A 116,971-nucleotide genomic window follows, 5' to 3' on the forward strand; every position below is an offset into this window, starting at 1 on the left:
ATCTTTCTGTTTTATTTTAGATATACTAATTAAAATCTTATTTTGTGTAGTACTTTGAAGTATAGATGGAGTATTGTTATTCAACCAGTCGTCTATGAATCACACATACAACTACTCCAGTTTTTCCTCTATTAAAAACCAGGCCTTGTATAATTCAAATCTCAGTGTCCTCCTTTATAAAATAGACAGTATTCACCTCATAAAAGACTGAAGATTAAAAGAGATCCTGGGGTAGGACTTGGCAATTTTTTTTTTTTTTTTGACTGCGTTGGGTCTTCATTGCTGCGCGCCAGTTTTTCTCTAGTTCCAGCGAGCGGGGGCTACTCTGTTGTGGTGCACAAGCTTCTCATGGCAGTGGCTTCTCTTGTTGCAGAGCACGGGCTCTAGGCACGTGGGCTTCAGTAGTTGTGGCATGCAGGCTCAGTAGTTCTGGCTCGCGGGCTCTAGAGCGCAGCCTCTGTAGTTGTGGCACATGAGCTTATTTGCTCCGCGGCAGGTGGGATCTTCCCGGACCAGGGCTCGAACCTGTGTCCCCCGCATTGGCAGGCGGATTCTTCACCACTGCACCACCAGGGAAGCACAGGACTTGGCAAATCTTTTATTGCATTTTTATGCTGTTATTATTACCTGTGCTACTGCAAGCCTCCTCATGACCATTTCTCCAGGACACTAATTGTTGGAGAGGCACGTTTTTAATCAGCAGTGCCTATGAACTTCCTCAAACAGAGCTGTCACCTTCCGAAAGTATGTCACTGTACACCCACTTGTGGACTCAGTAATTTTTGTCAATCTGATGAGTACGAAAAATAATACCTCTGTGTTGTTTTTTGTTTCCAAGATGTATCTGTTAGTTGGAATATTTTTTCCTTTTTTTTTTTTCTGCCAAGAGTATAATTTCATCTTTTATTCCAACTCAGTCCCTAAAGACTTTCCAGACAACCACAAATCACATTGATGGGATCTATCTTCTGGGTTGTCACAAGCTATGCCACTTCTGCAATGGCCTAACTATATGTAGATTTTGTTAGTGTCACCACCCAGAAGTGTGGAGTAGGAAAGCGGGGAAGGAGTCAGCCTCGATCAGCAAAGTCGCAGACTTAGAACATAAAGCTGAGCCCAGGAAATTCTGAGAGTGTGTATTTTATGCCAGACGCTGGTCTGTGGAGACTGTGGTGAGTAAGGCACAGTCTCCTGGATCTTACAGTCTAGTGGGACAGAGAAACGTAAAGGAAGTAGACAACTAAGTAAAGGCCCAGGATTTATAGATTGTAGTAAGTTCTAAGAAGGAAATAGGGCTTCCCTGGTGCCGATGCAGGGGACACGGGTTCGTACCCCGGTCTGGGAAGATCCCACGTGCCGCAGAGCGGCTGGGCCCGTGAGCCATGGCCGCTGAGCCTGCGCATCCGGAGCCTGTGCTCCACAATGGGAGAGGCCACAACAGTGAGAGGCCCGCGTACCGCAAAAAAAAAAAAAAAAAGAAGAAGAAGGAAATATACAGGATAATATGGTATGAAAGCCATGTGGGGGAAGCCACTTCGGGTGGGGTGGTCAGGGGAGATCTCTCTGAAAAGGTGATGTTTGGGTTGAGACTTGAAAATGATTCATGTTGGGAAAGAGCTGAGGAAATTAAAGATGCAGAGGCTTTCAGACAGCAGGGGGAAAGATGTGTTCAGGGAAACTGGAGGAGGGTTGGAGGACGGTGGGTGAGGGAGAGCAGAGCAAGGATAAGGAAGCCGGAAGCTGGAAACTGTGATTCCTTCTGAGCCATGTTAACGAGACTGGTTCTCTCATCTTTAGGGTGATAAAAAGTAGGATGTTTTAAGCAAGGAAATGGCATGCTCCAATGTGTGTTTGTCAAAATCACCATAGTTTCTTGTCTCATCTTCCTTTCTAGGAGTGCGCAGTGCCTTCTCTTCTTTCAGGGATTTCCAGTTCCTGTCATTTCCTCTAGCATCCTAAAATCTATTACTGATGACACACCACCTAGACTGTCATTCTCATGGTTTGGAGTGAGTTAGCATTACTCGGGGAGCTTGATAAAAATGGGCATTCTAGGCCCTTACCCCAGAGATCCTGACTTAGTAGGCTGGAGGTAGGAGCCAGAAATATCCATTTCATCAAACTCCCAGGTCAGTGGTTCTCAAATCAGTCTACATCAAAACTACCTGGAGGGCTTATGAAAACACAGATTACTGGGCCCCACTTCTAAAGTTTCTGATTCAGTAGACCTGGGGTGGAGCCCCAGAATCTTTGACTCTTCTTTGTTTAATTTTTTTTAATATAAATTTATTTATTTATTTTTGGCTGTGTGGGGTCTTCGTTTCTGTGCGAGGGCTTTCTCTAGTTGCGGCAAGCAGGGACCACTCTTCATCGCGGTGCACGGGCCTCTCCCATTGCGGAGCACAGGCTCCAGACACGCAGGCTCAGTAGTTGTGGCTCACGGGCCCAGTTGCTCCGCGGCATGTGGGATCTTCTCAGACCAGGGCTCAAACCCGTCTCCCCTGCACTGGCAGGCAGATTCTCAACGACTGCACCACCAGGGAAGCCCTGTTTGTTTAATTTTTATTTTTGTCTGCGTTGGTCTTCGGTGCTGCGTGTGGGCTTTCTCTAGATGTGGCGAGCGCGGGCTACTCTTCATTGCGGTGCACGGGCTTCTCATTGCGGTGGCTTCTCTTGTTGCAGAGCATGGGCTCTAGGCACGCAGGCTTCAGTAGTTGCAGCATGTGGGCTCAGTAGTTGCAGCATGTGGGCCCTAGAGCACAGGCTCAGTAGTTGTGGCACATGGGCTTCGTTGCACCGTGGCACGCGGGCTCTTCCTGGACCAGGGATCAAACCCATGTCCCCTGCATTGGCAGGTGAATTCTTAACCACTGCGCACCAAGGAAGGCCCCCCCCCCCCCAGAATCTTCATTTCTAACAAGTTCCCAAGTAATATTGATGCTACTGGTCCAGGGACCATGTTTTAAGAACCACGGTCCAGGGTGATTCTAATAAAGGTGATCCCTGGGACCACACTTTGAGAAACACAGGCCCAGGGACTAAAGCTAATCTTGCTAGTATTCCATAAGTGTTCTTCCTAATATCTCCCAGACTCATCTTGGCCCACCCACTCTCTGCACTAGGCCAACCCCTAGCATTCTTTGCTCTTGGCACAGAAAAGTTCTCATCATTGCTAGAACTCGTCATGACTGTGCACTTGCTGGCCTTTGCACATACTGTTCCTTCTCCTTGTAATGCCCTTCCCCCAAGCATTCCCTTTAGACCCTGCTCAAACGTTATCCCTTCTGTGTGGAGTGTTCCTCATCTCTCTGCTAGACATTTGTTGCTCCTTTCATTGGATTGCCTGACACTTTGCACATATCTCTAACATAAGAGCATGAAAACTTTTTTGACCAAAACCAGTAGAAAAAATTCATTTTATATTGCAACCCAATAAACATATACTGCTATATTACATAAAATTAACATACGATTTTATAAAATAATACTTACCTTAACATGCACGCTGCTATTCTACTTTTTTTTAAAGCTGGCTGTAACTTTTTAAATTGATTGTGGTATGAAACACACAGCTTTGGGGGCTTCCCTGGCTCAGTGGTTAAGAATCCGCCTGCCAATGCAGGGGACACGGGTTCGATCCTTGGTCCGGGAAGATCCCACATGCCACAGAGCAACTAAGCCCGTGTGCCACAACTACTGAAGCCCACGTGCCTAGAGCCCGTGCTCCGCAACAAGAGAAGCCACTGCAATGAGAAGCCCGCACACCGCAACAGAGAGTAGCCCCTGCTCAAGGCAACTGGAGAACGCACAGCAACAAAGACCCAACGCAGCCATACATAAATAAATAAATAAATAATAAAAACGTAAAATGGACAAAAGGTTTGAACAGACTTTTTACCAGTGAAAACATATGAATGTCAAATAAACACATGAAAGGATGCTAAACATCATTAGTCACTAGGAAAATGAAACTGAAAACCACAATGAGATACCACTTCATACTCACTAGACTGGTGAAAATTAAAAAGATTGTCCACATAATCTTGGCAAGCATGTGGAGAAACAGGAACGGCTAGTGAAAATGTAAGTGGTACAACTAACTTGGAAAACAGTTTAGCAGTTTCTTGAAAAGTTAAACATACATTTACCATAGAGCTCAGACATTTCAAGCCTATATTTTACCCAACAGAAATGGAAAAATATGTCGAAAGACATGTTCAAGAATGTCCATAACAGCTTTACTTGTAATAGCCAAAAACTGGAGACAAGCAAATCCATCAATAGGAAGATGAAATAAAAAGGAATGAACTATGGATACGTGCAATAATATGGATGAATCTCAATGATGTTGAGTGAAAAAAGCCAAGCAAAAAGAGTACATGATGTATGATTCCTTTTATGTAAAATCCTAGAACATGCAAACTCATGTATAGTAACAAGAATTAGATCAACAGTTAGCTGGGAACAGGGGTGGAGGAACGGATGGATTGAAAGGGGTATGGAAAGACTATTAGGGGTGATGGAACTATTTGTTATCTTGATTGTGAAGATGGTTTCAAGGGAGCATACATAAGTTACAATCAATCAAGTTGTACCTTTTAAATATAAGTAGTTTATTGCATTTCAATTATACCCTAACAAAGTTGTACAAAAATATTAATGACCAGCTAAACACAAGTCATAAATGCAAAAACAAAACAAAAATCCTAGTCTAAAATACGATGTATTTAAAATGCATAGCTTAAAAAGGAAAATAATGGATAATAGAATTCAAAGCATTTGGGGATCTAAGCTGGGGGAGAGGGAGGAGGACAAGGAAGAAGAAGAATTCTTATAATAAGTAAAATAAGATCATAAGTATTGAAATTCAGTTACTTTACTCATATAAAATAATTATCAGTTGCAGATGATGAAACACAGATTTCAGTACAGTGGGGCCCAAATCCAAGGAAAGGCTGGTAGAAGAGTGGGGAAGTGAGACAGAGAAGAGAAGGAAGCCAGTAAAGAATATATTATCAAGGAAGTTACTAGTGCAGGCAGTCTGAGCTTGCTCCCAGTGTAGAATTCTGGGATGGAACTCCAGAACAGACAGCTAAGAGTTGAGAGGCAAAGGAGCTGGGGTATTTATCCACCAATTCCCGCCAGTCAATGGTTGAGAGCTACTTCCAGATGTGTTAATTTCCCAACACTTCCAGCCTGCCCATAGGCAAGTAGAGCAGGCTGCAGTGGAAAAGGAGAGTCTTCAGGCAGAGAGTCACAGGGGCTGGAAATGAGATTCTAAGCTGGCATGCATGGAAATAATGCGTGTTAAGGAAATAAGGCAGGGCATGCTGTGCTGGTCAACCATTACACGCCACATACTGTGGTATTTAAATACACAGCAACCTTAAGAAGCTTACATTTCAACATGTAATACACCAACTATCTTCCTAATTAGTTCTTGACTTTATCTAAATTTCATCTCAACTGAACACAACCTCTTAATTTTATGTTGACTTTCTCCTAAATCACCATGCACATGCAAAGAACAGCAGAATATCAGGGGAACCATGATAAATAGCTATCAAGTTTTAAACTTGATTTTTAAAAATATTTATTTATGTATTTATTTTATTTATTTTGGCTGCACCGGGTCTTAGTTGCAGCACTCAAGATCTTCGTTGCAGCATGCGGGATCTTTTTAGATGTGGCATGCGGGTGACATGCAGACTTCTTAGCTGCAACATGCAAACTCTTAGTTGAAGCACGCATGCGGGATTTAGTTCCCCGACCAGGTGTATAACCTGGGGCTCTGCACTGGGACTGGAGTCGTACCCACTGGACCACCAGGAAAGTCCCCTTGATGTTTTGACCCAAGTTGACGATGCCATTTTTTGGCTGCACTCAGAGACAATGTATTTTTCCAAAGACGGAATGATTCTATTGAAATGACATGAAAATTTTATGGCTGGAATCCTAGAAAGATGTGTGGTTTTCAGTAAAATATTAATGAAAAAAAGCATTGTTAGAGTAACACATTTCCCTTGACATCAATTAAGCCTCTGAATCCAGAGCTATTTCTGAATTTTTCACTTACATGAGCCAATACATTCTCTCTCCCTCTATATCAATTTGAGTTGTATTTGCTGTCACTTGCAATTTAAAAAATTTTTAACTAGTACAGAAATTGGCACCAGGCGTGGGGTTGTTTCCAGGCAGCCAAAATCCCACAAATGTCCACAACAGAGACATAAAAGAGAGATTACGTGAACACAGAGCATTCAGGTAGAAAGGAACTTAAGCACCGTCTGACCCAACCAAGTCATTTTATGGGCAAGTAAATAAATCTCCAAGAAATTAAATAAATCAATATACTTTTAGTTAATGATACTTTAGAGAATGGGTTATCATAACCCAGCACCCTGAACATTTGTAGGAGAAATAGGTTTTGGAAACAACACGCAAAGTAAGTATAGCGTGTTACGAAGCTTCACTGACAGGAACTGGTCCCAGTTCATGGTGCAGCAGAATCACTTTACTTCTTTTCAGTAAATACTTCTGGAGCACCAGAAATGTATTAGCCATTGAGTTAGGTGATGCACATTGAGCAGGGGAAAAGAACAGCAAGGACTGTACCCTCAAAGAACTTTGTATCTAGTGGGAAAGGCAGTCAATTAACTCAGAGTTTCACGCAAATAAGTATTGTTGCTGTGATAATACATACCGCAAAGAAAAAGTCCAGGATTATATGAGGGAATATAAGAGGCAGAACTGCCTTTATGTAGGGGATCCAAGGAGCCTTCCACAAGGAAAGGATATTTAAATCGATACCTGAAGGATAGTAGAATTTGCCAGGTGAATTTCTAGGGTAACTGATTCCAAGCATGTGCAAAGCCCCTGATGGGAAAGAGCTCGGCTTCCTAAAGGAATAGAAAAACAAACTAGCATAAGTGAACATTAGCGGAGTGAGGAAGAAGAACTCAAATGAAGCCAGAGAGATGGGCAGGAGGTAGATACGCAGGGATTTCCTGAGAATTTTGGACGCTATTCTAGGAGCAAAGGGGAAACACTGAGGAGCTTTACACAGGGTGGGGATGGGTTAGGGTTTGCAGGGGACCAGACTGAATGCAGAGAAATAAGAAAGGCATTAGAACAACAATCCAGGTCAGAGAGGAGAGGAATCCAGGGAGTAACGGTTTGAGTGGAGACAACAGTGAAAATAGAGGAATTTCTGACTGACTCAGTGAATATTCTGGAGGTAGAAGCAATACACTTTTTTCTTTTTTTTTGGTACTAGTTTGAGTTGTTTGTGCTGTCACTTGCAATTTGAAGAGATGTACAGAAATCGGTATCAGGAGTGGGGTGCGTCAATGGGGATGTGATGATTTAGTGATGAGGGTGATGTGAAATGTGACAGAGGGCGAAACAAGTAATGAGCAGGTTTCTAGGATAAGGCAGGGGGTGGACTGGTGACACTGACTGACTTAGGGAACCACGAAGGAGGAGAAGAAGGAGGAACATTATGAGATCATGATCAAGGACAGGAGGGCTACTTATAAGCTATGAAGAGCTAAAGGGTGTGATAGGAACCAAACAGAAACAGGATAGCTTTGGGAATCGTAAAACTACTGAAGCCAGAGATTTTCAAACTTTTCCACCTATGTTCCTCTAAAAAGACAAGGAAGGCAGAACTTCAGCATGTGGACCCTCTGGTAAGTAAGCACCTGACCCCACGGCAGACTAATAAATAAAAATGCCAATTTTTCAATATGATACTCTTTAAGAAATCCATCAGCCATTTATTTACTGGAGGTAAGGGGGCCACAAACAAGGAATTTTTAGAATCTTGGAATTTCATGTTTTTGTGTTTATTCCTCACAACAATCTATGAGGAATCCTTGTCCTGTTCTAGTAAGTGGGAAGTCTGAAGCACAAAGATGGTCAAAACAGTTGCCTAGGTCACGTGTAGGCAGAAAATGGTGGAACTAGGATTTAAAGTTAATGTTGTCTAAATATAGTACCTGACTCATATCTCACAAAATAATTTGATGTGGGTTCCCAGTTATTCCAGAAAACCATATCCAAATACCTTAGCATTTTAAAAAGTTTTAAAATATGAGGAGGAAACTCAGTAGATGAACAGAATACCTTGTGCTGATTTTTAAGAGTCTAGGTATTGGGGGGAAAAAACCTTTATGTAGACTCAAAACCCTTGGTATGTTATTTTTGATTATGTTAGTAGCTAACAAGTCAGGTTCAATTTTGCTAAATAAAATATAAGAACGCAAGAACTAATTTCACATTTTCCAAATTTTCTTCACTGTATCTCAAACACCAGACACCTTTACAACCAAATAACATAATTTATAGTGTGGTATTTTATAAACAAAGAAGATTTTTAATGATTTTTTTAAAACAGGCTAAACTACTTGCTAAACCAAATATCTCTTTTAATAGCTGGAAGGCCTTAAATATTACTATTTCATATTATAAAATCTTAAACTTGAAATCTTCCAAAAGAAAAGTAACACACTTCCCAAATAACACCAAAAGACAAGACTTTTTTAAAAGCTTTTAATTAAAAAAAAGTAAAACAGGAGATGGCATTTATAAAGACAAGATAGTAATTAAATCATAATACTTATGTTCCTTTTAATTTGCTGTAATAATTCCTTTTCTTTGGAGTGTTCTTTCATACGCTCATTTCGTCCCAAAGAAAAATCACTAAAAAATAAGTTTTCCAACATAAAAAATGCATTCAGGTTCTCCTTGGGAGCTATAAACAATTGGTGCACTTTTCAGTGACAACACAAACATGTAAAACTGATGAAGCAGAAATTGCACCTGATTCTTATATGTTCACGCATATGGTGATACAAACAAAGTGCTTTATCTTGAAGACACAAGAGAATATTTCCAGTTCTGACCTGTGAAAATTTCTCTGTTTGCCAGAGAAATCTCATCAGCTTTTTAAATGCCAGCATGGCAATTGTGAAATGATATCACCTAAGGTGTCACCATCTATGATTCTTCAGTTCACAGAGCACAATAGATGCTGGGTCTTTCTTTAAAAAACATTTGAGGGTGTGTGTGTGTGTGTGTGTGTGTGTGTGTGTGTGTGTGTGTGTGTGTGTGTGTGTGTGTGTGTGTGTGTGTGTGTCTGTACGTATTGTGTAAATTTTTTTTTTTAATTTTTGGAAAATTCTCATCATAAAGATCTGATTTGAGGATTAGAAGTTAGTTCTGCCTGCACAGGGATCCCCAAGTGCTCTGGCTCTGCCACTAATGCCAAGCATCTTGGTACCACTGAGAAGCTAACATCAAAGACAGGAAGGGAAAGGAAAAAATGAAAAAGAGGAAGATGAAAAAGTAGGAGAGAAACAGAAAGACATAAAAAAGCTTGCTTACCATACTAATAAATGAGGATATAATGATTTGTACTCTCATGGCATTCAACATATTTCTGAATTCAGTCATGAAATCATATTCATTTTGGTTTATCCAATACATGCAATTTATCTTTTTTGTATAAGTATCAGGCAATATTTATACATAACCCTAAATCTGTATGTATGTTGCGGCATCTTCAGGGTGGGTTGGAGTGATTATTCCATTATTGGATCACTATTTTGTGACTGTGAGTAAGGTTTTGTACAGTTTGCTTGTTTTGTAAACACCATAACTGCAATGAAATAAATACTCACAAACTTCTATAAGTCTGTATAAATATCCATTTCAATAATAAATTCAGTAAAAGTCACAACAATTTGCAGTGGAAACACTGAATATGGAATAGACGTTTCAAATAAATAGTTAAGCTTGGAGCAATATATCCTAAATGCTAAATTGTCTTGGAAGTTGAAAGAAAACTTAGATTTTCTAGCCAGTTAATATTTCAAATACTGGAATTTCTGATGTAAGTCACAATTTCAGAGATTTATATTGGGAAAAGAAAAACTCAGCAAGAAAAACATGGTCAGCATTTCTAGTGACCCTGCTATTGAAAGTTCTAATATCCATGCACACAAAAATACTACACTTTGGGCTTCCCTGGTGGCGCAGTGGTTGGGAGTCCGCCTGCCGATACAGGGGACACGGGTTCGTGCCCCGGTCCGGGAAGATCCCACATGCCGCGGAGTGGCTGGGCCCGTGAGCCATGGCCGCTGAGCCTGCGCGTCCAGAGCCTGTGCTCCGCAGCGGGAGAGGCCACAACAGTGAGAGGCTCGCGTACCGTAAAAAAAAAACCAAAAAAAAAACCCCAAAAAACTACACTTTGCTATTAGAAAGTGTTCTTTCATTCTCCAGTGGAACTCTCTAGTCATGCCTTAAACAGAATTTTAAAGGAAACAAGGAGAGGACAGGAGAAGATAGGAGGACAGAAGAGACCCCGTCTCATGGTCATCCCACAGATTCGATGTGCCAAAGGGGGCAATGTAACCTTTGGCAAACTTCAGACCACAGACTGCATGTTTCAGGAGTCCACTGAATTCAAATTGTGGTTATCATATTTCAAAGGCGCTAATGTCGTAGCTTTCTGGAAATTATCACAGGCAGAGAAAATACTGCCTCATGGCAACGTCCTAACTATAAGAAATAATTAGCACTTTTTGGCATGGGGATTAGAAGATCAGAGTTTTTCTAAATTCTCCACCGAACTCACCTAACATTTCAGGATACAGCAAAGGAATTCCCAGGCAGAAAACCACACCAAATTCTAAGGCTTCACAGTCTCATAATGCATCATTCTAGAATGTTCTAGAGTTCTATCACTGACCTTTGCTGGAAATCCTATTGTGCATCTTCAGACTAGAACCCACAATTGAGAGTTGTGGGTAAACCTGACTCTCATAAAAGAAAAGGAATTGCTGTATGCCATGTCTTTATCTGCAGATTTTTTGTGGGACTTGCCAAAGGAGGAAAGGAACTTCTTTAGGTCTGTGAGCCGCCAGCAAATCTGAGTGACATCTGTGGGGTTTGCTGGCTGTGCTGAACAAGGAGAAAGAAAACTGGAATGGAAGTCAGGGAATCATCTCCACATCCTGGCTCTTTCACCAAAATCCTATTTGTGGGATACAGAATGCATTTTCCCCGTCCAAAACACAATCCCGAAATTCCCCCCACATGCTTTAGAAATCAAATAATGAATGATGTCACCTTCAGTGGTAAAATGAGGAAACATAAAATACAACAGCAAAGATAAGAGTTTCACATCATAATGGTAATTTCCCTTAACAAAAATAACAAACCACAGGTCACCCAACTTATCAAAAGGAAAGTATGGGTTATTACTCAACCATTTTAGATTTAAATTTGTTACTACCATAATGGTGCTGCATACTAATATTGACTGATACCTATATATTCTTCGGTAGTGCTGAGACTTGCATATATTTTTTTCAGGGTAAGACCTTTTCTGCTGTTATAGAACCTATGATATCCTACGGGATTCCAATCTATCGGATACCATATTTGCATTACCAAAACAAAAATTTTCATTTTATACTTTCAGATCATTGTCTATATATGATGAAAAATATTTAATATTTTTGTTTTCAAAAATTTCTCTGTGAAACGGGATGTATCCTATACACATCTGTGTGTCTTACAGAACAGTAATTATATGGAATATATTTGTTTCTTTGTATTACAATTTCCTTATTTGCCCAGTGGAGATGATACAGGCCCCTACTAAGTTCACTAAGTTGTTGCAAACATCAAGGAGATCATTTATGCACACGTTTTTTGAGATAAATAAAGCATTATGCAAAATGCCCTTATGCTAATAGCAGCTACAGGAGCAACTAGGGATTAACTTTGATTCCTTTGGGGAAAGAATACTGAACTTCCTCTACTGTAGCTAGGTGATAAGACACACCTTGGCTAACAGCTAGAATACCCTCGAGAAGAAAAAAAAAATTTGAGAGACCTTTCTAAGGCTGGTGGGAAGATGAATTTTCTGGCCAGTGGAATCCACTGAACTATTTATTTGTACACATTACATTCCAAGTCGGCCTTTAATTTCCACCTATTGCCCAAGAGTTTAAAGAGAGAAGGCCACACCTACCAAAGTAAGAGATAAAATGCTTTTGTCCCTGGGTCAGCACAAAATCACATCTCTGCTAAATAGACCGTTTAGGTTTAACACAATTACTGAATTTCCTTTCAGAAGCTGTGGCTGCATAGACATGTCTTACGATTTGGAAAAATCTGAACAATTTTTCTTAAAAAACAGCCCCAGATATGCTTCATCCTTTATCACTGCCCAATTAGCTAAAATCCGAATGCTTCTCCCCAATGTATTTTTTTGAAGTAGAAAAGGATAGCTTTATTGCTTTGCCAGGCAAAGGGGGGATACAGCAGACTCCTGCCTTGAAAACCTATGTGTCCCCACCCCAGAGGATTTGATGAGGGGTTTTATAACAATGGTGAGGTGGGAACTCTGACAAGATTAGGGTGTGAGCAGGGCTTGTGCTCCCTTAATCTCGTCTCAGGTGGTGGGTCTCCTAACCCTGATCTCTGTCCCAGACATGTTTTAAATAAAGGGTTGCAGGCATCATCCTTTTGTCTAAATTTTTAGTCTCCTACATAAAAATCTCAGCATAGGGTCCCACTTTCACTTAGACTACCTGTTTTAGATACATGTTTATACGATGGAAAAGACAACCGCAAGTAAATATAAAAGTAGGGAAAAAAAGGCTAGAAGGGACTACACTAAAATAAAAATCTTTTTCCCTGGTTAATAGGATTATGGCTAATCTCATCTTGATTTTGGTCCAATGACCTATATATTCTCTATAAGTTTTAAAAATTTGTTTTACAACAAGCATGTATCACTTTTATAACAAGGGGTGGGGGGAACCCATTGCATAGAGAGAGTCTCAAGAGAAGTGGATAAAATGTGCCACATCAGATGCCACTGACATTGCCTCAGACACTTGGGAATCAGAAGGCTCACAAGAGTTCCTTTTCACAGCTAGCTCGACCTACTTCAACAGTGTTAAGTGAGCAAAAATATCATTTTTTTAAAAAAACAGAGAGATAAATAGCACTTTAGAAAAAAATTAAAGCATATTTCCATTTAGGGGCAACTGATTTAGCAACATTTAACAAGTCTTTTTAAACTTAGTTGTCATAGAGCACCATGAAATATTCACATAAAAGAGATCCAGGCAGCTTGCAGATGAGTATTTCCTCGTTCATGAGATGCCTAATTGACTCGAGACAATGGGAAATACTCAGCGCCTCTGGTTCGGGCCAACATGGATGATGACATGTTTCTCATAAGCCCTTTTCATGGTTTTCTCAATTTGCTTCAGAAAAACTTGTGGGATTCGTCCACATAAAGTGTGCACAGTCTCCAAAAACTTCAGCTGAAGAGGGTAATACATGGATTGAAAGAGATTGTCTTGAAAGGGAAACTGAAAGATGAGTTAAAAATAAAAAAAAAGAAAAGTGTATTTTAGTTACTGAAATGCCATTTAACACGCAAATAACTTACTGAGAAATGACACAGGGAATTAATATAAACATGCAGGCACAGCTTGGTACGTTTTTAGATACAGAGGAAGGGACCTCCGAGGACGGAGGTTCAAATCCTGATTCAAGGTTCAAATCCTGATTCAGTCCTGTGCAACCCCAGGCAATCACTTACCCTTTTGGGGCCTGTTTCTTTACCTCTTAAAAAAAATAATAATAAAAAGATGATTTATTTGGGTTTTAAAAGCTCTTAAAATCTGAGTGAAGTATATTTCCCAGGACAGGATATTCTATAGCATGCTCTTGCTGAGTAGAAGCAAGACTCAAGTGTAAACAAAAAGGTCCTACTGTATAGCGCGGGAAACTATGTTCAATATCCTGTGACAAACCCCATAATGGAAAAGAATATGAGAAAGAATACATATATGTATAACTGAGTTACTTTGGTGTACAGAAGAAATTAACACAACATTATAAATCAACTATACTTCAATAAAATTTTTTAAAAAGACTCAAGTAGATACTTGAAATCTACTACAATAAAACACTGAATCGGGGCTTCCCTGGTGGCGCAGTGGTTGAGAGTCCACCTGCCGATGCAGGGGACACAGGTTCGTGCCCCGGTCCGGGAAGATCCCACATGCCGCGGAGCGGCTGGGACCGTGAGCCATGGCCGCTGAGCCTGCGCGTCCGGAGCCTGTGCTCCACAACGGGAGAGGCCACAGCGGTGAGAGGGCCGCATACCGCAAAAAAAAAAAAAAAACCAACACTGAATTGTTCATATATCTTGCCTTTGTAGCAATCTTAACGAAGGAACTATGGTAATCTCATGAAGTTCAGAGTTTAACAACTACTAGTGAAATGTATCATCAGTGAACTTTATTTTAGTAATTCAGGTACCAAATATTGGTTGTCGGTTTTTTCCCACTTAATATTGGACTTTAAAAAGAAATTATCTTGTTTTCCTATGGAATGTGTCTGTATTTCCCAAAATAAATCTTTCAGACCACCTAATTATGAAAAAGAGTCAAAGTTTTATTACAGTCTTGTCGAAAGGGAAAAGGCCTCTAGTAGGTCAAGTCAAAGATTCATTGTTGGCAAGGACATTCTAAACAAAAAGACTAGAGAAAAAAGCAAAAGGGAAATAAGAATGATGAAAAGTCAGATACTATTGCCTGACAGCAGAGTGGGTGGGTGTCTAGTTTCCTAGAACCAGTCTTAATCCCTTAAAGTTAATCAGAAATATTGCTTAAGCATGTTTATCAGAAATGTGAATTTCTTCCCAGAAGGAGATTACACATTATGTAATGCAAAAAAAGGGTTCTGTCCGAGACCATGCTTGGAACACTTTTTCTTTCACAGCACAATTTAGACCATTGGTAAACTCCTTTTCATCACTGTATCCCCAGTGACAGGAACAGAATAGGTCAAAACCGTGGAGCCCTGATTGATTCCTCTCTTTCCCCCACATCCTTCACCTGGTGCAACAGCAAGTACCGTAAACTCTACCTCTACAGCACACCCCGAGTCCGGCCTCTCATCTTCCCGACACCACCCAAGTGCACGCCAGCCCCATCTCTCACCTGGAAGGCTGCAGTAAGTCTCATAGATAGCCTTTTTGTTTTCACTCTTGCACCCCCTGCACCAAGTTACCACGGAGATATTTTTAAAGCATAAATCAGAGCACGGCGTTTTCCTGCAAGGGCTTCCCGCTGCAATTAGAGTAAGATTCCAACCCCTCTCCTGTCCCCAAAGGTTCAATGTGACCCGGAACTCTCCCTGCTCATCTCCTCCTCGCTTCCCTTCTCTGTTCATTCTGGTTACTGTGGCCTCTTCCCTGTCGGTGGGCACACAAACTTACTCCTGACTCAGGGACTTCTCCCAGGTTATTTCTTCTACTTGGCAGGATCTCTCCCCAGATTGTCCCAGGGATCAAGGCTCAGGCTGGCAGAAGCCTCCCTGAGGACCCGAGCTTGTGAACCTTCCTCTCCATCCTGGCTGCCCATCCTGGATGCCCAGCGCCCTGCTTTAACCTTCCACTATCTGGTAAGAGTTTTATTGATTTCTTCGTTTATGTGAGTACTGTCTGGCTTTCTCACCCAAAATATACGTTTCATGAGGAGCGGGCTTTGTCAGTCTTGTTGACTTCTGAGTTCCCAGAACCTAGAATTGTTCCTGCATAAAATAGGCTCTTCAGAGATGATTGTTGAAAGAATTACTGGCAGAATGTCTGCCTCGTATATAATTTTCCTTGGGTCATGATGGGGGGAGATCACACTTACCCTTCACACAAACATACACACAGAGTTAGGGTATATGAGTATGTGTGTTTGTGTGTGTGTGTGAGAGGGAGAGAGAGAGAAGGGGAGGGAAGAGAAGGAAGAGGGAGGGACAGGAGGAATATTTTCAGAGAGAGATGAAGGAAGAAAGAGACATACAGCGAAAGAGAGAGAGAGGAAAAGTATTTATAGAGGGGAAGGGAGAGAGCAAGTGAGAAAATGTGGACAAGATAAGAAAAGAGTGTGAACCTTCTAATTATTGAGAACAACTCTATGTCGGGTGCTGTACTAAAAGTGTAAAAACAATCATTTTGTTGAATTCTCACAACACGTTTTATGAGGTAGATAATATTATTATCCCCATTTCACAGATGAGGAAACTGAGGCTCAGTAAGTCAAGAGCACAGAGTTAATGACTAATCACCAGAAAGGGACAAAATTGGGACCTGAACCCAGGTCTGTCGATGCCTAAAGCCAAGCCCTGACTCCGCTGCACTGGGGTGCACAGTGGCAAGTGGAGAAATAGGTCTTTTATGATGAAGTCTGTCTATATTTACTTGAATTTCAGGATGGGGTTAGTGACTGTCCTGATTGAAATGCGTGAACGAAAATTGTCTTTTCAGTCCCAACTGAGGAAAATCAGTGAGTGTATTATGCAGAATCATTTATGAAACAGCTATTTGGCCCTCTTTCTGATCCACCCAGAAAACAAACAAGACCGATTGTAACTCTAGAACCATAGTTGCTCAATCCCAGGCCAGGGCTGACAGTACAGAACAACCTGGGGCATGGCTCTGATGGCCACGTCTGCTGCGTTCTTATTTGCCTTCCATTTGTACTCCTGAATGGATGTGCACCTGGAGTCAGTGTTTGAATATCTAAATGTGATATCACTAAGTACAGAACAAATTTTCTGTGTAATTAAATCACCTGGCTTTTGAGAAACAACGGCAGGAATCCCAGGAGAAAAAAGAGGTGTTAGTTTATTGGCACGTGAAATTCTTTCCCTCCACAGAAGACAATTCTGGGGACTCCAGAATTGGAATTCTCTGGGATTCTCCTTAGCAAAATGCATACTTTCATACGTGCAAAAATGCATTACTGTGTTGCAGGATTCACCCTCACCTCACTCCTGCCCAATCCTTTTCATGAATCATGAGGGTTCCCAGATCCCCAAGGAAAAAACCCTCTAATAAAATCTACATGCCTTCTGTCAGGGGTTGGCAAATTTTTTCGGTAAAGGGCTAGATAGTAAGTATTTCAGACTCTGTGGGCCGTACAGTCTGTCACAGCTACTCATCTTTGCCTTTGTAGCATATCGGTGGCCACAGACAATACGTAACATGAACAGTTGTTGCTGTGTCCCGATAAGACTATATGAACAGAGAAATTTGAATTTCATAAAACTTTCCTGTGTTATGAAATAGTCTTCTGTTCATTTTTTTCCCAACTATTTAAGAAACCATTCTTACCCCACATGTCTTACAAAAACGGGCCAGATTTGGCCCAATATTTGGCCCAAGTTGGCCGACCCCTACACTCTACGTTTTGGAATGAAAGTTTCAAAAGGGAAATCTCTGAAAGTAGCTGTTGCTGGTTCTGCCCCACCAACTTCAAGGTGAAAGGCAATGTGGAAAGCAGTGTTTCCCAAAGTGAGGGATGCAGGTACCAGCAGGCAGTACTTGACGTGATATTAGGTGGTGAACCACAAAGCAAGGTCCTTTCGACCTTCCCAGTTACTGCAAGAAGATAGTTCACATAGGTCTTTAACTGCTCCTGCTAAAATCAACCTCTTCAAGGGAGTAAGAGGGGGCCTCAGCTCCAGGCCAGGATAGTTGGTGTGATCTTCATACTCAGCCAGAGGCAATTACAAGGCTGTCTGGCATGTCTCGGGGGAAAGCTGCCCTCCCAGACTTGGCGCATGGCAGCGAGCTGCAGTTTTCTTTGTGTGTATGAGCCACCCTGGCTTATACGCACGTTTGCATCCCTGCCCCAAGCACCTCCATGTGGAGGCCTCCTTTGGGAGGTGTGTGGGGGGGTACCTTTCTCCTCCTCCCCTCTTCCTTCCCTCTCCTCTTCCCCAAGATTCATGGGTCCGTAAAGATGCAAAAGCCTTTCATTCAGGAGATATTCCTGCCTCCGTGCTGCAGCCACTTGACCCTCAGCCAGCATCCTTTGGTGGATAAAAATGGACCACCGAGAGCTGGTGCCTCTTCTTGCCTCTTGCTTGCACTGTGGCAGTCCATAAATAAAGACTTGATTGTCACTTTGGTTTGGCTCCTGGTCCTAACTCAGGAGTCCCCAACTCCTGGTCCTTGGACTGGTACCGGTCCGCGGCCTGTTAGGAGCCGGGCTGCACAGCAGGAGGCGAGCGGTGGGCAAGCAAGCGAAGCTTCGTGTGCCGCTCCCCGTCGCTGGCATTACCGCCTGAACCATCCCCCACGCCCTCCCACCCTCCCACCCAATCCGTGGAAAAATCGTCTTCCTTGTAATGCGTCCCTGGTGCCAAAAAGGTTGGGGACCGCTGTCCTAAATGACCCCCTCGACACCTGCTTGCTCAATAGGGTGGAGCTGGCAACCAGGCAACACACTTAGCTTGAGCTGAATAATATTTTATTTTTATTGTATTACCTATATCCTAACCTCTGACCCTTTATTATGGCAAATAGCACAGAGTTTCTCTTTCTTTTCTTTTCTTTTTTTTTTTTTTTTTGCTTACTGTCCTCTTCTTTTTGGGGGGGGGGATTTTTTTTTTAATTCAAACAGAAAGTCACAAAAATTATAATCATCCTCATCAGTTCACTCAGTCCCATGTCATTAATTTTTGTTTTCATCTTGATCTTTTGTTAGCACTTTTATGAATTCATGAGTTTTCCATTAGAGTTCTGAAAATGCTTATTCGTTCAGTTCAGCAGTATACTCAGTTACCAAGGGTTTCTCTGTCTGATAGGACACTTCCTCCTTCAGCGAATTTATTTCAGAGAAAAAGAAATGAGTGACTTTCTTGGAAATATTAAGTCAAGAGTGGACAAAGTATAGTACCAGGTGGCAAGTGGATGGAGTGACGTAGCGTGAGTGAGGTTGGGGAAAAGTGGTAGAACTCAATGCTTCTGGGAATTATTTGGCCTTCAAAGGGACGGGTGACCACAGCACCTGCACTGCTTCATGCTGATAAGTACATGTCTGCTGAATGGGGGGGTGAGAACACACTTACATCTCGGATTGCTTCATAGAGCGCTTTGAAAGTTGGCTGCTTCTCATCATGGTAGACGCCTCGGTTCCCATGCAGGACAGACACGCCTTCCCGCTCGGCCGCTCTGCAATTGCTTCCGTACATGCAGTGATCAGGACGGTAGTTCCACTGGCAGGGGAACACGTACAGACACTCTGGTGGTGACAAGAGAAAGATATGTGTGTACAATCAGTGTCAGCGACGAAACCAACGTTTCCATAAACTGCACACCACACGGGATTTCAAAGCGCGTGACTGTGATTGTGACTTGTAGCTCAGATTTGACCACGTTTGTCAATATTCTGAGATCAGGAACTGAAGGAGCACACATTAGTGATGCTGGAGGTTTCACCCCAAAGAGGAGGGCAATATAGCATCTTAGACAAGAAGGCAAATGAGGGCAGCAGACAGCCTGGATCAGAATCCCAACTCTGTCACTCAAAATCAGTGCAACCTGGGTCCAGTGACTTAACCGGCCTGTGTTTCAATTTCCTCATCCGCAAGATGGATGTAACAGGATTGCCCTGTTATTTTGATGATTCAATTTTTAAAAAGCTCATGTAAAATGCATAGCAGACTGACAAGCACACGGCGGTGGTCTATAGCATTAGCAGTTACAATCAACTCTTCGAAAAGGTTTTGTGAAATGGACCAACTTGAAAAATTAGAGTCAAGATTGAAGCAAAGGTTCTTCTTCAGATTAAAAAGCAACCAACCAGGGCTTCCCTGGTGGCGCAGTGGTTGGGAGTCTGCCTGCTGATGCAGGGGACACGGGTTCGTGCCCCGGTCCGGGAGGATCCCACATGCCGCGGAGCTGCTGGGCCCGTGAGCCGTGGCCGCTGGGCCTGTGTGTCCGGAGCCTGTGCTCCGCAACGGGAGAGGCCACAACAGTGAGAGGCCCGCGTACCTCAAAAAAAAAAAAGCAACCAACCAACAGAAACAAAGTGAAGGAAAAAAACAACAAACAAAATACTACAATAGGAAAACAACAACAAAAAGCAACACAAAAAGAAGTCCCCCTGTCAAGGTGACCATATACACTGTGGGTGAGCATGTGCACATGTGTCCTTGTGCGTGTTTGCATCTCTAAGCCTGTGATTCTTAGCCAGGGGTGATGCTACCCTGCAGTCTCCCGGGACCACCTGGCAGTGTTTGGAGGGCGACATTGTTCGTCATACATGACGAGGCTGCTACTGGCATCTAGTGGGTAGAGGCCAGGATGCTATAAATATCCTCTGTGAACAGCAAGCCCCACCACTGTAGTAGTGCCAAGGTCGAGAAACTCTGCTCTAATCCTGATGGACTCAGTACATTTCTTCTTGGTGACGAGGGATTATAAAATCAGCAATAAGCTCATAACCCCTGAGCTTCCTGGCTCCTCCTTCCTGGTGCCTTTAAGGGCCGGGGCTAGAGGAGGATGGATCAAAGTTCTCTGCAAACGTGTGCCACTGACCATAAGAAAGGCCCTGAGTGACAGCACAGAAGGCTTAGAGCAAATCAATTACCAGTGTCAGAAGAGCGTCATAAAGATGTGCTTGTTGGTTGGGTTGATGTCATTCCCTTCTCATGGAAAGGACCCCTGCTTAGAGGTTATTTACAGAAACCTTCGAGATGGAAAGCAAAGAATGAAGACGTCATCGCACATCCCCTCTGGCAGATGGTGTGTAATATTTCTACCATTCAGAAATCACATGCCACTGGGGAATTCCCCGGCAGTCCAGGGGTTAGGACTTGGAGCTTTCACTGCCGAGGGCGCAGGTTCAATCCCTGGTTGTGGAACTAAGATCCCGTAAGCCGCGTGGCGCGGCCACAAAACAAAACAAAACATAAAACTCACAGACTGCTGTGACATCCAAGCACCCTCTAATTCCTAACTGTTCACAACACACTATGAGATTTTCCTTTTCTTGGGAGAACTCCATTCCACCAGGATGTTTCCCTTACCTGCATTCACCTCCACGCTTGCGCATACATAATCCACAGCTGGGAGAGAGCGGTGCTCATCATGAAGTTATACTATCAAGGTCTGAATCCCAACTCCTCTATTAGTTGTGTGACTTTGCTGCACTTCCGTGAAGAGGGTGGATGTGAGGATAGTGGGAGTGAAAATATCTAAACATGCTTTTGTGCTTCTGAACTGTGACCTGACCCCAGCCCAATAGCTGCCTTTTTTTTAAACCCATGAGTCACCTCACTCCTTTCTGATACCTGCCCGGCCATTTGGATTTGCAGTCCCTGCTTAAGCACCTGCCAGTATTCTCTCCTGAATGAATTGCCCTAGACACTACCTCTGTTTTTGTAAACGCACGGATTGATGGAATGAACAAATATTTATCAAATGCCTGCTATGTGTATAGGTCCTGCCTTCATGGAGTTTAAGATTGGTGATGAAGGTTTTTTGCCTCTTCCTAAGTAGTTTAAGGACTCTACTACAAAAAGAAAACTTTTCCTCTCTTTGCAGCCTCCTTAGAGGACCGAGCCCAATGAGGGCATCACTCAACGGCAAAACACAAAGACATAGAGTCTAAACAATATGTTACTAAATAACTGATGGATCACTGAAGAAATCAAATAGGAAATCAAAAAATACCTAGAGACAAATAACAACGAAAATATGACAATCCAAAACCTATGGGATGCAGCAAAAGCAGTTCTAAGAGGGAAGTTTATAGCAATACAATTTTACCTCAAGAAACAAGAAAAATCTCAAATAAACGATCTAACCTTACACCTAAAGGAACTAGAGAAAGAAGAACAAACAAAACCCAAAGGTAGTAGAAGGAAAGAAGTCATAAAGATCAGAGCAGAAATAAATGAAATAGAGATGAAGAAAACAAGAGCAAAGATCACTGAAACTAAAAGCTGGTTCTTTGAGAAAATAAACAAAATCGATAAACCCTGAGCCAGACTCATCAAGAAAAAAAGGGAGAGGACTCAAATCAATCAAATTAGAAATGAAAAAGGAGAAGGTACAATGGACACCACAGAAATACAAAGGATCATAAGAGACTACTGCAAGCAACTACATGCCAATTAATGGATAACCTGGAAGAAATGGACAAATTCTTAGAAAGGACAAATTCTTCCAAGACCGAACCAGGAAGAAACAGAAACTATGAACAGACCAATCACAAGTACTGAAATTGAAACTGTGATTAAAAAATCTTCCAACAAACAGAAGTCCAGGACCAGATGGCTTCACAGGCGAATTCTGTCAAACGTTTAGTGACGAGTTAACACCTACTTTACTGAAATTCTTCCGAAAGGCTTTGTAGTAAGACAGGTAGGTTCAAAGTTGGCTTCTACTACCTCCTAGTTCTAAAAACTTGGGTGAGTTGCTGAAACCCTTGGCCTCAGTTTAGAAGCACTGAAGAGAAGTTAAATGATGCAGATTTGAACCCCAGCTCTACCATGTGTTAGCTGTGACCTAACAGCAGAGTGGCTAAGAAGCAAGCTTTAGAGTCAAGCTGTTGGGTTTCAGTGCAAAACTCTGCCGTTAGTTGCATGAACTCAAGCAAATGGCATGATTTTTCTGGGCCTCAGTTTCATTATCTGTAAAAGGGGAAGAATTATAAATATCACTTGTAGGATTTGGGTAAGTATTAAATGAGTTCATATATAGAAGTACTTGGAACAGCGCTCACTGCACACAGAAGGTACACCCCGTAAATGTAAGCTGTGATCATTACTATTATCATTGCTATTGCCATAACAAGAACTATTGCATTAGGCTACTAGAAGGATAAAACAAGGTAACTTAAATGGAATGAGCCTGGCATCCTTCTAGACACATAGCACATTGGTGGTAAATGTTTTACACCAATTGCCTCTAGACATGCAGGTGGCCACACTTTCTTAACCTTTTATGAGTCACAGATCTCTCTGAGAATCTAATGAAAGCTTTAGACTCTGTCTCTGGAAAAATATATGAAGAATATCTGCTTACAAATTTAGGGGTTTGTAGATTTCCCGAAGATCAGCTAGGAACCACAGCTACTGAATATCACATGTGAAATTCGGTCCCAGACAGAATTCCATTCACGTGTTTACCTTCCCTTCAGAATTTTCCAGAGGAAGAAACGTGAAATACCGTGAGAATAGAACTGAAACAAGTATTTGTTCACCACAATGCAAGGCATTGGTGTCACTGGGTGATAAGGCACTGCCCCTGCCCTTCGGGAATTTATACTCTTCTAAGGGAGATAGTACAGAAATGAACATTTTTTATAAAAGGAAGGCATTTTGGTAAAGCTTTACTTAAACTTAGACTTATATAGTAAGGATAGGATTCTGACAGTTAGAAATAGAAGCCTGGAAGAGCATTTGAGGAGGAGAAAACGGCCTGATCATGGCGAAGAGTTTGGAAATCAGAGTGTGTTTTAGAAAAGATAAAGCATTTAATTTTTTTGGGGGGGGCAAACTCGATTTCTTCAAAGAGGTAAGATAATGGTAGGAAAGTTGTTATATAAATAGACTGCTTTGCCCTAAAATATTCAAGATATATAGATCTTTATTAGGTTGCAAGTAATCAACTTTGATTCTAGCATGTGAGGCAAAAAATATTTTTTTTCCTTTGGAAAGAGAGGAGGTAGCTCAAAAAATCAGAGGGAAAGCTGAATTGGGGCAGGAAGTGGGGTGGCTCCTGGGATCTGGGTGTGGGGACTAATTAATGTCAGCTTCTCGGCATTGCTGCCAGGATGGACCAGCCTTGCCTACTTTCTGCTCTTGGATTCCCAGACTCAGGTTCTCAGGAGATGGTCTGACTAGTTAAGTGCGAGTCAGGGGCGGGCAGGGCTCTAAGACTGCATGCAATGGGGGAAGAGTAATTCCCCTGAGAGAACTGCGTGCTGTTACTAAAAGAAAGGGCAATCAAGAGTGCACAGGGGGACATTTAGATGAACCCATTTGCAGGGCAGGAATAGAGCCGCAGACGTAGACAATGGACGTGTAGACACAGAGGGGAAGGGTTAGGGTGGGATGAAGTGGGAGATAAAGTTTGACATAAATACACTACCATGTGTAAAACAGATAGCTAGTGGGAACCTGCTGTGTAGCACAGGGAGCTCAGCTCTGTAATGACCTAGATGGGTGGGATGGGCGGGGGAGGGAGGCCCAAGGCTGGGGGATGTCTGTATACATATAGCTGATTCACTTCACTGTACAGCAGAAACTAACACGACATTGTAAAGCAATTATACTCCAATTAAAAAAAAAAAAGAGTGCATAGGTAAAAATAACAGATGTGCCTTTTTATTCACAGATACATTTGGCGTGGGTTACACTGCGAAATCTCCTTCTCCATGGGGGCAAGGAGGAGGAGAGGGGCTACACCAGCACCCTGGGCTGGGCTGAAGATGGAAAACCTCTGTAGAGCAGCTGATGAACACGGAGCGTGGATTAATGATGGTTATTTGGCACACGATGAATAACTATACCGAAACGAATCGAGTTTAAGCAAGATTATCATGGCTGTCAAAATCTAATGTTTAAAAATGACAGCATGGTGAAATGTGCAGGTTATTTTTTTCTGCTGCTGAGGAAATAATACAGTGAACGGTTTTTAAATTCCAAAGCCTCAAAACACTGCAATTTATTAAAAACATTTCTTTCAAGCCAATCTCTCTTCAAACCCTGGGTCTTTGCTATTTTTCCTCTCCATTTTATGTAGATAAAGAAGCTCAGTAATTGATTATTTATGAGTCTGAAATCCCTTAGCGATCCTTTTCCGGAGTCTACGTTTATTTCCAGAGCCTCCTAACTACTTGCAAAGTACTGTGTGAATTGATTGCTCCTTACATTTCTGATCATTTCCTACTCTTGGGGTCTCTAAGATGATGGAATAGTTTATGTCTGATCATTTTAACTTCCTGGTGGAATAGGCTTGCTACTTACTTACTACACTGTATCAACAGAACGGAGGCTGTTTGCACGACTCAGAGCGTTTTGTTTGTTCTGCTTTGTGTTTCAATGTCTCATTCTGCAGCTGAGCTTTCCCAGCCTCCTCTTCTTCCTTCTTCCAGAATGTACCTTGTTCCAGAAAAGGGCAATTCATTCCTCCAAGAAGATGTCTCCGATCACACAATTTAAAGATGGAACCCTCTCTCCCCAGCCTTGACAGTGGCTCTCTCAACCTCTCGTTTGTTTCCTTCATAGCACTGATCACAATTTGTGATTTTGAATGACTCATTGTTACTCTTTGGAAGCTGACCTCTCCCAAAACAAGGTAGGTTTTGTAAAAGTAGAGACACTGTCTCCTCTGCATGCCGCCGCATCCCCTCTGCCTAGCCCTGTGGCTGGCACCTAGTAGGTAGGTGCTCAAAAGATACCCACTGAATGAATGGGAGAATCAAAGCGTATACGTTCCTCTACCCTCTGTATCTTTCCCCTTTCTCTGCTTTCTCCCTCTCCTTTCTCTCCCCAACATCCCTTCCTCTCCCTTTCCTGGCTGTGCTCTTTCTCTTCCATTTCCTTCCTTCTTCTATTCCAGTCTCTTAATCCCATTCCTCCAACCAGCCAACACCTCTGAAGATCAACTCCAGTTAAGGCACTAACCCTCCCACTGGAATCACTCAATGAAGACAAAGTAGACGTAACTCCTTCTCACAAGGACCCTACGATCTTCATTCTTGAGCTTCGTATCAGAGCTCATGAACTTCTCAGACTCCCAAAACAATGATCTGTTTCCGGTTTTCCAGGACAGTCCTAAAACCAAATAATTGGGCCTGTCCACCCCAAAACACATTCACAACTACTAGCTGCTGGAAGCTTTTGGTGAGGTGAGTATATAGTGTGGTTGCACACCCAGGCAGGATGAGAGCAAGGCCTGACAGGGCCGCTGAAGAGGCCTGTTCCATGTGACTGTGTGTCCTGCTCTCTGTGGCCCCAGCAAACCCTCCCGACTCCCTAGTATCACATTCAACTCATGGACAATCTATGTACCTTCCATGCGCGTTTCAGCTCTTCTCTCTCTTCGTGGACAGAGCCCTAGCGCTTCTCATCTGGCTGGATGCCCTGCCTTGTCATCTATACTTGGCTGGTTTCATTTCTTCCCCTGGCCACCCCCACTTTTCTAGAAATTGCTCTGAAAGAAGGGACAGACCTCGGTGTTCATGTTTGAGAGAGGAAAATGCCATGTGATCTTGCTCTCCTGGCCCCTGATGACCGGATCAAGGGTGGTCTCCCCATCGAAAGAGAACCAGTTCATAGCTGGGCTGGGAATCAGTTAATAGGCTGGGACAGGCCAACCCCCCATCCCCCTCTCTCTCTTACCTTCAAGAATCCGAATTAAGAAACCTAGACAACCCATCATCACTGGCATGGGCTTGTAAGGTTGTGCTGATTTGGGGTTGGGCCATGTACAAGCAGACATTATCACTGGACAGATGGAATGGAATCAGATGGGCATGAAGACAAGCAACACAACATACACCGTGAGGACTCTGAGGGATGAAGAAATGAGCTTTGATCCTGAGCAGCTGCCCAGAGATGGTTCTCATGAGGCCTGGCATGATCTGACCCATGTGTTCATGGGACTGGCACCTGGACCTTTACTTAGCTGGTCTGAGTTAAGTTGTATTCCCTGCAACCTAAGCGCATGAATCCAAGCATATCTTTCTACATAGGCTTCTCTTTTAGCCCTTGTCAAATCTACCCTTTCTACAGAAGTCTGCTCTTGACTCAAATTCACCTGTAAATATGTGAGTTCAGTCTTTCACCCCTTGAAGGAGCTGCCTTGGCTCACCTGCCAGGAAATGTCCCGTGGGATGAGCTACCTGCATGTCCCCCATGGGCTTCAGCTGTCTTCTTGTGAGTCAGTCTAGTACCCAGCACGGCAATTACACACCCACAGGCATTTACTATCTAATTATATAGCAAGAGTTTTAAAACATTTTTAAGCTAATGGCTTTTAAACACATTTTAAAAGCGATGGGATTGGCTACGAGAGGCTCTAATAGTAAAAACATTCTAGATACGGGCTCGGGTTTTGTGTGTATTGCTTCGCCAATGGCAACCCAAAGAATCATAACAATAAGCATGTTTATCTCCTGAGTCATGGCCAATTCTCTCTCTCTCTCTCCTTTCCAGGGATAAAAGTGACACACTTCTTTTTTTTTTTTTCAAATATAGTTAGTTCTGGTTTATAGAAAATGATCCCAATGAATATAAACAAAGAAAAACCTTTCAATGTGATGCATATCACTGGATTTCAGGTCAAAGAGCTCATGTTTGATAAAGTACCTGGATAAAGTATGCAAGATCAAAGGCAGACCATACAAAGAACAGTCCAGGAATTCCCTAATACTCACTGATCCAAAGTTAGGAAGCTCCGTTATTTACTTGCTACTGCTCAGACCCAAGATTCAGAACAACTTCCTAATTATTTTATAATATCCTTGTACTCAGTGGACCTGAGACGGGCAGTGTGACACCATTAAACTCAGCTGGTTTTCAGCCCTGATTAAAGACAAGGGGCTCGCATCTAATGGCAGAGCTGCTTGCGACCGTCTTTGAGTGTTATTTACTCACTGATCACGTCCTCAAATAATCTGCAACAGGCTAAGAGGATTTCTGCGGAGGCAACTATGCAAATGTTTTGAATTCCTCAGTTTGGGAATATGGACTGATAGGCTCATGGAAGAGAGTTTAAGCCACACAACACAGAGGAAAAAAATGCCATATTTAAAGGGCAGAAATAATGCGGGAGAGAGAGACGCATTTGGGGAAACCTGCCCAGCTCTCTAGAATCCACCCTCCTCTGGGACCTTCCCCTCACCCCCAAATACACGGGGCCAGAGTTGGAGTGGCCTGGGTTTGTGCCCCTGCTCTGGCACTCGTTAGCTATACCACAAATTATTTAACTCTCTTTCCCTTGGTACCTTTGTCTATAATACGGGGATTCTATTCTCAGGGTTGTTGTGAGGATTAAATAAGAAAATGCTCAGAAGAGCACCTGACACTCAGTAAATAATCAATGTCAGCCATGATTCCTTAGCTCCACGCTCCTGGCCTAGGGGACCCACACTGCCAACATGTGACTTCTCCCCCAGGAATTTGGAACTGGGGTGAAGTTAGTCTTTCCATATGGCTGGACGTGGAGCATGAAACCTTGGTACTTTGCTTTGAGCACAGAATGAGAACCTTCAAAGAGAGGAATACACAGTCTCACCAGGAGAAGGAAAGTCCAACCTGGGTTCCTCTTCCTTTTGCCTCTCCTGCTTTAGGTCCTGGGCCCAGCCTGCTGGCCTTTCTGCCCTAGGTTTCTACAGGACACCAGTTTGCTTATTAAAAAAAAAAGTATCCTTTGTGCTTAGACTAGCTCCAGGGACCTTTTATTTGTAGCCAAGAGTCCTACTCAGTATAACTACACCTAGAAAAAAAGATGAAATCCGCTTTAGAAGAAAAAGGAGGGGCAGACTTTCAAATCCCCGTTGATCCCTGTTGCTATCAAAGTGAAATGGATTAAAACATGCCACAAACGAACAGCCAACACATCCCCTTCATCAAATGAATTAGTATTGGGACCCTTTGCCAGAAATGCACCCCGTTCCATATCAATCTGCTCGCTTTCTTTTCCAGGATTTGCTACTTTTTGATCCAAGGGCATGTGAGATTAGGTTTCATTTCACAATTTTGTTAAAAAACAAAAAAAAGGTACATACACAGAAGTCTTTATAAACAGGAGTCTCTAGTTCAGGATTTTTAAAGACACAGGAGAGGCCTGAGGAGGTTGGGGTGAAGAGTGCTTTTTTTCCCTAGAGATCTTTCTCAAAGAGAAAACATGCTTTTGGTTTTAATACCATTAAATAAGGCTGTAGCAAAGATGAAAGAAAAGGAGGAAAATTTTTAGCTTTAGGTGTCAATACAAAAACACAGACCAGAAATTTACATCTCCTTTCCTTCCCCAACTACCCAAACACTGACTTAACAATATAAGACGAATTTCTTTAGCCCTAGGTGAAAAGAAAGAGGGATGTGGGAATCCAAGTCCTTCTTCTAGACCCTTTTAACCCTGAACAAGTCACTTTATTGTAAGGATCCCAAGAATCAATTCCCTTCAATCTAGCAATTGTTCAGGCTACGGCGGGCCTTGTGCCTAGATTATAATGTTTTCATTTAGTTCTGTGCCACCCACTGATTTTGCCTGTACTTCTTGGAAGAATGGCGTGGCAAAACCTAAAAGATATTCTTGAAGAACGGAGCCCAGTGTTGGGGGTTTCAACATTTGGCCTTTTGTGTCAGCAGCGCAAGGACCGCCCGCGTGAGACCCCGGGGAGGGGTTGGGGTGGGCGATGAAAAGGCACCCTTTGCAGGGGACACAGGCACAATTCAGGCTTCGCCAATACAGCCCGGGCTGGAATGTGCTCTGTGGGGCGAGGTGGGCGGAATCCTCCGAGAACTGCATTCTTGAAAGAGAACCTACCTGGGTTGAAATAAAAAATAATATTTAATAAGTCCTGGTCTCCCCACGTGATGGCATTCTTGTACTTCTGGTACAGAGGGTATAGCATGTCCTCCCAAGCCAAGCCTGTTGGAATCATGCTGTTCTGGAAAAGAGAAAACCATCAGAGTGGCTAAAGCACGGCAAATACATCTCACCCGCTGAGAATCAATGTACAGGGATGGGTTCTCCCCTTCACCGCCCCGCTCCCCAGAATGAAAATGAAATCAGCAGAGGAGGGGACCTGTTGGCCTCAAGGCATAGGACAAAGCAGAACTAGGGCTGACGATTACAGGTGTACACATGGATGGTAGATGGACCAGAAACGGGCAGTTGGGCCTATGGCTTCTGCTCAGAGAATCATGCCCCATGTGGCAGAGGCATAGATCAGGAGCTTGGGATGAACATACACACACTAGTGTATATAAGATAGATAACCAACAAAGACCTACTGCAGACCACAGGGAACTCTACTCAGTATTCTGTTAATGGCCTGTATGGGAAAAGAATCTGAAAAAGAGTGGATATACATATATGTACAACTGATTCACTTTGCTGTACATCTGAAACTAACACAACATAGTAAATCAGCTACACTCCAAAACATTTTTTTTTAAAAATTATTTACTTTTAAGACAAAAGCAACATATTCAGACTAAATATTCAACCAGCACACAAAGATGTAAAAAGTAAAAATATTTTTCCTCCTGCCTCCTGCAATTCCCATTCCCACTTTCCCTAGATGTATCCACAATTAATGAACAGTCTCTTAGATATTCTTCTGGAAGTTTCTAAGGCATAAAAGGGATCACCTCTATGGCATCATGCTCTGTTGCATTTTAATTTTTTCACTTAATATTTTTTACAGCTCTTATCTCACTTATAGATTTGATCTAATTCTTTTCAATAGGAGGATAATTTTTTTGACTTGTTCTCTACTGATGTTCACTTAGGTTCTTCCAGTTTTTTGCTAGGATAAAAGACAAGGCCATGAACAGCCTTGTATGTTTATCTCTGTACATTTACATAAATATATCCCTAGGGTAACTCCAAAAAGTTTTCCAGGGCTTTTGAAGCCTGGGATACACAGAGTGTTTAAACATGGAATTCAGAAATGCAACATAATATTCCCCAATAGTAACTCTGCTGAACAGTTTAAATTCCATAATCACCTGGAATTCTCCTAAGCCAACAAATATTCCATAACTCTCCAAATACTTTTCTCTTCCCTGGCTTCTTCCATTCTCACCTGCAAGCCAGCTACTTCCAAAATCAATACACTGACACTCCTGGAACGCCACCGTTGAGGAGACAAAATCCCGACATTTAAACAAGGAAATATAACATACTTCCTTACCTTGAACTGGGCACTTCTTATTCGAGTTAAGTTCATCAGCATGACTCCTGAGTTAACTCCCGCAGAGCCATAGAAAGGGTGCCGAGCAAAGCGGCTGTACCAGCCGATCTTGGGGATTTCATGCTCGGGGGCCATGGCCGCAAGCTGCGTGGAATTAAATTGCCTCAGAAGCTTCCAGATGTCATCAACAGGTCTCAGAAACAGAACATCGGTGTCCACGTAGAGAAGGGAGTCCACATCCTTTAAAATCACCTTTGTGTGTATTGGGTGAGGAGGGAGAAAACAAGAAACAGAGGAAGCGGCCTGATAAGTCAACACTGCCAATGATTTTGTTGATTAATGTTAATGCTAGAAAGGGTCCCACTCTTAGCTTCCATTCCTCCCTTCTCCTTGGACTTCAGGGATAAGGGTCAATCAAAGGGTAGAGACTCAAAGGAAGATCCATCTTGATCCAGATTGGTCCAATTCCAGGATCCTGGATTACATCTGGTAAGGGCTGAACGTCGCAAGGAATGAAAACATTAGCAAATGACTGTGGCTTTCTTCTCCTCCATCCTCCAATAGGCCATCTGTCTTTCTCAGTTTTTTCCTGGAAAAGCTAGGGCTAGCATTAGACTACTTGAAGTGGACAATCCGTAGATTAGCTCATGCCAAGCTTTAGGGTAAATACTCTGTTTCTGGATCCATTTCTTTTAGTGTTGATGGAAATGGCTCTGCATCTTTTTGAAATAGTATTTTCAGCTAAGATTTAGACTTGGCAACAGGCAAAACAAGTCATTGGCCGGCTTTGTCTGCAAGGATTGGCGAATGTCTTTTTCTAAAGGGCCAGAGAGTAAATATTTTAGGCTCTGTTGTAGCTACTAAACTGCTGTTAGCATAAAAGCAGCCAAGGACAATATATAAACAAATGAGCATGGGTGTTTCCAATAGAACTATTTAGAGACAATAAAATTGGAATTTCGTTTAATCTTCAGATGTCACAAAGCCTTCTTCTTTTGATTTTTTTCAACCATCTGAAATGTAAAAGCCATTCTTGACTCAAAGGCTGTGGTTTGTCAACCTCTGTTGAAGATCGTTCAAGTCAGCCACCTTAAGTAAATAAGTTCTGCTATGCTAGATGCTTAGTCTACCAGAATTTTGCCCTGGGGTTTGAGACTTTAAAGTCATAGTTAGTAATAGAGTTCTTTGCCTTGTTTTGCCATTGTTCCCCCAATTTAGAGGTAGCTTAACCAAAGAAGGATCATCATCCTAAAACTACAACAACACTTGTTATGGACTGAATGTGTCTTTACAAAATGCATATGTTGAAGCCCTAACTCCCCAATGTGAGGGTATTTGGAGATGGGGTCTTTGGGAAGTAATTAGGGTTAGATGAGGTCCTGACGGTGGAACCCTCAAGATGGGATTCATGTCCTCATTAAAAGAGACACCAGACAGCTTGCTCTCTTTCTCTCTCTCTCTCTGCTACATTAGAACATAGTGAGAAGGCAGCAGTCTGCACGCCAGGGAGAGTGTCCTCACCAGAACCCAACCATGTCAGCACCAATCTCAGACTTCTAGCCTCCAGAACTATAAGAAAATAAATTTCTGTGGTTTAAGCCATCCAGTTACGGTATTTCGTTATGGCAAGTTAAGACACCACTCCATTGAGATCCTAATATTTGAAACTGATGAACACGGGCACTGTATGGTACAGGCATCATGGAGATTTCAGTCTTGAATAATTTCAAAACTTACATGATTAACTGCAGGATTTATCTTTCCTTCCTCATCTACTAGAGGAATAGAATTTACAAATCAATAAAATGAAATAAAAAAAATAATGATCATCTACCATGTCATAAAAGAAGACATCCGTCTTAACAGTTTAAAGATCCTAATTCCAGAATTAGGATGAACTCTTTAAAATGAATACACAAACTTAAACAAACATCTACCACACTATACTTATTTTTTCTTATTTAACCATGGACAGGTAAAAACTTTGCCACAGATTAGCACTAGCCTGCTGAGTTGTTTTTTTTTTTAAATCACAACTCCAGAGTACTGTGGAAGAAGGGCAAACTCTCTACAAAAGTAATAATAAATTATACAATCATGATACAAGTTACCTATCACATGTAAATACAATTTTGATGTTCAAGACCACCCAAAGAACTCAACATCCTGCCAATCCTATTTTACTGGGAAGGAAAACTAATGCACAGAAAAGTGTTCTGTCCAAGTTAATGTGTCAAATAATGCTAACAATTGCTGGATTTGGAGCTAATAAAGTTGCAACACGGTAAAGTCACTTTCTAGAATGTGTTTAAGGAAATGAGAGACTGCACAGTGTTTCACTAAAAAGCTAATTTAGAATTAGAGAATCAGAGGACAAGAAAGCTATTTCAACCCATGTGAAAGAGAACAGATTTCTCTTTATGACTGATTATCTAATAAGGCCTAAATAAAACTGTATTAATATTAACGTTTTAATCAATTAAGGGTTATGCAGACATCTAGTCCCTAAATTCAAGCTCACTGACTTGATTAATTTTTTTCTCAGTCTTAAATCAATACTATTGTTAAAGTTATCAGCACTTTCTTCAATAAAATAAAAGTGTTACCATCTTTCATCAAAACAAAAAAGAAAACAAAAAGACTTGAAAAAAGGTTTGGAAAAGGAAAACTAAAAAACCCTTCAGGATGGAGGCATTCCATCATGAAATAATAAGCAAGATAAATATATTGATTATACAGTATAGAAGCTGGTTAAAAATAAAGCAGGGAGAGGGGCGGGGGTCCCAGGTAGGAAGGGGCTTGCAATTTTAATTAGGGACATTGGGAAGGACTCACTGAGAAGAAAGAGGGCAAGTACAAATAGCGGAGGCTGGACCACTCTTAGAACAGCAGGGAGCCAGGGCGGCTGGACCACAGTGGGCAACGAAGAGCCAGGGATGAGGATGGAGCAGAGCGGGGGCCGGTCACTTCACTTAGGGCTTTGTTTGCCTTTGAAAGAACTTGTTCTTTCACTGTCAGTGAGATGGAAGCCATTGAAGGGCTTTTACCAGAGGAGTGCCACGGTCTGACTTAGATTAAGGATCACTTTGGATGCTACACGGAGAAAAGACAATTAGGGCACACAGGGGAAGCGGGGAGACCAGTTAGGATGCTATTTTAATAATTCAAGTGAGATGCGATGGCGGCTTGGCTCAGGTGGTAACAACCCAGGAGTGAGAAGTGGCTGAATCCATAACACAGTTTGAAATGGAGCCAACAGGATTTCCGCAACAGATTGGATGTGGAATGTGAGACTAAGAGAAAAGTCAAGGGCAACTCCATGGATTTTAACCTGAGCAACAGGTATGATGGAATCGCCTTTAACTGAGCTTGCACCTGGTGTGTGTCACTCCCGAAGTACCTGCCTGGCCCTGGCACATATGTACTGGAGTTGGCAGATGCTAAAGCCTCGCTCCCTCCCTCCTCCTCTGCATCTGCCCTTCCTGAAATATAAAGAAAATTGTAATGGTCCTAGGAAGGGATGCATTGATGGCGGATTTCTGGGGTGATGGTCGTTTCTCTAGTTCTTGACCACAGTAGTGGTTACAGAGGTGTGAGTGTGGTGAAGTAAGCATAAAGTGTTTTGGTGGGCTCTTTGTGGTAGGTAGATCATATTTCAAAACTGACACACAAAAGTAGCCCTAATGGTACGTCTCAGAGACGGAATGGAAGATAGTCCTTAGGAATACTGAGTCTGGCATTCCTGAGTTCAAATCCTGGCATCATGTGCCCTGTGACTCTGGACAAGTTCCTCAGTTCCCCATGCATAAAAAGTGGAAAGCAAGACCTCCACCACGTCCCCTGTCTTTGGGTTGTCACTAACATCCAGTGAAATAAAACACACACAGGGAACTCGGTACAGTGGCTGGTACGTAGTAAGTACTCAGTGAATAGCGGTGTTGCTACTATAAGAAGTCTCCGTGTTTTTTCTTTTAAAACTCACGTGTAATTAGTTACCATGTACATCAATGCTCACAGCACTTCAAAGCATGTGTCGACCACAAAGTGTCTTTTATATAAACAAAGTTAAGCTGAGAAAAGTTGAAGTTTTCGAACATTTCTAATATCATAATCCACATATTACCTCGACTGAAAACAAGAGCACCAGGGCTTTTTACTCTTTATCTGCAAAAATAAAAGACCAGGAGAAAAACTCCACTCTTCTTATAACATTGCGTCTCTGGAGGCTAATTCTGCAGCAATTATTGGTGGTATTAATTTGAAGAGGATCACTGTGGCCACTTTATAATGGGCAGAGGAATATTTACCGAAAGGATATAAAATTAGCCATTCTAATTCCCTTATGGAAATTAACACTAGAAATGAGGCCTCTGTTTTCTCAGAGAAGAGCAAATAGAGGACAGACAATAGCTGTTTGTATACAATGCTGCTCTGGCTCCATTCACCACCCCAACCTGGGCAGCCTCTGGCCACCGGCAACAAGATTATCAGGGGCCACTGGCTCTCCTTCAAGTTCATTTTGCTGCAACCTTGTTCTGACTTTGACAGTACAACTTTGTGGTTGAAAGTTCGGGGTTTGAAATCGAACCATTTGTGTTTGGATTCTGTTTCTACTACAAACTGCGGTCTTGGGCAAGCTGCTTTAAGCCTTCTAAGCCTTAGTTTCCTTATCTTTTTTTTGGCCGTGCTGTGCGGCACGCAGAATCTTAGTTCCCCGACCAGGGATCGAACGCGTGCCACCTGCAGTGGAAGCACGGAGTCTTAACCACTGGACCACCAGGGAACTCCCTGTTTCCTCATCTTGTAGACGGGATTGGTCACTCACTTCAGAGTGCTTCCGGGATGATTAAAAGAGGTAATGCATGTGAAGCCCCTGACATACACACAGTAAGGACTCAATAAATGCCATGTGACATTCTTATGGGCTCACTCTCAGGACGGCTAGTTCCTTCATCCATAGCCCAGTAACTGGCTGCAGTAGTGGTGGTAGTAAAAGAATGAGGCATGTGCTCTGTTCTCAAAGAGCTTTAGTGGGGGAGACAGATAAGAGGCAAAGCAAAATAAGATGTGGCTAATGGTAGGAGTAGCACAGAAGCACTTGGCAGGGCTACTAAACCATTCTGGATTGAAAAAAGGACAGAAGTGACAACTAAGCTGAGAGATAGGCAAGTGAAGAGCAGGGCAAAGAGTACTGAAGATAGGGCTTCCCTGGTGGCGCAGTGGTTGAGAGTCCGCCTGCCGATGCAGGGGACGCGGGTTCGTGCCCCGGTCCGGGAAGATCCCACATGCCGCGGAGCGGCTGGGCCCGTGAGCCATGGCCGCTGAGCCTGCGCATCCGGAGCCTGTGCTCCGCAACGGGAGAGGCCACAACAGTGAGAGGCCCGCGTACCGAAAAAAATAAAAAAAAAGCACACAGTACTGAAGATAAATAGAACAGCATGTGAAAAGGCCCAGAGACCAGGAGGGAGCAACACACCAGGGAGGATAGCAAATTGGTTGGTGGGGCTGGAGCTTACAGTGGGAGAGCCAAGAGCCAGGGGTGGGGAGAGATTAGGCTGTCTAAGTGGGCAGGGGCCCAATCAGGAGCTATGCTGACAAATTTGGACGTGATCCTAAGAGCCATGGGGAGATGTGAAATGACATGAACCAGAAACCTTGAGGTCTGATGTTTCCTCTCCTATCCCCATTGCCCACATCCAATCCTCAGCAAGTCCCGTATGCTCTTCCTCCAAAATACATCTGAATCTGCCCATTTCTCTCCCTTTCCACTGCCTTACCCTGAGTTCAAGGCACCATTACAGCTCCCCTAGAATTCTGGAAGGGTCCATTCACTGGCCTCCCTGTGTACACACTTTCCCGTTCAATCTATTCCTCACAGAGCGGCCAGAGGGATTTTTAATCTCCAGTGTCATTTCTTCTTTGACCCATGGGTTATTTACAAGGGTGGTTGTTTAATTTCCAAATATTTGGGATTTTCCAGATATCTTTTTATTATTCATTTCTAATCTAATTTCCTTGTAGTCAGGGAGCACACTCTGCATGATTTCAATCCTCTCAAATTCACTGAGACTTGTTTTATGGCCCACATATGGTGTATCCTGGTGAATGCTGAAGGTTTATTATTCTGCAGTTGTTGGGTGGAGCATTCTGTAAATTCTGTAGGTGCCAATTAGGTCAGTTGGTTGATAGTGTTGTCAAGGATTTCTAGGTGCTAACTGATTTTCTGTTTGCTTATTATAACCACAGGAGCTCTATGGAGTTTTATCTTCGGACACAAAGAAAGAGGGGAGAAATATGAAGTTACTGCAAATTCATTAACATCAACAGATATGATTTGGGAGAGTTCCCTGGTGGCCTAGTGTTTAGGATTCCGGGCTTTCACTGCCATGGCCTGGGTTCAATCCCTGGGTGGGGAACTGAGATCCCACAAGCCACGTGGCACAGGCAAAAACAAACAAACACACAAAAAACAGATATGATTTGCGAGCCATCATTTATTTTCACACTAACAGACAATTATCAAAAGAGGAGTGTTGCAGTCTCTCGCTCTGATTGTGGATTTGTCTACTTCTCTAAGCAAGGTTTTGCTTTGTAGATTTGGAAGCTCTGTTGTTAGGTGCATACTCATTTAGGGTAGATACACCTTCCTGATGGACTGAGCCTGATTGTTATGAAAGATCCAGAGGGCTTTTTTAAAAACCTTACATTACAGGATGTCACTTTCATCTTTAAACCCCTTCAAGCCTTTTCACTGTGCTTTCATTACACATGAACCATGGTCCCTAAAAGGCTCTGCAGGATGGACACACTCTGTCCCTACAGGGGACCGAGTTCCTATCAGTGGTGATCTTTCACCTCCTAGCACAACTTTTCATTATGGCTCAGTTACTGTCAAAATCAACAGAGGGTGAGGAGGAAAATGGACTTAATAGGAAGTTAACAAGCTCCTACTTCTCTTCCTGCCTACAGCCAGGGTTTCCTCTGTCGGAGATGCTCTTAAGTCTTTCTTTAGATAGAAACTAACACAGTTAGTTTCCCCCTTTCGGAAAGAAAACATAAAGCAGAAACTATCTCATTTAACAATGGAATCATCTTTTGGAATGTTCCTTCTCACTTCATTCCGGAAATTCAATGCACCCAAGGTAAAGAAGATACTGTACTCAAATTTGCTGAAAAACACTATCAATCATGAAATACTTGTGCAGCCCTGATGCTTTATTCAGTTTCATTGTTTGTGAGTTCTCCTTTTAGACAATTGCCTAAAGTATCAAAACTGTGATTAGGGTGAAAATTAATGATGTCCCCAAATTGTATCTGTTGATGTACATCAATTAGCAGTAACTTCACATTTCTCCCCCTTTCCTTGGGTCTGAGATTAAGCTCTAGGGAGCTCCTGTGATTTAGGATAAGCATCTTCCCCAGCCTGTGAATGAAGTGCTACCAACAGCTTCCCGGATGTGAGGCAGAGCTTTCCAGTTACCATTCTCGAATGGCCAGCTCTAACTCATGCTGTAGATCTGAGCTCAGGTGTGACCTCCTCAGAAAGGCTTACCCAAGAGCCTCCTTCCTCTCTGCCTCCAGGCTCCCCATCACACCACTCTACGTACCTCTGTCCGCAACCAGTGGCCTTTTGTTCAATTATTTTCTCGTCTGTTGCTTGCCTCCTCCAATTACAATAGAAGTTCCATGAAGACAGGGACCTTCTGGGTCTAGTTAACTCCTAAAAGTTTATGTGCCTAATGCAATGCCTAATAGCTATATTAGGCATCCAATAAATATTTACACAAAGTAAGGAATTCAACTGCTGAACTGTCTCAGAAACATTGTAACTTTAAATATGTTTCAAGGCTGATTGCAGAAGAAAGGACAGGTCCTGAGAAATAAGAAGGTCTGTGAATAGTTGAAGAATAGAAGACCTAAGTTCCTGAAGAGAAAACTAACATAACACCTACCAGGCTGAATATCATTCTTTTGCGGGTGTGGTCCAGTGCGTCACCCTTCAGGCCTCTGTTGATGGTACAGCTAAGTCACTTCGTATGTATATCATCCCATTTCCTTACCTCGCTAGCATTTTTTTTTTAACATCTTTATTGGAGTATAATTGCTTTACAATGGTGTGTTAATTTCTGCTTTATAACAAAGTGAATCAGTTATACATATGTTCCCATATCTCTTCCCTCTTGCGTCTCATCCCACCCCTCTAGGTGGTCACAAACCACCGGGCTGATCTCCCTGTGCTATGCGGCTGCTTCCCACTAGCTATCTATTTTACGTTTGGTAGTGTATATATGTCCACGCCACTCTCTCACTTTGTCACAGCTTACCCTTCCCCCTCCCTGTATCCTCAAGTCCATGCTTTAGTAGGTCTGTGTCTTTATTCCCATCTTACCCCTAGGTTCTTCAAGACCTTTTTTTTTTTTTTCTTAGATTCCATATATATGTGTTAGCATACGGTATTTGTTTTTCTCTTTCTGACTTACTTCACTCTGTATGACAGTCTCTAGGTCCATCCACCTCACTACAAATAACTCAATAACGTTTCTTTTTATGGTTGAGTAATATTCCATTGTGTATATGTGCCACATCTTCTTTATCCCTTCATCTGCTGATGAACACTTAGGTTCCTCACTAGCATTTTTAAAAGACCCTAAAAGCTAAAGGAATGGAAAGGGAGCTGCAGGAGGCAAAGGACAGAACAGAAGCAAAGACAAAAACGCCATTTAGATTCAAGTAGGACTGAATTCCAGAGGAGGGAATCTTTGTTAAATGATGTTAGTGATAATTAGGAGAAGGAAAAAATATTCAAAGAGGGTTAAAGCAGGAAGTGGAAACAGAGAGGAGGAAAGGACAAGTTTCAAGAGGAAGTAAAAAAGAAACACGTATTTTTTTGTTTGTTTTCTTACCAAGGGGAAACGTCTCCTACATTTATGAAAAATAGAGAGTTGAATATAACTAAAATAGCAACAATTTATCCGTACGGTCTGAAAGCCACAGTCTCCATATACACTAAATCAGGTCATGACTAAAGAAACGAAGGTCTCCATGGAAAGGCCCAAGAAATGCAGCCACTGTTTCAGTCTGGGAAGACGAAGGAGCTCTGGAGATGGATGGTGGTAGTGGTTTGCCCAACAATGTACTGAATGCCATTGACCTGTACACTTAAAAATGATTAATTAAAACATTTTATGTTATGCATATCTTACCACAGTAAAAATGGGAAAAAACGAAATACAGATACCACTCTTACATTTTTTCAATTCAAATAAAGTTGGCTTTAAACAATGTACTCAATGGTGTTTACTCACCTATTTCTACCTTTGTGAATTTTTATTTCCCTAAACAAAATGTATTCTAGGAGTTATTCTTTCTAGGAGTTATTTTTTTTTTTTTTTTTTTTTTTTTTTACGGTACGTGGGCCTCTCACTGTTGTGGCCTCTCCCGTTGCGGAGCACAGGCTCCGGACGCGCAGGCTCAGCGGCCATGGCTCACGGGCCCAGCCGCTCCGCGGCATGTGGGATCTTCCCGGACCGGGGCATGAACCCGTGTCCCCTGCATCAGCAGGCGTACTCTCAACCACTGCGCCACCAGGGAAGCCCTCCAGGAGTTATTCTAAGATGATCTTTAATTTCCACAATTCTATCAGGTTCCTGTCCTTTATATTTTCTTCTTTTCCTGTTTTGAAGAGTAATTCGTTCCTAGAGCACACACCTCTCCAGGTGAGATGTCCTTCAAAGCTGACCGAGAGCCCACCTTTGCCAATGAAGGAGCCTGGGCAACGTCCCCTGCCACCTGCCTCCTCTCTCTAACAGAGAACTTTCCCCTAAGGGGGTAGATTCCGGGGAAAATTTTTGGGGTCCCGTGCCCCTTCTCATTCTACAGAAAGATAAATTGAATGGGATAGAATTTCTCAAGCTTCTTGGACTTCCTCCTCTGGGACCAAAATTCCCAAGTCTCCAAATCAAAATCAGAACAAAAAGGAAATTCTACGTTTCAATACATATTTGCAAATTGATCAAAATAAATTCCCTTTTCCTCTACCATCATGTCACATTCCTTTTCAAAAAACGCACACTGGACCTAGCTCGAAGCTATTACAGAGAAAATAATTATTGAGGAAAGGGAGAAAGTCAGGTAATGACAGACATGTCCACTGATGGCTGGGTAACCTCTCAGAGATCCTCTAGTAAACAGAGTGGAAATCTGAAAGACGCAAAAATCATGGTAATTTCATCCTCATTTCATCCTCACGACAACCTAATGGGGTAGTACTATTATGACCCCCATTTTATAGATGAGGAGACTGAGACAGAGAGAGGTTAAGTTCCTTCCCCAAGGTCACACAGCTATAGAAAATATTCAATCGGTAGATATTTTTGTCAATAAAGTAACTTACAAACATAAAGGAATAATGATCCCTCTGTTTTTTTTTAGCACGTGTTATGTGCTAAGCATCATTCCAGCCATTTCCTATACATAGTACATTGTTTCCAGTGCCTCAACAACCCTGCCAGTGTGGTATTATTACTCTCATTTCATAGATGAGCTTAACTAACTTACCTAAGGTTAGCAGTAGTAAATGGCAGCACCTGGATGAAACCAGGGCTCTCTGACACCAAAGCTCACACTCCTTGTGCTCTACCATGTTGTTTTTCATCCACCACAAAGCAGTAATTGTGCTTGTTCACAACGGGAATGATGGATGTGACTAGTGCTAGAGCAATTGTTCTTAAACCTCAGCGTACATGAGATTCATTTAAGAAGCTGGGTTGAAATGCAGATTCCTAGGCCCTACCTCCAGATTCTGAATTATTAGGTCTGACCTGGACCCCTAGAATGTGCCTGTATGTATGTATGTGTGTGTTTTTTAAATTTTTTATTTTGAGATCATTTCAGACTTACGGAAGAGTTGCAAAAACTCCAGAGAGCTCCCATGTACTCTTCACTGAGCTTCTCCTGTGTTAATATCTCACATAAGCGCCCAACATTTGTTAAGACTAAGAAATTAACCTTGGTACAATTCTATTAACCACAGAGTTACTCTGATTTTACCAGTTTTTCCACTAATGTCTTCTTTCTGTTCCAAAATCCAATTGGCATCTCACAGTGCCTTGAGCTGTTAGGAGTACTTTCTCTTCTCCAGTCTGTGACAGTTCTTCAGTCTTTCCTTGTCTATTCATGAGCTTGACAGCTTTGAAGAATACTGGTCAGCTATTTTGTACAAAGTCTCTCAATGTGGGTGTTTTCTCAGGATTAGATTGAGGGTATGCACTGTCAGGAAAAATACTACAGAGGTGAAGTGTCCTTTCCCTGTGTGTGCCCGTCTCTGGGTGTACATGATGTTGATATATCAATATGTTACTGGTGATGTGAGCCTTGATCCCTTGGCTGGCTAAGGTACTGTCTATCAGTATTCTTCACAGTAAACTTACTATTTCTCCCTGGTAATTACTAAATATTGTAAAGGAGACACTTTGAAACCATGAAAATATCCTGTTTCTGGTTAAACTTACACCCCCTAATTTTAGTATTCACTGGCAGATCTTACCTGCAGTAATTAGTACTGTAGAATTCTAATGGTGATTTTCTATTTCCCTCATTTCTTTCTACATTAATTGAATTCTTCTGTAAGAAAGAGTTGTCATTTCTCCCCATCCAGTTATTTGTTCAGTTATTTATTTGTATTGGTATGGACTTATGAAAATTATTTTATTGGGGGGTTAAAATTTGATATATATTCTTTTTTTTTTTTTTTTTGCGGTACGCGGGCCTCTCACTGTTGTGGCCTCTCCCGTTGTGGAGTTGGATCTTGGCTCACGGGCCCAGCCGCTCCGCGGCATGTGGGATCTTCCCAGACCAGGGCACGAACCCGTGTCCCCTGCATCGGCAGGCGGACTCTCAACCACTGCGCCACCAGAGAAGCCCAGATATATATTCTTAAATAAATAATTATTTATTTTGTTGCTCAAGCTGTTTCAACTTTGGTCATTTGGAGCTCTTTCAGATTGGCTCCTGTGCGCTTTCAATATGCACGCCCTTCCTTTTTTTCCACATCCTTACCTTCTAGCACCACAAGACACTCCAGGCTCGTCTTGCACTTTCCCTGCCCTCTGTTCTAGAATCAACAAGTTCTACAAGGAGCCCTGGTTCCTATTATTGGAGGATGGAATTTAGAAACCAAGATTTGGGTGCAAGGTGTGCTCATTGCTACTGGGGTGTCACTGCTTCTAGCCTCTCTTAGTGGATCTCTAGGAAGTACATGTATGTATACTACCCAAGGTATACATACATATCTCTATCTATCTAGTTAACTACCTATCTATCTATTAAAAAAACATGAATTCACATTGATACTTGATCTCACGAGCCTGTATGTGCCTTTGAAAAATAATCTGTTAAAGAAACAGAAAATTTTGAGCTTAGATTATCAGGGTATTGGGCTGAGTTTTGAATTACTGGGCATGATTTTAATAAGTGAGGCTGGAGGTGGAAGAGTGGAGAGGCGTGGTCCCCAAGCAACAGTATGGAGGGGGGTAATACACACAGCGTCTCGGAAAGACAATGGCAGAGCAGCCTGGCTGGAATGGGAATTCATGATTTGGAATAATGCTGAAAAGTTAATAGGTGCACTCGGTCAGAATTCAAAGGGCCCTGAACACCAGGCTGAGGGGATGCGAATTGATCCTACAGAGACTCTGGGAAGGCTCTGGGCTGAGAATCCACATGAGAATATCATTCAGAAACCAAAAATCCAGGAGTGGCATGCAGGAGGGAAGGGACTCGGATGGCAGGGAGACAAATAGATCAGTACCATCATCATTTTCTCTGTTATCATTGCCACATTTACTGTTTGTATTAATGTAAATATACCCAGAACCAGAACACCTGGCCAGAAAGAGGCCAGGACCTTCTGTAATTCTGGCATGCCTGTATGTATTTGCAAATGTGAACAAAAAGTTTCTATACATTACGAAAAGCTTTGATGCTCTTTTTTTTTTTTTTCTGACTGGTTTGCCATTTTAAAAAATTGTCTAAATTATACAATATACAAATTCATGCTTGTGTGTTATAAAAGTATGGACAATTTAGCAATCCACAGAATAAGAAATTCAAATTTTTCTTTTTCTGCCTATCCCCACCACACCATCACTCCATGCCCCTGCAACACTCTCTCCTCTTTTCTGCATTAACTAACCATAACGGTTCAGTGAATATCACCCCAGACAGTTTCTACACATTTATCTATATATGTGACCTTTGCAAGGCCAGGAATTCAGATCTCAACTCAACTGTTACCTCCTCAGAGAGCCCCACTCCCCATCACTCTCTAAACACTTTAATTTTCCCCCATTATTCTTATTACTACCTGAAATGAACTTTAATTGTTTTTGTCATTCTTCCCTGACTAGGATGTAAGCTCCGTGAAAGCAGGACATTTGGATAACTTGCTCACAGTCATATTTCTAGGGCCAGTCACATAGTTGGGGCTGAATAAGTATTATTGAATGAATGTTTGTGTATATGAATGTGTGTATATATACACACACACAAATGCACATACTTTTGGATTTTTTTAAATTGAGGTACAGTTGATTTACAATGTTGTGTTTTATGGGTATACAGCACAGTGATTCAAATATATACATATATATATTCTTTTTCATATTCTTTTCCATTATAGTTTATTACAAAATATTGAATATAGTTTCCAGTGCTATATATAGTAGGATGTTGTTGTTTACCTATTTTACATATAGTAGTTTGTATCTGCTAATCCCAAACTCCTAATTTATCCCTCCCCACCCTTTTCTCCTTTGGTAACCATAAGTTTGTTTTCTATGTCTGTGAGTCTGTCTCTGTTTTGTAAATAAGTTCATCTGTATCATTTTTTAGATTCCACATATAAGTGCTATCATATATTTGTCTTTCTCTGACTTCATTTAGTATGATAATCTCTAGGTCTATCCATGTTGCTGCAAATGGCATTATTTCATTCTTTTTTATGGCTGAGTAATATTCCATTGTATATATGTATCACATTTTCTTTATCCATTCGTCTGGCAATGGACACTGAGGCTGCTTCCATGTCTTGGCTATTATAAATAGTGCTGCTATGAACATTGGGGTGCATGTATCTTTTTGAATTAGACTTTTCTCCAGTATATGCCCAGGACTGGGATTCCTGGATCATATGGTAACTCTATTTTTAGTTTTTAAGGAACCTCCCTACTGTTTTCCATAGTGGCTGTATCAATTTATGTTCCCACCAACATATACTTTTGGCTTTTTAAAAATACCAATGGATTCACTCTATACATACTTTCTAATTTTCTCTTTTCAGATATTTCCCTTTTGTTTTGGATGTGCAGAGAACAAAGAACTTTCTGTTTGATTCTACACATTCTCAAACATCCTTTATAATGTGAAAATAGTTTAAGGCAGGGGAGAGAATTATGAACACTTGAAATGTATCATTCCCATACAGTGTTTTCTTCCCTGTTCCATTGGGAACTTGTACAAAAATAAATATCCACTCTCGATTAAATAGTGACGCACCACTTAAACTGTTTTGAGATTTTTCAGGGTCACTAAATGGCTAGCTTAAAATGCAGTGGGGGCTTCCCTGGTGGTGCAGTGGTTGAGAATCCGCCTGCCAATGCAGGGGACATGGGTTCGATCCCTGGTCCGGGAAGATCCCACATGCCGCGGAGCAACTAAGCCCGCGTGCCACAACTACTGAAGCCCGCGCGCCTAGAGCCTGTGCTCTGCAACAAGGGAAGCCACCGCAATGAGAAGCCCACACACTGCAACAAAGAGCAGCCCCCTGCTCACCGCAGCTAGAGAAAGCCCGTGCGCAGCAATGAAGACCCAACACGGCCAAAAATAAATTAATTAAATAAATAATTTTTTAAAAAATGCAGTGGCCCAGGAGAAAAATTACATCCATTTTTATTTTTGCCTCTATTGTGCCCTCTTGTGGAATGATATATAACTTACATACTCATTTTTGTGAAGTTTTAACAAAGAGCAGATTGTACCCATGTCCTGGCTACTACATTCACACATGTTCCCATCAACGCAGTAGACTCTTCTGATCAGTTTAATCTCTGATCTCCATGCAAACAAGATTCAGATTGCCTCTGAGTTGAGCAAATCAATGATGGCTTTGTTCAGGACGCTTCTCCTAAAAGTCTGGCTCGTCAAGCTTGTGTTTGGTCTTTGATTTCATCATCTCAGCTGTTGGGTCAGCTGTTTTAACTGCATGCAGGACGTTTTCCACAGGCCTTGCGTTACTGAAGGTGTCTGGTTTCTCTGGCATGCTCTGAGATAATGGCTCTCTCAGATCTTCCATCTGCTTCCATCCCTTTGGCTTGCTTCCTCCTCTTATCAGGTGTTGCAATCCCGGCCAGCAAGTACACACTATCTTCTCCTGCAGGCTGTAGACATCCTGTTAGCCCTGGCAACTGTCATTTAAAGCAGAGACCAGTTTCTTAGTCAGATGATGCCGTCCCAGAGAATATGCTGTCTGCTAGGGAGTTGCTGGAAACAGGATCACTGGGTCACAAGGAACTGTAGCTCTTCCCTCGAATTGGACTGGTTTTCAACAAATGTTTTCATTTTCCTTGTATTTGAAATCAAATCCAACTAACGTGTACTGAATATATACTGGGTTCAAGTCTAGCAAGTTATAAGTGTTAAATCTTCAAATCCTCTCTACGACCCTTTGATGAACTTGGTAAAGCCCTTATTGTAAGTCCATTCATTCATGCATCCGACGTCCGTCCTCCCTCCCTCTTTCCCACCCTTCCATCCTTCCTTCCCCTCCTTCCTTCTCATCCAAACATCCCAATAGTTTTACTGAGTGCCTTCCGCTAATATGTGCAGTGCACTACTCTACTTGTTGGAGACCAAAAACCTTTCCCATGATAGGGCTTACATGTTAGTGAGAATAAAACGAATAAGTAAAGTATGTAGTATTCTAACTTTAAAGATAGTAGCATAGAGGAAAAAATAAAGTGAGGGAGGGGAGCAATTTTAAATACAATAGCTTCACTGAACAAGTGAGTGTGAACAAAGACATGTGTACTATTTTTATACCCATTTAACAGATAAGGATGGAAGGTTCCCGGGAATCTTCCAAAGGAGGTATTTTGGAAAATTTTGGGAATCTTTTCTACAAATACAGGAGAAAATTCTGGCATTTACAAACTACAAGAAGCAGGGCAGAAAGACTATACTATGGGAGAAACTTGGGCTCCAATCCAGGCTCTAAGATTTACTCCAGGAAAATGATTAACTTCCCTCAACTTCAGTTTCCTTGTTGGAAAAAAATGGTACCAATCAGTACATTCCTCAAAAAGTGAAGAGTTGCTGAAATCATGAACCTGAGGATCCCAGAATGTACTAGTGTGACAGTCACTGCCTGGCCATTGACCACCAACCATTCAGATCTCTCCTTTCAGTTGTATGTCCTGAAGACCTGTCTTAAAGCCTCATTTCTCACGCTGTTTTCAACTGCACCCCACAGTAAGACATGCATTTATATCATGATACTAGTAGTACGTGCACACATAAATATATAAAACAGAAACATTTTCAAAAATATATTTGTCCTTACTATAGTAACGCATATCCCTTATTCGATACTACTTTAGTTATTTAATTTTTTAAAGAACTGATCATTAGCCACTAAACTGATTTCAAGAGTTACCAGTGAGTAATTTTCTAGTATTTGAGAAACACAAGGGTCGAACTGTTAACAAAGGCTTGGTAAATAATTTAATGTAGATAGACAAACAGACATATGAACAAATACATAAAAAATGTCCTCAACATCTCCCACCACATTTCCCCCTCTCACCAAAAACAACCAATTCCAATCCTTTAAAACTGATTCTTTGGGTAAGTACCTCCACATCTCTAAATAACACGCTAAAAGAAAAACAATTCTCTGAACTCACAACTTCTGGCACCAAATGTGTGGGGCTTTCCCCCACACCAACCAACTCGCCAACACTCCAGACACCAACTGGCTGTCCTACAATTCAGTTATGACCCTGACTACGTAGGGTAAGGTCCAGAAGGGTCCTGAGCCCAGGAGCTTCTGTCTCCATAACGTTTGCACCACCCTCCCAGCACATGGATGCGTTCACCAATCCAAAATCTCTCTGGACCTCATCGTTTACAGATTTGAATGGAGGCTTCATCACGTAGGCATGATCAATCATTAACTCAATCTCCAATCTCCCTCTCCCCTCCTAGAGGATGGGGAGTAGGGCTGAAAGTTCCAATCATGGCTTGGTCTTTCTAGTGACCGGCCCCCATCCAGAAGCCCACCAAGGGTCACCTCATTAGAAAAAAAAGACATGCCTATTAACCAGGAAATCCCAAGGGACTAAGAAGCTCTATGTAAGATGCCTCTATCACACCCATTATTCAAGAAATTACAAGGGTTTTAGGAACTCTGTGTCAGGAACCGGGACCAGAGACCAAATGTATATTTCTCATTATGTCACATATGCCTCATCTACTGACTTCTTACCCTGGAAGAGAATTTAGCTGCAGTACTCGGGATCTTCACTGCGGCCTGCAGCCTTCTTAGTTGTGCCATGCATGCAGGATCTAGTTCCCTGACTAGGGATCGAACCCGGGTGTCCTGCACTGGAAGCGTGGCATCTTACCCACTGGGCCACCAGGGAAGTCCCGAAATTTTCTTGAATTAGTTTCACTGCTGATTTCCTATCCTTTGTGTTCTATGTTCTCTTTCCAGGGCTCCTGTTCTTTAGATGTTTGATCTATCCTCTAATTTTCTAAACATTGTATTGCTATCCTCCATATCATTGGTTTTTATTGTTTTTTTATTCTACTTTCTGAATAAAAACCTTTTCCTCCCAATTCTTCTATTGATTTGTTCATTTCTACTACCACAGTTTGAATTTATGAGGATTTTAAAATCCTCTAAATGTTTTTTTTTAAAATAAATTTATTTATTTTATTTATATTTGGCTGTGTTGGGTCTTTGTTGCTGTGTGCAGGCTTTCTCTACTTGTGGCTCGCGGGCTCTAGAGCGCAGGCTCAGCAGTTGTGGCGCACGGGCTCAGCTGCTCCGCGGCATGTGGGATCCTCCCAGACCAGGGCTCGAACCCATGCCCCCTGCATTGGCAGGTGGATTCTTAACCACTGCACCACCAGGGAAGTCCCTAAATGTTTCATTTTTAAAATAGAATCCTATGCTTCTTCATGTAATACCTTCTTTTATTTCTCTGAGAATACTGATGATAATTTTTTTAGAAGTTTCATTCATCCTTCTTAGATGATGTTCTCTATATTGATGTTTTTCTCTTTATTTGTCTTGACTTCTGTCTTTCCTAGTAGAGAGTTTCTCCAAATATCTAGTGATTTCTGGATTTCCATTGAGATTTAAGAGGAGTTTGGAAGTATGTGGAGGGAACTTGTCAGCTGTATGCTTCAGTGTAGGAAGCTCTGGCTGGGCCACCTTAATGGGGAAACTCCTGATGTCAGTGTCCTTAAATCCCCAAAGATATTTCTTTCAAATCCCTGTTTGGAAGACATAATTTTCCTTGCAAGGTTCTGAGAGCTACATGGGAGGAAAGGTCTGTGGTCTCAGCATTCATATTTAAATTTTAGACTGAACCTCATGTTTCAACATGATGCCCACCACTGTGCCTGGATTCCTATAGTCCAGAAATAATCTATTTTATCTTCTCTAGAAACGGAACTGCCAATCTTTTGCCCAGGGAAAGAGAGAGGCGGAATCCCAGTTACATGATATAAAATTGGCAATCTGGGGGTCTAAGTGTTTCTCAAAGAATCTTGCAATGAAACCACTCATTTTAGGCATATTTTCACTGCCAATTCCAGCTGATGCCACCAGTTCACTGGCCTTTTGGGATTGTGTCATGTGAGTCACTTGCTCCTGGGCTTTCTCCATTGCTGGTTAATGATACAGATGTCTCAAGCAGACTAAGTTGGTTACCACCAACTTAGTGGTAAAATCTACTTCAAGCTTTAATTGCCTCCTCTTCTGTACTTTTTATCCTAGAACAGAAGGTTTATGCTACTTAAAAAATTAATTATCCATTTTAGTATAGTATGGGGAAAGAATGAATATAAATCAGATGTTTTGCTTGCAGTCTCTAATCAGACACAAGCCTAGTGTGCTAAACTTCTTTTCCATTCTGAGAGTCCCTAACATCCTTCCAATCAAGTCCTCTTCTGATTAACTCAGCCTAAGTCAATTATAATTGCTTGCAATCAAAGAATTATGTAACAGTAAGTAATCAACAAATATTAGTCACGATTCTTGTACCATGCTTCATAACAAACATGGTAATTCCAGAATTACTAAGATGGTAATCACGTTGGTCAAAAAGACTACGATGTGTCTGATATCAAAATAGGAGCATCCTCTGCTGGGGCGTGTTGTAATTGTACTGTGCTGGTTATGGCTTGGCCAACTAGACGGAAAAAACTTCTGCTGCTGTTAAGCAAGATAAGGTCCTTTGGGGAAAACAGTTAATGATCTCAGTAGTTTGATGCTACTTATCAGTACTCATAATAACAGCAATAATAATAAGAATTACAGATAACACTTACTATGTACTGTGCATTATTCCTAAGGGTGTTACATTTATTAACTAATTTAAGTGTTCACCACACTATGAGTTAGTAAAATTCTTATTCCCATTTTACAGATAAGTAAATTGAGGCAAAGAAAAGTTACTTCTCTCCCTCTCTCTCTCTCTCTCTCTGTCTGTCTCTCTCTCTCTCTATATATATATATATAAACATTGTATCTACCCTCTCTCCTGTGGAAAAACTGAATCCATATGGTTCCGATGCAATTGGTCCCTGTTGTCCAAAGGAGAGAATGTGACTTAAGTTGGGCTAATCAGAGTATCCTATTTTCCTGGCCATAGTAATTGTTCAGGGACAAGAACATGAACCATGAGGGGCCAGTCAAAATATACACCACGATTTTTATGACAGAGTTATTAGAGACCATGCTTTTATCCTCTCTTAATAGCTTTATTGAAACATAATTTACACATCAGAGAATTCACCCATTCATAGTAAACAATTCAGTGGGTTTTAGTATATTCACAGAGGTGTGCAACCACCAGCAGAATCTAAATTTAGAGCATCTTCAGCACCTCAAACAGAAATTCTGTACCCACTAGCAGTCACTCCCCATTTCCCCCAACCTGATTAGCCCTAGGCAAGTACTAATCTACTTTCTTTTTTTCTTTTCTTTTTTTTAACATCTTTATTGGAGTATAATTGCTTTACAATGGTGTGTTAGTTTCTGCTTTATAACAAAGTGAATCCGCTATAGTATTCATATATCCCCATATCTCCTCCCTCTTGTGTCTCCCTCCCACCCTCCCTATCCCACCCCTCTAGGTGGTCACAAAGCACGAAGCTGATGTCCCTGTGCTATGCAGCTGTTTCCCACTAGCTATCTATTTTACATTTGGTAGTGTATATATGTCCATGCCACTCTCTCACTTCGTCCCAGCTTACCCTTCCCCCTCCCTGTGTCCTCAGGTCCATTCTCTACATCTGCGTCTTTATTCCTGTCCTGCTCTTAGGTTCTTCAGAACGTTTTTGTTTGTTTGTTTGTTTCTTTTTAGATTCCATATATATGTGTTAGCATACGGTATTTATTTTTCTCTTTCTGACTTACTTCACTCTGTATGACAGTCTCTAGGTCCATCCACCTCACTACAAATAACTCAATTTCGTTTCTTTTTATGGCTGGGTAATATTCCACTGTATATATGTGCCACATCTTCTTTATCCATTCATCTGTCGATGGACACTTAGGTTGCTTCCATGTCCTGGCTATTGTAAATAGAACTGCAATGAACATTGTGGTACACGACTCTTTTTGAGTTATGGTTTTCTCAGGGTATATGCCCAGTAGTGGGATTGCTGGGTCATATGGTAGTTCTATTGTTAGTTTTTTAAGGAACCTCCATACTGTACATAGTGGCTGTACCAATTTACATTCCCACCAACAGTGCAAGAGAGTTCCCTTTTCTCTACACCCTCTTCAGCATTTATTGTTTGTAGATTTTTTGATGATAGCCATTCTGACAGGTGTGAGGTGATACCTCATTGTATACTTGATTTGCATTTCTCTAATGATTAGTGATGTTGAGCATCCTTTCTTGTGTTTGTTGGCTATCTGTACATCTTCTTTGGAGAAATGTCTGTTTAGGTCTTCCACCCATTTTTGGATTGAGTTGTTTGTTTTTTTTGATACTGAGCTGCATGAGCTGCTTGTAAATTTTGGAGATTAATCCTTTGTCAGTTGCTTTGTTTGCAAATATTTTCTCCCATTCTGAGAGTTGTCTTTTCGTCTTGTTTATGGTTTCCTTTGCTACGCAAAAGCTTTTAAGTTTCATTAGGTCCCATTTGTTTATTTCTGTTTTTATTTCCATTTCTCTAGGAGGTAGGTCAAAAAGGATCTTGCTGTGATGTATGTCATACAGTGTTCTCCCTATGTTTTCCTCTAAGAGTTTGATAGTGTCTGGCCTTACATTTAGGTCATTAATCCATTTTGAGTTTATTTTTGTGTATGGTATTAGGGAGTGTTCTAATTTCATTCTTTTACATGTAGCTGTCCAGTTTTCCCAGCACCACTTATTGAAGAGGCTGTCTTTTCTCCATTGTTAATCTACTTTCTATCTCTATAAATAGATTTGCCTACTTAGGGGATTTCATATAAATAAGATCATAGAATATATGTCCTTTTTTGAATGGCTCCTTTCACTTTGCATAGTGTTTTCAAAGCACACCCAGTGTCGTAGCTTGTATCAGTACTTCATTCCTATTTACAGCAAAATATTACTCCATTGTATGAATATCCTACATTTTATTCATCCAGTCAACAGTTGATGGATGTTTGGGTTGCTTCCATCTTTTATCTTTTGGCTCTTATGAATCATGTTGCTATGAATATTTGTGTACATGTGTTTTCATTTCTCTCCATTATCTAGGAGTAGACTTGCTGGGTCATATGGTAACTCTATGTTTAATCTTTTCGGGAAGTGGCAGACTGTTTTCCAAAGCAGCCACACCATTTTACATTCCTACGAGTAGTGCATGAGGGTTCCAATTTTTCCACATCCTTGCTAACACTTGTTACTATGTCTTTTTGTTTAAAGCCATCCTAGTAGTGTGAAGTGGCATCTCAATGCATTTTTTAAAAATTAATTAACTTATTTTTTTATTTATTTTTGGCTGCGTTGGGTCTTCGTTGCTGCGCATGGGTTTTCTCTAGTTGCGGCGAGCAGGGCTACTCTTTGTTGCGGTGCGCGGGCTTCTCACTGCGGTGGCTTCTCTTGTTGCGGAGCACGGGTTCTAGGCGTGTGGGCTTCAGTAGTTGTGGCACGCGGGCTCAGTAGTTTTGGCTCATGGGCTTTAGAGAGCAGGCTCAGTAGTTGTGGCTCGCGGGCCTAGTTGCTCCGCAGCATGTGGGGTCTTCCCGGACCAGGGCTTGAACCCGTGTCCCCTGCATTGGCGGGCGGACTCTCAACCACTGCGCCACCAGGGAAGCCCCTCAATGTGGTTTTGATTGCATTTCCCTGATGACTAATGATATTGAGCACCTTTTCACACGTGTATTGCCCATTTTTGAATCTTCTTTGGAGACCTGTCTATTCAGATCCTTTGCCCATTTTTAGTTGGGCCATTTGTCTTTGATTACTGAGTTGTAAGAGTTCTTTGTATATTCTAGAGAAAAGTACTTTATCAGATATATGATATGCGAATATTTGCTCCTATTTTGTAGATATCTTTTTGCTTTCTTGATGGTGCTCTCTGAAGCACAAAAGTTTTCAATTTTGATGTAGTCCAAGTTATCTAGTTTTTCTTTTGTTGCTTGTGCTTTTGGTATCACATCTAAGAAACCACTGTCTAATCCAAGGTCTTGAAGATTTACTCCTATATTTTCTTCTAAGACTTTTATATTTTCAGCTCTTATATTAGGTCTTTGATCCATTTGAATTAAATTTTACGTATAGTATAAGGTACAGAACTTCATTCTTTTGAATGTGGATATCCAGTTCTTCCAACACCATCTGTTGAAAAGATTACTCTTTCCCCAACTGAATTGCCTGGGAACCTTTGTCTAAAATAAATGGACTGTGAATATGAGGGTTTATTTCTGGACTCTCAAATCTCTTCCACTGATCTATAGCTCTACCTTTATGCCAGTACTACACTGGCATAGTTACTGTACTTTTGTTGTAAATTTTGAAATCAGGAAGTGAGAGTCTTCCAAGGTTGTTCTTTTTCAAGATTGTTTTGGATATTTTGGGTGTCTTGAATTTTAAAAAAAACTTTATATATATATATATATTTAGCAGTTTTAGGTTCACAACAAAATTGAGAGGAAGGTACAGAGATTTCCCATACATGCCCTGCCTCCACACAAGCATAGGCTCCCGTATTATCGTCACTCACCAGAGTGGTATATTTGTTACTAGGGATGAACCTATAGTGACTCATCATAATCACCCAAAGTCCATAGTTTACATTAGGGTTCACTCTTGGTGTTATACATTTTATGGGTTTGGACAAAGGTATAATGACATATATTCATCATTATAATATCATACAGCATATTATCACTGCCTTACAAATCCTCTGAGCACCACATATTCATCCATTCCCCCTCTCCAAACCCCAGGCAAACACTTTTTACTGTCTCCATAGGTTTGCCTTTTCCACAATGTCATATAGTTGGAATCATATAGTATTTGGCCTTTTCAAATTGGCTTCTTCCACTTAGTAACATGCATTTAAGATTCCTCCGTGACTTTTTATGGTTTGCTAGCTCATTTCATTTTAGCACTGAATAATATTCCACTGTCTGCATGCACCACAGTTTATTTATCCATTTACCTCATGAGGGATATCTTGGTTGCTTCCAAGTTTTTACAACTATAAATAAAGCTGCTATAAAGATCCAAGTGCAGGTAGACATAAGTTTTCAGCTCCTTTGGGTAAATACCAGTGAGCACTGCTGCTGGGTCATATGGTAAGCATAGATTTAGTTTTGTTAGAAACTGCCACACTGTCTTCCAAAGAGGCTGTACCATTTTGCATTCCCACCAGCAATGTATGACAATGACTGTTGGTCCACATCCTTGATAGCATTTGGTGTTGTCAGTATTCCAGATTTGGGTCATTCTGATAAGTATGCAGTGGTATCTCACTGTTGTTTTACTTTGTATTTCTCTGATGACATATGATGCAGAGCACATTTTCATATACTTATTTGCCACCTGTATATCTTCTTTGATGAGGCGTCTGTTAAGGTCTTTCACCCATTTTAAAATCAGGTTATTTATACTCTTGTTGTTGAGTTTTAAGACTTCTTTGTGTACTTAAGGTAACAGTCCTTTATCAGGTGTGTCTTTTGAAAATATTTTGACCCAGTCTGTAGCTTGTCTTCTCATTCTCTTGATATTGTCTTTCACAGAGCAGAAGTTTTGAATTATAATGAAGTCTAGTTTATCAATTATTTCCTTCATGGATTGTGTCCTTACTGTTGTCAAGAAGACATCACCATACCCAAGGTCATTTAGGTTTTCTCCTATGCTATCTTGTAAGAGTTTTATAGTTTTGCATTTTACATTTACATGATCCATTTTGAGTTAATTTTTGTAGTGTGTAAGGTGTGTGTCTATATTCATTATTTTGTATGTGGTCGTCCACTTAATTCCAGCACCATTTGTTGAAGAGACTATCTTTGCTCTATTGTATTGCCTTTGCGCCTTTGTCAAAGATCAATTGACTGTATTTATGGGGGTCTATTTCTGGACTCTCTATCCTGTTCCATTGACGTATTTAAGGTTCTATTTCTATGAACTGGTATAACATCTTTCTTAAATGTTTGGCAGAATTCACCAGCAAACCCATCTGGGCATGGTGCTTTCTATTCGGAAGGTTATTAATTATTGATTCAATTTCTTTAATAGATATAGGCCTATTAAGAACATCTGTTTCCTCTTGGGTGAGTTTTGACAGATTGCGTCTTTCAAGGAATTGGTCCATTTCATTTAGGTTATTAAATTTGTGGTCATAAGAGTTGTTCATAGTATTTTTTTAATTGTACTTTTAATGTCCATTAGAAAGAATCTGTAGTAATGCCCCTTTTTCATTTCTGATATGAGTAATTTGTGTCATTTCTTTTATTTATAACTTCGCTAGAGGCTTATTGACTTCAAAGATCCTTGAATTTCCATATAAATTTTAGGATTAGCTTGTCAGTTTCTGCAAGTTTACTGAGGCGTTTATATGGCCTAACATATGGTCTATCCTGGAGAACACTCCATATGCACTCAGATGGATGTGTGTTCTGCTGGTATTGGGTGGACTGTTCTACAGATGTCTGTTGGTCCAGCTGGTTTATAATGTTGTTCAAGTCTTCTATTCCCTTGTCGATGTTCTGACTACTGCTTAATCCATTATTGAACGTGAGGCACTGAAATCTCCTACTCTTACTGGTGGATTATCTATTTCTCCCTCTAATTCTGTCAGCTTTTGCTTCAAGTATTTTGGGGGCTCTGTTGTTAGGTGCATGAATGTTTACAACTGTTATATTTTCTTTGTGGACTAACACATTCATCATTATAAAATGTTTCTGTTTTTCTCTAATAATGTTACATATTATATTCGATTTTATCTGATACTAGTATAGCCACTACAGCTTTCTTGTGGTTGCTGTTTGATTGACATATCTCTTTCCATCCTTTTGCTTCCAACCTATTTGTATTTTGAATCTAAGGTGTGTCTCCTGTAAACAGCACACAGTTGGATTGTATTCTTTATCATCTATCTCTGGCAAATTTCTTTCTTTTGATTGGAATTTTACCCATTCTTATTTAATGTTATTATAGATACAGTTGAGCTTATGTCTGCTATTTTAATTTTTGTTTTCAATATCGCATGTCTTTTTTATTCCTGTAGTCTTCTTTTAACTGCTTTCTTCTGCACTGAGTATTTTCTAACATAGCATTTTAATACATTTTTTCACCATATTTTTTGAGATATTTCCTTGGCGGTTGCCCTAGAGATTAACATATATATCTTATCAGAATACACTTCAGATTTATACTAACTTCATTCCAGTGAGATATACAAATGTTAGTCATATATAATTCTATTCCCTCTTCTCCATTTTATGACATTGCTGTACATATTACGTCTATACTGTTACAAACCCAACAGTATGATTGCTACTTCTTACAATTTTATGTGTTTAAAGAAGCTGAGAGAGGAAGAAGAGCAAGTATATATTTATGGAGTTCATTATATTAACTTTTTCATATGCCATTTTTAATTTTCTTCATTTGTTCCTGTGGATTCAAGTTACTATCTGGTGTCATTTTCTTATTCCATACAATTTTTCCTCCATTCCAACCTCCTTTGTGCTATTTTTTATATATATATATATATATATATATATATATATTTATTTATTTATATTCATATTTATATATTTATATTTATATTACATTTCTATGGTACAGGCTCAATACATGATTATTATATACATAATGTTTTATACAATTGTTTTTAAAATCAATCCAGAGAATAAAGGGTAAAAAATACTCACTTATATTGTCTTTTGCATTAATGCCTTTATTGGTGCTCTTTTTTTTTTTTTTTTATTGTGAGTTTTGAATCACTGCCTGGAGTCACTTGCTTTCAGCCTGAAGAACTTCCTTTATTCTTGTGGTTCTGCTGTAAGTGAATTATCTCAGATTTTGTTTATCTGGGAGCGACTTTATTTCACCTTCATTTTAAAAATCATTTTGCTGGATATAAGGTTTTTGGTTGACAGTTCCCCCTACTTTTTGGCACTTCAGATAATGTTATCTCATAGCCTTATGGCATCCATAGTTTCTAATGAGAAGTCAGCAAATTATCTCATTGGAGTTCCCTTACATGTGACAAGTTATTTTTCTCTTGCCGCTTATAAGATTTTGTCTTTGCCTTTCAGGACTTTTACTATGATTTACCTGTGTGTGGATCTCTTTGAGTTTATCTTACTTGGAGTTAGTTGATTTCTGATGTGTAGATTGTTTTTCATCAAATTTGCAAGTTTTCAACCATCATTTCTTCAAAAAAAATTTTTTTCTCTATTCCTTTCTCTCTCTCCTCTCCTTCTGGTGCTCATACATGTCCTGGTGGATCTGATGGTGCTTCACATCTCTGAGTCTCTGTTCAATTTTTTTTTTTTTAAGAAGATATTGGGGGTAGGAGTTTATTAATTTATTTTATTTATTTTTGCTGTGTTGGGTCTTCGTTTCTGTGCGAGGGCTTTCTCTAGTTGTGGCAAGTGGGGGCCACTCTTCATCGCGGTGCACGGGCCTCTCACTATCGCGGCCTCTCTTGTTGCGGAACACAGGCTCCAGACGCGCAGGCTCAGTAGTTGTGGCTCATGGGCCTAGTTGCTCTGCGGCATGTGCGATCCTCCCAGACCAGGGCTCAAACCTGTGTCTCCTGCACTAGCAGGCAGACTCTCAACCACTGTGCCACCAGGGAAGCCCTCTGTTCAATTTTATTTGTTATTTTTCTCTGTTCTTCAGATTGTATAATCTTTACTGGTTATCTTCAAGTTTACTGATTCTTTCTACTTTAACTTCAAATCAATAGTGAGCCCCTCTAATGATTTTTTTCACTTCAGTTATTTTACCTTTCAACTCCACAACTTCCATGTGGCTCTTTTTTTAAAAAAATAATTTAAATTTCTTTATTGATAGTCTCAACTTTATGAAACATTGTCATCACATCTTACTTTACTTCTTTAAGCACAGGTTCCTTTTGGTGCCTGAATATATTTACAATGGCTCTTTTGAAGTCTTTTCCTACTAAATCTGACAGCTGGGTCCTCTCACCAGGCAGCTTCTGCTGCCTGCATTTTTCCCTGTGAATGAATCACACTTTCCTGTTTATTTGCCTGCCTCATATTTTTTTGTTGAAAAAAAGTTAGAGCATATTTTTAGCATGTTAATATATTTTAGCATGATAATGCATTTTAGGATGTTTTAGCAATTCTGGATAACTCTCCCCTGCCCACCTCACGCCCCAACTCAACATACAGGGCTTGTTCATGTTGTTTGCTTGTTTATTTGTCTAGTATCTTGACTGGGCTATTTCAGTGAAGTCCACTTTATCCACTGTGTGAAACCTATGATGTTTTTCCTCAGTGGGTGCAGCCTTGTGCATGCCCACAGTCACCCAGGATGACAGTGGTTTTATCAGGGCTCTCTCTGATGGACTCTCCTTCTAATCATCCTCTTAGGCTGTGCATCTCTGTGTTGGTATTACACCCAGCTATTAGCCTTCACTGACTGCCAGCTGATTGCTCTACTGTTTTTGACAACGGCCTGAGCACAAGTTGATCCTGCAGTATGATCCATTAAATTCTGGCCCATTTGCAGGGATAGTTTTTGAAGTTGGTATTTAAACTTTGTTCTGAAAACAGGAGGGCACTTTGTATTTGTCTCTTTCCCTGGTTCTCCCTTGTAAACTAGCTAGCCCACCGTTTAGCTTGTTGCTCTCATGAAGCTTTCTCTTAATGAACAGAGCCTCTGAACCCCTGGACATACTTACCTGAAATTTAAGCTCTGTAAGATATAGCTGGTAGAGAGGAGAAATGCTGATGACCTGCCCCTCCCAAGGAAATACCATAGCCCTCAACTGGGAGCTGGGAGGATCCCTGTGTTCTTGACTGAATTGTCTAGAGTTGGGTTTCCACCACGCAGAGCTAGAAGGGGAGAGGGAGGGAGTGGGTCATGATTCAAGTGTCACAGACTCTTGCTCTTCCTTATTAAGTTTTAGTAGATTTTCTTGAGTAAGAAATCTGTTTCTTAATGTGCTTAGGTCCTTAGGACAATTACCAAAGACTCTAGATAGTTGTTTTAAAAATAATGTTCACAGTTATGCTTGTTTCACTGGGGAACAGTTTCCAGAGCTCTCATGCCACCATTTCAGATGTCACCACCCTGCCAGGCTCTTGTTCTGCTGCAGTAGTTAAGCTTTAGAATTTGTCTCTCAGGCTGCTTCAAGCAGTCATCATTCTCACAGAGTGAGCCCTGCAAGGGACGGGGAGAGAGACAGACACAGCCCTGGTGACATTATAGGAGCCTTGGGCTCTAGTTGTGCTTGAGATGAGCCCTCTGATCTGGACTCCACAGTCAGATAAGTGAATAAATTGCCTTCTTTGCTTAGCTAGTTGCAATGGAGTTCCTCTCACATGTAACCAAGAGTTGTAACTAATACCCTGAATGTCAAACTTTTAATAATGTGTGAGTAAACGATAAGTACTGTGGAAAGCTTGTTCAACAAAATTAGTATCTAGGGTCATTTTCATGTGATATTTAGGTAGTTAATCTCATCCTGATCATTTATGGCCTCTGAGTGCTTGAAGAAATAGATAGACATCATTTATGATGATTCTAGCTGATGTTCCTCTTAATAAGCATTTTTAATACGTTCCTATTCGCCTGTCAATATTTGTTGCTACCCAAAGGGTTGTTTCCAAGGAAGTCTCAATGTTAATTGCTAATTCTGAGGTATAATATTAATAATAATACAGAAGCCTAACTTTAATTATAAAAAGGTCTAATAAGTCAGGTAAACCTCTCTTTTCCATCGGTCTATGGCAAACTTATTAGAACATTTCTGGTAAGCATACAGTTTTCCAAATATTTGAACCAGATAAAGACCTCTTTAACAAATTAGAAGTAGAAAGAGGGAAGACTTATGTTGTTGCCCTTGATGTGACATAGAAAATCTAGGTAATTAAGATTTTTGCTGATTTGGGATATTACTACTTTGACATATTAAAGCATGGGACAAGTTTGTTGGAAACATAAGAGAAATTCTCAGGATATATTTATAGTTCAAGACTGTGAGCAATTTTATCCAATCTCTCTGGATAATATTCTTCCCTAACTCCTTCCTTGAATGTGGATACTTATGACAAGTTTTATGAGCAAAGGCATCAGACATTATTATAATCCTGGAACTTACTAAACTTGGTTAAAAAAGTCTTCCTCTGGAGGATGACTGGAAAGTGCCTTAACCTACCTCATATTACCATGTTTGGTACCGCTTGCCAATAAAGTCTCTGTAGATTCTGCAATCCAGTGATCTCTTGTCATATTTTAAATATCTCTAGGATCTCCAGAGGAGCACATTATTGAGAAGACAGGTCTTTATAATCAAACAGGCACAGTGTGTAACAAAATGTAGAGATCCATTATGCAATCTCACCAATTCCTATTAAATGAGGAAAAGGTGATCTGAATTCACAAAACTCAATTATTCTTATAGAATAAAGGCTTTTGGCCTTCACTAAGGAAAAAGGGAAAAGTCCTCCAAGGTCAGTTTTAATTGACAGGTTTGATTTATTTGTGATTGGCATATTGTTTTAAATACTTTGAGCTTCTGAATTACCTGAAAGCAGAATGCAGTCTAGGGAGCTTAATCAAGTCATCTACTGTTTCCTTTGCACTAATAATGGTCCTTAGATCCACCATTCACAGAAATAGAAAAGTAAGCATCCACTGATTTAGGACTTCATAAATCTTGAATTGGTGGGATCTGAATTCCACTAATTGTACTCGAGAATCTAACAGTCTTGAGTTGCAAAGACACATGCTCTGATTAGTAAAATCTTACCTGAGAAAGGGTTTCATCTACAGGTTTGTGGTAGATGACACTCCCTCAGAAAAGAGGTAAGGGTTTCCCTGGTGCTGCAGTGGTTAAGAATCCGCCTGCCGATGCAGGGGACGCGGGTTCGAGCCCTAGTCCAGGAAGATCCCACATGCCGTGGAGCAACTAAGCCCGTGCGCGACAACTACTGAGCCTGTGCTCTAAAGCCCGCGAGCCACAACTACTGAAGCCCGCGCACCTAGAGCCCCTGCTCCGCAGCAAGAAAAGCCACCACAATGAGAAGCCTGCATACTGCAACGAAGAGTAGCCCCTGCTCCCCGCAACTAGAGAAAGCCCGTGCAGCAGCAGACTCAATGCAGCCAAAAACAAAAATAAATAAAAATTAAAAATAAAAAAAATTTAAAACTTTTAAAAAAGAAAGAAAAGAGGTAAGACTGTGATTCTCAGTCAACTGACTGACCAGGGCTAGAATGTTTGCATTTTATTTTATTTTATTTATTTGGTTGCACCGGGTCTTAGTTGCAGCTCGTGGACTCCTTAGTTGTGGCATATGAACTCTTAGTTGCGGCATGCATGTGGGATCTAGTTCCCTGACCAGGGATCAGATCTGGGCCCCCTGCGTTGGGAGCACGGAGTCTTCACCACTGTGCCCCCAGGGAAGTCCCTGCATTTTAGAATCTCCATCTCCTCTGCAGTGCCTCGGCAGCACACGGATCTGGTTTTACAGAGACGAATTTCAAGGAAAACATCACCTAGACTTTATTTCAAATTACCCTGAGGATCAATAGATCTCATTGATGTCCAGAAACTCTATGTTTATAATCTTCTGTTATGATATACAACTCAGGGAAGGTAAATGTCCTGTCAACTGCAATCTGTCTTTATTATTTTTAAGGAGGGCTAATTTCCATTATCAAAAGCAGATAAGGAATGCCAGCACTCATTTGTCATTCAAAATGGAATAGACTTGTTTAGCTGGGAATGAATGAAAACCATCATGTGGTGGGTCTGTTTTTTTAGTAGTGGCAATCAAATCACAATTCAAGGTCAGGGAAGATTCAAATGTGTTCTACTGGGTTGCTACTATTTTTTTGCATACGTTGGGGAGACAATTTTCCAAAAATAACTTGGGATTTCTAATATTTTTTCCCCTAAGACAGAGATAAGAAGCAGAAGCCTGAGATTTTCTCTCGTCTTCTCAAATAGTAGTTACTTTTCATTTCACCAATCTGGAGATGTTGGTTCTGATTTGGGGAAGTCTTTTCTTACTCCCATTTTAATGCAATGAATCCCACCTCACAACCTGTATAAAAGGCTGTGGCATGTGAAAAATAAGTCATTTAGTAGTGAGTGGGCTTGTGCAGCAAATCAGCCCCAAGAGTACAGCCAGGCCTTGTTTTTTTCACAGGTTCTGCACAGGAAATGCTAAAACTGCCATTTGCCATTTGGGATTTCAGACCAACAGATGGTAAGACCTCCCTGTGTGGGTGTTTCCCAGGCACCTCGACATCAAAATATGACCCAAATTAAACTCATCTTCTGCCTTACAAATAATGGTCTTTCTTTAGCCTTTTCCATCTCTAAATAGCACTGCCATCCATTCTGTAGGCTGAACTATAAGAAATTGCCTTTTTTGAAGGTCATAAGTAGCTGAATACTGGCAATTTCAAACAGATCAACCTTCATAGCTGTTCAGGTCAGAAACCTGGGTGAGATCTTTATCACCTCCTCTCCCCTTCAACTCCCACAGCCAGCCAGTCATGGGGACTGGTAATTCTATTCCTCAGGCACGGTCTGCATCCATCTCTAAGGCAACTACCATAGCCAAAGTCAGTATTAATTGGCCTCAGCAATTCCACTGTCCACGCTGCAATGAACCGGTGAGTCCTCTGTATTACCCAAGTCAGATCATCTCACTTTCGTGCTAAGAACTGTTCAATGGCGTCTCACTGCCCTTAACGCAAAGACCAGACACTCCAACATGGCTTACAGAGCCTGTAAGCTCCAGCCCCTGCTGACCTCTTCTATCGTACCGCGCTCTATTTTCTGGTTACTGGACTTCTATCTTCTCAAACGTGTTCCTGTCCACTTTTGCAGTAGGGCCCCTTTGTACCTACTATTCCATTTGCCTGGAACTCTTTTCTCTCATTACCCACCCCAGGCCCTAGTCTCTCAGTGACCCCCTACTACTCCCTCTTTCACGTCTCAGCATAAAAGCCATTCCTCGAGAGAACCTTCTAGACATCCCCCAGACCAGAGTGGAACCCCATGTTACATACATCCATGAGACTCTGTTCTCCACCTCAGCATGGATCACATTTCTAATTACCTGTTCAATGCCTTGCTAGACTCAAACTCCAAGGAGGCAAGACCAATAGATAACTAATAAGGACCTACTGTGTAGCACAGGGAACTCTACTCAATATTCTATAATGACCTACATGGGAAAAGAAACTAAAAAAAAAAGTGGATATATGTATATGTATAACTGACTCACTTTGCTGTACAGCGGAAAGTAACACAACATTGTAAATCAACTCTACTCCAATAAAAAAAAAAAAAGACCACAACTGTCTTGCTCACCACCATATCGCCATCACTAAGCCAGGGCTTCGCACCTAATGGGCGCTCAATAAATGTTTACTGAAGGCATGACCTTCACAAATGTCAAGGTTACAGTTCACAATTCAAAGCTGCCATCTTTGTTCAGTGATATTCTCAGTTTTGGAATATCTTCGGTGATTTTTCTATTTAGAATTTTAAAGGAGGAAACAAAAACATTCAATGTGAAAATTCAAAATGGAAAAGGTGAACCAGAACTCTGGACCTTCTCTGAATTATCCCCTAGCATAGCTACATCTAGAAATAGTTATTATTATAAGAGAAATAATAATAATCTAGAATAACACTTATTGAGCACCAACTATGTGCCAAGCTTATGGAGGAAAGTGAGGCTTAGAGAAGTTAAGAGGTTTAGTGAGGTCCACACAGTTAGTAACTGGTGCCTCCATAGTCACAAAGACCCATAATCCAAGACATGCTTGGGATGCTCTCAGTCCCTCAATCTTTGGGAAAGACAATTTCTCAACCACAGGGACCCTCTCTCTACACCCTGAAGACTCAGAGCATCAACTACAGAAACCAAGAGGAACACATTTTCCACTGTAATTAAAATGTCTCTAAACACACCCTAGTTAATTCCATGATGTGTCCAAGAGCAATTCTCTCCCAAGCAGCATCTTATTAAAAGCAGGTGTTCCTACCGGAAGAAAGAGTCTCTGGGCAGCACACGGTTTGAATAATTTCTTCCATTCCTGAGGGTTTCCAACCGAAAATGTGATGGGGTAGATTCTGTACTCAAACTTCTTTGTATATGAGTCTGGCCACTGTCGTAGCTGAAAAACATGGAAGGTCAGGGGAGGGTGATTAGACCCCAGAAATATGAAAAACACCTAAATTTTCTGCATGGCCAGGTGGAAATTATTCAGGTAGCATACGAAGAAAGTCTAATTGTATCACCACAATTTATGCTCACTGAATAAAAAGACCATTGCTAAGATTTTAAAAAATAACACCCAGAGTTGGCAAGGATGATGGGAAACTGGCACCTAAACTGCAAGGGTAAATTTAAACAAACTTCCAGGATGGCAACTTAGAGACTAGTAACAGCAAATCCCAAGACAGACACACAAGGACTTTCACCAAAACATAGTTTGTAATAAAAACAAACAAACAAGCAAAAAAACCTTGTTCAATACTCAATGCTCAACGATAAGGAATCGGGAAGACGCATTACGATGGAACTATGCAGTGGACTAATGTACAGTTAAAGTAGATCTATATGTGCTGTCATGAGAAAATGGTTACAGTACATAGTTAGGTTTTAGTAAAAGCAAAGTACAATACGAAATGTATAATATGGTTCTATCTTACAGGGAAAAATATATGCATACGCTTACACGTAGAGAAAAATCTGAACAGATATGCGCCTAATTGTTAAACGTGGGTACCTGTGGAGGAGGTGGTGGTGGTTTCATTTTCTAAGTTTATATTTCTGTGTTCTTTAAGACTTTTATGGACAGTGTATATTACTTTGTCTGCATAAATTAATTTTATAATAAAATTATTTTAATTTATAGACTTTATTTTTCAGAGCAGTTTTATGGTTACAGAATTGAGCAGGAAGGACAGAGACAGTTCCCATATACCCTCTCTCCTTTCCCTCCCACCCCCCCAGTTTCCCCATCATTGACATCTTGCATTAATGTGGTACGTTTGTTACAACCGATGAACCAATATCAATACATTGTTAAGAACCAATATCAATACATAGTTTACATTAGGGTTCATTCTTTGTGTTGTGTAATTTTACAGGTTTTGACAAATGCATGATGTTCTGTGTCTACCATTATAGTATCATACAGCATAGTTCCACTGCCCTAAAAATCCTCTCTGTTCCATCTACTCATCCCTCCTCCCTCCTTTTCATCTCTGAACTACTGGCAACCACTGATCATTTTACTGTCTCTCAGTTTTGTCTTTTCCAGAATGTGATATGGTTGGAATCACACAGCATACAGTCTTTTCAGATTGTCTTTTCTCCTTGGCAATATGCATTTAAAGTTCCTCCATGTCTTTCTGTAGCCTCACAGCTTATTTTTTTTTATCCCTGACCAATATTCCATTGTATAAACATATCACAGTTTGCTTGCCTATTTATCTATTGAAGGACATCTTGGCTACTTCCAGTTTGGGGTGACTAGGAATATAGCTGCTCTAAACATTCATGTGCAGGTTTCTGTGTGGACAGTTTATCAGTTCATTTGGGTAAATACCAAGGAGTGCGATTACCAGATTGTATGGTCAGCCTACATTTAACTTTCTAAGAAGCTGCCAAACCATCTTCCCAAGTGGCTGTACCATTTTGCATTCCCACCAGCAGTGAGTGAGAGTTCCTGTCGTTCCACATCCGCTTCAGCATCTGGTGTTATCAGTGTTATGGATTTTAGCAATTCTAATGGTATGTAGCTGTATCTCATCATTTTAATTTGCAATTCCTTAATGACATGTGATCTTAAGCATCCTTTTCATATGCTTATTTGCATATGTATCTGTGTATCTTCTTAATTCTTTTTAGTTAATGCCTTCCCAGTGCCACAGTAACTCCACTTCTGAGAATTTATCCTATGGAAAAATTCCAAAAGTACATACACACTTATTACAAGGTTGTTTACTGTAGTATTGTTTGTAACAGTGAAAAATAGGAAACAAGGTAAATAAGAAATTGGTGAAATAAGCTCTGGGATAGGCTTACACAACAGAATACTATGCAGCTACTAGCGACAATGTTGCAGAAAAAGGTCAGCAAAACATGGTAGTGGAAGAGCCAAACCCAGCCTGCTACAAATAGCACACAAGCCAAGAATGGGTTAAACATTTTAAAATAGTTGAAAAAAATAAAAACAAGAGGACTTCCCTGGTGGCGCAGTGGTTGAGAGTCAGCCTGCCGATGCAGGGGACACGGGTTCGTGCCCCGGTCTGGGAAGATCCCACATGCCGCGGAGCGGCTGGGCCCATGAGCCATGGCCGCTGGGCCTACGTGTCCGGAGCCTGTGCTCCGCAACGGGAGAGGCCGCGACAGTGAGAGGCCCGCGTACCGCAAAAAAAATAAAAATAAAAACAAGAGTAACACTTTGTGACATGTGAAAATCACATGAAATTTGAATTTCACTGTCCATAAATACAAGTTTTGTTGGAACATAGCCATACCCATTTGTTTAGGTATATCTATGGCTGCTTTTATACGAAGGAATAGAGATGAGTAGCTGTGAGACCAGACAGCCTACAAAGCCTGAAATAGTTACTACCTGGTCTTTCACAGAAAAAGCTGGTCAACCCCTATTTTAGAAGAAATTCAGTAATATAAGTAACAGTGATAGAAAATATAGAATATAATCCCATTTCTGATGTTGATATGACAAGAAATGTAAATAAATACACAAAAATTGTTCTCCTCAGCATTAATATGATGGTTGATTTTTTTCATTTCTGATTTTATAACTTTTTTTGATAGTTTACATTTTTACTCTCTGTCCACTAATATAACTTTTTTTTTTTACAGTGTACATGTATTGCTTATATAGTCGCATAAAATTTTTTGAAAAACCACACCATTGGGAGCACTTTAAATTTGCAATTTTGAGATGGATATTTGGGAGAGAAATCTTCAGGCATAAATACCCAACACAAGTGCACGAACACATCAGAACTGACACTGGGCATGAACATTCAGTGCAACAGTACCAACCAATCAGAACAGACACTGGGCACAAATACTCAGGACAACTGTGCCACTGCACAACAGCCCAAAATCATCCCTGGAAGGAGAACGGGAAGGTCCCATAGTCTACTGATTTCCTTGACTCTTTGATCTTTAGCATCCTATCTCCTAGAAGGGTTTATCCACGTTTGCCGATCTATGTCTTTTAAGTGGAATATTCAGTCCATTTATATTTGTTCCTATGTCTATATTTGAATAGTATACTGACTCCAGCCACTAGAAATTCCTGTTGACACCTCTTCCTATGTCAGAGCTACAGACACACACACACACACACACACACACACACACACACACACACACACACACACGATGTCAATGCCCCATGGGGCCCCACCTATCACCAGAACGGATTGGTGGCCATCCCTGCTTCTGTGTCGCACTATTTCCTGATTCTGAGTCTGGGGCAGGAGCACAAATTAACCAAACTTAAATCATATATTTGATCCTGAACTGTCTGGAGAAGCTACGAAATCAACCAGCTGGCATTTTCAGCTTTTATACTGGGAGATGACAAAAATAAATGAAACTTTCAAATATTAAATACCAACAACGTAGACAGTAAATACCACCAGACAGTGTACTTAAGCAGCTTTAAAAAAATTTCTGCTTCAGTATAACAGAACTCGTCCACAATGCCGTTTCCAGAGGGATAATGATGGCAGTTAGCATTTTGTTTTGTTTTGTTTTGACCCTGAGGTATGTGGCCCTGAGCATCTCCGGAAGTTATCCCAAGACACTCTGGATATTCCCACAATGCCTCAGTGTTGAAACGGACAACCTTCAGAAGGATGGTATAACCTGCGCCTCCACACCAGCATCTCATGTGGCTGAGCAGAAACCAACTGCTGCTAATCTATAGCTTCAGGGCTAACACAGTGCCCGACCCAGGGAGACGTTCCAAGGAATCTTTGTGGAATGAGAGAATAAATAGGTTATCTGATTCAGCCTCACAATTACACTCTGCAATAAGAAGAGCAAGAATCGTTGGTCCCTTTTGTATGTCTATTATAGATTTTTGCTTGATACAGATGAAGAAATTGAGACTGAGAAAAGTTCTGTGGCTTACGGAAGAGCCAATATTTAACATCTAAACTTGCACCATGATCCCAGCATGGAAAAGAAAGGGGTGACTCCCTATGCCCTGTGGTGATGTGAACACCCTATTATAATCTCCTGTGCCAATGGAGCTTCACTGGTCTAACAAAGAACTGAGGAAATAAGCCATCAGAGGGATAAAGTCAGCAGGGCAACGTAAAACGGGGCTCAACTTCACAAGTATCTGCAATATTTCCCCATACTTTAGCTCCTAATTTATAATGTCCCAGGTACTATGGCTCATAACAAATTACCCCAAAACTTAGTAGTATAAAACGACCATTTATTAGGCTCAGATATCCAAGGATCAGGAATTCAGACAAGGCACAGAAGGGACGGCTTGAGTCCGCTCCACAATGTCTGGGGCCTCAGCTAGAAGGCTTGGAGGCTGGGGGCTTGAATCGTCTGAAGGCTTGTTCTCACATGTCCGGTGGTGGAGGTCAATTACCGACTGGGGACCTCAGCTCCTCTCTGTGTGGGCGAGTTTGGACTTCCTCACTGCATGGTGGCCAGGTTCCAGGGCCAGGCATCCCTAGACAGAGCCAGGCACAAGCTGTGTGCTTTCAATGATCTAGCTTCAGGACATCTGGCATACTCTATTTTATATACACATACGTATTATGTGTGTAGATGTATCTGTATTAGCCCTTGCCTTATAGCAAATTACCCCAAAAGCTAGTAGCTTAAAACCACAAATGTTCATTAACTCATATCATTTTTTAGGGTCAGGGATCTGTGAATTGGGTTGTTCCAGCTCAGGACCTCTCATGAGGGTGAGTCATGTGAAGGCTGGATGGGGCTAGAGGTCCTGTCTCCAAGCTCAAGCACACAAGTGTCGGCAAGAGGCCTTCATTCCTTAACACACGGGCCTCTGCAAGGGCTGCTCTGACATAAAAGCTGACCTCCAAGAGAGAAAGAGTGCAACCAAGATGGAAGGTGCAGTGCCTCATTAAACCTAATCTCAAAAGTGACATAGCATCACTTCTTCCCTATGCTACTGGTCACACAGGCCAGGCCTGGGACAGTGCAGGAGGGAAATATACAAAGGTGTGAATAACAGGAGGCCCTTTGGAAAACACAATCTGTTACACATCTATAGTTACGCATACACATCTTCCTTCTCTTGTCTTTTTTAAGTCCAAGCCTGTATTCTGTTCTGCTCTGTCCTCATGTTCCAACTTCTAGCCTGCAGTAGGTACTCAATAAATACTTGTCCAATGGATATTGTACATGACCTGACTAGTGTTGACCCATAGCCACTTTTCCTCCATTCCTTCATGTAGGATACCTCTCAGCCCCCTTGGAGTTGGGTGGGCCTTGTGACCAACTGCTTCTGGACAGTTAAACAGGAGCAGAAATGTCACTGTCAAGTTGAGGGAGTGAAAAGCACAGTGGGGATCCGATAGTCCCAATCTTTCCTTTAGTGGCATCTCAAGAACTGCAGAGGCCAAATGTTCCAGCAGGTGCAGCTACGTGCATGAATGGTCTCTGTCAACTGTGGTCCCAGGCTGAGGGGGCCGTGTGGACAGGGACCCTGCTGTGCCTGCATGAGACATGCAGCAGGCATGTGGAAAGACTCTGAGCTTTCTGGAAGCTGTCACTGCAGCCTGAGGTAGCCTATCAAGATTATCGATAAGCATCTCTTGTATCACTTCTGCTGGTCCCGAGCTACAAAGGGGGAAACCGAAGTCCAAAAAGCCCACAAGACTTGCCGGAGATCACACAGCAAGAGTGGAGCTAAATTTTGAATTCAAGACTTCCATCTACTAGTTTGGGAGGTAGTAGGATATAGTGGTTAAGTTCGTGGAGGTCTGACTCAGTAACCTTGAACTGACACCTGATGAGCTACTCACTAAGACTCTCTGAGTCTCAATGATCTCAGCTAGTAAAATAGGGACATGGTTATTACCATCTTCAAAGGATTCTTGTGAGGATTAAGTAAATCGTAAGTCATAAGCCCTTGATAAAGGCTATTTTATTTTTAAAATTATTATTACTACTATTATTGTTATTATTATTCATTATAATTCCCCTTACACCACAGAGAAGCTACCTATGTGTGTTTCAATGTTTTTCTTTGCCCCTTTCACTGACTCAGACCTTCCTCAAGCCATTTTCCAATCAATTTCAAAGCCCCAAGACTGTTCTGCCCTGACTTCTCTTGGTGAGGATGTCGAGGTGATTTTTTTTCTGGAGAAAACATAACATGTTTTCTAGCTTTCTGTTATTAGTCTTTCTCTGCCCAACAGGCTGCTTTGGCCTTTCTCATCAGCATGGCTACCCCAGTAGCAGGATGCAGCCTGGTGACACAAGTCGGTAGATACAAAACAAAAGAGCTTCTCTCTCTGCCAGCGCACAAGAACTCACCGCAAGAGAAGGCTCTCCAGGAAAACAAAGCTCAGTGTGCAGTCGCACACGTACCGAGCCCGGGGAGAAGAGGCATTTCCAAAGCTCTCCTGGACTGGGAGGAAACTGTTACTTATTCCTCAGTACAGGAAGCGTCAAATCAATGATGACCCAGCCACATAATAAAAGACTGTGTCGTCAGCAAAAAGGGATGAGGTGAGAATCTATGAGTCCTCACCTGGAACGATGTTGACGCTATGGCTTTAAGTGAGGAAACGCAAGTTCCAGAATAATACACAGAGAGGGATTTGGATTTTGTAAAAGAAATATGTTTTGATAAATAAATATAATAAATAAGTATATTATATATTTATATATATATAATAAAAGAATACGTGCATGTGCATGTGTTATACATATATGTGTTTATACTTATACAAATATATGTGTATACACACAAACATACACAATCACACAGATGTGTAAACACACACACACCTGCATATGAAAAAAAATATGGGAGAATCACTCACAAGTGTTGACTCTGACAGTTTCTTGTGTGGGAAAGAACCGTAGCAAGGACTTCTGCCTTTTTAATTTATAACATCTATACTGTTGGAATTTATTTTGATGAGCGTATATTATTTGTCATTCAAAAAGCACACATACATAGATAAAAATTAGCTACGTGACTCCCACTAAGAACAATGTCAATAACACCAAGAGGGATGGAGCCCTGGGTCAAGTGCTTTAAGTGCATCATCTCATTTAATCCTCACCATGTCTCTCTACAGGGGGTGTAATTATCCCTATATTATAGATGAGAACAGTAAGGCTCGGAGTCAAGGGTTCATGGGCGCACAGCTGAGTATGCAGCAAAATAATTAGGAAACAGGATATGCCTTTCCCGCAACGCAGTCTGTCTGCACTCAGTAAACAGCGTGCCACAATTCCTGCACATTCACCTGCTTGTCAAACTCGGACTTCAGAGATTCTTCGGTGAAGATGTGAAATCGCATCTTCCTGTGGCTGAAGAGCACGGCCGATTTGAGCATGACCAGCGTCTCCTCCAGCCGATTGCCACAGGCCACCACGGCCAGGTGGATCCAGAGCTCGGGGGGCAGCACAGCTTGGAAACTCCTGAGCTCTCCAGGCCTCCTAGAAAGAAGAAAAACAGGTGAAAGCTGTTATTAAACTCATAAAAGAAAAAAAAAACAGCTAGTGAAGGGTTGGAACGTTTCAAAACATGAACAGGCACAATCTGTTATATTTTATAAAATGATAAGCATTTTGACAATTCTTCCTGCTTAGGGAAAAATACCGTTTATTCCCATATTTATCCTGGCAATAGCAGGATGAGTCACTGTTTGGACTGCTATAGGTGTCTGAGGCTTTTTCCGCCAGCATTCAGCTGTCTAGTGCCTGCTGGCTGCCTACTGGCCCATGTTTGGAAATGGTATTGCTAAACTCTGACAGCTGACACAGGGCTGTGGAGCTCCCACTCACATGGGCCATGGAAATTAGATTTGAACGCAACTTGGACAAGAGGAAGGTGGGCGGTGGCTTTCCCATGTGAAACGAGCAACATGATACTCCCATGATCTGGATGGTTTTAGCTTGCAGTGGAATGCATGACCACCGGACCATAGGAAAATCATGCACACCCGGGAAGTGAGCAAAGAAAACAACGCATGGGCCTCCATTCCATCTTGGGAGAGTCTTAAAGAAACAGGTGTTAATCCTAAATGTCTCGCTCAAGACTGCGGAGCTGGTAGGTATGAAATTCAGCTTCCAGCGTGAAATGCATATTAACGAGAAGCAGACAGGAGAGGGGGCAGGTTAAGCTGAAAACTACCAAGGTATCAAATATCCAGTCAACAGCTGAGAGGGGAATAGGGTCCAAGAAGTCCAGAATCATCATCCAGCTATTTCCTCGTAATAAAACATTTGTTCCAGACAAGGAGACACAGCCAAGCCTCAAACACACCACTGAGAAACATTTGCAGGCAAGCTGGAAGAAGCTGGCCGGGAAAAGGTGCCCTGAGACGAATGAAACTAATTTACTTGCACAAAAGATCTGGAGGCCAGGGGAACTTGGACGTGGAATGCTACCTTCCTTCCAAAAACTTCGAGTTCAATCAGCGTGCTGCTCCATTATTCACTGCTTGGTCGAATAAAGGCAGCCTTGCTCCAGATTTCTTTCACCAAGAGGAAAGTTGAAGATGTGGGTGGAGGACTTTTGATAGCTTTCCAGTTTGATTACTTAAGAGCACGCTGAATAGAAGCACAGCCTGCTGGCTTAGTTAAGCTCAGATTCGGGGAGTCACTGAGATTCTAGTTATTTCAGGGATCGGAGGAAAAGACAAGTAGAGCTGTCCTACATATCTCCTGAAATTGTCCACGTCTCTCCATGCCCCTGCTGCTACCTGATGAGATCACCAACTTCCCTCACCTGATCGCTGTGACAGCCCCCTAGATGGTCCACCTGTCTCCAGTCTGATCCTTAACCCCTATCCTATGATTTCTTCTTGTGGGTGCCAGAGTGACGTTCTTCTAAAAATGCACATAGGATCGTGTTACTCCCTTGATAAAAATCATGTAAGGCTCCCGACTGCCTTCAAGGTCAAGTCCAAACTGCTGACTGCGGCTCCTACTTATATCTCTTGTAACTGCCTCTAGCACCCTCCGCCTGCATGGGCAGCCATGCAAAATCACGGTCACACTTATATTGCAGCTCTCCAGCTCACTCCTAGTCATGAGACCATGCTGGGTTGCCTTCGGGCCTTGGCACATACACTGTCTCTCAGAAATGCTCTTCTCTGCTCTCTCTGCCTTGCTAACTGCAGCCCACTTATTAGTCCACAAATCTATACTGAGTGCCTACTACGTGCCAGACACCGTTCTAGGTGCCAGGAAGACAGTAGCGAACAAACCAGACCAAGATGCCTGCGCTTGCAGAAGTTACATTCTACAGGTGGTAGGAAAAAGACAAAGAAAGAATAATGGTCAAAGCAAACAATAACTGAGTAACTTATATAGAAAGTTATCCAGTGGTAAGTGCTAGGAGGAAATAGATAACAGAGCCAGGAGGGATACAGGAGTGGCTGATGGGCTGGAATATATTATACAGTGCAAAGTTAGGGGCGTCCTCACTGAGCAAGTGAGATCCGACGACAGCCTGACGGTGGGGAAGGCAGGAGGGAGTCACGTGCTTTTCTGGGTGAGGAAGATTCCAGGCAGAGGGGACAGACAGTCAGAGCAAAGACACTAAATCAGGAGCATGCCTGGTGAACTCAAGAACCCTTGCCTTCAGGATTCAGACGTCTTCTCTCCCTCAGCTTCATGGATGGGTTTTCATACCTGCTATTAAAGCCAACTCCCAACCAATGTATGTAAAGGGATGGGAAGGATGCGTCACAGATAATGCTAAAATCACGGTCAATTAACAAAAAAGACAGTCAAAATACCAGCCAAAGTATGCTACAAAAGAGATTAAATGCAAACTCACTTGCTTAAAGTTATGTTCAATATTTAAAAACACAGGTATCCAAAGGTACTAAAATGATAAATACAATAGCTTAGATGTCTTAAATACGAACCATTACCCCACCCCCAAATAGAACCACTCGGCCTCGTTTAGCTTTACACCTTGGGCTTTTACATAAATTAAAAGTTTTAACCTCAGTAATCAGGGAAATACTAATTCAAACAATAAAGAGATTCCACGTTATTTTCACACTGGCAAAACATAAAAAATAAAAGTTGGACCATACACGTCTCAGAGGGGATATGGAGGTGGGGGACAGCTCAGAGGCCGCTAGCGGCAGTGTAAGTTGACCCAAACACTTTGGAAAGCCTTTTGGCAACATCTATCAGGAGTGAAGATATATATATATATATATACACGCCCTCACTCTTCTGGTTCTACCCTTACATATGTGACCTGAAGAAACTCTTGCACGTTTGCACAGGACCCACACAAGAATGCTCACAGCAGCCCTGTGTATAATAGTGAAAAGCTGGAAAAAACTCTTCTGTCTACGCACAGGAGAATCATGAATATATTTGACAAGTTTAAGTGGAATACTACACAGCAGAGAAAACGAACAACTCAGAAAGTCACGTGTCAACATAAGGATCAAGAGGAGAAAGAGCAATTTGTAGCAGGATAGTGATAGAATGAGATCATTTCGATGAAGCTTGAAAACCAGCAAAACAGCACTGCGTGCTGTTCACAGACATATGGAGCAAAAGTCATCATGCATGAGGATGACAAACATCGAAGGCAAGGCAGTGGTTATTTCCAGGGACTTAAGTTTTTATTTCTTAAGATGAGTGCAGGGTTCACAGAAATTCATGATGTAATTGTCTGTTTTATTCGTATGCCCAAACTATTTGACATATACTTGGTTTTTCTTTTTGATTAAAAAAGCTTGCACCTCCCTGCAGCACAGCAGGCCACTTCTTTTCTTTGCAGGCTTCAGTGTTATGGGACTGCACGGTACACAGAGCAGGGGCTGGGGCCTGCAATCTTTTTTGGTGTCTGGTGACAGGTACTAAAAAAGACAAATAAAAGCCTCTCCTGGTGGCAGTTCAAGTATCAGCGGCTGGGGTTTAACGAGACCTTTGCTGCCCCTACTGTGTTACCTCTCACGTTACATTAAAAATCCTGGGCTTCAGGTAATAAGCGTCTGTGCTGTGTGGTCACATGGAATAATCAAGTTTAAGGGTGCTGAAATGGTGTGCCTTTCACGAGCTCTTACCAACAGCACACTCAGCCCCTCTCAAATGTCACCTGAAGGCTCTGCAAGGATCCAGGGAAGTCCAGTCTGTGAACCCAGGACTTCTTAACCCCTTGAGTCACCAGGTGTTGGTGGCAAATGGGAGATGGGGAACTGTACTTCCCCTGCTCTGACTGGTGGTTAACTATGTTCTTATTTACACTCTATAAAAGAAGACTGGAGTGGACATTTGCTGTCCAGGATTTTTAAAGACCTGTTGCTGAGGCTGGAGCTGATGGCAGGCACCTTGGCCACCACACTGGTAGAGCCTGGAAGGCAGTCAGCAGAGTAGAATGCAGAGCTACAAGATGGTGGGTCAGATCTCGGGTGACATTACTTGAGCACCTGAATCCAGGTGCACTGACCCTAACCCTGGAAGTTCATTGATCAAGCCAATAAATTCTCCTCTATTTAAGTCAGCTTGAAACAAACTTACAACTTAGGAATCAAAAGTGTCTTAAGGGCTTCCCTGGTGGCGCAGTGGATGAGCGTCCGCCTGCCGATGCAGGGGACACGGGTTCGTGCCCCGGTCCTGGAAGATCCCACATGCCGCGGAGCGGCTGGGCCCGTGAGCCATGGCCGCTGAGCCTGTGCGTCCGGAGCCTGTGCTCCGCAACGGGAGAGGCCACAACAGTGAGAGGCCCGCGTAGCGCAAAAAAAAAAAAAAAAGGTGTCTTAACGTAGGTCTTAAAAATAGGTTTCCAATCACCTTGGACTCACTCTGCCTCTCTCATATTCTCACCGGGAGTCATCCTTGAAATGCTCCATGAATCCACTCCCTCTCTGTAGCTCACTACTAGGACCTCGATCAAATCTCCATCACTCTACCAGTTTCATAGGTGGAGGAGACACCAGATACCATGTCGCACAGCGGATTCCCGACCCGGCTGCATATCATCATCACGGGAGGTGTTTGTTAGTATTGAAGCCCCATCTCACAGAGATTCTGATTCCGTGGGTCTGGGGTGAGGCCCCAGAGTTTGCACATAAACACACTTGAACTACAACCACTTGCAGCTCATCTCCAGCCAGGAACTCATCATCTGAGCTGACCTCTCACCTCTCCTCTGTCTCCCAAACTCTTCCCCGAGCCCTCAGGAACGCCCATTCTATCCTCTGCCTTTTCTCACGGTCTGCTCTTCACCTCTTGCCTTAATGAAAACATGCTGCCTTGTGAGGACGCCACCTCCCCGGCAGACCCCTCGAGTGGCAGCTGTTCTTCCTGCCCTGTCCTAGGGGCCTCAGGGCAGGAGGAGGGGCTGTTTTTCTCCTTGCTTCTCACTGCCGAGCCCAGACGCGGACCATGTCTCCATGGCGAAGTCCGTGGATGCGGCTATTTCCACCTTCCGTGTTGCCGTCATCTCTCAGCTGCCGGTTTACTTCTCTTCATTCACTCAACTCAGAGCTTCTTGCCCACAGTGTTTCTCCTCATCCCCGTTCCTCAGTATTCTTCGCGGCTTCATCTGCTCTTTAGAAGATGGTTCCCGATCCTTCAGTTTTGTGAGCTGAACACCCTGCACCTTTTCCTTCTTACTACCTGAAGCACCTAGTGCTGGGCTCATATCCTGGACCTTCACACAAACTGTTCCACCTGGAATGTTCTTCCCTAGCTCTTTGCAAAGCTGCCTCCTTCTCTTTTGGACAGTAGAATGGCCTCCCCTGACACCTCGTTGAAGGAGCACCGTCCCTTTTATTTTCCATCATGGTCTTTGTTTATTTCATTCCAAAAATGAACCTCAGCTGGTGATTGTATATTCTTTCATTGTAATTTATAGCAAGTACACAATATTATTTACAGTCAATATAAGACAGTGTATCAATAAATTAAAAATATCTTTAGAAAAAAGACTGGAATAAAACACAATGCACATTTTCAATTTGAAAAATGTAAAACGTGTTGAAATAGTAAAGTTGGTACATGAAAAAAACTTCTTGCCCCATAAAAAATGGGTTTTTTTGCATGTTGCATTCTGGTCTTTACTCTATTGAATACATATTTTTACAGCTGCAGTAATGCTGTACATACAATTTTATATCCTACTTTTTTCATCTGTTTCTTTTATTTTTCTTGTTACTTTTTAAGTCTTCATGACCATCATTTTATTCTATCCAGCTAAAACACCATATGGCTTATCATCATTTCCTTTGTGTTGTTGTTTCCAATTGTTCTCAGTTATATATATTAAAAAATCTTGCACTAAGCATGGGTGGGCCAATAGATTTCTTTCTTTCTTTGCATTATTTCCTTTCACTACATTCCCTGGAATGGATTTACTGGGTTAATAGCTATTATCCTAGCAAGAATGTAGTAATTTTGACAGTTTCTCGAATTTACCCAAGAGTTCTTGGAAAACACCAGACCGTAAGAAGCAAAAACCAAAAAAATGTAATAAACATTAGCCCAGCCACCTCTGAACTCCTTGTATGAGGTAACCGTGTAGCTGACTGCTGAAACAAGATGAAACACACTTGCGTATGGCATCAGTGCCTCCAAATTCCTTGTGTTCTGAAGCGGTGACGCTTAGGTTGCAGTTATCATTTAGACACTGCATCAAATAACATTGAGTCACATAGTGAGAAGTTATTCCATTTTCAGTTCTTTTTCAACAATGGCAATAAGAAAGTCTCAGTTGGTGCTAATATGCCTTGAACACCTTTCTTTTTCTCTTTTTTAATATTTATTTATTTTGGGCTGTGCTGGCTCTTAGTTGCAGCATGCGGGATCTTTAGTTGTGGTGTGCAGACTCTTAGCTGTGGCATGTGGACTTCTTAGTTGTAGCATGCAGACTTCCTAGTTGCAGCATTCATGTGGTATCTAGTTCCCCAACCAGGGATCAAACTCAGGCCCCCTGCATTGGGAGCACGGAGTCTTAACCACTGGACCACCAGGGAAGTCCTCTGAACACCTTTCTAATGTTGCCTAATCCTCCCTTTCAACTGAAAATACAGCAGACTTTAGATACAGAACCTTCAGCAGGAGTATCAAGTTAGAAATGAACAACATTGTTTGGTTTTCTTAGTGTTTGATTTGACAATTACCTTCTGTTTATGTTTTTGCTGACAATTCATGGTGATGTTATAAAATTTCCTTTAAAAACAAATATACTTAGAATGTGGAGAAATTAGCACCCTCACACCTTGCTGGTGCGATTGCAAAATGGTGCCGCCACTTCAGAAAGCAGTTCTACAGTTCCTCAAAATTGTAAATATAGAACTACCATATGACCCAGCAATCCTATTTCTCGGTATCTATCCAAGAGAAATGAAAGCATATGTCCTCACAAAAACGTGTACATTTATAAATGTTCATAGGAGCATTACTCACAATAGCCAAAAATTCCAACCCAAATGTCCATCAACTGATGAATGGATAAACAAAATGTGGTATATCCATACAATGGAATATTATTTGGCAATAAAAAGGAATGAAGTACTGATGCCTGTGACAACATGTAGGAACCTTTAAAACTGTGAACTGTGAACCTCGTGAAAATATAAAAGACCGCATGTTTTATGACTCCATATGTATGAAAAGTCCAGGATAGAAAAATCCATAGAGACATAAGGCAGGTTAGTGGTTACCAGGGACTCACAGAAGGGGCAAATGGGGAGTGACCGTTTTTATGGGTATAGGGTTTCTTTTTTGGGTGATGAAACTGTTCTGAAATTGGATAGCAGGGATGGCTGCACAACTCTGTGAGTAAACTAAAAACCTCCACAGTGTACACCTTTTAAGGGTATTTGAATTATATTGCAATAAAGCTGTTTATTAAATACATAAAGGCACACATTTATGACAAGGATAGATTTAAACTTTTTCCTTTTAAAGTTAGCATATGGTAGGGTAGTCATGTTAAAAGAATCATGATACTGGCGTGGGAACAACTGAGGCTTGTAAAACGCCGCCCCCATTGTCCTGGCTTAAGCCAGCCCTGTGATCCAATGAGAAATGACGCTCATAATAACACAGAAGGCTCAGAGCAGACGCAGCCTCACCACCTCCGCGCTGCCCAAGACGAAGCGTCTCCTTAATTGCTTAAAAAGTCTCAAGCGTGTGACTTAATTAAACTTCAATTTCTGGAGTGTATAAATAATGAAATACGGCATTTGTGTGTCTGCTATTTACGTTGGAGCCTATTACCGCAAAACACACTGAATTATTAAAGCGAGTAATTGCTTCTACTCAGACCCTCTTTTCTGCCATCTGCTGCTACCTCTGTTTCCAGGGCTTCTCCTTAACTGACAGGCTAAATGAACTCAGGTAAAGCTGATGCTATGATACGGGCCGGCAGTGTGAGCTGGATGGAAGAAAAATCACGGTTCTTTCAAACACAGCCTGAAACATTTGGTGACTAGTTTTAACAGGGAAGGAAACACAGAAATATGAGGGTGGGGAAGGAAACAGACACATATTAAGAGGTTGAATATGCTCACCCTAGGGGAAGACTTGACTAGCAGAATGCCACTCCCCTCTCCCCTAGTGGAATCTCTTACAAGACGAAGCCACGGCTATCTGAAGGTAGCAGTTTGCAAATGGGGTCAGAGTGGCAGTTGAAGACGTGGAAATACCTTGATTCAGCCCCTAGTAGGAGCGTCTGGTGATGGGTGGTTATATCTGCCTTAAGTGCTGGCAGCCAGAGGCACTAGTGAAGCCCCTCCCAAACCACAGGTCTGGGAACACGGGAGACCCTTGACAAAAAATTTCCGCACCGAAGCTGTAAGTAGAGCCTTCACTTAGCAACCCAGACGTGACGCTCAGGACTGTGCTAACAGTTAAATCACTTTTAACGACCCATGGTTTGGAGTTAAATCAACTATCTTTAATCTTCCAAGACAGACAGAAAAGCCTGAAGTCCCAGCATTACATGAACAGTGTTGACACAGTGCCAAAAATATCTGCCATGAGGGGGAGGCTTGATAAAATCGTTCGATAAGGGCATCCAATTACTAATAGTTTGTATTTAGTCTGGATCATGATATTTGAAACATGGCTGTGCTCCTACACAAAGTCTAGGTCTAACGCACAGTAGGTGTTCAATGTCCAAAGCTGGTGGCTTTGTGCGTCTCTAGGTGCGTGTGTCTGCTTTTAGCCATCACTGTACACATATACATGCTTTATGATTAGGAAGTAGCAGAGCAAGGATACAAACTCAGGCAGCTGGACTTAAGAAGCCCTGCTTTTAGTTATGACGCCGTATTTGGGGTCACACACAAGCGAGTCAGAAAAGGAGCCCCTCCAGGCAGATGAAGCCTTTATCTCTACTCAGAGCTCCTGACTCAATGATCCGAAGGTGGACTGGATTTCAGTCCTCACCCACAGCCCCGCCAGGTGTGACTCGCACGGCGCACCTGCACCATCTCTACCTCCATAATCCATCCTCTCGCTCTTAGCTGAGGTCACGCACAATTGGGTTTATAATTCTTCTCCTTCCAAAACTCTAGGATGCTGCCTGGACTGATTCTCATTTCATTCTTCCCCCCGTGATTGTTCCTGACACACAGGGGATTCTATTTCTCCATCTCCCTCTTCTTTTCAAATTAAGATGTTATTGAGATTTAAAAAATATGAACCAGCAGCGCTGGTTTGAAATAAATGTCTGGTGACATACGAGGGGCAAGCATGAGGATTACATATTCTGAGAATGGGCATCTCTATCTCATTTCCTGAAAAAGAGCATAAGGGACTTACCAATTTTTTTTTTTTTTCGGTACGCGGGCCTCTCACTGTTGCGGCCTCTCCCATTGCCGGAGCACAGGCTCCGGACGCGCAGGCTCAGCGGCCATGGCTCATGGGCCCAGCCGTTCCACGGCACGTGGGATCCTCCCGGACCAGGGCACAAACCCGCATCCCCTGCATCGGCAGGCGGACTCTCAACCACTGCACCACCAGGGAAGCCCCGGGACTTATCAATTTAAGCAAAGGAAAAGTGGTCTCCCCAGCTAATTTCCATACTCTTATGCCTCAGGCCAATAGGGATTTTAAATTTTTATGATAATTAATATACTTTAAATTGCTTCATAAATACATAAGTAATGCATATACTTATCACAGAAAAAAGTGTAAAATACAGACAAGCGAAGGCGGGCGAGGGGTAACCAAACCAACTTCATAACCTCTGTTAACGTTTTGGTATACCATCTTCCAGAGTTATAACCACTATATGTAGGTGTGTGTATATAAATATGTAAATATGTAAAAACCTTTAAAGAATGGGATAATTTTTATAATCTGTTTTTTTCCCTTACAAATACGAACCATTTTCAAATTTAAAAAAAGGAAAGAGATTTTATCAAAGGGATCTTCTTCAAAGGGATTCTGGAAAGCCATCAAATACTTCACATTTCAAGACCTGTTCCCAAGTACAGTATGGTTGTAAGCAATATGGATCTAGATGCACACAGAGCTGGCTTCACATTCTAGGTCTGCCACTTGGCTGTCCCATCTTGGGCACACACTTTAACTACTTCTCACCCTCAGTTTCCCCATCTGTAAAAAGGGCTTGTTGATTCTAGTGGCTCTTTGCTTTTGGTTTTGGTGTTTCTTACTAGCGTCCATTTCCAGGTGTTTCTGGTAAAAGCACCTCAGTTTTCTTCGGGGGAAACTCCACTGTTCTCAGTTCATGAGGTTTGGACGCACTGAAGCATCCTCCCCCAGATGCAGACATCAGGGGTTGGTGTGCATGTGATCCAAGCCAGGGCGGTTAGAGGCAGCCCTGGGACTCTTGCTGGATGAAGTCTTTCCCTTCAAGGTTACTAAAGGAGGAGGACTTAAGCCAGACCCGTTGGAACTATCACACGGAAAAATCTGGCCTGAGAGTGTGGCCCACACAGAAGGAAGCAGAGTTAAAAGATGGAGGCAAGATGGTCACACATCCTGGACACACCCATGACTGAAGCTTTATCTCCTTTGCACATCACAGTTTTATGAGCTAGTAAATCCCCTTTTATGATTAAGTGATATGAGCTGATGAGCTGGGATTCCATCACTCCAAATGAAAAAGAATTTGACCTATCCAGTAATAGTACCCACCCCTTAGGTTGTTACGAAGATTAAATGAAATAACGTGGTGAAGTGCTTCATACGGTACCTGACATGTTTTAAGTCATCATTAAATATTACTTGTTATCATCATTATTATTAAATATTAACTTAGATGCATCAGAAGCCTTCATTTTTCTCCAAATATTTTATGTCCATGCCCAAAATGGGCGAGGCAGAGCAGCAACAAATTTATTTTAAGTGTCAATACCCTAAATTATTGCAAAACGAGGTTTGAAGTGTTTGTACATTTTTAAAAGTTCTCAGACATTAACACCGACTTCCATTAACCCGTTCCTCCTGAGGGATGAAATTTGATACTTGAACACTAAGGCTTGTCACTTTGGAACCAGTGGTCAGACAACCCGGCTCCTTTTAATTCCCACAAAACTGGGATGAGGAAAAAGCAGAGCAAGGGTTCGAGCCCAAGTAGAGACACAGGCCCCCGAAGAGCACTGTCTGTGGACAAAATTCTGCGTTTTCGTGCCTGAGGACACCTCCTAATTCCTGAAAACTCTTCACTTACCCTCTGCTTTTCTAAGCTCGGAAACAATACTGCTCTGCCCTTGAGTGGACATCAAAGCTACAGACAGCCTGACTTCCAGGTCTCAATGTCTCCAGAACAATCGCCCAACCCAACCAGAGGCAGTGAAAAGGGTCCTGTCCCATCTACTCCCCGAGCTTTCACTAAGGACCGGGACACTGGGGTTAGGGTAGCATTCGTTGTATGTGGAAGCTGTCTTCATTTTCTCAAGACACAGCCCAGGGAAAAGCCTGCCTAAATCCTTAGCTCTGGCTAACATTTGCTGAGACCTTCTCGTGTTGCAGGTACCGTGCCGGCCTTTGACTCACATCGTTTCATTTCCTCATTGAACTTAGAAGAAAGCCTAGATTGGCCGAGGAGCACTGACTCATTCAAAGCCACACAGCCAGTCAGCTGGATCTAGTTAGGATTCAGTTTCTAAATAATAAAGCAACCATGGACACTAACGGTACTCAGAGCAGCACGTCACTCGCTGAGTGATCGCCATGAGCTGGCCCTGTGCTTGGTGTTTTATGTGCATTATTACAATTTCAGCTCTTTGGACCTCAGTTTCCTCTTGTATAAAAGGAAATCACGCTTCAGATTATGTGTTCTCTATTGCCTCCTATTTATGGAAAGCTTGGACTCTAAATTGTACCATGATGAATTTTTACCAGAAGATGACAGTCTTCCGTGTTGCTAAAAGAGGTCGGGGGGAGGGGCATCCAAACATCACCCTCAAATACACCACAGTCGCTCTTGGCTGCCAAAAAAATCACGGACTCCCAATAAAGGCATCAAGTCAAGAAACTCCTCTTTCCAGGGGGCAGTTTTTGAAATTTCATCGTAGGAGATAAATCAAGTGCTGGGGAAGATCTGGAGGGGAACATACAATGAATTCCGTCTTCAACTGAAGCCTCTTCTTTTCCTTTTTTTTTTTTTTAAATATTTTAAATGGTGGCAAGATAGATATAACATAAAACTTTACCTCTTGTTTTCTTACAGTAAATTATAACATGAAGAGAAGTATTTCCAAAGGAAACAAATCTGTTCTCAAATTTTCTTCCAAGAACTCTCACCTATGGAGTTTCTAGGGAGATGTGTCAATAGGGCCACTATTGACGGAACTTTCTAAAGGTGCTAAAAGCAGGTGCTACACATCCACATCCGTCAGGACATTATGGTGGTGAGTGACAGAAACTCAATTCATGGAAGCCAGGACAGGGACGGGACAGTGGCAAAGGGCAGAAGCTGGCCTTGGGAACAACGTCAGAACCCGCCCCCACCCCGGTTGCTGGATGTTGCTTCTCACCCCTCCAGGTCACCTTGGGTCCATGAACTCTCCATGCAGACCAGCTTTCTCCACCTGGCAGAGACACAGCTGCAGCCACTAGAAACAGTTTTCCCTTATGCTGTCTCTGACCCCAATTTTTTAAATCCCTAAAAAAAAGGCTCTAATTTGGCTTAGGAACCTATCCCGGAATCACCTGCCACCTGGGACAAGGTCAGGTGCACAGAATGGCCCCTCCAGGGTGTGACGGACCTTCATTTCCTGTGTGCCCCCTACAGCCATTCCCCTCTCTCTCCATCAACAGCACTGAGGTTTTGATTTAAAGAACCATCTGGTTCTGTTAAGAGGATTCTGGATGCAAATAACAGAAACCTCAACTCCAGCATGTAAGAGAAGGGCCCTAGATAGGGCAGGCCTCTGGATCTGTGGATCCCAGGGCTCAGTACTGTCCTCAGGGACCCATAGTCTCCTTCTTTCTCTACTCTACTGCCCAGAGCGATGACTTCAGCCAAAGCTGGTTTTCTAAGGATCGTGGTGACAACTGGGACTATTTATTTCCTTGTTCATATCTAGAAGATAAAGTCTTTTGTCCAATAATGTAAAATAAGTCCTTCTCTTCTTATTCCGTTCCTTTTTTTTTTTTTTTCTTTTTTGCTGTACGCGGGCCTCTCACTGTTGTGGCCTCTCCCGTTGCGGAGCGCAGGCTCAGCAGCCATGGCTCACGGGCCCAGCCGCTCCGCGGCATGTGGGATCTTCCCAGACCAGGGCACGAACCTGTATCCCCTGCATCGGCAGGCGGACTCTCAACCACTGCGCCACCAGGGAAGCCCCCGTTCCCTTCTTAAGCAGGAGCTGATTGGGCCAGCTTGGGTCATGTAACACCTGTACACCAGTAACTATTGCCAGAGAAATGAAATTATGTCTTAGCCCCGGATATATAAAGTTTACACTACGACAGGGATGGGACTGTCATGGCAGGCTTAGACCATTGCCTGGAGGTACAGTTCACTGTCAAATTGGGGGTGGGGTGGGAGAATGGAGGTCAGGAGCCAAAGACAAGTCTATTACATCACCCTCCCCTCAGTGGTTTAGGTGGTCTTGGCTTCATCCCTAACTCTACGGGTGGCCCTTGCTTGGTTTACTTCAATTAGCTAATCCCATCCCACCCCTCTACTCCTTCCCATTTCCTCATCCACACTGTAGGCATTTAAACCAACCAAAGCCAATGAGATGGGAGAAAACTTTCGCTGGTGCTTCTAGGAAATAAAAACACTCCCTCATCCAGAGAGGCAAGATGAGCCCGGAGCATCTTGTAGCGCCTGAGAGTAAGAAAGTGCTCAGAAAGGCAAAACTGAAAACAGAAAGCCGAAACACAGTGACGGGGGTCTACCAGAGGAGCAGAGCAGCCAAGTGAAAGAGCTACTCATCACCAGACGGAAACAATTTCAGCAACAAAATAAAGTCATACTGGACTGTAACTCAAAGCCCAAAATCAATATCTACAAGTCCATCCTGATTATGACTGAATAATACAGGGGGGAGAACAAACACACCATCTCCCGCACAAAAGAATTTCAAATTATTTATATAGAGATACTCCGCCCTCAAGGAGAGGGAACACAGCTCCGCACTCCTTAGGTGGGAGTTGTGCACAGTGACTTCCTTCTAAAGAGTAGAGTATAGTGAGGGGGGAAAGAGTAAGTCTAGAGTGGAGAAAGCTGACAAACACTAGCTCAGCCAGTGGCCAAGGTCAACGTTAAATCATGTCGATAGTATACGCACTCGATAGGACGTGATGAAAACGGCACTTTACCTCTACCGTCTTCCTCCAGATAACCCATAAACCCAGTTATCACCATGAGTAAAAACACCAGACACATTCCAACAGCGGAGTACCTTATAAAATATCTGACCAGTGCTCTCCAAAACTCGCAAGGTCATCACAAACAAGGAGGGCTTCCCTGGTGGCGCAGTGGTTGAGAGTCCGCCTGCCGATGCAGGGGACACGGGTTCGTGCCCCGGTCCGGGAAGATCCCACATGCCGCGGAGCGGCTGGGCCCGTGAGCCATGGCCGCTGAGCCTGCGCGTCTGGAGCCTGTGCTCCGCAACGGGAGAGGCTGTAACAGTGAGAGGCCCACGTACCGCAAAAAAAAAAAAACAAAACAAGGGAAGTCTGAGAAACTGTCACAGCCAAGGGGAGCTTAAAGAGGCATGACAACTAAATGTACTGTGGTGTCATGGATAGAATCCTGGAACAGAAAAAGAGCACTAAGTAAAAACTAAAGAAATCTAAATACATTATACATTAGTAATAATGTATCACTATTACTTGATAAATGATAACAAATGTATTGTATCAGTGTAAGATTTTAATCAGAGAGGAAATTGGATACAGGCTATATGGTAACGCTCTGTACTACATACTCCCCAATTTTCCCACAAATTTGTTCTAAAAAATAAAATCTCTTAAAAAGAAAAACATTCCCTCTCTTGGAAGGATGTTACTATTAGAGATCCTTACTATTTTCCTAAAGGGTGTAAGATTGTTTTGAATATTATTAGGTAACATGTAACTTAATAATATAAGTAAAGTCTTAGTATCAATATAGTGCTGGCACAAGGGGGGGTTGCTGCACTTACTCATTCATTAGTTCATTTGACAAATATTTATTAAGTACCTACTGTGAAATCATCTCTGTTCTAGGTGCCAGTGGTACATTGGTTAATAAGACATGAAGTGTGCGTGAAGAGGGGAGGAGCAAACAAAGTAGGATTTTCATACACTGATGAGTGCTATTAAAAAAAAATACAAAATAAGAGTAAGGAGGTCGAAGATGATGGGCAGGGTCCTTTTTTCTACGGCAGCTGGGAAGATCCCGCTGAGGACAGAATCTGAAAGCAGAGCTGAAAGAAATGAGGGAGCTAGCCACACAAGGATGTGAGCAAAGAACATTCCACCACAGGAAAAAGTAAACAGTGCTGGGGTAGGAATGAGTGCATTTGAAGGCCAGTGTGGCTGAAGCAGAGTGAGTGAAGTGGAGAAGGGCAGGACATGAGATCAGAGAGCTAAATGGGCTGAAATCAAACAACGGTTCAAAGGCCACACTAAGAAATTGAATTTTACTCTGTATGATGGGAAGTTAGGCACTGGAACCAGCAAAGTGACCCAGTTACATTTTTAAGATTATTCCAGCAGCTGTATGGAAAATGGACTGTAGAGGGCGCTAGAGTGGAAACCCCAAGCCAGAGAGAAGCTACTGTAGTCCCTGTGTCAAACTATGGTGTTTAGCTCAGTGGTAGCATGGAAGTGGTAGATATAGTGGGATTGGGATTATATTTGGGGATAAAACCAAGAGGGCTTATTAACTGAATACACAGAGAGGGTGAAAGAGGGGTCTCACGGACCAATCAACAAAAATGAATTGGACAAGAATCAGGACTCACAGTGACAAAATATCACAGATGGTCCCCAAGATCTAGAGATCTGTAATGTGTTCTGGGGCGACCAGCTAATTATAGGATGGCCACAGACTTGGCATTCTGCTGTATAACATCATTCCTCTTTAGTGAGACATTTATTCAGGCTTGAACCCTCTAAGAAGACTTATCTCAGAGACCAAAGAGAACTGCAGGAAGTGCTGTCTCTTGATGAGCAAATACGCAGGCTTCCTCTCGGGGCAGCTCCAGAGGCTGCCAAGTGGGTAATGTGTTTCTGTATTGTCTCCCCTCCCCCCTCCCCCAAATTCTGGGAGGGAAGCAACTCCATTCACCATTGCACACTGAGTACCTGCCCCAGGATACACGTGCAATACACATTCACTGAATGACTGTGGAATAAAATGACAGAGGTAGCCTAAGTCTCCCTTAGAAGTTGTATTTTAAGAGAAAACAGCAATAGCCAGGCTAACCCAGAGACAAAGAATAAAGTTCAGGAGGGGGTTGAGGCTGACTAATCAGTTGGAACTCTAGGCTACAGCCAGTAAATGAGAAACAGTGATTTTGCAAGAGATGGCACAAAGGGCTAAGCAACAGTCATTGATGGGATTTTGCAGCTGAACTTGTTGATCTCATCACAGGACCATCAAATGTCAGAGCTGGAAGAGATCTTAGAAAACTTGTAGATCGACCCACATGTTTACAGATAAGCAAATTAGGGTGAAATAGCTCAGGACTAGAACCCAATCCTCTGGACTCCAGATGCCAAATTCTTTTTCCTATCACACAGATGGGCAGTTATATTGAACTTCCTCTTCCATATGTAGGCTCAAAGAGGAGTTTTCAGAGCAAGCTGGAGAGATAGTCTTCTGAAATCCTAAGTCTATACTAATATAAAATTCTCATTTTAGAATTCAGTTCCATGAAGAATAAATGATCCCTCTTGATAAACTTTTCCCCTTATCATTCAAAGAAAATAAGGCAGCCCATCATGGTTCCCTTTTTGACACGGCTGCCAGAAAGGTTAGAGCTAAATTTTTCTTTTTCTAATAAATTTATTTATTTATTTAATTTTTGGCTGCATTGGGTCTTCGCTGCTGCACGTGGGCTCTCTCTAGTTGCAGTGAGCGGGGGCTACTCTTTGTTGCGGGGCGCAGGCTTCTCATTGCGGTGGCTTCTCTTGTTGCAGAGCACAGGCTCTAGGCACGCGGGCTTCAGTAGTTGTGGCTCGCGAGCTCTAGAGCGCAGGCTCAGTAGTTGTGGCAGATGGGCTTAGTTGCTCCGCGGCACGTGGGATCTTCCCGGACCAGGGCTCGAACCCGTGTCCCCTGCATTGGCAGGCGGATTCTTAACCACTGCGCCACCAGGGAAGCCCCGTTATAGCTAAATTGAACACTTAGTCCTCATAACAACAGTGGCCTCAGTGGTCAAGAATATGCCTGCCAATGCAGGGGACGTGGGTTCGAGCCCTGGGCCGGGAAGGTCCCACATGCCCCGGAGCAACTAAGCCCGTGCGCCACAACTACTGAGCCTGCACTCTAGAGCCCGCGAGCCACAACTACTGAAGCCTGCGCGCCTAGAGCCCATGCTCCGCAACTAGAGAAGCCACCGCAATAAGAAGCCCGCACACTTCAACAAAGAGCAGCCCCTGCTCACCGCAAGTAGAGGAAGCCCGCGTGCAGCAACGAAGACCCAACGCAGCAAAAATTAAAGATAAATAGAATTCAGATTTGGAAAAATTAGTAATTAAAAACAAAAACAGTGGCCTTAGTTTTTGTCAAAAAGTACTTCTTTCCCACTCCTCTTGATGACTTTTCATGTTTCATAAGTATTTCAATGGCCTTATTGTATATGTCTGTGTTACTGTTAGACGTCTCAAATTTGTTTGGGAAGTCAGCCAGGTCTAAATCACCAAAAAAAACAAAATAGAAGGAAGATTTCATTTCTCTTGTGCACTGGAACGGCTACTTATAGTGTGGTGTACGTTTTCAGATCCCACCCTTGACCTAAAACTCAGACATTACCTCCCGGCTTTATATTTATAGAAAGGAGAGCCCACCACATGACAGACTGCATACAAATGACTAGTTATAAAATTGTAGGGTCTGCCTGCTAACTAGGCAAGTCCCTGGAAACTTCTCCGAAATGAAAACAAGATGTGGAAGGAGAGTGCCATGCTTGCTGTGCTGACGTGGCAGGACTTCACTTACACCAGGACCCGGGGGGGGGGGAGCAGTGCAGCCTGGCCTAAGGATGGTCAGCAGGTGGTGGACTGGGTCCCACCCAGCTCCACGCTTGCTGCCGACTACTCCCCAGGCTCGAGATACAAGATCACCGTAGCCTTCGTCTCTTCTGGATTCTAGCCATGTAAAGAGATTAAAGCGCTCATTTTCTGAAAACATGAGGCTTTCTTTTCCCTCCCTAAAATGAAATTCCTCCTAAACCACAAAAATTTAACCCAGGCAGGATTAGGAAAGCAACAAAGGCGTCCATGCAGAGATCTTTCCTTCTGCTCCCTTAGTGCTCTGTCTCTGTTTCCGCCCAGGTAGCAAAAGAAACGTTAATAAGTCCCTGAAAATGTCAACATCGCCAGAGGACGCTAGACTTTCATGTTTATGCATTCGAGCCTGAGACTTCCTGTGGCTTTTTTTTGTTTTTTCCTCTTTCCTGAGTTTGAAAATTTTGTTCTTTATTCTTATGGTGTTGCCCATGATTTCCATGATAATCTAAGAGATACGTTTAGAAGAAAAATGGCTTCAGGAGACACTGTTGCTCATGGAAATAGTCCTTCCCGAAAACAACCATTTGGATTCTGTTCATGATCTCTTCCGAGTCAGAGCCAATTTTTTCAGGCAGAGACAAGAAAATGCTGCCCCAATGTTCCCAACACCTTGAAGGATGAAGACAGTTCCAAAAATCTATGATGTTTCTTCAGAAAAATTTCAGGAAAATTATGAATGCAGGCAAGCCTACTGTATGACACCTGCATTAGTACGAAAGGGCTCAACCTGTACCAAGACTGCTGGGATCAGTATCCTCATCATGGAACCTTGGACAAATTGCTAAACCTTGTGTAATATTTTCCTCATCTGTAAAATGGAGATAATATTAGTGCTTAATCAGTGCTTACTTCACAGAGCTGTCTCTCAAAGTTTGGTGTGCATCAGAAACAAGAGGAGTGCTTGTTAAAACACATACTACTGAACTCAACTTCTTGATTTTTGATTTCGTGAGCCTGGGTGGAGGAGGGGAGGGGTGAGACTCAGCATTTCCAACAAAGCCCCAGGTAACTGGTGCTGCTGGTTCAAAGAGAACTCCAAGAGAACCACTATCTAGGGTTATGGTGCTGATGGCGTAGTTAATGAACGTAACCTAAGTGTTAATAATGACTATTTTAATGTACTGTGGTTAACACTATGCCTTGTAAAAAGTTAGCTGTGATAAATGGTGTCCATTCTAATTATCTTCCAAGTTGTCCCATCAACTTACAAATCATAGCAACTTTGTAGTTAAACCGTAATAGAATCCATTACAAGAAACCTCAGTACATAAGAGGGAAAACCCTATTAACTTCCTAACAGAAATATCCTTATTTTAAAGAGTGAATACATTCATAAGAGATTGTAAATGGTTCTAAATAGACTTAAAAGCAATTCTATACATCACTGGGGTTTTTTCCCCTAAAACTTGTCCATACCCATCTGTACATTTCTTACCAGGCAGAAGAGAAACTAAAGCTGACACAGCTACTTACTAGGTTTCCTGACTTTTCTCTCACTTACAGTAAAAACGCCAAACCAAATTTAGTCATTACGGTGAAAAAGAAGTCTTCCACTCGTTTCAAGTAATTAAGGAGCCCAGCAAATGTGGACGTTGCAACTGGCAGTTAGAATCATCAACAGTCTCCAAATGGTAGAGGAAACAGAGGGCTACAAGACAAGGGGATTTTTTAAAAGCTCTCCACAACAAAGGAAATGAACGCAAATCCCTAACCTGCGGGTGTTCCAGCAACCCTAAGGCCAAAGATGAAAAGCTGTGGCGGGTTAAGCTCTGTGCAGATAAAGAGGATATCAAACAGAATGTCGAAGGCTAACATGTTTTCCTTGCAGGGCTCTGACCACACATGAATCTGAAAAAGAAGGAGGAACAGGGAAAGCCCCACGCTTCCAAGGAGAACACTTCTTAGTACACTCTGGTCGAGAGCCTCTTCTGTTCTAAGCACAGGGGGAGATTCGCGGTTCAATGAGAGGCAGCCAGTACTTAGTAAACATCTAACTTTTCCAACTCAGTCAGATCTAAGTTTTTGGTAGATATTCTCCAGTGAAACATGAGAGTTAGATAAAGCATACTTAAATCGTGATGGCTATTGAGAAATTCGACAAAGGGCGCATGTTTGCAAGAACGCAAAAAAAAAAAGCCTTTGCCCTGACAGTTAAAAATGTACCATGCAGACCACTTTCCCTGACACTTCTCTTTTCAAAAGGTACGTGATGACCAGCACTGCGCTGTTAACAGGACTCCACGAAGACGGTTTTTCATTTCTAGCGGGGGAAGAAAGAAAAGTGGGCAGCCCGTGGGTTAACTTGGAGTTTGTCCCTCCAGCCCACAGCCTCCCATGGACCGGACACGGGTGGAAGGAGGGAGACACGGGTCCGCGGATGGGATTCTGGGGCTGCCACGACTCACCTCGCCAACTTCTTCAGGCTCTCGGCGCCCCGACGGCTGGCTCGGGGGCGCGGACGCGGAGGCCGGCGCCGGCGAGCGCTCTGGACCGCCCCCGGGAGGGCACCCGGGCCCGGGAGGCGCGCGGGGGCCGGCGCGGGGCGGCGCGGCGGGGCGGACGCGGGGCGAGCGAGCGGCGCGGGGGACGCGGCGCGGCGGGCGCGCAGGGACAGCCCCGCGAGCAGGAGCGCGGCCAGCGCGAGCAGGAGCAGCGCCGCCGCCTTGTTGCGGAGCTTCATGGTGCGGCGCGGCGGCGGCGGCGGCGGCGGCCCCTGGGCGGCGCGGCCCCTCTGCGCATCGCGGCGCGCCGGGCGGCGGCGGCGGCGGCGGCGGCGGCAGCGGCGGCGGGGCGAGGGCAGCGGCGCGCGACGGCCGCCTCCTCAGCCCGCCAGCCGGGGACTGGGGTCCGGGCGGCCGACGGGCGAGCGGGCGCGCGACGGAGGAGGAAGAAGGGGAGGGAGGGGGAGGCGTGAGCCGGCCCGAGGAGGGGCAGCCCGCGCCTACCGTACTGTGTGGAGTAGCCGCCCGTTCGTCCGCCCACCCGCCAGCCGCCAGGCGCTCCGTCTTCAGGTAGGGCAGCCTAAAAACCTCTCACCTCCTCATTCATCCACTCATTCATTCATTCATTCATTCATTCATTCATTGTCTCCCATTCCGTTCCATTCCCTCGTTTACTTCCTCAGTTCCGTCACTCATTCACTTATTCTCCCATTCCATCTTCTCTTCATCGGATTCTCTCTTATTCCATGCATTTGCCCCAGCATTTATTTTTACCCATCTATCCACGCACTCGTGCACCTACCCATACATCCAATCAGGCAGGGACATCTCTGTCCAGTTTTCCCAATGCAGGGCCTGGCACTTGGTGGGTACCTGTAGGATAACCGCTCCAGATCCACGTTGTCTAAACAAGTTACAGAGTGAATTCTAGAGTCTGGGTTTGAAATCTGACTCTGCCGCTCGTGATCTAGCCTAGGTGATCATGAGCAAGTGGCACAACTTTCTTGAGCCTTAATTTCCTGACATGCAAACTGGGATTGTATTGCTGCTCTCCGCAGAGCCGTTGTGTGGACATTACATTAAACAAAGCATTCGAAGAAACTCGCACAGTGCCTGGCTCACAATAAAAGCTCTGTGATAATTAGTACAATAAAACAGAGCTCGTCATATATACATAAATGCACATTTTTTTCTTTCTGACGTAGATTTGATATAGAGTAATATTCACAAGCCAGTGTAGAAATGAATGTTTCTGAGACTTTAACAGCCGCAATCACCAGATGAAGTTTCCAGAGTTTCCCAGCTCTTCTTCCAGGGCATCCCCAAGCATCAATGTGAAGCATGAGGACACCTCCTCTTATTATTCACCATGAACTGACAGCCAGCGTTCTATTAACTCTCTTTTCTGCTTGGCCACGTGACAAGGAACAGCAGTTATGACAACGTCTCTGAGATTCTACAAGATTCCATGTTGCCTTATAAATCGTCTAAAATTCAGTTATATTCCGAATGGTTCTCATATTAGCGTTACATTTTAATTCTTTGAGATCCCATTGTATTTAAAGTTCTAGGAATGAGAATATTTAAACACCTGGAACCTCTGGCCAAGTAGGCACCTAAGAGATGGCAGGATGCAGGCTCAAGGTGTGCACAGCAGATGTTGCAGGTGAATGAGCACCAAAAAATCCATCGATTTCCACTGAGGGTGAGGTATCGTCCCGCTAGGATGCATTTGGAATTGGGGGAAGGATGTTTTGGGTTGTCACAATAACTGGCAAGTTCTACTGGCACATACTGGACCTCCCACAATGCTCAGGACACTCCAGCAGCACAAAGAATTGTCCTGGGCCAACTGCCAACATGGGGGGTGGGGGGCACTGTGGAGAAACACTGGGATAGGCTAAAGCCTGGTGTTCAGGCCTTCCAAGTTTAGAAATGGCCACTATTATGTTAGTATGTGGCCCAGTGAAGCAAGAATTCCCAAACTCTGTCTTGCCACTTCCTCTCTTCCTCAAGGAGACACATGCAATAAGAATAAAGTAAGGCAAAGTAACACTTGGCTAACAGCTAAGGTTTTGGCCTCAAACACCAAAGTAGAACTTGGAACAACTAGGTTTGACCAAACAGAGGACTCTGTTTTCTTTTACCTTGCTGAAACAAAGGAAAGGCCTGATTTATCTCCTTCCCCTGCATCCAAATTCATGTTTGGGTTACCATTCTGATATCTAGCATCATGGAAAAAAGATTCCAGATACCATATCTATGACTCATCCCATCTGTCACTTGGATGTCAAATATACCAAATGCTTGTGTATTTGTCCCCCTACCCCAGAAATCTGTTTCTCCCCTTGTCTAGATACTCAGTTGCTCAAGCCAGAAATTAGGTGGGAACCAAGCTTGGTTTCTCTGTTTCCTCTCACCTCCTGTATTAGTTATCTGTTGTTGCATAACAAACTACCCCAAGTGTGGTGGCTTAAGATAATACACATACAACCTCATGCTTTCTGTGGGTCAAGAATCCAGCACGGTTTGGCTGGGTCCTCTGCTTCACAGGCTCTCAAAAGGCTGTAATCAAAGTGTTGGCCTGGGGGTGGTGGTCTCATCTGAAGGCTCAACTGGAGAAGGAGCTGCTCCCAAGCTCACTCACATGGTCATCGGAAGGGTTTCAGTTCATTAGACTGAGGGTTTCTGGTCCTTGCTGGCTCTTGGTCAGAGGCTGCCCTCAGTACCTTGCCAGGTGGCTCTCTCTATCAGAATAAGTACATCAGAAGAGCCAGAGAGAGAATGCCATCAAGACAGAGGTAACAGTTTTTTATTATCTATTTTTGGAAGTGACATCCCATCACTATGCCATCTTCTTCTTGTTGGAAGCAAGGCATTAAATTCATTCTGCACTCAGGTGGAGAGGATTACACAAGGGCCTGAATACCAGGATTACTGGGAGCTGTTTTAGAAGGCTGCTTCCCTCACCGCCCATACCCAAAGAGTCAGCAAGCTCTGTGGACTCTGCCTCCAAGACATAATCGGCATCTCTCCACTTCTCTCCTGAATTGTCAATAGTGTTTGCTTGACAAGATCAAACCTTGCCCAATTCCTAATGGCCTTGTTCCCATAGTATTTCACATAAGTTATTCCCACTCCATCCCCCACGACTCTGAATTATATGAAGTGGCTCTTCTATGGCCTAGAAACTTTCTAATTGATCTCCTTGCTTTTTCCCATGGCTTCTTCCAATCCTTAAACCAGAATAATCTTTTAAAAACATAAACTATTTCTCCTTTGCTTACAACTCTTCAGGGATGGTAACAAATTTTTAGATCTAATACCCAAGGCACAATCCATGAAAGAAATGATTGATAAGCTGGATTTTATTATAATTTAAAACTTCTGTTTTGTGAAAGACAAAAGTCAAGAGATTCAGAAGACAAGCTACAGACTGGAAGAAAATATTTGCAAAAGACACATCTGACAAAAGACTGTTATGCAAAACATGCAAAGGACTCTTAAAACTTAACAATAAGAAAACAAACAACCTGATTTAAAAATGGGCCGAAGACCTTAATAGATGCTTCACCACAGGTGATATACAGATGGCCAGTAAGTGAATGAAAAGATGCTCCACGTTCTGTCACCAGGGTGGTCCAGTGGCTAACGCTCTGCGCTCCCAATGCAGGGGCCCCGGGTTCGATCCCTGGTCAGGGAACTAGATCCCACATCCCACAACTAAGAGTTTGCATGCTGCAACTAAAAAAAGATCTTGCATGCCACAGCTAAAGACCCTGCAGGCCGCAGTGAAGATCCCATGTGGCACAACTAAGACCTGGCACAGCCAAATAAATAAATAAATATTAAAAAAAACAAACAGTGAAATACCACTACACACCTATCAGAATGGCCAAAATCTGGTACCCTGACACCACCAAATGCTGACGAGGATGGGGACCAACAGGGATTCTCGTGCATTGCTGGTGGGAATGCAAAATGGTACAGACAGTTTGGTGGTTTCCTACACAATGAAACACACCCTTAACCATACAACCAGCAGTCACACTCCTTGGTATTTATTCAAAGTAGTTGAAAACTTATATCTATACAATAGCCTGCACTTCAGTGCAGGTTATTACTAATTAGTTATTAGTAATTCGTAATAGCAGCTTTAATAGTAATTGTGGAAACTTGGCGGCAACCAAGGTGTCCCTCAGCAGGTGATGGATCAATAAACTGTAGTGCGTCCACACAGTTGGATGTGGACTTTGGGTGATAATGGTGTGTCAATGCATATTCTTCAGTTGAACGAATGTACCCCTCTGGTGCTGAGGTGTTGATGGTGGAGGAGGCTGTGTATAAGAGGAGACAGTATGTGTACTGGAATTCTCTGTAGTTTCCCTTCAATTTTGCAGTGAACCTAAAAAATGGCTCTTAAAGAAAAATCTATTCTTTTAAAAAAGCAGGTATGGGATTTTTCACTCAAGTACTCTGACTCTACTGTCCGTGTTGTTAACCATGCCCCCCAGAGTATAATGTCTATTTGTTGCTTGAGCAAAGAGAAGGCTGTGAAATGACCTCTACAAGATGGTAGCCAATAAATACCCCAGTGGGCAGGACAGGAGGTTTGGGGTTATGTCTGTATCAGTTAGAAGCAACGGAAGAGAATAGCTGACTAACTGTGGCTTAATCTATGGCTTTTCCAACTTCAATGGGTGGACAAATGATCTGGAGTCCTCATTAAAATGTAGATATCAAGGTGGTGTATCTGAGCCATGGCCTGAGATTCTGCATTTCTAATAAGCTGTTAAACATTGCTCCCTGGGGCTTCCCTGGTGGCGCAGTGGTTGAGAGTCCGCCTGCCGATGCAGGGGACACGGGTTCGTGCCCCGGCCCGGGAGGATCCCATATGCCGCGAAGCGGCTGAGCCTGCACATCCGGAGCCTGTGCTCCGCAACGGGAGAGGCCACAGCAGTGAGGAGCCCGCGTACAGCAAAAAAAAAATACAAACAAAACCATTGCTCCCGCTGCTAGTGGTGATCCAACATTTTAAGTAGCAAAGACTTGATATATTCATCTTACATAGTAAGAAATCCAGAACAGATGGAAGACAGGGGTGGAAGGAAATGTTTCCACTGGGTACCTACTGTGAACATTTTTGTATTTGTCTCTCGGTGAGCATAAGAATGCATGTGTGTTGGATATATACTAGGATGGAAATTGCTGTGCTACAAAGTAGCCATAAGCTTACCTCTAGTGGATGCTACCCAACAGTTTTCCCACGTGATTTTATCAACTTACCCACCTACCAGTAATGCATGAGAGTCATGGTTGCTGAACATCTTTGCCAACATTTTGTTTGTTTGTTTCATTTTAGCCACTCTGGTGGGTGTGTAGTGGTATTGTGGTTTTAATTTGTATTTCCCTGAGGACTAATGAAGTTAAGCATCTTTTCATGTATGTATTGGCCAACTAGACTCTTACTTTATGTCTTTTATGAAATATCTGCTCCAGTCTTTTGCTCATTTTTCTGTTGAGTTGCATTTGATTGATTTGTAGGATTCTCCAGAATCTGCGTAAAGAACCCTTATCAATAAATATAGTTTCATTTTTAAATGTAAATCTTTGATTAACTTGGCATTTATCCTGGGTGAGTATGGGCCCAACCTTTTTTTTTTTTTTCAGATGGTTTTCTCAACACCAATACTGCACAGTCCATCTTTCCCCCATCAATTTGAGATGTCGCCTTGGTCATGTGCTGCAGTCCTAGGTGTATTTTGAGATATTTCTGGGTTTTCTATTCCATTCTGCTTGTCTGTCTCCCGTGTGAGAGTGCAATTTTACGTACTTAGCATTAAAACATGCTTATATATCAATCAGGATGACTCCTATTGTTTTAGAGCTTCCCAGGCTATTTTTATTTGTTTTTCCATATGAACTCAGAACTAGTTTGTCTCATTTCAAAATTAAAAACACAACTTTATTGGCATTAAGACAAATTTTTAAATTAACTTACAACAAATTAACATCTGCACAATCTTGTTTTTCCAATCGAGAGTGATTTAGCGTCCCTTATTGGTTCAAATCTTATTTGGTATCTTTCAAGGATGCATAAACTTTTGATAAGCATAACTGAGTGGGTGGGAAAGCGAGGAAAATCTCTGAGGCCAAGAAACCACAAGAAAGTAAGAAACCTGAGAGATTATTCAGCCCTGTAGTCAAATTTTTCTTTGGACAGGAAATAAAACCTAGAGCCCAACCAAGCAAGGTATGAGGTTGGAGTGGGAACACCTGAATAAACTGGGTCCCCCAAAGAGTGGCACTCTGACTCTAACAGTCACAGACTGTATAAAGCATCACTTAGCTGAGCAATAGCACCTTATCAGGCCCATCCCTAGAATTCTCAGGGTCTGGGGCAAGAGTAAAAATGGAGACCCACCATTATAGCACAGAGAACTCTGGTCAATATTCCGTAATAACCTAAATGGGAAAAGAATTTGAAAAAGAATAGATACATGTATATGTATAACTGAATCACTTTGCTGTACACCTGAAGCTGAAGCTAACACAACATTGTTAATGGACTATACTCCAATATAAAATAAAAATTAAAAGAAATGGAGACCCACCTACCATATGCTTAACTATTTACAAGTTATAAGTCAAACTAACCACTGTCAAATGACATATGTTCTATGCTCCTGCATGGCAAATATGTTTTGATAACAGCCTTGAAGTCCAGGAGGAACTTTTTGATTTCTACATGTATGCCTGGGGGTGATAGAGAACAAGTACTCAGCCCCAGCATTGAGCTCCCCCTCTCCTCCCTCCACCCTGGCCCATGCGTGGGCACCCCTGTCCATATGTCTAAGCTTTGTCCACGCCCCTGCAAACAGCTGCCCTTTGGCCACGCTCAGGTCCAAGGGCGTGTACACTAGGGGCAGTTTGCCGTCAGAAGGACCACTCAGGAAAGAGGCCTGCACCAACCCTGGAGATGGGCTCAGGAGCATTTAGATAAAGAATCACAGAGTCTTGGCTATCCAGGGTGTGTTCTAGAAGGAGGAGGGTCCAGGGCTCTGGATGGGCACTGCCTGACAAGGGCCAGAGTGGGTGTCAATAAAACATGGGGCCCAGCAGGAGCCACCCTACCTGTGGTTTGAGGACAATAAAGGTCCTTGCGCTGATGAGGCGATTTCTCAACAGAAAATACAACGGACTGTACAGCTATGACATAGGACTTCGGATGTCTCCGTAGATGGTAGTATGGAGAGACGACCATGACTGAGGATCACACAGGACTGGACATTCCTGCACGTGTCTGTGTAACAGAGATGACTCCAAGCATCAGATGCCCTCTCAGACCCACCCCACTCTACTCAGTGCCATGATTTTTGGAAAACTTCCTAGACATAAAATGGCACCTTGGGGTGAATTAGGGAGGAAGAGAAAAACTTAACCCCTTGAGTTTACCTCAGAGAGATTAAAGAAAAGCTCTGAAGTGACTGAGTTTACCATAAATTGACAGGCAAACTGCTGCTAGAGAGAGAAATTAAATTCAGATATGGAAAAGTCAAAGGTACACTTTTTGGTGCCTGAGTTGAATGTTCGTACCTAACACGGATTGTATTGGTGCTATGTAGGTACACTAGGGTTTTAAGATCCACCTACTTCTGAGAACAACCTGACTCGCAGTTCATGGCCATCTCATCACAGGGACAGGAGAAGGAGTGCAGAACTCCCATCTGAACAGAACGTGGTGGTCATGTGGGGGAGTAGAAGATGATAGACAAAGACGGACAAGAGGGGACTATTGATATATGGATTCCAAATAAGTCACCCCAAGGTCTCTTCAACCAGGAGTTCTCTTGGTGAACTCAGAAAACAATTTTGCTATTAAAATGTGTGAACTTTATCTAAATTTCCAGGATACACATATTAGCTAAAATTAGACTTCTGAGGATTTCTTGTTGGGGAACTGCACAAAAAGAAACCAGATAACATTGAAAGAAGACTAATGCTGCTATGTATTATCATGCTCTAGTCAGCTCTGATTACAGCAGGATGTTATTGGCACTTAAGTCACTTGATGAAATAGAATAGAAACCTAAGAAATGATTCTGGACAATATCCATCTGTGCTGTGCATTAAAGAATGCTTTTTAAGTCAGTGTGGAAGGATGACTTTGGGGTAAACAAATGCCAAAATACCATCAGGAAGAAATAAAAAGTTGAATATAAACAATAAACCATAAAAGAGCTGAAAGAACACAGAAGTAAATAGTTTTATGAATTTAGTTTGGAGACAGCTTTAGTGAGCATAGCCAAAGTCATTGTTGTTTATAACGCCAGCAAATTGGATGTAACTGAATTACCTAATCATTGAGATCAGATAAATTGTGGTACCTCAATTCAATACAATGTAATTCACATAGAAAGGTTATTCATGACAACATTAATTTAAAAATAAGCTATCAAGGGACTTCCCTGGCTGTCCAGTGGTTAGGACTTCACCTTCTAATGCAGGTTCGATCCCTGGTTGGGGAGCTAAGATCCCACATGCCTGGAGCCCAAAAAACCAAAACATAAAGCAATGTTGTAACAAATTCAATAAAAGACTTTAAAGATGGTCCACATCAAAAAAAATCTTAAAAAAAATAAGCTATCAAAAAAGTAAGTACAGTTTAGTCTTATTATAAGAAAAGTCTATATATTTAGCAAAAAAGTGTAGAACATTGTCTGGTTGTCTCTGAATGGTTAATTTGTATTCTTCTTTATGTTTTTCTGTATTTTTTAATTTAAATAAACAATCTCCACAAAACTCCCAAAACTTCTGTGACACTTCTCTATACTAAGCAATCCTTACTACTTTTAAAAATTAGTGGAAGCAGCTTTATTCATAGCCAAAAAGTGGAACAAGCCAAATGTCCACTAACGGGTTAATGGATAAACAGATACGGCATATCCATACAATGGAATACTATTCAGCAACAAAAGGGAATTAACTACCGATTCATGTTACAGCGTGGATGAACCTCAAAAACATTATGCTATATGAAGGAAGCCAGGCACAAAGGACCACTTATTGTATGGTCCAATTTACCTGAAATGTCCAGAAAGGCAAATCTATAGAGAAAAAATGTAAGTTATTTGTGACCTGCAACTCAAGGCAGGAAGAAAGATTAATTGTAAATGCAGAGAGATTTTGTTGGGGGGTGGGGATGGGAATATTCTGGAACTAGATTAAGGTGATGATTGCACAGCTCAGTAGAAAAAATCGCTGACCAGTACACTTAAAAGAGAGTGAATTTTATGAAATGTAATTTATGCCTCAATAAAGTTTTTTTAAAAACTTAATGGAGAATTTGGTGAAAATTCAGAGCCTAAAAGGTTTAGAGGTTTTGTTTTGGTTTGGTTTTAACATGGAAAGAGAGGATGAGGAAAGAATGATTAGAGACTTTACAACTACAAAGGAAAGAATCTGGCATTAAACACTACAGGATCTGTCCAGATATTTACCAGATATTTAGGATGGATATACCATGGTGGTTTTATTTATTTATTTATTTATTTATTTATTTATTTATGTCTGCGTTGGGTCTTAGTTGCTGTGTGTGGGCTTTCTCTAGTCACAGTGAGCGGGGGCTACTCTTTGTTGTGGTGCACGGGCTCTAGGCGCGTGGGCTTCAGTAGTTGTGGCACACGGGCTTAGTTGCTCCGCGGCATGTGGGATCTTCCCAGACCAGGGCTCGAACCCATATCCCCTGCACTGGCAGGTGGATTCTTAACCACTGCACCACCATGGAAATCCACTGTGGTATTTTTTGATGCCAGGAGAGAAAGCTTATCTAGATTAGGCACAGAATTATGATTCTATTTCCTAAGCCAACTGTGGGGTCCTGGAGAAAAGAAACTAAGTCTTAGCCTTGAGTATTAACTTTTGCTACCAACTTGCTATGTGACCTTCCCGCAATCACTTCATTTCTCTGAGTTTCAATTTCTTTATCTTAAAAAAAAAAGTGGATTGTACTAGATGGTTTTTTTTTTTTTTTTTTTTTCGGTACGCGGGCCTCTCAGTGTTGTGGCCTCTCTCGTTGCGGAGCACAGGCTCCGGACGCGCAGGCTCAGCGGCCATCGCTCACGGGCCCAGCCGCTCCGCGGCATGTGGGATCTTCCCGGACCGGGGCACGAACCCTTGTCCCCTGCATCAGCAGGCAGACTCTCAACCACTGCGCCACCGGGGAAGCCCTAGATGGTTTTTATAGTCCTGTTCAGCTGCAGACTTACCTTCCTTGGCGTTCACCACCCTTACCGATTTGCCCCAACCTCTTTTACAATCCTAATGCTTGTTGCTTCAGTTTTTGTATCCTCCACGTAAGATAAGGTGACCTGGTTCCACCCCATTTATCTGTGATTTTTCTCCCGGAAGCCTTTGCTCAGGCCCCACACTTATCAGAAATGAGAGTTTTCTAATTGTTCCAACCCCCATGCATTTCTCTATCTCTGGATCTCTCTGACTGAATTTCTACACTGTATTGTCTTTCATTGCTATTCCATGTATCCATTGCTGCATTGCAAACCTCCCCCAGACCTACCAATGTGAAACAACAATCATTTTCTTAGGCTGACAATTTTGTGAGTTAGAAAGTAGGGCAAGCACAGCGGGGATGGCTTGTCTCTCTTCTGATGTAACTGGGGCCTCAGCTGGAGTGGCTCAGATCCTAGAGGTGGGTGGGATGGAGCCATAAGCCTAAAGCTGTGTTTCTGGCTGACAGTGAGATTCCTCTGTTCTTCTTCATGTGACATCTGCTGAGGCTTGAATGGCCAAGGTGACTTCTTCACTCTTGGGAATGGTGCCTGGGCTGGGATGGCGGAGGCAGCTAGGGCCAGCCACACAACCTCTCCACGTGGCAGGTTGGGCTTCCCCACAGCCTGGTGGTCTCAGGAGTAGCTGGATTTCTTGCACTGTGGCTGGCTTCCTTCAGAGCATGCATTTCAATAGTGCAATTGGAAGTGGCAAGGTTTTTTTATGACCTGGCTCTCAGAAGTCATGCAGTGTCACCTCTGCTGCATTCTGTTGGCTCCACAGGGCCAACCCAGATTCACTGTGCAAAGGGACCACACAAGGGTATGATTACCGGGAGGAGTGGCTCATTGTGGGAAGACACAGTTTTGGAAATTGGCTACCACAACTGCTAATCCTTCTGTGTTTTATTTTCATAGCTAAAGTCTAAATTATTTGAAGTTAGCGATGATTTCTTTCATCTTGTATTATCTCCTCTCTCTCCTCTTCCCAGATCATCAAGAACAGAAACATGAGTTTTATAGATGGTGGACTAGAGGTGGGATAAGCTCAGGGGTCCCAATCCTGGCTGTGCTACTTATAAGCCATGAGACCTGGGCAGTCATTCAACCTTGTTAAGTCCAAGTTTCCTCATCTATAAAATGAGGGTGCTGGTGATATAACGGCTGTTTCCTCCTAGAGCTGAAATAATGACATTGTTTGCAAATCACTTGGAAAAATGGCTCCTATGTAATAAGTGACCAATAAATACCAGCTATTATTGTTGATTAAATTTATACCATAAATTTATGATAACTTGGGGGCAGTATTGCCCAGAGGAAAAGGAAAGAACCCAAGTATTATTTTCCAGGGTGAAAAAAAATTCCATAAACTATGATAATGAAGGCAGCAGGCTCTGTCCCATTGGCTGGAGACGTCTGATGCCGTGAAGACATAAGTTTAAATTTTCTTATTTCTTCATGTCTCATATAAAGAAAGAAGACATCTAATTGGCTACAAATTATGACCTAAAAAATCACAATAAAAAGATTGTTAAATGCTGAAATGACCAAGAAAAACAAGTGTAAATAAACAAAACCCATAAGGAAAAAATATTGATTTGAAATGAAGGAAATGTCAAGGTAGGAGAAGAAGTGTAAATAAACTGAGGGATGAATGAACACTTAGAAACTATGCAAAAACCAGAGTGCAGAATGGAGCAAAGCCAAGGGAGAAGATTGGGAGAGGATTCAAGGCGAGGTCTTCATTATGTACTATTGACAATGACATAATTACTACCTGCATTTCAAATACTATGGCCTCTAGTTGAAAGGATTTATTCTTATTTAGGAAAAAAGTGACTAATGTGAACTCTTCTGGGAAAATAACGTAAAATCATCCAGTTACGCTGTTTCACTTTTACAGAGAAGTACTTACAGTGAGTTTACAATACACATAACCAACAGAAATTGTTTCAAATTGCAGGGGGACCTATTTTTCTCCTCCTTAGAGCTCATAGTTTTGCTTAGTACTTTCTCCAAAATACTGGTTTTCTTCTGCGTGGCTGCAATAATCAAAAGGCATTCAGGAAGAAAGAGAGTCCTGGCAACAGTTTTTTTTAAATATAGACAAAATCATGGCTTCAAGACCCCTTGGTGAAGAAATGCCAGGAAATGACACTGCAGAAAGACCAAGAAGTAGGCTGTTGAGTTAATTTTAGGAATTTCGATATTGAAAGCAAGGTGGGCATGCCACTCTATTTGGAAGAGTAGACCTGTAGCACAGACGGCATCTTAGATCGGAGCTCCTGGAAACAGACTCTGAGGAGGACCATTGAGCGAAGGTGGTTTTAGGAGGGATGCCTTGGGAGATATACCTGTAAAGAGAAAGTGACACTGGACAGAGGCCCACAGTGCCATTGCAACCAAGGCCTCTGCCAATCCTGCAGGGAGTTTTGGAGCCGGGATGGCTTTCAGAGTTGTCCCGTCTGAGGCAGCGAGCCAGACCTTTGAATCCTGCATTAGCCTTTTGGAGGTGGGTAACTTTGGACAAGGCAGTTTTCTGCAGTCAAGGGCAATGCCCTGTGAGGGACACGGCTGTGAGCCATCAGCAGCCTATATTCCCAGCATCCAGGGGTGAGTCAGCTCTTCTTATTGTTTTGTAGTCATGCACAGAATTTCTTTTATTATATATTGATTAATAACATACAGTAAGGTGCCCAATCTTAAATATGTGTGTGGCTCTATGAATTTTACATAGTATATATCCACATAATTCCCACCCAAATCAAGACATAGAGTAAATATTTCGCACCCAGCAGGCTTCCTCATGCCTTCTCCCGGTCAATAACCATCCCCACAAAAGTAATCATTATTCTCACATCTACAACCATAGATTGTTTTGCCTGTTTCTGAACTTCGTGTAAATGGAAACGTCTAGTATGAACTCTTTTGAATCTGGTCTTTTTTTTCCTGACATATAAACGTTCTTTAATAACTCTCTTATCTGAGTGATTTTATTACTTAGAAAGGCAGAGGGTATCTGTTTTTTGGATTTAAAATTTTTTTTCACTATTTTTAAAAAATTGAAGTATTGTTGATTTACAATGTTGTGTTAGTTTCAGGTGTATAGCAAAGTGATTCAAATATATACATATATTTGAACATATAGATATATTTATTATATATGCTTTTTTCAGATTCTTTTCTATTATAGGTTATTGCAAGATACTGAATATAGTTCCCTGTGCTATACAGTAGGTCCTTGTTTTTTATCTATTTTATACATAATAGTGTGTATCTGTTAATTCCAAACTCCTAATTTATCCCCCCCCCCCACTTTCCTCTTTGGTAACCCTAAGTTTGTTTTCTATATGAGTCTATTTCTGTTTTGTCAATAAGTTCATTTGTATCCGTTTTTTACATTCCATGTATAAGTGATGTCTTGTATGTGTCTTTGTCTGACTTGCTTCACTTAGTATGATAATCTCTAGGTCCATTCATGTTGCTGCAAATGGCATTGTTTCATTCTTTTTTATGGCTGAGTCATATTCCATTGTATATATACCACCTTGTCTTTTGGATCTGGTCTTTTTGACTTAACTTGCCTATGCGATTCATGCATGTTGTATATAGCTTTAGTCCACTCTTTCTTACTTCCGTTTAGCAATATTGAGTGAATATACCACAATTTGTCTATTCTACTCTTGATGGGCATTTGAATTGTATCCAGTTTGGGCTGTTATGAATAATGCATCTATGAGCATTCCTATACATGTCTCTTAATGGACGATTACCACTCATTTCTGTTATGTATCAAAAAGAGGAATTGTAGGATGCAAGGGCATACATACGTTTAGCTTTAGTAGATACTGGCAAATAATTTTTTAAGGTGGTTGTACCGATTTACAATCCCACCACAATCTTTTCTTTTCTTTTCTTTTCTTTTTTTTGGTGGTACGCAGGCCTCTCACTGTTGTGGCCTCTCCCGCTGCGGAGCACAGGGTCCGGACGCACAGGCTCAGCGGCCATGGCTCACGGGCCCAGGCGCTCCGCGGCATGTGGGATCTTCTCAGACCGGGACACAAACCCGTGTCCCCTGCATCGGCAGGTGGACGCTCAACCACTGCGCCACCAGGGAAGGCCCCACCACAATCTTTGTGCCAAAAGAGCTGGGTAGAAATCATTTGTGCGTGATGGACTAAAATCGTGTTCACTATGAATTAAGGAAAAGATTAGTTATGCTGAGGATAACAGGATTATAAGAGCTTTTAAAAAAGTAACATAAAAATTTGTGTCATGTATTCTCCATAGATATTGTAGATACTTTTCTCCAGTAGTTTTGAGGGACTGTAAGGAATGTTAAGGTGTTCCTCAAGATGTGCACATAGGTCAGGTCCCTTCAACCTATTCCCTAGAAGCAGAACCTGAGACAAAGATTCGGATGCATGGGATTTATTGTGGGGTGTTACCCAAGGGAAACCTGTAAGGGAGGAAGTGAAGGACAGGGAAAGGGGAAGTGCTGAGCAAAGATACGGGCAGGGAAAATCTACCCTTGGCCCGATCCTGTAAGGAACTCTGGAGCATAAGCCACACCGGACTCATCTGCCCTTTAAGGCAGTCTTCTGTACCCCGTACCAGTCCTCACGGTTGTGGTGGTAATTACTTCCGGGAGCCTTCCATCAATCTAGGGCAGTCATTCTCAATTGTCGACAATTTTGCCTCCTAAGAGACGTTGGGCAAAGTCTGGAGGTATTTGTGGTTCTCACCATAGCAGAGCTGCTCTTGGCATTGAGAAGTAAGAGGCCAGGGATGCTGCTGAACATTTCACAATGCACAGGTGGGCCCCCCACGGCAAAGAATTATCTGGCTCCAGATACCTGAGGTGGAGAAACGCTGGACTAGAGAAAGTCTTTGGAGAAGAGGTCATCCCCAATGTTTGCAGCCAGTGACAGATGGGCTCCCCAGTTCCATAAAGAACATCTGGGCAGGGCATCAAAATGGTACCTTCTGTAGATGTCTTTTAGATATACAACATTAAACAATGAAGGAAGTTCATGGGACTTCCCGGGAGGTCCAGTGGTTGGGACTCCAGGGTCCCACTTCACATGGTGCGGGTTCGATCACTGGTGGGGGAAGAAAAATCCCACAACGCTGCACAGGGCGGCCAAAAAAAAAAAAAAAAAACAATGAAGGAAGTTCAAAATGCAGTTTGGTTAGCATTCCCCTGTGATCTGCATTTCATCTAATGGGATGGGACTAGCATCTTGAAATATATGTTGCTAAGCCCTTAGCTACACACTGCACAAAAATGTCCGAAACAAAACAAAACAAAAATACCCTGGGATCAGCTGTAACTGTTTTAGATTTTCTTCAGAACTTTACTGAGCTTGTATGTATACAATTGGAATCAGGCTAAATCCTACCAGAAATACCCATGACTGTGCTATATTATTGCCACCACTGTGCTCTTTTAACAACTGTAATTTGAATGGGCTGACGGATTGGTGCAAGGATCAAAAATAGTTGTGCTTATAAAGGGGTTTAAAAAACTTTGGAGACATCACCAGTATTGGATTCATGGTCTGTATCCTGTTGGGACCATCCCTTAATCCTCTTTTACAATCCAGTATTTATCTGTAAGTTATCTATGAATTCATCCAAGCCCTCTTAGAATCAGTTTATAACTCAGAATTGCAAAACTTAGGATATCTAGTCCCATTGTATATAAAAAGATAATTGTTTTTCAAACTTCAAAATGTGTTATCTAGTTTGTATTCCAACTTTTGTATTTTTATTCTAGTTTTGTGATCTATGCTTATGATTTTACTACTGGTTTCATTTTTTTCCTCTCTCAAAATGAATCATCACCTTGTTAACTTCTTAAGAATTAACAATATTAACATTGATAAATAAGAAGGGTATAATTATGCTATAATATTCTTGACAAAAAAGTAGTCAAATTGAAATATTATAATGCTAAGTTAGGTGGAAAAAGTGAAAATAAGAGTATGATACCATTTTTGTTTAAAATTATTCTGTACTTTTTATGAATAGAAGATACATTTTATGAATTTTATGAATTTTAGGAATAGACTGAGTCTGAAAAGATGTATTCTAAAATAATAACAGGAGGAGGAAAACAAGATGGCGGAGTAGAAGGACGTGCTCTCGCTCCCTCTTGTGAGAACACCAGAATCACAACAAGCTGCTGGACAATCATCAACAGGAAGACACTGGAACTCAGCAAAAAGGACACCCCACATCCAAAGACAAAGGAGAAGCCACAATGAGACGGTAGCAGGGGTGCAATCACAGTAAAATCAAATCCCATAATTGGTGAGTGGGTGGGTGACTCACAGACTGGAGAACACTTATACCACAGAAGTCCACCCACTGGAGTGAAGGTTCTGAGCCCCACGTCAGGCTTCCCAACCTGAGGGTCTGGCAACAGGAGGAGGAATTCCTAGAGAATCAGACTTTGAAGCCTAGTGGGAATTGATTGACAGGACTGGGGGAAACAGAGACTCCACTCTTGGAGGGCACACACAAAGTAGCGTGCGAATCGGGACCCAGGGGAAGGAGCAGTGACCCCAGGGGAGACTGAACCAGACCTACCTGCTAGTGTTGGAGGGTCTCCTGCAGAGGCGGGGGTTGGCTCTGTTTCACCATGGGGAAATGGACACTGGCAGCAGAAGTTCTGAGAAGTACTCCTTGGTGTAAGCCCTCCCAGAGTCTGTCATTAGCCCCACCAAAGAGCCCAGGTAGGCACCAGTGTTGGGTTGCCTCAGACCAAACAACCAACAGGGAGGGAACCCAGCCCTACCCATCAACAGTCAAGTGGATTAGAGTTTTACTGAGCTCGGCCCACCAGAGCAACAGTCAGCTCTACCCACCACCAGTCCCTCCCATCAAGCCTCTTAGATAGCCTCATCCACCAGAGGGCAGACAGCAGAAGCAAGAATAACTACAATCCTGCAGCCTGGGGAACAAAAACCACATTCACAGAAAGACAGACAAGATGAAAAGGCAGAGGGCTATGTACCAGATGAAGGAAACCCAGAAAAACAACTAAGTGAAGTGGAGACAGCCAACCTTCCAGAAAAAGACTGCAGAATAGTGATAGTGAAGATGATCCAGGACCTCGGAAAAAGAATGGAGGCAAAGATCAAGAAGATGCAAGAATTGTTTAACAAAGACCTAGAAGAATTAAAGAACAAACAAACAGAGATGAACAATATGATAAATGAAATGAAAACTACACTAGAAGGAATCAATAGCAGAATAACTGAGGCAGAAGAACGGATAAGTGACCTGGAAGTCAGAATGGTGGAATTCACTGCTGCAGAACAGAATAAAGAAAAAATAAAAATAAATGAAGACAGCCTAAGAGACCTCTGGGACAACATTAAACTCAACAACATCTGCATTATAGGGGTCCCAGAAGGAGAAGAGAGAGAGAAAGGACCAGAGAAAATATTTGAAGAGATTATAGTTGAAAACTTCCCTAACATGGGAAAGGAAAGAGGCACCCAAGTCCAGGAAGCTCAGAGAGCCCCATACAGGATAAACCCAAGGAGAAACATGCCGAGACACATAGTAATCAACTTGGCAAAAATTAAAGACAAAGAAAAATTATTGAAAGCAGCAAGGGAAAAACAACAAATAACATACAAGGGAACTCCCATAAAGTTAACAGCTGATTTCTCAGCAGAAACTCTACAAGCCAGAAGGGAGTGGCATGACATATTTAAAGTGATGAAAGGGAAGAACCTACAACCAAGATTACTCTACACAGCAAGGATCTCACTGAGATCCAATAGAGAAATCAAAAGCTTTACAGACAATCAAAAGCTAAGAGAATTCAGCACCACCAAACCAGCTCTACAACAACTGCTAAAGGAACTTCTCTAAGTGAGAAACACAAGAGAAGAAAAGGAGCTACAGAAACAAACCCAAAACAATTAAGAAAATGGTCATAGGAACATACATATCAATAACTACCTTAAACGTGAATGGATGAAATGCTCCAGCCAAAAGACACAGGCTTGCTGAATGGATACAAAAACAAGACCCATATATATGCTGTCCACAAGAGACCCACTTCAGACCTAGTGACAGACTGAGAGTGAGGGGATGAAAAAAGATATTCCATGCAAATGGAAATCAAAAGAAAGCTGGAGTAGCTATACTCATATCAGATAAAATAGACTTTAAAATAAAGAATGTTACAAGAGACAAGGAAGGACACTGCATAATGATCAAGGGATCAATCCAAGAAGAAGATATAACAATTATAAATATATATGCACCCAACACAGGAGCACCTCAATATATAAGGCAACTGCTAACAGCTATAAAAGAGGAAATCGACAGTAACACAATAATAGTGGGGGACTTTAACACCTCACTTACACCAATGGACAGATCATCCAGACAGAAAATTAATAAGGAAACCGAAGCTTTAAATGACACAAAGGACCAGATACATTTAATTGACATTTATAGGACATTCCATCCAAAAACAGCAGATTACACTTTCTTCTCAAGTGAGCACAGAACATTCTCCAGGAGAGATCACATATTGGGTCACAAATCAAGCCTCAGTAAATTTAAGAATACTGAAATCATATCAAGCATCTTTTCTGACCACAACACTATGAGATTAGAAATGAATTACACAGAAAAAAACATAAAAAACACAAACACATGGAGGCTAAACAATACATCACTAAATAACCAAGAGATCCCTGAAGAAATCAAAGAGGAAATCAAAAAATTCCTAGAGATAAATGACAATGAAAACACGATGATCCAAAACCTATGGGATGCAGCAAAAGTAGTGTTAAGAGGACGTTTATAGCTATAAAAGCCTACCTCAAGAAACAAGAAAAATCTCAAGTAAACCATCTAACCTTACACCTAAAGGAACTAGAGAAAGAAGAACAAACAAAACCCAAAGTTAGCAGAAGGAGAGAAATCATAAAAATCAGAGCAGAAATAAATGAAAGAGAAACAAAGAAAACAATAGCAAAGATCAATAAAACTAAAACCTGGTTCTTTGAGAAGATAAACAAAATTGATAAACCTTTAGCCAGACTCATCAAGGAAAAGAGGGAGAGGACTCAAATCAATAGAATTAGAAATGAAAAAGGAGAAGGTACAACAGACACCGCAGAAGTACAAAGCATCCTAAGAGACTACTACAAGCAACTCTATGCCAATAAAATGGACAATCTGGAAGAAATGGACAAATTCTTAGAAAGGTATAACCTTCCAAGACTGAACCAGGAAGAAACAGAAAATATGAACAGACCAATCACAAGTAGTGAAATTGAAACTGTGATTAAAAATCTTCCAACAAACAAAAGTCCAGGACCAGATGGCTTCACAGGTGAATTTTATCAAACATTTAGAGAAGACCTAACACCTATCCTTCTCAAACTCTTCCAAAAAATTGCAGAGGAAGGAACACTCCCAAACTCATTCTATGAGGCCACCATCACCCTGATACCAAAACCAGACAAAAATACTACAAAAAAAAAAAAAAAAGAAAATTACAGACTAATATCACTGATGAATATAGATGCAAAAATCCTCAACAAAATACTAGCAAACAGAATCCAACAACACATTAAAAGGATCATACACCATGATCAAGTGGGATTTCTCCTAGGGATGCAAGGATTCTTCAATATACACAAATCAATCAATGTGATACACCATATTAACAAATTGAAGAATAAAAACCATAAGATCATCTCAATAGATGCAGAAAAAGCTTTTGACAAAATTCAACACCCATTTATGATAAAAACTCTCCAGAAAGTGGGCATAGAGGGAACCTACCTCAACATAATAAAGGCCATATACGACAAACCCACAGCAAACATCATTCTCAATGGTGAAAAACTGAAAGCATTTCCTCTAAGATCAGGAATGAGACAAGGATGTCCACTCTCACCACTATTATTCAGCATAGTTTTGGAAGTCCTAGCCACGGCAATCAGAGAAGAAAAAGAAATAAAAGGAAGACAAATTGGAAAAGAAGAAGTAAAACTGTCACTGTTTGCAGATGACATGTTACTATACATAGAATGTATAAAACTAAAAATGCCACCAGAAAACTACTAGAGCTAATCAATGAATTTGGTAAAATTGCAGGATACAAAATTAATACACAGAAATCTCTTGCATTCCTATACACTAATGATGAAAAATCTGAAACAGAAATTATGGAAACACTCCCATTTACCACTGCAACAACAAGAATAAAATACCTAGGAATAAACCTACCTAGGGAGACAAAAGACCTGTATGCAGAAAACTATAAGACACTGATGAAAGAAATTAAAGATGATACCAACAGATGGAGAGATATACCATGTTCTTGGATTGGAAGAATCAATATTGTGAAAATGACTATACTACCCAAAGCAATCTACAGATTCAATGCAATCCCTATCAAATTACCAATGGCATTTTTTAGGGAACTAGAACAAATCATGTTAAAATTTGTATGGAGACACAAAAGACCCCGAATAGCCAAAGCAGTCTTGAGGGAAAAAAACAGAGCTGGAGGAATCAGACTCCCTGACTTCAGACTATACTACAAAGCTACAGTAATCAAGACAATATGGTACTGGCACAAAAACAGAAATATAGATCAATGGAACAGGATAGAAAGCCCAGAGATAAACCCATGCACCTATGGTCCACTAATCTATGACAAAGGAGGCAGAGATATACAATGGAGAAAAGACAGTCTCTTCAATAAGTGGTGCTGGGAAAACTGGACAGCTACATGTAAAAGAATGAAATTAGTACACTCCCTAACACCATACACAAAAATAAACTCAAAATGGATTAGACACCTAAATGTAAGACCGGACACTATAAAACTTTTAGAGGAAAACATAGGAAGAACACTCTTTTTTTTTTTTTTTTTTTTGGCGGTACACGGGCCTCTCACTGTTGTGGCCTCTCCTGTTGCAGAGCACAGGCTCCGGACGCGCAGGCTCAGCGGCCATGGCTCATGGGCCCTGCTGCTCTGCGGCATGTGGGATCTTCCTGGACCAGGGCACAAACCCGTGTCCCCTGCATCGGCAGGCGGACTCTCAACCACTGCGCCACCAGGGAAGCCCGGATGAACACACTTTGACATAAATCACAGCAAGATCTTTTTTGATCCACTTCCTAGAGTAATGGAAATAAAAACAAAAATAAACAAATGGGACCTTATGAAATTTCAAAGCTTTTGCACAGCAAAGGAAACCATAAACAAGATGAAAAGACAGCCCTCAGAATGGGAGAAACTATTTGCAAACGAATCAATGGACAAAGGATTAATCTCCAAAATATATAAACAGCTCATGCAGCTCAATATTAAAGAAACAAACAAGCCAATCCAAAAATGGGCAGAAGACCTAAGTAGACATTTCTGCAAAGAAGACATACAGATGGCCAAGAAGCACATGAAAAGCTGCTCAACATCACTTATTATTAGAGAAATGCAAATCAAAACTACAATGAGGTATCACTTCACACCAGTTAGAATGGGCATCATCAGAAAATCTACAAACAACAAATGCTGGAGAGTGTGTGGAGAAAAGGGAACCCTCTCGCACTGTTGGTGGGAATGTAAATTGATACAGCCACTATGGAGAACAGTACGGAGGTTCCTTAAAAAACTAAAAATAGAATTACCATACGACCCAGCAATCCCACTACTGTGCATATACCCAGAGAAAACCATAATTCCAAAAGACACATGCACCCCAATGTTCATTGCAGCACTATTTACAATAGCCAGGTCATGGAAGCAACCTGAATGCCCATCAACTGATGAATGGATAAAGAAGTGGTGGTACATATATATGATGGAATATTACTCAGCCATGAAAAGGAACGAAATTGAGTCATTTGTTGAGACGTGGATGGATCTAGAGACTGTCATACAGAGTGAAGTAAGTCAGAAAGAGAAAAACAAATGTTGTATATTAACGCATGTATGTGGAACCTAGAAAAATGGTACAGATGAACTGGTTTGCAGGGCAGAATTTGAGATACAGATGTAGAGAAGAAACGTATGGACACCAAGGGGGGAAAACCATGGTGGGGTGGGGATGGTGGTATGCCGAATTGGGCGATTGGGACTGACATGTATACACTGATGTGTATAAAATTGATGACTAATAAGAACCTGCAGTATAAAAAAGCATACAAACAAACCAAAAAAACAACTAATACTAAATTTTTTGGGTTATTTGTATGGAAATATGTTAATATAAATTTTTCAGACATTACATGAAATTTCTAAAAATCTTATATGATCTGGTATAATGTTAGAAGTCATAATTCTAGTTATTACTTTAAAATGTATATCTCAGAAATAACTAAATTTCCTTGTCAATTGCATTATTATGAACTTTCATGAAATCGTTAACAATGGTCATTTTTAAGTTTTTTGTCATTTTCAGACAGTTCTGGGTGTACTCTGATGCTTTTGCAAAAATGTTCCTATAAAAGGGTTTCATCTTCAAGGAATTCATGGAAAAGACTCTGACAAGTACAGGTTTCTGGTAACTGACTATACTGCTGAACTGAATGAATAAGCATTTTCAGAACTCTAATGGAAAACTGATGAATTCATAGAAGTGCTAACAAAAGATCAAGACGAAAAAAAATTAATTCGATGGGACTGAGTGAACTGATGAGGATGACTATAATTTTGGTGACTTTCTGTTTGAATAAAAAGAAAAATCTCACAAGGACTCAGAGGCAAAAAATATACAAATCAATTTTCACTGCAAAGTAAAGGAGCTGTTACAGTGGAGGATTACTGCACTGAATGTCACTATTATGACATTGTATGAGTGTGTTTCGTGTTTGGTAATTGCAATCATTGTTGCTTTTGTTGTGGTCATCCATTTACAATGCTTGCTGTCAGTTTATTTATCTCTTGTGAAAATAAAATACAGAGTGTGTGTCTGAAAAAAATAAAAAATAATAAAAATGGGGAAAAAAGAAGGGAGGAATGATTTAGAAAATATTAGAACAACATAAGAAGTTTATAGAAATTTTTGTATCTGAAATGTACTGTCACCTTATTATCATAATCATTGATTAAAGGAATAAAGACGAAAAATGTGAATTAAAAAATAAATAAATAAAATAATAACAGTGGTTAAGGTGTAGTTTGCAGATTCTGTGTAAGATCCCACCATCTCCCCAAAATGGCTCAGAGAATGAACTAGAGTTATAAACAGCTTATTCAGGAAGCTATTTCCAACATAGGTTAAAAGTATGTTCTTTAAGATAACGTTGTCTTACTTGCCTAAATGCCTGCCACCTTCTGGAAGCTAGGAGCACTTCATTAAAAGACTCCTAATAGTAGCACTTTGTAATAGGGTTGAAACTGGAATTGTTTATGGAAAAAAAATTTTTTAATTTGACATTTAATCTTGAGCCTTGTGAATCACAATTAAGTTTGTTAGACCAGAAGAGGGGCTAAGTTAATATAATTGGAGATGGCAGGTTATAGGCTTGTCCTCAATAAATTGGCCACAGAAAAAACTATTTTTAAAGTAGTGAAAGGCCATCCAAAAGTAGGCCTTAAGAAAATGGAAAAAACAAACAAAAATAAATAAATAC

The 116,971-nt window shown here is 41.9% G+C and overlaps 1 protein-coding gene across 1 annotated transcript; it reads right to left on the minus strand.

Annotated features, from left to right (window-relative positions):
- Nucleotides 1–11,910: 11,910 nt before the first annotated feature.
- On the minus strand, nucleotides 11,911–93,295 carry GXYLT2 (glucoside xylosyltransferase 2; the record flags this gene model as incomplete). The annotated part of the gene is made up of 7 exons (XM_082847801.1): nucleotides 11,911–13,397; nucleotides 18,949–19,121; nucleotides 29,387–29,510; nucleotides 30,762–31,013; nucleotides 64,745–64,876; nucleotides 72,231–72,423; nucleotides 93,021–93,295. 7 exons carry the CDS (start codon nucleotides 93,293–93,295, stop codon nucleotides 13,215–13,217), a joined length of 1,332 nt encoding a protein of 443 aa, XP_082703927.1. The 3' UTR covers nucleotides 11,911–13,214.
- Between the last annotated feature and the right edge of the window lie 23,676 nt (nucleotides 93,296–116,971).

The sequence above is a fragment of the Leucopleurus acutus genome (genome assembly GCF_964270905.1).
Source record: "Leucopleurus acutus genome assembly, chromosome: 10".
Classification (NCBI taxonomy): Eukaryota; Metazoa; Chordata; class Mammalia; order Artiodactyla; family Delphinidae; genus Leucopleurus; species Leucopleurus acutus.